Source organism: Armigeres subalbatus, chromosome 1 (assembly GCF_024139115.2).
Source record: "Armigeres subalbatus isolate Guangzhou_Male chromosome 1, GZ_Asu_2, whole genome shotgun sequence".
In the NCBI taxonomy this organism is placed as follows: Eukaryota; Metazoa; Arthropoda; class Insecta; order Diptera; family Culicidae; genus Armigeres; species Armigeres subalbatus.
The window spans coordinates 173,258,707-173,402,885 of record NC_085139.1 but is presented as its reverse complement, the minus strand read 5'-3'; the positions used below and the strand labels follow the sequence as shown (position 1 = coordinate 173,402,885).

The window sequence follows — 144,179 nt, the reverse complement described above, 5'->3', positions numbered from 1 at the left end:
TTTATTTTTACTACAGATCCGTCGAACTTTGCTTCCCTAAAATTGATTTATTCTCAGTTAATTCTCGAGTTATGCAGAAATTTTGGTTCTATTTTTAGAGCCCCCTTTCCAGAAGGGAGCGTTAAAACCACAGAAACATGTCTTCTCTTCAAAACCTCCACCCCCAGATTTGTTTCCATTTGCTGATCTCAGGTTGTGATGAAATTGGTTTCATTTGTATATGAGCCAGGTTTCAAAGGAGAGGGTCTTTACATCTTAAGAACCTTCGGCCAAAACCTCTGCATTCAAATTTTCATGCCGCTCAATTCAGTTGAAGAAGAAGATTACCTCCTCTAACTTTGCGGAGAATAATTTTAATAAATATTGTAACGGCCTTATTAGTTTTGAGTTTGCAAAAAATGCATTTTCAAAGTCGTTTTTAAATTGATTGCATTACTAAGGCATTGGCATTGATAACATGATCGTCTCATGCCTGCACAAACATGCCTTATCTGGATCACTTTTATACACCATGCACTACATTACGCATTTTTGTTACATTTGTTTCGACCGCGTCCTGGTCCGGCTCCATTGTTCTACTTTTGTGCGAAACACCGCACAAAAAGGAGAGTCAAAAGCCACGCACTGAACGGCGACGCCGAAACGAGACTCTTGCGGACAAGAAAAGGGTGCTGCCAAAATGATCAGAATACCTATTTTAACTTCAAACACAAAGTTTCAGAAAAATATATTAAGCTCTTTTAGTGGAATGTATTAAACGTCTAAGACAATTAGTACTTCCATTTAATTCCACTGTTAATTTCTTATCTGCAGATACGTATTTCACCACAACTGTGGTCGTCTTCGATGTCTTGTCTTGACTCGACGAGTCGAAGTCGGAGTCAAGTACAAGACTATGAAAGACCAACGATTGTGCGTAATCTGCAAAATAACGAAAATTAACTAGTGGAATAAATGAACGTATAATTGTGCTAAAGTTTCAATTTAATTGACTTGGTAAGAATTTCCGAATCGATTGATATATAAATCTCAAAAATCCATCGAAAGATAAAGGCACTATTAAAGTTCAAAATCTTACATGATTTCGTCACGGTCTCGAATTTGGAAATTTTCATTTGTCACCCTGTATCGAGTCTTTAAGACGTAGTTTACGTCAAAATCAACGGCAATTTTCTGAATAGTATTGATAGAAGAAGAAAGGAAATATAATTACGACTATTAGGCTCAAAGTAGCTATACAACTAGGTAGGTGGTCTAAGATCACTGGACGCAGGTGTGGCAAGAAGGGCAAAGTTGAGTGACAACAACGTATTCTCCACTATTTGGTTTCCATGGGGTTACTAGCAATCGTTCATGAGTCGCATGGTTTGCTAGATATTTCATCAATACAAATTAGCCAGTTCTCTCTTTTTGGTACACTAATCATTGCCTATATAAGTCACTTTTTGCATCGCATGTTTCAAAGTAATAATTGAAACATTTACGAAATGTAATGTAGTCACTATTATTTAACATAATCGTGGCTATGACTGTTATTGGGAACAGAAAATAAACATTTTCCATTATTATATAAATCAACAAATTATTCTTTCAAATAAATGAAGTAATACTTTTGTTTGTCTGAAAAATGATTTCTCATATACCAATTAGATCAATTGTATGTACGTACCACAACCCCATAATCAAGCGTAATTACATTTGTTAGCTTGTCATTAGTACTAATTTTCTCACATGTCGTTCAAAATAAATGAAACAAAATTCCGCATAGAAGAAAATGATTGGCAGTGCGCTACTCTTGATCCATATTAGAGTGTTTCATCATTAACCCAGAACCAACAATCCAGTTTCTTTCACGCAATAAATACCAACTGCCGATCCCTTGCGTCAAGGCATGTCAAGCCACCAACTGGAAACAGACCCTGACCGACGACGCGTCGTCGTTCGCTGGATCGTTTTCAACTGGCGTAGGTGCTCCAAACGACGACGAAACAGGACGACCAGTCCCAGAGTCATAAAGTTCAATATAATTGAATTTACAAATCTAGAGTGTGAAGATATCCAGCTGTGGTTTCCAATGCTCAATTGATTGGTTGGGGACCCCATCCCTGCTGCCGTTTGTCCGCACCGCAGAGTTTCGTGCGTCATTTCGTGCCGATGCAGCGTGACACAGTTGTTCTGGATTGTAGATGTCGTGGAGTAGACTTAATAGAATGAATTTTAATTTACCTGACCTTCATATCTTATATTTTTGAACACTTTCCAAATCTTTATAAGTTTCAAGGATCACATTTAAGTTGAATAAGCCTTTAAAAATCTTGAATTCGTTAATCCACAAATGATTTTATTTACCAATTATAAGTTTGGGTCGCAATCACTAATGTCTTTAATTTCTAGCGTTGAAGCAAACAGGTAGCATTCCACAAAATCTGGTAATTTGAAAACAATTGAACCACTGTGACAGCAGTCGTCTAGGAGTTCCTACAGCAACCACAAGCGAAGAGGAACAGTAGCCACTGGGCACCATTCCTGGAAACACATTGCTGTGTATTTGGCTGCAAACAAGAAATCAGTTGTAGCTGGCTCATTATCGACGTCGTTATCGTCGTCTAGCATTGCCCATCGATGATGGTTTCAAAGAACCAACGGTGTTGTCACTCGTGGGCACTCAGGTCCTCTCTCCGACACTCCCCTCAAGCTGAAATTTAAACCAAATCGAGCTTGAACCACTCCTCGGTCCTTCGAACCACGTCATGTCGTGTTTGAGGACTGACCATTTATTCTATCATTGATGGGAATGAAACTCGAACGACTTCGATGTATTTCTCATCGATGGAACAGTGTTAGATTCGGTCAACACAAGCTATATAATTATTGTGCGCATTGAAATCTGGCTGTGACAGAGAAAACAAAAGCAAAATTAAGATATCCTAATAACTTTCACTTCTCGTTTTGACTACTATATTAATAAAATTGACTTCCCAATTGTCATTGCAGTTTCATTCCCATTTAAATTCCATACAATAGCCATTTAGATTATGTTGCAATCCTATTAAATTGCCATTAGGACGGTTCGCCATTCCTTTATTTTGTTGTCGAAAATATTATTATGGAAAATATTATAATAGTATTTCACTATTTCTATAGTGCTTTTTCCGTTTTCAATTATATTCTAATAAATTTATATTTTGCAAATAGATCATGCAAGCATAGAAATAAAAAAATTCATCAACAACTTATCTAGTGATGAGTATCAATCGTCTGTATCATCATGCAATATAATTAAATTTCACCAATAAAAAGCTTTTTACCATAAATCTTAGAAACGGGACGGCGCACAGTCAACGGACAGTTGACGAACGAGTTTAGTGAATGGTACAGTTCCCAATACAATGGATGTCAAAATTGATGGATCCACTGACACTATCATATCAAATTATATTTCCTCTTCGTAATGAATCGCTACAATGTGGAAGATCGACGTTCGTTGCGATTGGTTGCTGAAATTTGATTTCCTGCGTTGAATTTTATGGCTGAGCTTCGTGCTCAACTTCTAGAGTGCCGTTTTAACCGAGGCTGAGACTGGTTATTATTTGATGGAGTTGCTGGCATATTAAAAAAAGGATTTGTTTTTTCGTATAACTCAATTTTTGCATTTTTTATCGTATATATCAACAAATGTTGTCTCATATTTTCATAGACCGACTATGTATTATTAGTACATCATCAACACGTATTCAACTCGAAACCTCTTAATTTTGATTTTTCGTTGGCTTGACTGATGTGCTCTCAATTTGACGTGTCTTGCGTGAGTTTTCGCATTCGTTTTAATTGTTCAAGGAACCAATAATGCAGGAGCTAAGAATAATTGGCACAAACAGGTGTAATAAATCAACCGAAAAGCTTAAGGTCTCGAACCATAGCCTCCTTCTGCTGGGCTTTATAGAGTTGTCTTTCCATTCAAAGCCGATAAATCTGCCGAAGAAACCAGTTTTCGAGTTTGTTTTCTGCTGCACTGAAACTATCTGCGCTACCAAATATATCATAAAATCCGCGATCGTTCAGTTATTTCGACTTGCTGAAACACAGATTCGCTCGACGCTGCCTGTGGCACCTGAGGGAATGAAGCAGTGTTCGACTTGTGTGTCTGACGGTCTCTGCCATAGTGTTTCAACTAAGTAGCGGTTGGACTGTTGGGTCGAAATGACACTCCTCGACAGGCCGATGATAACAGGTACGTTAATAATGATCTCCTAATAGACGCCCTCCTAAAACAACAATCACCGGCTTCAATCCAACGTTGCAGAACAGTGACGTGTCGTGAAGTGACTTGAGACCAATATGTCAGTTGGTAATTTATCGCTCAATAATTCATCCACGTTTGCAAGAACTGTCGTGCATCATCGTTGTTCATGCTGCAAATATGGAAGTAGTGATTCTTATGAAGAAAGATAATTTTAGAATTTCTGGATTGATGCAGTACTTATGACAAAGAATGAAATATGTAATTGTTATTTGAAGACATATTTCAGAAACTTATTTTATTCCTTTTGTTCCTACTTCACTGCTTCATTGCTGCGATTCACAATTATTCTAACGTTAACTCTAGACCAACATTTTGAAAGGTCTTAACCAAGATGAATACAGTAGGTGCTCCAACCTGCCAAGTTTGTGGAAGAGAAGACGGCGGGGTGAAAATTCTCAGTGCAAAACGAAACAAACCGGCTGGCTCTCCCATACTAAAATCAAGATGGCTGAATCGTGAATTTGGAGATTGGAACACCTAGTGTGTATTCATCTTGGTCTTAACTGCCAAATTTAATCATTCTAGTTTTTTGTCCACACATACATATTTTGAAATATAAGATGGAATGATAACATTTGGATGTTACGAATTTTTATTTAAATGTTGCTCTTGCACTGGGCTAAACTGGAAATGGTGAAGATTAGTGAGAGTCAGTGAGTAAAAGTTTTCTACCATTTATTACGGCACCGATAAACATGCGTTTATAATTTTCTGCAAATTTGATTACGTACTCTTCTGCTTCTACCATGTTCTTGAACAATCACACGCGTCCATGCCAAGTAATCAAGTCGTACTCATTATGTCATCTTCCACGTACTAACTTGTCTTCTCTTCTCAGTTATGGTTCTGAAGCACTTATGGAATGACTAAAATGGAATCGTCCTGAGAAAATAATGAATTTTCCATGAATAAAATTTAAATTTCGATTAAAATCAGGAGGGCGTAGTAGCTCCACATAAAAATGTTCATAATTAACTGAATTAAATTGAATTTAAATAATTTCAGTAAATAAATAACTCTCAGAATCAAAGACAAAAAAATGGCAATTTTAATGTTAAAATTGCAACGAAGAAAAAACAAATTTTACCCGAAATGAAAAAACAAAAACTATTTCAAATGAAACAGAGAACTGATTTCTCGACGTCTGTGCTTTTTATACCACGGTACTTTGATAGACTTTGAACGTTAATATCTTAGCCGTTTTCTTGGACAGAGACTTAACCGTTGCAGTTATCTAACGACAAGTGTATCGTCCATAAGAAATTATTGGCAAATTACATTGGCTGAAAGCAAAATACGGCCGAACTGGTAGTTTGGCCAAAAATTCATTTTCCCTAATAGGTCGTTTGGCTGAATAGGCCATCAGCCCGAAATACCGTTTTGCCGAAATGGTCGTATGACAGAACGGGCCGTTTGACCGAAAATGTTTGGCTCAACGGGTCATATGGAAAAAGGTCAATTATTGAATGGATAATATGGTCAAACATGTACACCCTTTTGGCCACATGACATTTACGGCGAAATGGCCTTATTGTCAAAAAATCATTGAACGAAATCTCGTAGCCTCTCTACGTTAAAATCGATTTAAGCCAAAAGTCATCTAACCGATTTGAGCCAAAAGTTAAATAACCGAATCCCATTAAGCCGAATTGAACCTATATCCGAAACTGTTATCAGGTCGAACATGGTTTGTCCGCAAATGTAGTTTGACCGAAAGCGATATATAGCCGAAAGAGACATTCGGCCGAATAGGTAATTTGGCTGAAAAAATCTTTAGACCAAATAGTTCGTTTGACCGAAAATGCTGTTCGGTAGGAATGATCATTTGGCAGAAAGATCCATTTGGCCCGAGAATGTCCTTTCTGCAAAACAACCTTTTCGACTGAACGGAATTTTATGCCAAATGACCTATTCGGCTAAACGACTTCTTAGCAAAATGATCAATTCAATCGAACGACCCCTTTTCGCAGATAATGCATTTTGGCCGAAATGGCATTATCTTTCTTTCCAGAAAGAACATTTCGAGTCAAATGGCTCTTTCTTCCAAATGACTATTCTTATCTAATTGGATTTTTGGTCAAATGGTTTATTCGGTCAAACGACTTTTTCCGCCGAACGGTATTTTCAGTCAGATGACCTGTAAGGGCAAACAAATTTTTCGGCCAAATTACCAGTTCGACCGAATTTTGCTTTCGGCCGAACTACATTTTCGACCTTTCGGTTTCAGATAAACGTTCAGTTCGGCTCGGGAATTTGGCTACATGACTTCTAGCTTACAGGCCAGTATCGACTCAAAAAGTAAAAAGTTCACGGATTTTTTTTCATTTGTTATTGGACAAAAAGGCCATTTCGCCAAACAAGTGGCCATTTCCATTCAGCAATTGACATTCGGCCGTATGCCAAATAATATTTTGGCCAAAAAGCCAAAAGGCATTTACGCCTAATGACTTCTGTGGCGAAACGATCATTTCGGCCAGACTACTTAAAACAAACAGCTTTTTTTTTAATGTAAATTTTGAACAAACTTCCGTGAAAACTGTGAAGGTTCCGTAAAATTTCTCGTGCAAATTCCAGGGAGTCTCCCACGAATATGCCAAAGAATTGTCTGATTTAACGTTGGCTATGCCACACTAGTCGTCTTAATTAATCGGGATTGAGAAAGTCAACATTAAAGCATCCCTTCTTCCAGTAACAAGCTCCTACACTTATAAAGGATTTTTTGTGCACATTTTGAAGCATACCCAACAAATATATATTCCGATATATAACTTAACAACTTCCCGTGAATATTCTGATGAGATTCTCATATAGAATCCGAAGAATTTGTAACTTACGTTTGTTACGCCCGCTCAGTCACAAGGACGCCCAGCTCACTTAGGGTCGGCTCTTTCCACCGAGAATTAACGAACAAGAGGAAATAACGGTAATATATGAGGAATAATGACGGCTTTTATTAATAATGGTCCCTAGCGTCCCAAATGCCCTAACTACGGCCTACCATTGACAAAATACTCATAGTTAGTATATGGTGTAAGTGTGGGGCCCTGATGACGCCGCCACCTGGTATGTTTCTGTGGATTCGTTCGTGGACAGTCGTGGCACCGGAGACGCAGTCGCTCATGCTGGATGCCTTATCCGGAGGTCGTCGCCAGATACCGTCCCAATGACCTTGATTCGGCCTGCGCTGCGGTCCGCCACTTCGTGTACCGTGCGTCACTACGATGCTGAGGGGTCGGCCGCCGGGCCGGAATGGTGTTTGAGAGTTATTGCCGTCGCGTTCGCGTCCGAAAGTGGATGCTCTGAGTACGCTTTCACCTTTTGGTAGAGCGTCGGCCGACTCGCCGGAATTGTCCTTGAAGGATCTCGCCGCCACGTTCTTGTGCAGAACCCTCAACTTTCGCTATGCAGAACCGAGTTCTTCACCGGGTATTGATGGGCACTCGTTAGATATTGTCGTTATTTGAGATCCAATTACAATCGTCACCCTCCGTGGACACTTGACACCACTTCTAGCGTGAAGAACAGAACTATTGAAACTTTTTCTCCGGTTACTTTTTGAGTACGTGTTGTGCTTAACCAGGGAGAAGGCTTTTTTCGTCGGGACCCGTGGAAAACGGTTTCGCCCAAGTACAACGGTTACCAAGCTCAGACAACGAGAAGGGTGTTTTGTAGAGGTGTTGTATGACTGTGGATACAAATTATGTTGACCGTTGTGCCGTCCTCCGAACTAGCTTTAAGTAATTTTGTATGATTATTATTTAATTGCATGATTTAGTTTATAAACAATATTTATTAATATCATTTTCAATAGGGTAATATATGGTTCTGTCCCTAAGCTAGCTAAATTTCCAATGTATCATAGCATGAGCATGAGCATGAGATGATCGTACAATTCGTAGTTGCTACTCCGTGATTGACCAGAACTAGCGAAATTGCACAGGGAACCAACAGATGGGACTTTGGATTAGCACTCCATCCTCAATGTGCACGTTCCGAAAGCTCAACTTTTAATGGGTCAATAACGGCGCCGGCCACGTCCTTACGATCATCGAGGGAAGGAAAGGAATGTTAGTGTAACAACCGTTGTTTTAGAGACCGACGAATCGTCTGCATCTCCTACGGTTGTTACGGGAAGGAGTATTGTAAGTAGGGAGAGGAAGTGTCATTACTTAGTTCAGGATTCACCTTGGTAAGTGATGTAACCCAAGTAACTAGCATGTTAATGTTGACGCGAGAACAAGGTATAGATCAGCTACGACGTATTTTGTCAATGTTCACCCAATGTAAGGGCAGACAATCAATTGCCTTTTTTTCTTCTTTATTAAAGAGGCTTTCAGCTCTTGGCTGGTTCACCTCTGGATCACAATCAATTGCTCCGGTAGAGCTATTGTGAGTTTATCTTTCAACTGTCCGCGATAATCAGCTAGCGTGAATGTTTTATATTTATCTAACGCGAGGAAGAATAATCAATATGTTAGCGATAGACTTGTTTATTTCTTTCTTTGTTTCGCGATGTGATAAATATATGTTCAGTGATATGGAAAATGGAACAGTTCCCCTAGTAGATTGTTGTTTTGTGATCGTGTTCATATGTTTCATCTAGCTAGGGAAACGTCAGAGTGTCATTTTTATATACGTCAATCATTAATATTTGAATCGTTAGTGAAGTCTGTGTTGAACTCAATCCTGAAATAAAATAACACATTAATAAAGTAAAAAAAGTGAAATGTTGTTAAAAACCCGTTATTTTAAAACAATTAGTTCAATCAATTTCCAATAGTGAATATATAAGGATTATATTTTTATAACGAATATATCCATCAGATGATATAGAATAATAATATAATATAATAATATAATAATATTACGAATAAAATAAGGAATAATTTAGAGCTGGAAACTAAAACTATTAAAATATTCCTGAAAATATAATAATTTTGCAGCATTATAATAATAACAGCATTCTCTTACTGGAATGTGACCTGGTACAAAACCAAAAAACATCGACTAATTTCTTTTTTTTCTTACTCCATATGCATTTGCACTTCTGAAGGACTCAACACAAAGCTGATGAAATTTCAAGAAGTATGGTACCCACCCATATTGTGAATTACCTACCGAAATCAACGATCAATATCATCTAAGTAGAACATGTCCCTAGAAATCTGGATTTCCCGGAAATCAGAGTGACCGGATCGGTCCATCCCGATAATAACTATCTCTACCTATCAAAGAAGAAGTTTTAAATCGAGATCAAAATTCTGGAGATCGGTTGAAAATTGCCTGAGACATAAGAATTTTAGTTTTGTGGGTACCCGGGTATCCTGTCGGCCGGTTAAGGGTGTTTTTTGCCGACCACACAACGGTTGATTTTATTTTATTTTATTTATTTTTTATTTTACACAGGATTTTGTTTTTACACGATTTTTTTTCGCTCGTATTTTTGATCGTGTGACTTCAATTTGCCACCAAACTCTTTGCAACATGTTTCAAAAAATCCAGAATAAATCAAAGTAAAATCACATGATAATTAATATACTTTAAACATTTAGGATGAGTGGAAAATTGAGAAAATGTAAATCGTGTAAAAACAGAATCCAGTGTATTTTAATTTTAATTTTGTTTATACACTATTATACAATCACGAAGAATATGACGGAAGCAGAACGAAAAAAAAAAATGGATGTAGTGCAATGCATCCAATAATCCAAATAAGGGACCATTTCTGGATCTCGGCCCAGCCCAGGATATTAAAGCTATAATTTGAAGATCTCACCAAATTCGCGTTGTTCCACTCTTTCTTGGTAATGGTTGCCAAGCAAAAAGGAATTGGTTCTGCCGAATTGCCTCGTATTTTTTCAGCACAGACCGTTCAAGTTGCGGACAAACAGAAGAGCACTTGTTGACACTAACGGTTTATGAAAGGACCGAGGTAGAGGTGTGCGCCGCCGCGCCACGCCGCCGCCGCCGACTGTTTTTGGCACGACGCCGCCGCCGACATTTTTGCATCGGCGCGCCGCCGTTTAAAATTTGTCACGCCGCTGATCTATAATTTTCACGCCGATTCAAATTTGAAGAAGTCCACAAAATTTTCAGTGGAAATTCCGAAGATTCAGTGGAACTTCCGTATAATATCCTGATAGATCTTTGCAACATCACGTTGAAACTGAGAATGTTTCGTGAAGATACCAATGATTTCCATAAAAATTTCATACAATTTCTTGTTCAAATTTCGAAAAGCTCTAAACTCTAAACTAAACTAAGCAAAACTTCGTGTGAAAAATTGCGAAGGATTTTCCGTTGAAATTTAAAAAAAATCTCATTGAAATTAAATTTTTGAATGGCAAAGAGTCGTTCGGCAGAAATCCATTCGGCTGAAGGCCACAAGGCTGAATGTTGTTTGGCCGAATATGTTGTTCAAACGAAAAGACTGTTTGATAGAAGTCTACCCGAGCAAAGCTTGAGAGTAAATCAATAACTTGTTTTAATGTTGTAAAATCATCGATTATGTTTACTTAATTTGATATCTTTTTGGTCGTTTTAACGGTTGAAATAACAAACGTATAGCAGAAAAATCTTACTGTGAATCAAGTAAAAAACGTTGTCGATGAGAGCAAATCGAAAACTAATTTTGATATTGGTTTCCGATAACAAAATAAGTACACAGTTTGATGTCATATAATTCAATTTAGCAATCTCCAGCACTATTTGTGAACAAATCTTGAATCAATTTAATGTAAAAAATCAAAATATGTTATTTGGCAGAGAATGTCATTTGGTCGAATAGTTCCTTTGGCTGAAAAATCGGTTGGCCGAATAGCATAATAGCCGAATATGCTCTTTGGTCGAAATGGACATTCGGTGGAAAGTGTCATTCGCCTGAATTGGCCATTTTGGATATTTCTAAAACATTAACGGGAGAATCTTTTGTGCTTCATCTAAAAAAAATAATGAACTTTCTTAGAATTTGTTTCGAGTTTTTCCAGAATATTAATTTGGATTTTTTTTTCAGATTTTCCACAAGAACTACTATCAAGTTTCCAGAACTCTTTAGAATTATCAAAAGGAGCCCTTAATTGATTTACCATGGAAAACTATTTGGAATTTACATGAGAATCTCTTCACGGGAAGCTGTTCCAAATTTCTACTGGAAAATATTCGAAATATCCACGGAAAGTTCTTATTGAGTTTCTGTTGAGTATTCTTTGAAATTTACACAGAAAATTGTGACTTGTGAAAATGCCGCTTAGCTGAAATGGTTTTTTGACAGAATGGTCCATTTGGCCGGAAATGTAATAAAAAAATTATTTAAGGTGATTATAGAATGAAGCCCGTGGTGAATTTCAAATTCACCACACGTTTATCTACATACATTTCCAAAAGCCCAAATCTGGCGTAATAGTTTTCGTACAGTGCCGAAACTCAAATTATGATTGTTCAGCATAACTAAGCAAACGATCATCCATTATTTCAGCCCCATACGTGTTATGGTTCTTTCATCTCGTGCTCTTGAAAAAAATATTGGAAAAGCACGTGGTTTACAAAATGGCCGATTTCTGGCTTGATTCTATAATCACCTTAAATACAGCCAAATATCAATAACACTGAACCTCGGACTGAACGGGTAATATGATCAAAAATGATTACTCGTTTGGGTTAATGGACTTTTTGTCAATTGACCATTTAACATAATTCCGTAGCCTCTCTATTTTTGAGTCGATTCTGGCCCTTAGAGTGATATCAGTAGTGATTCAGTTTCATTCTAAATTTTCGACCACTAGTCTAGTTTGAATCCGGAGCAAAATAGAACAAACTCTCTGGTTTCTCCAGCAGTGTTCCATTCATGTTTTTCAAATTTTCAATTAAATGAAATCATTATGTTGCCGCCAAGAAAGGCGCCATAATTGCAAAGTGGATTGATCCGTAGATAAAATGACGCATTCATACACCAAAACAATTGGAAAATATTTGAATTTCGTGATTCAATCGTGGTTCAAATCTGCAGAAAATAGAACGGAGCGTTATACCAGTTTTATTTTTTTGACATTTGACTGGTATAAAAAATGAATCTAGAACAGCTGCTGGGATAATTAATGTTTCAGATTCATATTCAAACTGATAGCCCCGAACGATTTGAATCACTGCTGATTTCACTCTTAGGCCAAAAGACATCTAGCCAAGTACCATTTAGCAAAACTAAACGTTTAACGGAGACTGTTATCAGGTCAAAACTGGTTTGACCGAAAATGTAGTTTGGCTGTAAGCAAAAAGAAAATTTGTCCGAACTTGTAAAAAGTTATTCGCCCTAACATGTCATTTTGCTGAAAATGACGTTCGAGCTTGATTGACTGCTCTGTAGTTGCTACTCCATTATGACCAGATCAGCTGTTCTTGCACAGGGAACCAACAGATGTTTGCTTGGGACTAGCACACCTCATCAATGCACAAGTACTGGTGATCTCATTTGTTAGGTCATACTGGCGCCTGCCACGTCAGAATGCAAGTCAATGTAGGGAAGTGGGAGGAAATGATGATACAATCACTCGCCCACTGCAAGCCAAATATACCTCTGCACTTGCCACGAGTTCATGCGGAATTTGTTGGAATTTTTGGGTTAGGTTCCGAGAGGCAGAGGTTCGTCTTGGTTAAGGAGCTGCCAATGTGATAGATAGGAGAAGGCAACTGTTGGAATTTCTAATTGGATGTAGGAAACGAGCTTTATAGTTCATTTCCAATTCTAGCAGATTACTGTTAGAATATTCAAGTTGAAGGTATAGGAATAGTAATGGAAACGGTATGGAAGTCCATTTCAGTTCTAGCGATTGCTAGAACATGTGAAATATAGAGAAAGATACAAAGTAGTAGAATGGAACGGACCTGGGATTGAACCCACGACCTCCTGCGTATAAGGCAGAAGCAGTAGCCATATGACTACCAAGCCCGCTTCATTTAGCTGAAAATGACGTTCGACTGAAAAAGTCGTTTGACCGAATACGGATCATTTGACCAAAAGTGCCAGAATTGTCATTTGGCAGAAAAAGCCGTTTGGCCCAAGAATGCTCTTTCTGCAATCTTACTTACTAACTTCTTTGAAAAGTGTCGTTTGGGTTGTTTTGTCGTGTCGAAGGGTTGTTTTGCAGAAAAGACATTTTCGGTCCAAATGACCATTCCTACCCAACAGATTTTCGGTTAAATGATCTATTCGGTTAAACGATTTTGTCGGCCAAATTAACATTTCGGCTGAATGTCCATTATGGCTGTATGCCGATTTCGGTCATACTACATTTTTGGTCAAACCATTTTCGACCTGATAACAGTTTTGGATAAACGTTCAATTCGGCTTAATGGGATTTGGGTAGACGACTTTTGACTTAAAGGTCAGTATCGACTTGAAAAGTAGAGGTTACGAAATTTCGTTCAAAGTCGTTTGATAAAAAGGTCTTTTCAACGTAAATGTCATAAGGCCAAACCGATAGATATTTTTGACTAAATTACTAAAATATTCCGAAGGACACCCACCCCCCCATATTTTGCATAATAATTTGTAACAAATATTAACCAACGCCTCACCCCCTTTTGCGTTACGTCATATTTGAACATACAGACCCTTATTGACATTTGGCCGTATAACATGTAGGCTCAAACGATATTTTTGGCCACAGACCCATACTGTCAAACGATCATTTCGGCCAAACGGCATTTTCGGGCTGATGACATATTCGGCCAAACAACCTGTAAGGGCAAACAACTTTTTCGGCCAATTTACCAGTTCGGCAGTATGTCGCTTTCGGCCAATGGAATTTCCCAAGAATTTTTATTGGACAATACACTAGTCGTTCAATAACTGCAACATGTTTTCGTTTCGGTTAGCGAATGCCGTTCGATATCTGCGACACATTCTTGTCATCAAACAATTGTCAGGCGACGTCCGACGCAATAGAAGTGCACCTGATTGCGCAGTGCAATGCAGATCATAGACTTTGACATCGTTTTGAAGTTCAGCTGTCCGATAACTGCAATCTTATGTAACTATTGAATTGCATTTAAAAGCATCGCAGTTAAATGACTTTTGGTTATCGAACGTCTACTGTACAAAAAAATTTCAGTAGAAATCCAATTATTTCGAACAATTTTCCGTTGAAATCCAAAGATTTTTTTTATTGAAAACTACATTTTGAACAAACCTCCGTAGAAATTCTTAAGAAGTTTTCTTACGGAGAATTTCTACTGAAAATTCAAGAAAATTTTCCTTGAAAACTCCTTCGCGAAAATTCTTAAGAATTGACTGTTTTATCGTTGGCCATGACAAACTACCCGAGTAGACGAAAATAGCTCATTAATATAAAATGTTGATTCGATAGAAAATGAGATATAGACATGATTGATATAAGAGATAAAAGATCAGACGATAATATTAAAATTTTGCACTAAAATATCATGGGAAGATCAAGTTATGCTATTTTTAATAAGTGATCAATATCATGTGCCATTAGTTTGTTCTTATACATACATGTTCTTATACGGTGCAAATTTTTGATATTCTTCCCTATTCTTTTATCTCTTATATCATGTTTTGTTAATCTGTTCATCGCTTCTGCCCGGGTAGCCGTCCTAATTATTCTAGACTGAGAAAGTCAACATGAAAACAACCATTCTACCAGCCACACTCTCCTGCAATTATGAAGATTTTTGTGCAAATTTCGAAGAATACTCAACAAAAACTTTCCGTGAATTTCCGAAGATTTCCCTATAGAAGTTAAGAACAATTTTTCGTGAAAATTCTGAAATTACCCATTTTCTGGTGAAACTCCAAACAATTTTATTTGGAAATTCATAATATTTCTCGAAACTTGAAAGCAGTTCCCATGGGAAATACGAAAATAATTTCCAAATTTTTGAAAAACTTATAGAATTTTCTGGAGAAGGTCATTAAATTTTTCAAGCAAAATTCAAAAAATTCATCCTTTAATGTCTTGAAAATACAGTAATATCCCGATTTTATCACCCCCCTGGTGAATTTTGGGGTGATAAAACAGGGTATGTGACAAAATTGAAAAAAAAAAATTTCCAATTTTTTAATTCATTCCACAACTATGAATCATTTTATGTCTTGGAAAGGCCAAATGCGTGAACGGTACCCGTTATTTCTTGTCGAAATTGCTTACAGAATATTCCCCAGGTACTTAGAAGTCGTTCGTAATAAACTACAGGCGGTGAAAGTTATTTCATGAAAATCAATGTTGTTTGTGGTATTATTTACGAAAATAAAAAGAATGACCAATTTTTTTGGGGTGACAAAATCGGGTCGAAGACGTGATAAAATCGGGATGTGATAAAATCGGGTCGAAAACGTGATAAAATCGGGTCGAAAACGTGATAAAATCGGTGGTAGACAAAATCGGGGGTAGACAAAATCGGGGAGTGACAAAATCGAGTCAACACTGTATCCCAAAAAAAATGCAAAAAAAAATTAATACGTAATAAAAAAGATCGCCACGCCGATTCACGCCGCCGCCGCCGCCGGCTAAAATGACTTTCGGCGTGACGCCGAAAACGCCGCCGCCGCCGACCAAAATTCTAACAAACGCCGCCGCCGACGAATATCGGACCGGCGCACACCTCACCGAGGACCATCATCGTACACTTGAAATCTAGCGATTTAATGCTTAAAAAATTCACTTGAGCCGAATCACTCTTGGAACGTAAAACTATCACTTTCCTGATACCTTACACTGAACATTATTTCTTCAAGCCCTTTTCCAGCCAAATGGGAGAAATAGCAACAAAAAATTAGACAGCTAAAAATGAAAAACACATCCGCGCGCGTTCGATGCTTGCTACGATCTCTCTAAATTTCCAATGTATCATACCGGATTTTCCTCATTCATAATTATTATTTGTGGTTGGAATTTCTTGGGGGTCGTACACATATTACGTAAGGACTTGTGGGGGGAGGAGGGGTCGGTCAATATCTTACGCTCCATATACATAAAAAAATATTTGTGTGAATCTTACAAGGGGGTGGGGGGGGAGGGCGGTTCGAAAAACCCAGAATTAATAAGTGTACGATCCCTTGAGAGGATAGTGAACATTGCTAAACGACTGGCTACAAATTTTTCGCTAAAGTTCCAAACAATTTCCCTTGGGAAATCCAAAAACACCACTTGGTAATTCCAAAGAATTCTCGAAATTTCAAAGTAACTTCCGTGAAAAATCTGAGAATAATTTCCAAATGAATATTCTGGAAAAAATTAAAGTATTTTCTGAGCAAATAGATCAGATTCTTCCGGCGAAATTCAAAAGATTCTTCCGTTAATGTCTTGAAAATGTCCAAAATGATCAATTCGGCCGAACGACACTATCGGTCGAATGCCCATTTCAACGCTTTCTGCCAAAGGACATATTCGGCCAATTGAGCTAGTCCGCCATCCGTTGTTTTTATGCCAATGAACTGTTCGACAAAATGACATTTTCTGCCAAATAACGTTAGGATAACTTTAGGCTTCTTCTACCAAATGGTCTATTTGGTCAAACGATATATTCGGCCAAACAATTGTCAGCTTTGTGGTCTTCGGCCAAATGCCAAACGACCCTTTTTCGCTCAAAAATTCAATTTCAATGAGAAATTCTTTGGAATTCAGCGGGAAATCCTTCGCAATTTCCACACGAGTTTTTTCTTAGTTTTACGGAAAGTTTTGAAAAGAGAACGATCGCGCGGTCGGCCGAATTATTGTGTTCTGCATTGCGCGGCCGGTAATAAAAATAATCAGTTCAGTGCGTGATCTCTCATGTTTCGGACAGCAGAACGATCGCACGGTCGGCCGAATTATTGTGTTCTGCATTGCGCGGCCGGTAATAAAAATAATCAGTTCAGTGCGTGAGCTCTCATGTTTCGGACAGCAGAACGATCGCGCGGTCGGCCGAATTATTGTGTTCTGCATTGCGCGGCCGGTAATGAAAATAATCAGTTCAGTGCGTGATCTCTCATGTTTCGGACAGCAGAACGATCGCGTGGTCGGACGAAATATTGTGTTCTGCATTGCGCGGCCGGTAATAAAAATAATCAGTTCAGTGCGTGAGCTCTCATGTTTCGGACAGCAGAACGATCGCGCGGTCGACCGAATTATTGTGTTCTGCATTGCGCGGCCGGTAATAAAAATAAACAGTTCAGTGCGTGATCTCTCATGTTTCGGACAGCAGAACGATCGCGTGGTCGGACGAAATATTGTGTTCTGCATTGCGCGGCCGGTAATAAAAATAATCAGTTCAGTGCGTGATCTCTCATGTTTCGAGGCGGGCTTGGTAGTCATATGGCTACTGCTTCTGCCTCATACGCAGGAGGTCGTGAATTCAATCCCAGGTCCGTTCCATTCTCCTACTTTGTATTTTTCTCTTTATTTCTCATGTTCTAGCAATCGCTAGAACTGGAAATGGACTTCCATACCGTTTCCATTACTATTCCTATACCTTCAATTGAGTATTCTAACAGTAATCTGCTAGAATTGGAAATGAACTTATAGAGCTCGTTTCCTACATCCAATTAGAAATTTCATCAGTTACCTTCTCCTATCTATCACATTGGCAGCTCGTTAACCAAGACGGACCTCTGCCTCTCCAACCTAACCCAGAAATTCCAACAAATTCCGCATGAACTCGTGGCAAGTGCAGAGGTATATTCGGCTTGCAGTGGGCGAGTGATTGCATCATCATTTCCTCCCCTTCCCTACATTGACTTGCATTCTGACGTGGCAGGCGCCAGTATGACCTAACAAATGAGATCACCAGTTCTTGTACATTGAAGATGTGTGCTAGTCCCAAGCAAACATCTGTTGGTTCCCTGTGCAAGAACAGCTGATCTGGTCATAATGGAGTAGCAACTACGAGCAGTCAATCAAGCTCAAGCTCAGCTCAAGCTCAAGCTCAAGTTTTTACGGAAAGTTTTGAAAATTTCGATAACAAATTTGTAGCCGTTTGGTACAAATTGTTGATTTTTATTTTGTGTTATGTTGTTTTGTCGGAGTCTTCACGTTTCTCGTGTAATAACAACAGAACTACCACAGACAGGGCCGGATTTAATCGGAAGGGGGCCCCGGGACCAACAGTTTGTGGGGGCCTTAAATGTACAAAAAAAAGTTGGTTTTGGTACATAAGATTTGTGATGTCCTAAAACCCCTCAACGAGCTCGGTGGTCTAGTGGCTACCTCTTCTGCCTTATAAGCAGGAGGTCGTGGGTTCAATTCCAGGCTCGTCCCTTTCCTACTTTGTATTTCTATCTTAGTTCTTTCTGTGTTTCACGTTCTACCAAAACGATTCCTTATGTAGTAACCTTCCACGCAATCCCAAAACCTCCCGTGGCACCTATGAGAGGTCGTAGAGTTCTCTGCATCTTTCTTAAGTAGGTGTCCAACAAACCATCCTTCCCCTTCCTCAGCATTCGCAAGGACGTGGCCAGGACAGATCTCGACTATTGGAGAGTACATTGCTTCCATCTAAGAGTTAGTGATTAGTCCCAAATCAATATCTGTGGTAACGGATGAAGGTGATGCTACTCTCATACAATAGTCTTGGCTTGTACCACCTACGAATTTGTGCGAGCTGCTAAATGTTAATGTTATGTTAATGCTAAGATTTGTGATGTCCTAAAACCCCTTATTTTTTGTATATCTGGACGACATTATGGTGACTTTACTGTCATGAATTGCTTTATTTAGAATACAATTCAGGTATTGAACTTATCATTTCATTATCATTTTGTATTCACCCAATAATTCATTCCAGAAGCGGAATTCTGGAAAGTGTTGTATGGTGGACTTCTTGCACTATTTCCCCTCTAAAACTTTGTCTAAGGGTACATTTCTCTATGTCTGATATTTACAGCGTGAAACGCTAAAATCATTTAATATACTAAATGCTAATAACACTTATTATCATCTAGTATATTAAGTGATACTAGCGTTTCACGCTGTAAATATGAGAAATGGAACAATGTACCCTTAGACAGAGCTGTAGAGGGGAAATAGCGCTAGAAGTCCACCATACACCACTTTTCAGAATTCCGCTTCTGGAATGAGTTTTTGGGTGAATACTTAAATGATAATGAAATGCTAAGTTCAATCCCTGGAATACATGCCCGAGGAGGCTGTAAACATGTTTGCCGGGGCTCGGCTGGGCGAATCTCGGTAAAAGTTGAACAAATTACTGAGATACCGATAAGCGTGTGTGTGTGTGTTTTATCCGACAACTATTCTATATTTTTGAAGTAAAATAGTTCTTTGTTTTCGATATGGATGCACTGCCTATGATCTGTAGTTAGAATCTGTTATCTGGAATCTGTAACTATTCATCATAGTATTATTGAATGCAACTGTTCAATAGGAATGTTTGTTTAAGAAAAGTAAAAAAATCAAAAGTTCATCCCACATGGAAAATTACCACATATGAGTATCGTTTTCCTTGATACTCATAGCGGGCATTTTTAAGATGGAACAAGTTTGATGTTTTTTCCTCATTTTCTCCATTTGAAGTTTTTATAAAATGGGACTAATATGCGATCATAGGCAGCTATTAAGTCTTTCATTTTTCAACCAATTTTTTTCCTATCCATCGATTAGAAATTTTCGTAAGACTCGATGTTTCTAATCTATCGTTTATTTGGTACGCTTATTTGCCGTAAAGCGTTACGGAGCCAAAATCATGTTTTCAAATAATTGTTTTCGTGATTCTTCTGCAATAATGTTAGTTTTGGGGATTCAAAATTTCGCGTTTTGGTCGAGGCTGTAACAATTAAAGTCACGAACACGTTAGATGTTCTATTAGATTCGACCACTATAATGCTATACACGCAAAAAAAAGCGTTCCTGAATTCGTGAACCAGCAAAAATACACCGTGATTTATTTCATGGATTCAGGAACATCAGTCACGTTTTCCAGAACGTTCCAGAAAACGTGACTGTATTCCCGAATCCGTGACTGTTGTTCACGAAAAAATACACCGTGAACTCGTTAGTTCACGAATTCATGAACGCTTTTTTTTGCGTGTAGTAGCTTCGTGTTCCACGTTTAAAGTTCGTACAGCCAACCATAGGGCTGTCGCTTGTAGTTTTTATTTCAAATTTTTACTTAAAAAATTCCTTGTTTCTTTGACAATTGAAAATTTCTAATGTGTTCATGTATACTTTTTGCTTTTGAAGAACATTTTATGATTACCTACTGATAGTGTTTTTCTTTGTTCTATTTTTAAAATGTTTATTTTGTTTTGTTGTTTTGAACTCCAGCATTCCATTCTAAAGCTACTAGGCTAAAATGGTTGGAGTAATTGGTTATAATGTTTATTTATTCTACTCGACAAAATGCAATAACGCAGCAAAATTACGCCCTGAAACTTAAAAAATCGATTTTGCGTGTAACCACTGCGTCACTCGACCAGTCAGTGATGATGATTTCACTGCCGCATGGCAAAAAAAAACGGTGTAATGTAATTATTTATAATGACCGTGCAGAAAATGATTCGCATGTTTAAGTGCATACTGGGCGACAATTTGCGAATTCATGTATTACTGGGCCGCGTCAGTGTTTCCTGATCTTCTATTCGAAGTTTGGATTTGTGAGATGTTTAGAATCACAGTTTTGGCCTTCTGTATATTTCTCTGTGGCAAAAATTGTCTATTTTTTCAGAGAAAGCTTCAGTTTCTATTAAGAGAAAGATGCATGATTCAACGCATCGGTTTTGATTTGATTCTATTCTTAGACACAACCGGACCAAAACTGTTTGGGAAGCATGGTTCTCTACCATACAGTTTTTGCAGAGTCTATGATCAGCATTGTTTTTAATGTCTTCTGTTCGAAAGGCGCGAAGGCCTACTTATTCCATTGATATGTAATCTACAACATGGATGTCGATGTTATCCGCAAAACCTGAAAACACTAGTTGATGATAGTTAGTTCCGTTTCTTTGCTTGCCAGATCATTGAAATGCTAATTCGAGAGTGACAGTCGCTGTATGTTCAGTTACGTGGTTTCCTGGCCAACTGGTGATGCTGGCCACTGGACAATCTTACGCGAATCTTACATACCACCGGATAGTGGTCAGAGTCGATATTTGGACCTCGGAAGGTTTTCATATCGATGACATCGGAGAAATGCCGACTGCCAACCAACCATGAACGATTTAATAAAACGTGTCTTCATTGAGGTGGCTCCAGGAATGTGATAGTCATTTCTCTGGCTACGGTAAGAACGTCTAGCCCCAGGTCGTTGTCGTTAGTAGTTGCGTGTAAACTATCCTTTCCAATGCCTGAACGTTTCCCTTCCCACCTGTACATTCGCGTTACCGATGATGAGCTTCACGTCGTGTGATGGGCACTTTCGGTAGATCTTATCTAAACGCTCAAAGAGCTAGTCGTTGGTTTTTGCGAATATTTATCAAGCAAACACCAAATTACCCCGTTTTTTTCTTCTCGTCGCGGCAGTAGTAGATGTGCTATTTCAAAGTAATTCTGGAATTCAATGTGTTTCTCGCCATTGAAACTTCTGAAATGCTGTAACCTCTACCGTCACCCTTTTGAGTTTCTCGGCCAAGGAGGCCAACTCGTGCAGGCTTCAGTAAAATACTGACATCGAGATTTCAATCTGTTTTCGTATAACATTGCCTTGCCCTTTTTCGATTGTTCAATCCTGTTTTTTCCATTACATATTTCGATGTCAACTTTTGTTTTTCGGTATTCATTACCAGAGCTGCAATATCTGACCCCGTGACAAGGTTCCCATTTTCGAAATAGCTGATATGGCACCGAATTTCTTGTTCAGCCACCCACCATGAGTCAAACGCTGTTTTGGTTTGTTTAGACTCCAATCCATAACAGGGCTAGTACGTTTTGAGAGGATTACGGTCGCTTTGGTGAGGCCTAATTGTTGTGGCGATATTTTTAACGGGATATTAACTTTTAAGTTCATTCATCCCTATCGAGGCCTGCTTGCAGATTTTCATAGAAATATAACTGAGCCCACTATGAAACTTCATTACATCTCCAGCTGATGTCAGAAATACAACACTGCATAAGTGCGAAACCCTTAACTAGCGGCCTAGCAACCCTATAACCAGAGACCGGCGGAGTGAAAAACTGTCGAAATGGTAACGTATGAAAATGCATGAAATCGTGAAAATGATACTGGCAGCACTTGAACTTTTTGTTTGCTTCTTATGGATGTAAAAAGTAAACAAGTCGAAATGGAACCGCTTTTGAGGGTTCGATTGGAAACAAAATGGCGTCTTCACCGATCTCTTATTCTAGTATTTCTAGTGATGACCAGATCTATGTTGGGCGTCAACTCACCACGCCAAATTTATTCGATCTATTGGCTCATTACCTTTGACCATAAATCAAATCAAATCAACTATGAGCAGGTCTGCCTTTTACTTGCACAATTTACGAAGTAGAGAAATTCATGAATGGAAACCCCTGATGTATAACGCCACTTCTCTCACATAACCAGACACACGCTTAAAATCAATAACACAGAGATGTGTTTGCATCACACAAAACGGACCTAATGCGGAACATCCCCTAGATGAGCGACAGTTACACAGGCACAAAAATGGCTCGTACGGTCGTGATAACGGTCCTTTTCAACATGTAAACGTTTGTACAGATTCCTTGTTTCATGAGGAACCAAATACTGTTGAAAAAATTGAAATCCAAGCTTCAATAAAACCACACGAGCTATTTTTGTGGCTGTGTAACTATCGCTAATCTAGGGGATGTTCCGCATTAGGTCCGTTTTGTGTGATGCAAACACATCTCTGTGTTATTGACTTTAAGCGTGCAGAAGCTGGCTTGAGCCTTCGGTGCTAATCGAAATATAATTATTAATGAGCGTAATTACAGCTTTCTGAATATTAGTGCGGTCAGTTCCGTCGGACTTGTTCGACCCGGGAGCCGAGGACCGAATTGTTGATAATAAATTTCATTGATTTTTGACGACCATCACGGCACGGTCATGGCAGTCTGTGCACCATCAGGTTGGCCCGGGCAAAGCAGTGGGAAAGACATTGCATAACGGTGATCCACTTTCACTTGGCCATCTTCTTATTGGCCAGGTTGTTAGTTTGCCTTTGCCTTCTGTATAATTCACTCACCGAGATTTCTAGGACAGATCGAACCAATCTCGATCGCATTCGATGCACGCAAATCGTGACTGGCTTATTATTTAGCTTATCTATTGCTGTTCGATGACTGGACTGTCTCAGACAAAATCGACCCTCCCGTATAAACAGAACCTTGTTGAAATGCAAGCGTGCGCCGAAGCAGACATGGTATATATCAAGAGTAACATTTGAAAGATCTTAGCATAGAAATAAGAAATATTTCAATGGTCATTGTGTGGTTGGAGTCTTTCCAAGTGTCGATCTCGATATCTACCTCGCAGTAATGAATTTTTACATCTATCCCACGATCGCAGTCGTCCACTTGATGGCGGTGGTTAGTTAACCTGGTCCGATTAGTAGGTGCACTAGTCATGCTGAATTATTTGTCTTCCGGTTGTTATTTGTCATTTGGGCGATTGGAGAAAGAAATTTATGAGCTTGTCCGAACGGCTGAGGTATTTTATTGACATGTGGGCTACAAAGTATGACCAATGTACATATGATGTAGATCTAGTCTTTGATTTCATCAATTCATTCGATTATTTACATGGTTCTCAATTGATCTTAGTTGTATTGGAACCTAAGATCAATCTACCTAGCGTAGATGGTACTGTTGTCGTGCATCTTTTTATCGTATTGGCAAGCTCAAAACAATCACTGTTAGGGAATCATCAATACTCATTTTCGTTTCCTACATAATCAACTATTTAACTTTGGTTTTTGACGAGCTTTTTCATGGATTTTTCTGGAGCAGAATGCAAATAGAAATAAATTCCCACCTGTCATCATTTTACTCGAAAATCCGAATCCAGTATTTTGCGCTCGATAATGGCGGCGTGAGTTCCTCTCAGTTTGACATTCAAGAGGTAGAAAACATTGGAACTCATCTAGTATGCATTGATCAAATAAAAATTTGTTGGATAAATAAACAAATGTCAACGATCTTCCGTAATGGGGTTGAACTTGTGTCTGAATATTGTCATGTTTATTTAAGGTCACTCCTGACGGAATCCAAGTTTCAAAGTGCTCGCGTTTTCGGGGGCAGTTTTAGTTTTGCGTGAAAAAATAAAAATGACAGTTGTGCGTTGCTATATATTTGACGTTCGTTTGTATGAACTTTGATGAGTGCCAATGTTTTCAATGAATCAAAGCCTACATTGATTAAAAGATGTAAATATTTTCTACCTCTTGAATGTCAAAAAGGCCGCCATTATCGAGCGCAAAACACTGGATACGAATACACTACTACGAGTATAACCTTCAAGTTGACTCGAAAGACAATCGGGGTCTGCAGATTCTTTCCAAAGTACTGTTTTTTTTATAGAAATCCAAATAAACTCTGCGAAAACATACATTATTTCATTGAACCAGTGGCTTCATCCTTCACCATTTCGTCAGCCTCTGGTCAAAATTAGTTCTCGAAGTGCAACAAATGTTTAGCAAACGATCTCTATCGGCTTGTAGATCACCTCGCCGCTTGACAGTTGGTTGGCAACTGACGTCTTCTAATTAATATCCATCGGCCGTTCCCCTGCTGTTCTGAGGCCTTACGTCAGATAGATTTAGTTTCACTTGATGCCGCCACCCATCGCCATCCTCGCCGCTTGGGATTGTCTTCTGTATATGCTAAATATTACTTTATGCGAATACGTATGTGAAGCCTGGATGTTGTATGGGTCTTGTTCCTAATTAGTGCTGATAGTGAGTGGCTGCTCGAACAAAATGCCGTTTCGATCCATCTAGGCTAGTGCCAGATGCGGCGACCGAGGACTGCATTTATGCGCCGAAGTCACTTTGAGTGATGAATGAGCTAATGAGATTTGAGTGTTTAATAGATCCTTCGTTGTTTTTGAGGTGAAGGAGGGGGAATGGAATTGAGTCGTTTCACATACGTGATCTTTTAAAAACATTCTATGCATTTACAAATTTTTGACATTGCATTTAGCTACGAATACCTTAAAATTAAGATCGAAACTACGATTTCACACTTTTCGCATCTGAACTGCATGAACACATGGAAATGCAACCAAACAACATCTACGAGCTATCGTCACATCGATCGTGCCATATTTCAACGAACTTGGCGGCCGAAAGCAGAATAACTGAAAACCCTTTTTTGGACCTGAACCACAAATGGAGAGGATCGTGCTGTGTTTCTCCTTAGATGTCAACTCTTGTATAATAACACATCGCTTTGGCGCAGCAATGGTCGACCGACGACATCGACAACGGCACGGAGATACTTATCCCGTGGACCAGCAAACAGACAACGAGGATGGTGGTACCTACTGCTGCGGTTCTAGTTTGCTCCTTGGTATGATTTAAAAAACATTGGCCAACGGGGAGGAGCACCGCGCATCGTCAGGAGGTTAGAGTTACCAACTGTTACAAAATTCATGGAGATATCATCTAAATCTTCAAGAATTGAATTGTGTTTTTTAGCCTTGAACGGTTACAGAGCTAGGATATGCTTAAATTGAGAAATAATAAAGTTCCCATCGCCAATCATTGGTTTTGTGGCAGAGTAGCATAGACCAATGTGATAAATATTGTTTAATTATTACTTAATTTCTTTTTCAAATTTGACTTATTGATACATTTTATACACTGTGTAGGGATATCCATCTCCGTACTAAAAGGTGCACCGTTTGAAATCCATACACACAAAAGCCATTCTCAACACTCGAGTTTTTATCCGATTATCGACAAATTCCAGAGAGTAAAAAAAACGAATTAAAGTTTGTTTTTGCATTCTTCATTTAATGTATCCCCCCTTTATATCCAAATGCGCGAACATACACGCTTAGTTTTTATTTCTGCAGCTCGGTAAAAATCCGCACAGCCGTGCGCCAGCAAAATAAAAAACTGATATTCCGGCAAAAATTTTGTTTGCTAGCTGATTTTCGGCTGATTTTGCTGATTTTCAACAATTTTGACAGAAATCTCGGTAAAAAATATGTTTGCTGGGGCACGGCTGTGCGAATCTCGGTAAAAGTTGACCATTTTGCTGAGATTCCGGTTAAAAATATTAAGTGTGTAGGTCTTAACCCCAGCCATAAGGTTCTACACAACCTCAGAAACGATTGTTTTTTTTTGCATACTAACCAATGCTTTCTTCTGTCCTACTATACCTAATGGCTCCTTCCTAATGGTCCAGTTTTTTTTCTCTTGGGCGCAACTCCGGAGTGTGTTCAGATCTTTCGCCTCGACATCGATATCATTCGCCTTATACAACTCTAGCCTTGATTCTAGCACATCCTTCGTGTATGCCACGCTTCGTGATTTATTACGCAACAGTGTAGTTTCGTTAGCTTTTGGTCACGCATCCTCAGGGCTTGGCTTTTTGCGACGTGATTCTCGTCAAGGTTTGGGGACTTCTGAACTTCAAACACACGCAGTTTGGCTCATGTTTCGGTATTCTGCGCAAAAGTCTTTTTCCGGATCTTTGCTTCCGATCAACCGATCGAACCGTTTTATGACACCAGACACCGTGGAATTCGCGATTCCCAATATTTTTTCCGATGGCACGATGCCACAAGCTCTTATTTTCAAAGTCTATAATCGTGCAAAAGTTTCTTACGTATGCACTGTTCTTTCGTCGCTAGTTTGAAAACTCTTGCTCAGCTGATGAAACCAACTCACAAAGTGTAAAAAATACACACTAAACTACATAAAATTTCAAGTAATTTTACCAAACGGATCAAAAGTTAGAGCAGTTTTGGTGTGTGCGGTACATCCGTTGCTGCTAACCGCTTTTAACCAAACCGCTTTTGAAATAGTTTGAAGAGGCACAATTTTTTGTTTTAGCTCGATAGTCAAGACTTGACTAGACACTTAGGTTTCGGTCCGATTTGCGAATTAAAATCAAACTAAACTTAAAGGTGATAGTTCGGAAATTGTGAAATCCCTCGGTCATAAGAATGGCTGGTACCCAGCAAGACCAACAAAACATCTATCAAAATGATTCAATATCTGTTAAAAGTAATCTTGCTCAGCGAGCAGGGTTATTTGAAAATTATTGAACTGTCACTTTTAAGTTAAATTTGATTTTAATTCGTGAATCGGACTAAAGACTTAGTGGATACTGCTTCTGCCTTATAAGCAGGAGAACGTGGGTTCATGCTCAGGTTCATCACTTTCCTACTTTCGCAAGGGCGGGTCCAGAACAGATCTCGACTATTGGAGAGTACATTCACCCAAAACAAAAATGTATGTAGTTCATTACATAAGGCACGTTGTATCAACTCTCGCATGCAAACCGTTTAGAGAATGTTATATTTGTTATGCCAGCTTGTTGCATTATGTCGTTTTATTTATTTATTTATTTATTTCGTCAAACATAATGTAGACTACATTAAAAAACTTATAACTATGTTCTATTGTAACTAATGTTCCTAAAATATTTTCTTAGGCTCAAACAAGGCATGGCTAAATCAATTGCTTCACAATACTGATTGTAAACAGACATCATTTGATTCATTGGACTAAATTTTGCATAATTTGTTCGATGATGACAGGTGGCAAACAAGTTTCGATTTCTCAATTGCCGAGTAGGAGTTTAAAAATTTAAACAAGACAATAGTTTGGTGGAATCAATGCGGTGCGAAACAATATCATTCACAAATGAGATCATGGCAAACTCACGACACTTTTTCAATGATTGGATATCTATAAGCATACATCGCGCCTCGTACGACGGAAGTGGGAATGTTGTCCACCCTAATTTGCGTAAGGCATATAAAAGGAATTGCTTTTGAATTGATTCTATTCGATCATCATGTGATTTCATATACGGAGACCATACAATACTACAATATTCTATAATTGATCTGACATACGCAACGTACAAAGTTTTAATTGTATAAGGATCTTGAAAGTTATAACTAAATCTTTTAATAAAACTGAGCATATTTGTTGCTCTATGGATAATGGTGTTGTAGTGGTCAGTAAAGGTTAGCTTAGCATCTTTCACATTTTTTTACTGGTTGATTTCCTAGAGTTACAGTTATCGATGGTGTGCTCCGTTTTCTACTGAAAGTGATCAAATTACATTTCTTGACATTAAGTTGTAGTAAGCTTTTGTTACACCAGTTATCAAATATGCGTATTTCGTTCAAGTAGATGTCATTGTCAACAGTATTTTTGATTTCCATAAATAGTTTCAAATCGTCCGCATAAATAAGGATTTTAAGATGCTTAAGAATGAGTGATATATCGTTTACAAACAATATGAATAGAAGAGGTTATGCGAGCCTTGGGGAACTCCAGATGTTACATTGACTGGAAGCGACTGTTTCCCTTCAAATCGTACTATTTGTTGGCGGTCAGTTAAATACGATTTAATCCATTTAAGGAGTCTCATCTCAATTCCCAATTTCTCAAGCTTGAAAATCATCATAGGAATATCGAGTCTATCAAATGCTTTGCTAAAGTCTGTGTAAAGCGCCTCAACATGACTACCTTTGTCCATAGCATTCAATGAGTAATTTACAAATTCTAAAAGATTGGTAGTAGTCGAACGTCCTTTAAAGAACCCGTGTTGTGCATCTGTTGTTCTATGTTTCATTTGGTTGAACATCCTTCACTAATGATGTTTGATTCAAAAAGTTTAGGAATACATCAAATAATGGCCACTCCACGATAATTTCTAAAATCAGATTTTTTCCCTGATTTAACAATTGGTATTAGAAAAGACTTCTTCCATTCTTTTGGAAAGCTACTGGTTTCTAAAGATAACTTGAATAACCAAAATAAAGGTGTCGTAAATTCGCTTGCCAACTTTTTCAAAAACATAGGTGGAATTCCATCTGGTCCGGATCCTTTTGAGGCATCCAAATTCTGTAGAGCTGCCAAAATCTCCGTTGCATTAATTTGGCTTACACCAACACTGCTTAAATAGTCAGGAAAATGTGAAAACTATTCATAATCACGATCACTTTTGGAAAATTCGGTATATGTCTCTTGAAAAAAGGTTGCAAAAGTGTACAAATTTCATCAGCATTATCTCCTAATTTTTCATCTAAAGTCATTTTCGATGGAAAATTGCTGGATTTTAGCTTGGTTTTGGCATACTTGAAAAAGTTTTTTGGACATGATTTGATTTCATTTTCGGTTTTAGCATTATACTCCGTAAGAGCCGAAGACATGGCTAAACTAAGTTGATCGCAAATATTCAAATAGTTTTCTAAATTTTCTTGACTTGTGTATTGTTTATAAAGTTTATGAGCCTTTTGCTTTCGGTTTTTCAAATTTTTGATTTGTTTGTTGAACCATATTGGGTTTTTTGAGTTATAATTGCGACGTTTCCTCACGAGTGGTACTTCATTCCGAACAATGTCTAATAAAATTGCATAAAAGTCTGTAACAGCACATTCAATGTCAGTTTGATTTTGTAAAATTTGTTGCCAATTAGCTCTGTTCAATTTTTGTTTAATGTTGTCACAATTTGCATTTTTATAATCGAGAATATTTTCGAAATCATAGCCATAAGGATCATGGTTCCGATGCACAAATACAGAGTATTCTATTGCTGTGTGAAATGCTTCATTTTTCCATAACGGCGATAGAGACTCATTTACACAGAAATCATCGAGAGTGTTTGTGAATAAAAAGTCCAAATAGCAATTTTGTCGATTTTTCACATGATTGATTTGATTCAAGCCTAAACATGCAGTTTTTTCAAAAATAAATTGTAAAGCCTCATTTTCACCGACAACTGGCAGCAAAATACTTTCATTCTCAGAATCTGGAATGAAGTCTGCATTACGTTGGTTGAAATCGCCGTAAATGTGAACTTTGAATTCAGGAGGAAAATGGGAAATAATTTCATCGGCATTATGGAAGAACTTTTCATATGTGTACAAGCTTGATCTGGAGGAAAGTACACTGTTGCAAAAATGTGAGTGTCACCATCAATACACCCAAAAAACAAATCTGATAATTATTGTATAAAATCTGGGCATATACAATTCTGTAAGCTTTTTATACAAATATTGTATTAAAATAACACAAATTTGTATTATTTTAATACAATATTTGTATAAAAAGCTTACAGAATTGTATATGCCCAATTATTATACAGTTTCTGTAAGGTTCTTATGCAGAACTGTATAAAAATCTGCCATCCCCTGGTTGGGTGTATGCGTTTTTACCCACACATGCTCAAATTCATTAAATTTGGTAGAATCAATGAGCTCCGAATTATGTTTTGAGGAAATTGCGATGAGAACACCTCCGCCAGACATTCTTTGCGAGATTTCGGTCATCTCTAAAAACATTATAATCACTACCAAAAACTTCCTCGCTTTTAACGCTTTCTGACCAACTTGTTTCAGTTCCTAAAATTTGCTTCCACTCAATACATCTAAACGACTCTTGTTGGTTCCTAGATAATAAAGCATTAAAAAAAATCTTGTTGGTTCCTCCAGCAATAAGTATATGCATCGTGTACAGCAATATAACTTTGACTCACACATTCTTCACGATTCCGTTTTGCTTGGTGACGGAAAAGGACACAATAAGCATGGTGCTAATTCTACCAACATCACCCATTGCTATCTCAGTTACTCGTCTACTTGAGATTGTTTGATAATTATCACGTTCACATAACATATAACGTGAATTATGATTGCCTGTGGTCACTGATTCTCTCATACTTATAGCGCAGATGGCTAGTGCGTCAGTCAAGTAGTGCTGACCGTTGCGGAGGGTCTAGGTTTAATTTCCCGCCTCAGGCGAAACTTTTTTGTAAGCAAGTTAAAGTTTGTAAGTAGGGGAACTGCTCCTTGAATTCATACCATGTACCCAAATCAATATTATCCGAAAACAAAGAATTGGTGCGTTAATTGTTTTATTTCTCATTTTTGTGAATTTTATGAGTGAGCAGTGAGCACGCCGGATAACAACAAAACAAAATACAAATTGAGCCTAAATTACCTGTTTTGCGAATGTTATTGATATAGGAGCATATTATAATAATGGAACAGATAACCTATATAGCGGTATGCAGTCGTCGGTGGGAGTTTGAAAAAAGATTCAATATAGACAAATACAAACACATAACCTGTTTGTATTTTCTTTTGCATTCTTGATTTAATGCTATCTGTGCATATGCCCAAGATTATGACAATCTCTGCATGAAATTAATGCAAGATGGCATTCAAATCTCCAAAATCGTTATCTCTGATAACGGATGGATGAGAAATTATTCCCCTACAATAGTCTAGGCTTGTACCATCTTCGAATTCACGCGAATTGCTTGATGCTAATGCTCCTAAAATTTCTCAGTATGCTTTTCCGTGATTTTTTGACGTAGAACTACGTCTATCAGTAGATGTTCGCTGCAGTAAACGCAAAGTCTGTCAAACTTCTTTGTCGCGTCTACCCGTCTACTCTGACTTCCTCCACAGGATGACCACCAAATGCCGTTGATGGGCTTTTCTGTAATGAGCCAACTGACTTGAAGGCGGGTGCTTAGTCTCTGTTCCAGTTTCGTTGGTGTTGGTTGCAGCGGTACGCTGACATCCAGGGTTGTGTTGAATCATTATCATACGATAAATATTGAAAATATCATTTGATAACTTCTCAGGTGTGAGAAGTAGGAGAGTTGTCATCGGTGGATCTTTTCAAATTTTGGAATCGATTGATAATAAACACAAAATTATCATTTTAATGTAAAGCTAACTAATACCAATTTAATATCAACAATGAAGTTCGATCGGTTTGGCATTGTGTTTTGTTGTTGTGTAGGAAAATTAGTTCAAAAGTAGCATTTACCAATGCTTCTAATCGAGATACAATTATCGAACGTTTCTTGCTTTCTATGCTAATGTTTATCAATTGATAATTTGGATATGTGATTGGTTAAGAATTTTGTTCATCTTCGATTATTTGAAAGTGTTATTTTTATCTTTTTTTGGGAATTTCGACAGGATTAGATGCTAATTTTCAGGATTTTCGGCATTCAGTCACATGAAAATGTTAATAATTTCAAATCATTGCCAACGTTTCGATCCGGGGGTTTGGATCTTCATCAGGGCTCGAGATTAGACAGGTTGATTAATCTCAAGCCCTGATGAAGATCCAAACCCCCGGATCGAAACGTTGGCAATGATTTAAAATTATCAACATTTTCATGTGACTGAATGCCGAAAATCCTGAAAAGTTATTTTTATCATCCCTTTTTAATGTTGGTCTAAAAATTATATACATCACCAGGGTTAGTAATGCTCGCTAAATTTTAGGAGCACAGGATAAACATCGAAAAAAGATTTACCCCGGGCTTGCAAAACGCTTGATATATGGTCTCATCTGTATATATAAAAACCAATCTATGTATGTATGTATGTTCGCTAACTACTTCTGAGCCACTTGGCCGATTTCAACCAAATTTGGTACACACATTCTCTATCTTAAGGAAAAGTTAACAAAGAGGGTGGGAGGGTCATAGGGACAAGGGAAAGAGGTGGATGAGAGTTTTTGTTCAGAAAATGAACAATTCAGTGTAGCTTTCACCTATTTTAAATAAATTTTGTACACATATCAACTATGCGAAGACGATTATATAGGAAAGTAAATTTGGAAGGGAGGTGTGAAGGTCGGTTTTTAGAAAATAAAAAAATCAGTATATCTTCTGAGCCCCTGGACCGATTTCAACTAAATTTGGTGCACATATTGTTTATCCTGAGTAGACGATTATAGAGAGATAGAAAAGAAGGCACGTGTGGCGGGAACATTTTGAATTTGGAATCTCAGCCGAATTCAACTAAGTTTAGGACACATGTTCTTTGTTTTAATGAGGCAAGTTTGGGGAGTAGGAGTGTTGTTGGTTAAAGGGGGAGAAGTGTTGTTCAGTAACCGAGTGAAGGCTGGAGGCAGAAGAAAGATAAATGAAAATAGAATAAATAAAGGAAAGAGGAATAAGTGAGAAGGAAAAAAAGAAGAGGAATACGGCATAAGGAAGAATGAAGTAAATCATGAGTTAAACGGTAGAAGGAAGAAAAAACGGGAAAAGGAGGAAGCCAGAAGAAAAAGAAAGAGGAAAACAGCGACGAAGAAAGAAGACGGGAGAAGAAAGAACGCCCGATAGTTGCGTTTTTCAATCTATTGTTGTATAAAGCCAAATTTCTTAACACCAAGTAGGACACAAAGACAACCAAGTACAACAACCCTATTGAGGAACCGATCACATTGTACACACCGAGTTGCATTTATATATCGATGTATTTTTTGTGAATCTTTTTATTTATGTGCGTTTGGTGCTGCAGTAAGACATTGAATTGCATAATTTACTTTTCAAACCCGAGCAAAGCCGGATACATAAAACTAGTCGAACATAAAAGTCGAAAACTTGTACATTACATACAGCTACGTAGTTCAACGCCACCTTTGCGTACAACCCGATTGGGCTGCAGGTTCGCTGGTTCTGTGTACCACCAGCGATGTTTTTCTCGTGTGTTGTAGAAAATACAACTGCGCGCGTGATTTAGTGTTAATTCAATTATTTTTTGCTATAAATGCAACATAATCTGGAATCCTTCCTTAATTTATAGCATAATTTTCATTGCTCTTTTTCCTAAGGCTTAAATTAGGCAAAAAAGTTAATATGATGGAAAATTATAAGTTTCACCTGTTTCGGAGCCAGCCTCGGGCTGAAAGTCTTCCTAAGAAAGACAATAAAACAAAAGTTTAACCTGTCATAAAATACCTAAGCTTTATTATGCTTTAGAAGATGATTTTTCAATCAGTGTATCTACTCATCTGTAGACATAACATTCTTTGATTTTTTCAGGTTATTTTTCAGGTGCTGTACATTAATTTCCAGATAAAAACAAACGTGTCATATAATGATTGTTGCAGCTCAATAGTCAATTCAAACAAGTTAATGTTCCGTCTAAGACGAGTCGAGTTAACCGATTACGCGAAAAATACGCCACCAGTTACGACCTTTTGAATCCAGTTATGAGGCCTCCAATAATTTATTTAAAAAACGTTTTTTGCAACATTAACTTCAGAAAAAATATTTCAAGCTCTTTTTAGTGGAATGTATTCAACCGTCTAAGACGAGTTAAGTAACTCTATTTAATTCCACCTTAGACCTTAGTCTTAGACGGTTGAATACATTCCACTAAAAAGAGCTAAAAATATTTTTTCTGAAGTTATTGTTGCAAAAAACGTGTTTTAAATAAATTATTGGAGGCCTCACAACTGGATCCAAAAGGTCGTAACTGGTGGCGTAATTTTGGCGTAATCGGTTCATTGATAATGAGGTAACGACTGTTTACTTCGATGAAACTCACCTCCGACTGGCAGCAACATCGAAAACTGTTGACATCACCTTCCGAGTACAAAGTTTATGGTGCTTATCACTAAGTGGCGATACCAGCGTTTCTATCTGTTGTGTTAAACCTGAGGCTTCTCTTTGTTTTGAATTTATCACCACAAGCTCATGGAAGAATGGTAGTTGGAAATCGATAAAATGTATGCAAAAACCAGAAGCTACGCAAATTTATGAAAAATGGGGGATATTTTAAAGGTAAGTAGTGATAAGTAATGAGGTAGAAGGTAAAAAATAATCTCCTCTACTTAGATTGCCCTGATTAGTGGCGTTGTTATGAGTGATGCAATTTTGATTTAACCACAGAGAACAGATAGGACGCAGCAGGGACTACGTCCAAGGGCTTGACGACCCCTCCCCTGGGGTCTGTGAGTCAGGGAGAGCTGCCTAGGACGTGGTGGGGTTTAGCAGTGGGCTCTGCAAAATCCCTCCCAAAAAACACAAGTGTCCGTAAGCAGACTCTATCGAAGCGACTTTGTGCCGCTTGAAAAGCACAAGCCCAAGGAGTGCCATCGGCACATCAGGGTTGACCCTAGTAAGATCCTGATTGTGGTATACTAGTTGCATGTTATTGGACTTTGTCTTTGGATATTGAAATATTGTGAAGCAAGGGCTGGTAGTCTGGTTATTCTATTCTCTTAGTAAGGCCGGGTGGCACCGACCTGAAACGGCGAATAGGCTAATGGTCAGGCTGTCGTCCGTCCCATAAAACCGTGGGGGCCTTGTAGCACGCGGTACAATCTTGCCACTCAGTTGCCTGCTAAGTGGGAGTAGGCTCAGATGCTCTTTCCTAAATAACTTTGAACACGAAAGTGTCAACTCTCGCATGACCTCCCTGCATGCCGCAATGTATTTATTTATTTATTTATTTATTTATTACTAAATATATTGGAAAATGCATACTTTCCACTTTGCTATCTCTAGGTGGCACTGTAGTCATTCAATCCCGCTCATTAGTGAAATTTACAATCTTTACCTTATTGTGAAGAGGCTCCCGAAAACCGCGAGTGATTATATCAAAAAATGAAATAGTGATAGAATATAGAGTAAACGTTGGTTTTTCAACTAGGGGAAAACGCGCCATCCAGCTATTCTACATGCAGAATCGAGCGGATCGATTTGCTTCGATTTACTAGATTTATTCAATACTAGTTTTGAAATTGACTGGAATTAACAATATTAAGGATCACTGCCTTCTCCGGTCGACTTTGTATGCGAATTTGTTGGATGGAGCGTTTCACCTCGAGAGAGTAATTTATTTTTTTCAACTTTTTTTCATGTACCGTCGTCGGGGGTGACAATGGGTCAAATGGGGGTGAGAATGGGTCACTGTTTCAAGTATTTAGAATGCTAGTAGAATAGATTGAATGTATCTGAGGGCAAGAAGAGTAAAATATAAGAGACCTTTTTGAACGATTTTGCTATCCAACCTCCAGGCTGCCGGTGAGAGCGATGACCCATTCTCACCCCCCAGACCCATTGTCACCCCCGATGGCGGTAGGTACCTATATCTTTTTTGTTTTTTGACAAATTCACTCGCAGTTTTCGGGAGCCTACTCGTAATAATTTAAGGATTGTAAATGTCACTAATGGGCGGGATAAAAAGAGATAAAAAGTGGAAAGTTTTCATTTTCCCATATATTTAGTCGATATTCCTCATATAAACTTCACGCTCGTTGAACATCCTCTTGAAGGATCTGGCAGAAATTTTTACAGTAGCTTCTGTGAGCAAAAACTGTATTTTCAGGTATACGTCTCGTAAAAAATGATTTTGATTTTTTTCATATAAGTGCCCAGTCCACCATGGTTTTCCCGTAATGCTGGGTAGACACCTTTACGTGGTGTGTTACGGGGTAAGATCTACCACGGTCACATTGCCAGCTACAGGCAAATCCTGACCCAACGAAAACCTTCCCCAATTTCCAATTCTGTAGTGCTTATGACATTGCACATTGGGCCACGTCGTAAAATTAGGAGGAAAAAATTATTTTCAGCATAATGATAATATTTTAGGATCAAAGTGTCTTCAGCAAAGTCAAAGCTTATTATTTAAGCTTTATTTTGAAGTTTGTTGCAATAGGGTGGCTCCACTACATTTTGAGATAAAATTTTTAAGTTCTATATTTCTAATTTAAGCATCGTACGATGTTCTAGAAAGTTGTTCCTTATTTAATTTTGAGGCACTTTGCTGAAGAAACCATTGTTGTACGTCGTTTGTATCATTTGTTATGATAATTTTAAATAATTATGTTAGGGTGACCCTAAAAAATCAATATTTTGATTGTAACTTTTTAGTTTTAATTTTCATCGAAGTGACGTCTTCTACAAAGTTTTAGAGCATAAAAAAATGCATGTTTTGGTTACATAACCAAGTAAATTCATTGGTGGATTGCAGAGATATAACTGTTTTTCTTGAAAAAATCCTTTGTTTTCAAATGCCTGTATTTTTGAATGGGGGAAAAAGGGGGATCCATTTTTCCCTGGGTTAGACAGAGGAAGGGCTAAGGATTACTCTGCATATTTTGGTATTGGGGAATTTGAGGGAATTTGAGGTTTTTCCATCATTTAAAAAATGGCTTTTTGTACGAGGAAATCAAAATCATCAGTTCTAGAAGTGTTATAAAACCGAAAATTCCGCCCAATTCGTCAAAAACAAAATGTTTATAGTAATCATAACTTCCTTATATATTTCTAGCGCATCTTCACTCAATATACCGATTGGTTGAATAACATGTTTAATAATATCAACGTTTATCAACGTGACAACTTTACTGAACAGACCGTAATCGTGAGTTGTTTACGTCTCTCGTTCAATCGATTTTACTTTAAAATCGTTAGGGTGGTATGGAAAATTAGGTTTTTCGAACGTAATTTATTTTTTTAACTTTTATCTAGATATATATTAGGGTGGTTCAAAAATTCGATTTTTCTCCACCGATCACTCTATTCTGTCCCATGATCTAAGTGTCCTCGGCGAATTTGAGCGAAATTGGATAACAACTGATTTAGACTTTGAGCCGTTTCAAGTTTGCATGGGAATAAGTATGGGGAAGTGGATTTTTCATCCTACTGATTATGGCGCTTCCATACAGCGCTGGCGAAAAAAGAACCCACATGGCCAAAATCGCATGTTGATTAATCGTTCCAATAATTAGTAATCGGTTTTAATCCAGCTTGCAAATCTTTTGTTATGATTATTGAACTTCTCGAAGCGCATCATTGATACGTGCAGTGCAACATAGAATCCTGATTTTGTCAATGTTGTTTGGCGGTAAGCTCCAAAGAACTAACAGATAAATTAAAATCGATTACTAAATATTCGAACAATTATCCAAGTGATAATTCTTTAGGACTCCTTTTGGCTATGTGGGTTCTGTTTTCGCCAGCGCTTAATTGGGAAGCGCCATAATCAATGCCCATACTAATTTCCATGCAAATTTGAAACGGCTCGTGCTAAATCAATTTGCGGAGGACACTCAGAACATGGGACAGAATTGAGTGATCGGTGTGGAGAAAAATCGAATTTTGAACCAATTCTAATATATATCTAAATAAAAATTAAATAAAAAAATACCCTCGAAAAACTTAATTTCTCGTACCACCCTAGCGATTTAAAAGTAAAATCGATTGAACGAGTGATGTAAACAACCTACGATTACGATCTGTTCAGTGAAGTTGTCACGTTGATAAGCGTTGATATTATTGAACATGTTATCCTACCAATCGGTATATTGAGTGAAGATGCGCTGGAAATATATAAGGAGTAGTAGTAGTAAAATTCTTCTTTATTGTTTCATTTTCTGTTCTACAATTATTTTTACATGTACAGTGCTCGGCCGGCTTGGCCCTCCAACTTCAATTTTAAATTTTTATGTTTACATTGTTATTTAAGTGTTAATATGATATATCATGACGGCCTTTAGGAGGCGCTGGTGTGTTTTTAAATTTTATAACCTAACTATTATGTACACTTATATTTACATTGAAAATTTGATAACCTAGATTGGAACTAGCGCCTTAATTGGAGCCTGATCCGAATGCAAGCAACGGACCCTAAACTTTTCTTTACACTCACCAAAGCGTTCATGTAAGGTTTTTATTCCGGCCAGACGGTGGACCTCGGATGTTCTTGTCCTGGGAGGGGTGTTGAAGATCATCCTCAGGAATTTGTTTTGGACCCGTTGAAGTTTGAGGTGGTGGGTTTTAGCGCAGCTCTCCCAGACCGGCATGCCATATTCGATCACAGGGAGGATGATTTGCTTGTAGACAGCAAGCTTATTTTTCAGGGACAATGACGACCGGCGGTTGATCAAAGGGTACAGTAGTTTCAACAAGACGTTACACTTTGTCACCGTTTTGTCAACCTGTTGCCTGAAAATAAGCTTGCTGTCGAGGGTCAAGCCAAGGTAGCCGGCCTTATTGGCCCATTCCACGGTCGTGCCATTGAGGATGATTTTACAGTCCCCAGGCGGAACAAGTTTAGGGATTTGGAGTGGGGGAAAATGATGACCTGGGGCTTCGCCGCGTTGATACAGATCTTCCAGCTGGTGAGGTACTCTGTCAGGGCATCCAGGCCTCGTTGGAGTTTTGCCACTAGCGCTCTGATCACTCTACCGTTGTAGACGATGGATGTGTCATCTGCGAACAGAGACAGAATGCCGCCTTCTGGAGGTTCTGGCATGTCGGAGGTGAACAGATTGAAAAGCAGGGGCCGAGGATACTGCCCTGGGGAACGCCTGCGACGATGTTGTGCGCATTGGAACTCGCTCCGCTGATTGAGACCCGGAATGTCCTTGCCGACAGGTAATTGTTGATGATTTTCACCAGGTAGCTGGGAAGATTGTAGCGTTGTAGTTTGTACACCAGGCCATCATGCCATACATTGTCAAATGCCTTCTCGACATCGAGTAAGGCCATGGCGGATGTTTTCGAGACAAACTTATTCCGTCTGAGGACGTTGGTAACTCGGGTCAGTTGTGTACAGTTGACCGACCGCGTCGGAAACCAAACTGTTCCTCGAGCAAGATGTTGAGATTTTCGGCAGACTCAAGTAACCGATGATGAATAGCTTTTTCGAATAGCTTGGATAACCCTGAGAGAAGGCTGATGGGTCGATAACTTTTGGGGGAGGAAGGATCCTTCCCAGGCTTCCGGATGGGGATGACTTTCGCTGACTTCCAGGACGATAGGAAGTAGCTAAGCCGGAGACAATGATTAAAGATCAGCGAGAGGTGCTCAAAGAACGGAGCACTCATGTGTTTGAGCTCGAGATTCAGGATGCTGTCGAAGCCTGGGGCCTTCATGTTCTTCGACGATTTGATATAGGCCGTCAATTCGTCAGTTGAGATCTCCAACTCCTCCGAGAAGTCGTTGGGAATCAAATGGATGTTGTTAGCATGCTCGTTGACGGCTGCTTCGTGTGGACTGACGATGTTCTGCCCAAGATTGTGTGAGCTGACGAAGTGACGACCTATTTCAGCGACCTTCTCTGCAGGAGTTATCAAGCGATCCTTAGAGCCATTATTGTCTAGTGGGATCAAAGGTGGAATGGGCCGAGGCTTGGATTTTAGAATTTTGGTCATTTTCCAGAACGGCTTAGCATAATCTGGGAGAGTGCGGATCTTATTCGAGAAGTCGTTATTTTTGAGGTCCACCATTCTGGCCTTGATAATTTTGTGATTCGATTGCAGCGTGCCTTAAGCTCAGGCAGTCCAGTACGCTGAAACTGCCTGCGTGTGACATTCCGCAATCGAATCAAATCTTTGGTGAGTGTATCGATGTTTAAGGAGTTGCTTACCTGCCGAGCCGTCGGTACGTGTTGCTCTCGGGCCGCCGTGATCGCCTCCTCGATAGCGCACAGCTGGCGGTCGATACTTTCCGGCGTCTCCGGACGCACCTCGTAGTCGACGGTGTTATCGACGCACTGCTGGAAACGCTGCCAGTTCACTCGGTGGTAGTTCCGCCGTAACTGCTGGTGCCGATTGACCGAGGAGCCCAGTTCCGCCACCACCGGATAGTGATCCGAACTGAGCTCCTGGTATACAACCGGCTGCGAGACGTGGTCACTCAGGTTTGTTACGTAGAGGTCGAGCGTTGCGTGGGCACCGGACCGACTCAGCCGAGTGGTGGAATCCGGGCTCAGGATCGTGTAGTGGCCTTCCTCCATGTCGTTGCTCCAGATGGTGCCGTTTCGATTGCCGCGACTGTTGCCCCAGGCTTGATGTTTGGCATTCAAGTCGCCGGCAATGATATACTGGCCTTGCCTCCGCGTCAGCTTGACGATGTCCCTCCGAAGGGCAGCCGATGATCCATCGCCGGCTTTGGCTTGCGTTGGACAGTACGCCGCGATGAGCGCGATTGTGCCGACCGAAGTGGTGATTTCGACACCGATGGCCTCAATGACACTGAGCTGGAAACTTGGAAGCAGACGACAGTTGATGTTGTAGCGAAGAGCGATGGCCACACCACCTCCCCTGGTCGGCCGGTCGAGTCGCACGATGCGGAAGTCCGGGATGTTGATGTTCACCTCCGGTTTTAGGTGCGTTTCGGTGATGAACGCCACGTCTATTTCCTTCTCCTCAAGGAAATCCTTCAGCTCGATTGTTTTGCTCTTTAGCGAGCAAGCGTTCCAGTTGACCAGGCCCACCCTAGCAGCCATTTTCAATGATGAACATGCCAAGTGTGAAGACCTGGTCGAATCGGGTTTTGCAGCCGCGCAGTCGAGTGGCGAGCTGCGCGAAGATCGGCATCAGTTGCTCCGAAGTGTACAGCGGGGCAGATTCTTCCGGTGGGACAGCTTCGTTCTCCGACTGCCGACGGAACCCAGGAGGAGGAAGCGGGGGCCATTCGCTGGTGGATGGTGCCGACGATGCAGGAGCTTGGACCGATGCAGCTGCCGCTGCCAGTCGCTTGTGCGGCTGTAGCGGTGGGAGTATTGGAATCACACGACGGGGAGCCGGGATAGCTGGAAAGTTCACCTCGTTGATTACAGGAACACGGTTCTTCTTCGGAATGGTCCTGGTGGAAGCCTTCTTCCGGATTTCCAGGAACTCGTTTGTCGCCACAGTTGGCGCATTTGGGATCGGCCACCTCCATTTTGTCGCACTCGTCAGTCGGATGGGGTTCGCCACACTTGTTGCAGCGCGGCTTCATGCGGCAGTTCCTGGTGCCGTGCCCGAAATTGAAGCAGTTGGTGCATTGCGTGACATCGCGGTGCACTGGCCGATATCGCTCCCAGTCAACGACGGTGTAATTTATAACGCCAACCAGCTTCAGGTCCTTCCAGGTAGTGGAACCGTGCTCCAGATGGATCAGGTAAAGCTGGTCGCGATATTTCCTCGCCTTGTCGTGACGAGCGATCTTGTGGACGGCTACTGGCTTCAGTCCGCAACTTTCAAGCTCTGCTTGGAGCTCTTCCTCCTTCATGTCGTGAAGTCCTCGCAGCAAGGCCTTGAGCGGCTTCGTGCCGGGGTGGTCATGAGTGTAGTACTCATACTTGTGGACCTCGAGGAACTCCACGACGGATTGATGATGGTCCCTGTTGGCCGGCATCACTTTCACGCCCTCGCTGCAGAGCCGAAAAGTACATTTCAGCCCCTTAGCGATCAGCTGGCGAATTTTTGGTCGTAAATCCGGCGGATCGCCCTTCACAAACACGGGCGGGCACTTCTCCTTCCGCTCCGGTTGCACCTGCGGCAGCTGCGATTGCTGCTTCTTCCTCTTTTTCGGCGGATTGCCGGCGTCATCAAGCGGCAACGGCGAGAACACGTTGCTCTGCAAAAGCTGCTTGGCGCCTCCAAGAGCAGTGCGCTTAGGCACTTTTCCAGCGACCGAATCGGCCACCGAGTCTCCCATGACGGGTCCGGGAGAAAATAACGCCAACGCGACAAGCGAAAACGTAAACAGCGAAAGAACGAGAAAAAACACTTCGAAAAAATGCGCGAGCAAAAAACACGTCCGTACGTGTTGCTGTCTCCCTCCGAAATATATAAGGAAGTTACGATTACTACTTACTAACATTTTGTTTTTGACGAATTGGTCGGAATTTTCGGTTTTATAGCACTTCTAGAACTGATGGTTTTGATTTCCAAGTACAAAAATTCATTTTTTTTAAATGATGAAAAAACCTTCAATTCCCTCAAATTCCCCAGATACCAAAATATGCAGAGCAATCCTTAGCTCTTCTTCTGTCTAGCCCAGGGAGAAATGGATCTCCCTTTTTCCACCTTTCAACAATACAGGCATTTGAAAACAAGATTTTTTTTTTTAAGAAAAACAGTGATATCTCTGCAATCCACCAATGAATTCAATCGGTTATGTAACCAAAACGTGCATTTTTTATGCTCCAAAACATTTTAGAATACGTCACTTCGACAAAAATAAAACTTAAAAGTTACAATCAAAATATTGATTTTTTAGGGTCACCCTAACATAATTATTTGAAATTGTCATTACAAATTATACAAACAACGTACAACAATGATTTCTTCAGCAAAGAAACTCAAAATTAAATAAGAAACAACTTTCTAGAACATTGGTAAAATTAGAAATATAGAACTTAAAAATTTTATCTCAAAATGTAGTGGGGCCACCCTATTACAACAAACTTCAAAATAAAGCTCAAATAATAAGCTTTGACTTTGCTGAAGACACTTTGATCCTAAAAAATTATCATTATGGTGAAAATAATTTTTTCCTCCTAATTTCACGACGTGGCCCACTGTGCATTGTCGGTAAGTCATTAAGTAAATACTACACTAATCCTTCCTTCCAACTTCCTAGACGCTTCCCAACCGCAGATAGTAATACTCATGTCCCTGTAATGTTTTCTTAGATTGGAATCAAGATTTAACCCCCTTGATTTCTGATAGCAGTCTGGAAAAGCATTTCAAAATAACATGAGTATAATTAAAGTGTCCAATCTTCTAATGCTGTGCTAGCGCTTCTTTTATTTTCAGAATTGTCATCACATCTGTTACCGAGGAAAGAAGCTGACGTTACCGTCTACTAATGACGATTTTCTTCTTCTTTTCTTATTTATAGTGAACGTAGTATTTCTGAACATGACGTTAACCATCACTTGCCGAATGAAGCATTTCCTAACTTTTAAATAGCTTCGCTCCCAACGAAAAATTCATTAATATTATATTTGATTACTATTCATACTAACAGGAAGTATTTGGTACGGGATGTCCACGCTTTCTTCCTGTCCCCTCGATTTCATGGTATGGATCGACTTTAAGGGTTTACAAATTCTGAAGTCGCTCAGTATCTAGAAATCATCTCTGCGGTACATACTGCGTAGTTGGCCTGGCCGTATGAAAAGAAAAATGACGGAATTTAGAAACCGTCATTTTCCAGGATGCTTTCAAGTATTGGCTGCGCAAGTATGAGATTAGATTAGATTAGATTAGATAAGTGCCCAGTCCATCATGGGAACGCGAAGCCAACTACACCAGCAGAGATCGACAGCAGCCTTAATTTCGGCTGTTCGGCCACATTGAGAGTTGACGTAAAGTCAATGTCAACTTCTCTCCTAGATAGCCGTGTGGTGTCGACAGCTGGTTATCTGGCTAAGAATAACATTACGGATTGCATGCTCCAGTGGTAAAAGTCCACTATACAGGTGACCCCTAATTTTCAATGTGATGCGGCTTTATGCTTACCGTGCTTACGAATGAATGGTTAGCTGCCCATTATTTCCTAGTTGACGTAACAACCATTGCACTTTCGCATGTATTTTGAATAATTTAGGGACAAACGTCGCCAATTTAAAACATTTCAACCCGTGAACACTTAAATGGGAGTTGGAATAAGCAACGCATCGATGTTGCAGCGGTTGAAGTTTTCTTATAAACGCGTAATAAGTTAAATTCGCTGAAATTTCAAATGGTTGATACGTCAACTATGAAATAATGGGCAGTTAGGGGAGTCTATTAAAAACCTAACCGCAAACGGAGCCTGTGAAGCACCAGAGCTCCCTTCACAGTATTTAGCCCTCGCTGCGCTAACCGGAGCTATGGCGTAGTTGACTTTTTACTTCTCAGAGATAATCGGCTACTCTTATTCAATCTCAACGTGAAGTTAAATAAGAGGTGGTTATGAATATCTGTTTTACTTAGTTTTCAACAAATTGTCACCTATATGGATTCGCATTATGCGTTTTTTACAATGTACTTTGTGTTTGTCACCTATATGGATTCGTATTATGCGTTTTTCACAGTGTACCCTGTGTCTCGTCTCTGACGTTCGGCTTTGGCTACTATTGTCCAATCTCAATGTGAGGGTGGGGTTATGAATGTCTTCTACTTAGTTTTTCAACCAACTGTCACCTATATGGATTCTCATTATGCGTTTTTTTACAATAAGTATACTTTATGTTTGTCACCTATATGGATTCGCATTATGCGTTTTTTACAGTGTACTCTGAGTTTCGTCTTTGACGTTCGGTTTCGGCTACTCTTGTTCAATCTCAACGTGAGGGTGGTGTTATGAATATGTGTTTTACTTAGTTTTCAACAAATTGTCACCTATATGGATTCGCATCATGCATTTTTTACAATGTACTTTGTGTTTGTCACCTATATGAATTCGCATTATGCGTTTTTCACAGTGTACCCTATGTCTCGTCTTTGGCTACTCTTGTTCAATCTCAACGTGAGGGTGGGGTTATAAATATGTGTTTTACTTAGTTTTTCAACAAACTGTCACCTATATGGATTCGCATTATGCGTTTTTCACAGTGTTTTCGCTGCGTCCTCAGTGTTTTTGTGACACCTCCCTTTAGTCCCTAGCTTAATGTGTGTGAGTCTACATAATTGGCTTTCCTATAAATGATATATCATATGTATTTGCATTGTGTGACTTATCCAGTATATTTTATGCTTCGCGTTTCATTGCGTTTTACAAAATGCATCGTATGTATGTATTATTGATTGTATCCTCCTGCTCCATAAACCTGTTCCATTCTCCTTTCCAACTTCCTCTTCCTTTCCCCTTTTCACTTCCTTTTCCGCCAGGTAAATGATGAGTAAGGCCAGTGAAGGCGATGGCACAAATCTCCCAAATTGAGGGGGACGTGCCTCCTGAGCCGACGTTCTGATACCTGATACCTGAGCAAAACTGTATTTTCAGGGAGTATACGTCTCGCAAAAATTGATTTTGATTTTTTTTTCATATACACAGAAAAAATAAAGAACCTAAACAAAAAGTTTAAAGAACTCAACTTTGAGTACGAAGTTCAAATTTTTAACTCAATATTAGGTAGTTTTCTCACTCCCTCTCATGAATGATATTATAAACAAAGAGAGCTGCATCGACCCAACGTGTGCTGTTCCGTGGAAGAAGCCAAATTTGAGTTGTTTTCACCATAGTCTCGAGTGAGTGAAAATAACATAAATTTGAGTTGGTGAAACTTCATAGTGGGTGAAAATTCAACACGGGAGTAAAGGCAAAGTACTCACCGGATTTTTTCGCATTTTACTTATTTTTGGCTTCTTCCACGCAAGGGCGGATTTGAGTGAAAGGAACCGTAAAGTGAGTTGTTTCGTGGTTCCGTGTATGTGTGGTCCACCATGGGAACGCGAAGGTGACTACACCAGCAGGGATCGACAGCAGTCACAAGGGGGACCCAACAGCAATGAGAAAGTCATCTAAAAATATCAAATCGATGCAGGACGGAGGTTGCCCACAACTTCCACATAACACAGGTGTTGTCTGAACATGGCTGCTTTAAAAAATGTCTACACATTCCTCTTATGCTGCTTGTCAGCGGCCGGACAACCTCTTCGAGAGGATGTGCCGGGATGAAGTTATATGGATTGCGGTGAACACAGCATCTCAACAGATTATGTCGAAACTGCAGCATTTTTAGTGAACTTTTTACAACTCCGCTACTTTCTTTTCCTCTGCCAGAGTATATTTACGTTTGATATCAATTTCTCGAGCATTTTTTCTCCAATGCTGCTTTTATTATGACATTTGCTCTTACACCACAGACAACAATAATTCAGATGACGTACTCGATAATAACACTCATAAATAATTATACACATTACCACATCTCCTTTTCTTTTAAATATAAAATATTGAACATAGAGATCAAAATATTAATATATTGTAGATTTAAAATCTTGCCATACGTTATCTTCTAATCGTTCCGATAGATTTAGAACATGACTGCAGTACTTCTGTTCTTAGAATTTACCCTTCTAACTGAAAAGAGATTCTCATCTAGTTCCGGAATAAAAATAACATTGTAGAATTCAAGCTTCGTTATTTTGTTTTTGGAATTTCATTTTTGCATGCATTCCAGCAATCGCGTTAAGCCTTATCCACAGCATATGAACGCCCATTGCGCTTTATGTTTCGTGATATGATGAGCACTTATCTCATCCACTGAAAAGTTAAACGAAGTCATGATTAAAAAATAGACCTTTGTTTTACCTGGTTACCCTATCAGCGTGGAGGTGAACCGCATGTAAGATAAACTCAACAACTTGATGAAAGAAAAAAAAAACTGTCAACCCAACAAAATTGCAATAAATCGTGATGGTACGACTAAAGTTGGGTATCGAATTAATATCAATAAATTTTTACCTTTTAAGCAATGACTCCATCGGATACTACTGCGTTCCGGCTTTATGTGCACTGGCCATGCAACGGTCGTCGGTTGGTTGACGGACGCTCAGTTGCTGACTTACAATGGGTCACTCCAACATTTTCGGGTCAATTGAAACATGAACGCATATTTTACAATCGAAAATCACTTAGAACAATGAGTCTCCAAACATGCCCATTGTGTGCAAAACGGAATGCGTACAGAAAAACCAGAAAGACGTATGCATGAGAAAATTTCACCTCAGGAAAACATTCTTCCGAAACCAGTTTCCTTCTTTGGGATCATCCTCGACTGCCTTGCTTGGTTGCTTCCCACAATCCCCAATCGGGCGACGGACGACGAGTCGTTGTCTGTTGCTTCAATCTTGATCGGTGCCGTTTTGCCTACGTGGTCATGTTTGGCTTCTTTTGGATTCATGCACGGATCCCGTCGTCGGCCCCCAAGCTGGTGCAGCGACAAATTGCTGATATCTCTCTCAAAGCGACCTTCGCCGTGAAAGCCATGCCATGGAGCAGACACGACAATGCCATACTATTCCGTCAACGCTGGCTGGCAAGAAGGGCTCTCTGGAGAGCTGTAATTTTATCACGTGCAATTACCACAAAATCAATCACCTTAAAAGGTTTCCCCCAGCGGTGACGATGGATGGAGCAAAAACCAACCAACCGCAGCCTTTTTAGGCTGCCAAACCAATAAATAAGCAATTAATTCCAAGCATTTTTTCGATTCTTTCCTCTCGTTCCATGTTGTTTTCTCTGCAGCCTGCGACTGTAATGGCCATGCTCGGAAGTGTCGCTTCAATTTGGACCTCTACAAGCTGTCCGGACGGGTGTCGGGAGGAGTGTGCATCGATTGCCGGCACGATACAACCGGTCGACATTGCCACTACTGCCGAGAGGGATTCTACAAGGATCCCACGAAATCAATCACGCACAAGAAGGCATGCAAACGTAAGTATTATTGTGATATATCGAGTTGAACTGTTATAATTCGGTCCTGAATTATAAGTATTATAAGTGTCAATATGTTACGTCTAGAATATGTTTTGTTATTAATTTTCTGTATATATTACCTCAATGGGTTGGGTTGTAAGAATTTAAACACATGTTGCTTCACCACAAAGTGTAAGTTTGACAATCCAAGCAATATTTCATACATTGTTGATTATTTAAACGAATAACTTTTGTTTAGGAACTTTAAATTACTGCATTGGCAGATTTTAAAAAAAAATCTTAGCTTAGACAGACTGTAGTGAAATCCATTTGATTGATTTGCCGCTTTTGGTAATAATCTGCATGTTTGCAGATATGTGTTTGCTGCACACAAAACGGGCCTTTCCTTGAGCAACACAGAAATAGAATTAAAGTTACACAGTCGCAAAAATGTCTCGTGATTCGGATGTTTTCATTATAAAAACGTATGTACAGATTTCTGGTTTTATATAGATTTTATACCGTTAATAATTACGGTATGTTTGTCAACAATATCTCTAAAACACCCACCCACTATACGATAGCATAGGCTTTCCTTTTTCACGTTGTAATTATGAAATGTTCTATCGGGGATCATTTTTCAACACATTTTTGGTGGTGATGAATAAAGTTTTATATGTAGTTTGAACTAAAAATACAGAAACCACCGTGAATATTGGAGCATTTCTTCTGGGGGATAGGCTGTGCTTACTGTACTCGCTCATTCACGCTCAGACAGGCACTCATCCCTATGAGGCTTACTTGGGTGCTCTTTCTAATACATCCTGACACTCGCTCATACGCACCATATGAGTCCTACTTGAATGCTCACCCTGCCACCTGATTCACGCTCTAGCACACCAATTTCAGATTTTTTGGGTGCTCACTCTAGCACATCCTGCCACTACTCCTGATACAAACTCTGACACACAATGTGGGACTTACTTAGGTTCTCACTTCTAACATACCATGCGAACTTGACTTGGGTGCTCTCCTCGAACATGACTTGACTTGGCTGACTTGAATGCTCACTCTACTTTCCTCTGCCATACCTCGATGCCATGCCATGTGTCGATAGCGATAGGTACCAACTATAGATAGTGGAATATCTATATGGAATATCTACTATCTATAGTACCAACAGTTCTACGCTACGACTCCTACCTCGGCATGTGCAGTCCGTACTCACACCTATGTGCTCACTCTTCTGACATGTTTCGACACTTACCTTGGCATGGGCAAACCTTTCCTTCTCTTCCTCGCGCTCAACCTGTGATCACTATATGGGTGTAACCCTCATCCACCCTCCAGTTCAAGTCTGGTGCCAGACCAGGACTGACAAACGTTTCGTCAATCCATGACTCAAACCCGTTCCTTTTGAACGTGCTATACGAACCACCTGGGGCAGCAGGGACTTTGTCCAAGGGCTTGACGACCCCTCCCCAAGGCCACTGCGAGTTAGACCGGGACCATCGTCCCTAACCCCTAATCCCAAGGCGTCAAGCGACCCGTGCCGAGGGGATGCATGGCCAGGGGGGTGAAATAATAAGCTAGGCCTTTAACGGAGCCTGTGGGGTACCTGGGCACCCTCCACAGTAATTGTCCCTTACCGCGTTATGCTGGGCTCTGGCGTGGTGGACCTCTTTTCCCGAGCAACTCGTGGGACCAAAATGGAAAACCAAGTCAATTCTTCAATTAGTGGTAGAAGTGTAGGCGACAACCCCTTCGCAAGAGGTGGGTTGTTCAGGTCTCCGCCTAGGAGGCCAGAGGCAATAGTCGGCAGCTCAATGCGCAGCGCCAGCGTGGGTCACTCAACCTTCCTCTCGGCTATAAAAACGCCGGAAGGGGTTATTAACGGCCCATGGCTTGTGAAGGCGATGAACCGCAAACGCGATGGGCTTTCGGCCTTCGAGGTGGCAACGGAACAGCTGGACGCCATAATCGACTTTGCGTCATCGAAGCATAATATCAGCAAGGACCTCAAGAGGAGCTTGCAGAAACTTCGAAAGTCGATGCTGGACGCCAAGCTGGAGAGGGCGGTCGGGACGGCCAAGTGTAAACCCGTGAAATCGGTGGAGTCGAGGTCTACCCAGACTGAGGCCCAAGGATTCGCGGACTCGGGCAAGGTCGAGTCGACCGAAGGCGTGCCAGCTAAGACGGTGGTGCCAAAGTCTACCCAGACTGAGGGTCAAGTATTTGCGGGTACGTCGGGGTGACTACTCCAACGGAGCAGACACAAAAACAGGAGACAGTCTCCAGGGGATGAGCTCCCTGGGGGCCGCTCCAAAACGCGGAGGGTTACTACCCCGAACAAAGGGTAGTGGGGCTGGGAAGCTGAACCCCGGTCAGGTACCTCCAAAACCGGGGGAGGAAGGACCTGGAAAGGTTCGTCCACTCAGGCAAGACGGTGGTAAGGGGTTACGGCAGGCTGAAAGTTCTCAGCCGCACCAGACCAGGGAAATAGGGAGGGATGACGCCTCCTGGACCCTGGTCAAGAACAAGAGGAAACCGAAGACGTCAAGGGCCGAAAAGAAGGCCCAGGCGAATGAGGGTAGCAAGAAGTCTAGGGTAGGCGCCAATCGCTCCAGGGGCGATGCCCTAGTCATCACGGCGGACGAGGCTAAGTACTCGGATGTTTTGAAGGCGATGAGGAGTGACGTCAAGCTCGGTGAACTCGGCGCCGACGTACGTCGAATAAGACGTACCCGGATGGGCGAGATGATACTCGAGCTGAAGCGGGGCGTCCCGCAAAAGGGCGCCGCTTACAAGAAGTCGGCGGAGGAGGTCCTAGGCGAGACGGTCAAGGTGAGGGCACTCACGACGGAGGTGAATCTAAGGGTTAAAGACCTGGACGAGATCGCTGAAGTCGAAGAGCTCGTCACGGCACTGCGGCGACAGTGTGAAGTGGAGACGCCCACCGCAGCCGTTCGGCTACGGAAAGGTCCGGCAGGGACGCAGGTAGCATTGGTTCGGCTATCTGCAGCGGACGCCTCCAAGGTAGTCAAGTTAGGGAGCGTCAAGGTGGGATGGTCGGTATGCCCTGTGCGCATATACGAGCAACCCGAAGTTTGCTTCAAGTGCCTGGAACCGGGGCACAAGCAATGGGACTGCAAAGGCCCTGACAGAAGCAATCTCTGCCGACGCTGCGGATTGGAGGGTAAGGCACAATGCTGCACGAACCCTCCCAGTTGTTTGATTTGTTCCAGCAAAGCTGTGAACAGCAAGCACCCCATGGGGGGCTCGATGTGCCTGACGTTTAAGCGTGCTGCAAAATCAAAGTGCAGGTAAAGCAGCTGGCTTGCTCGGCTTCGCCCGAGTGTTTGGTGTGCGCAGGTTTAGAGGAAACGGCGAAACACGTGTTGTTCGTGTGCTCACGTTTTCGCGCAATGCGTGACCACATGCTTGCCACATGTGGTCTGGACACTACCCAGGACAACCTAGTTCGGAGGATGTGTAAAGATGAAGTTGGCTGGAACGCCGTTTTATCGGCTATCGCCCAAATCGTCTCGGAGCTACACAGAAGGTGGCGCGTGGACTCAAGGATGGCTAGTTCAGGCACAAATAAGAGGTGGTCCAAGGGATCGGAGTCGGCTTTATGGGTCATACCGGTGGTCATGCTCTGTGGTTGAACTCGATCCTTTTATCGAACAAGTGGCCGCGCGAAGAATAACAAGGTATCGTCGCTTTCGCGGCGCCGGTCAACCGGGCGGGTTCCGAGCCTGAGGACGGAAAGGGGTCCTCGTCAAGGCTGGGGCAGGCGTAGCCCTCGCGTCGGCAAGTCCCTCTGTGTGCTGGCGAATAGGCCCTATCGCAGAAAGGTCAATTTGGGGTGCACGCGGCATCATCATTCTTGATACCAGTCGTGCAGAGGGAAGCAGGCGAGAAGTCGACCCTTCCCACCTTCCGAGGACATAGGGCGTGGTAAGGCCACCTGGAAAGCCGGCAATGCGCTGGCACGATACCATGGTGTTCTTCTAAAAAAGCGAGTCACGATGTTCGATGCTGCAAGGGCACGCAGCTAACCTCGAGGGTGCGTTGTGCACTGGCCCTCCTTTGAAGCATTACTTTCTGGTTGTACCGAAGGGATGATGGGCTTGGCGGCAATGGAAACGGTTTAGCTGGTCGGGGATGCAGCCCTGCCTCCCTTATTGGAGGTGGCCCCTAACCCAGCACTTCCTGGTCAACCCAGGATGTCTGTTGAGCAGATTCCCCCTCCATTGTTTAGGAAGAAAAAAAAAAAAAAAAAAAGACGAACCACCATTATGCGTGCAAGAAGGTTTCGACTGCTGTGGCGGCATTATCGAGGATGATGTCCAACAGCTCCAAGGTGTGTAGACGTAGGCTACTGGCAGGCGTTGCCGCATCTATTCTTAGGTACGGCGGCCCGTCCTGGGCAAAAGCACTGGGGGTAACCTGCAGGGGTAACCTGGGGGTAACCTGCAGAAACTGGAGAGCACCTACCGCTTGATGTGTCTTAGGGTGATATCGGCCTACCGCACGGTATCGCGCGACGCATCCTGCGTGATAGCGAGTATGATGCCAATCGGGCTGGTCATCCGGGAGGACGAGGAGTGTTTTGACCTACGTGGTACCAGAGGAGCCCGCGAGCGTACCAGGGTGACTTCGGTTGCCAGATTACAGCGCGAGTGGGATAACTCCTCGAAAGGTAGGTGGACCCACCGGCTGATTCCTAACATATCAAGCTGGGTGGGGAGACCCCATGGGGAGGTTCACTTCCATCTGACACAATTCCTGTCAGGCCATGGCTGTTTCCGACAGTACCACCACAGGTTTGGGCACGCGGAGGTCCCCGTCTGCCCTGACTGCCCAGGTGTTGACGAAACTGCAGAGCACATACTGTTCGTATGTCCTCGTTTCGACGTCGAAAGAAGAGCAATGCTAGACGTTTGCGGCCGGGACACAACTCCGGATAATCTTATCCAAAGGATGTGTCAAGCGGTGGAGAAGTGGAACGCAGTCTCGACTGCAACCACTCAGATTGCCTGCAGCTTGCAGAGAATCTGGCGCGCCGAGCAACAATCGACAAGCATGACTAACTTGTGATTGGTAAGTTAGAGCGAAAGTGCCGAATGCGAAGAAGTGTGTGAATGGTCTGCCCATGCAGAGGTAATGGCGCAGCGGGTGGCAACCGAGATCGCCACCTCGAAGCATGGCAGAAGGGTGAATGAATAGGTGTATGTATGGACTGCACACGCCGCGCTGGGAGTAGCGCAGGAATGTTGGTTCCTACGACTACTGATACCCCGCGGCGTGGCAGAGGAGTGTGGGTGAGCATTCAAGTTAGTCTCACATGGTACGAAAGGAATGAGTTGAGTCGTGTTGAGCTAGTCTCATATGGCATGAACGGATGAGTCAGACTCACATGGTATGTCAGAAGTGGGAACCTAAGCGAAGAGTCCCACAAGGGATGCCAGAGGGAGTGTTAGGTCGAATGACTCGAGTAGTATGTGTCAGCGCGAACTGAATGAAAGAGGTGAGCAGTCTCACATGGTACGATAAAGGTGGGCATACAAGTTAGTCCCACACGGCATGAGAAGGGTGGGCACAAAAGTTAGTCCCGCACGGCATGATAAGGGTGGGCACACAAGTCAGACCCATAGGAGCGTTAGCGTGTGTGCAAGCATGGAGTGTATAAGCATGAATCAAGGGTTTGGGTGGGCATACAAGTTAGACCCACATGGCATGAGAAGGGTGGGCACACTAGTTAGACCCGCACGGCATGACAGAGGTGCAACAGAGTATGTAGGGTGTGTTGAGGGTGCGATAGAGCGAGCACCCAAGTCAGTCTCGCACGGGACGGGTGCCTGTGTGAGCGAGAACGAGCGAGTACGTTTAGTACTGCCATCCCCAGAAGTAGTACTGGGAGGTAGTTCCTGGGGAAACGATGGTGGAGCCCAAGGGAGTTTAGTCGGTATTACCGGTATGGTCGAGTCCGACACTCCAGTACACTTCCGTGTGGTAGTTTGGCAACTACAATGCACGTGTACTGGGTTAGTGTGTAAATGCATTCTCCCTTGTAAAAAAAAAAGACGAACCACCATTGACTAGCGCAGCGTCGTGCTTCGCATGTGCCCCAAGTACACAGTAAAAAATAAAAAGTAATATCACATCATATTTGATGCACATCATCGCCGTCGAATATAATGTTTTATTACATCTGAGTGACGTTTATCAAATTATAACGTTTTCAAATTATAGCAATGTAATGCATTTTCGACGTAATATTTTTGGTGTAACTGGGAAAAACGACGTAAAAACAGGTCAGGATGAATCCCGCTTTCAGAAGCGGGGTTAGGGGTATTCGGATTTTTTTATGCTCGAAAATACACTTACAGATGCAGTAACTTCAAATTATATTTATTTGAAACGCATTTTAATGTATCCACAAATACTAATACTTCAAATTTGCAATTTTTTCTAAATTCAAATTTTCAAATTTTAAATATTTCACCCCGTTACTATGAATGAGATACCGTTCAAATTATCGGTTATCTGAATATATTTTAAACAATTTACTTAATATATGTTCAATTATTATTTGTGTATTATATTTTATCGGCGGCGGCGTGGCGGTGTCCCGCTGTTGGTGATCAACAATAGAGGCGGTGGAATTTGTTCGGAAGTTTTCTTCAGGAATTCCTCCAGGTATTCCTCCGAAAGTTCTTCTTAGGAATTTTATCCTGTAATTCTTCCGGAGGATCCTCCAGCTATTCCTTCACAATTTATTCCATCAATTTCCTCAGAAGGCCTGCGGAAGTTCCTCCAGAAATTTCTCCGGAAGTTCCTCCAGGAATTCCTGCGGAAGTTCCTCCAGGAACTCCTGCGTAAGTTCTTCCTGGAATTTCTGCGGAAATTCCTCCATGAATTCTTGCGAAAATTCATCCAGGAATTCCTGCGAATGTTGCTCCAGGAATTCCTCCGGAAGTTTCTCCAGGAATTCCTTCGGAAGTTCCTTCAGGAATTTCTCCGGAAGTTCCTCCAGAAATTGCTCCGGAAGTTAATCCAGGAATTCCTCTAGAAGCGCCTCCAGGAATTGCTCCAGAATTTCCTCCAGGAATTCCAGCGGAAATTCCTCGAGTACCTAAAGGAATTCCTGCGGAAGTTCCTCTAGGAATTACTGCGGAAGTTCCTCCAGGAACTCGTGCGGAAGTTCCTCCATGAATTCCTGCGAAAGTTCTGTAAGTGTACGTAGTTCAGTGTTGAGTGTTTTTGATACTTTGTGACTTTTACGTCGTGAAATGTTTAACAGAACAAGTAGTGTCCTCATATGTAGTCCAGTTTTCTCCGTATTATGGTGTTTTGTCCCCCCACTGTGCAGTACGCAGCCAACACCACCTGAAAGGTTTAAAAACCCACCACCAGAGTTCGCTCCCGACTTCAGCTTGGTAGCAAAGAGGACGCCATGATTATCGTTTCTTGAAAGAGAAAAAAGATAGGAAAAACGAAGAGTAACACGGTGATGGCGAAAGGTAGATGATCGTTTTTGATACCTACGGAGCGTTCGAGTGAAATCCGGGACTGGAGAGTGCGCCGCCGTTCGGGAGTACAACATTAAGTCGGTGTCCCCCCCCTCCCCTTTTCCATTGGGGACAGTTCCGAAGATACAGGCCCACGACCGAATCCGTCAACATACTCGGAGAGCCTCCAGGATGGTGTATGAGTCTGCAGGAAACGCCATTGCATGCCATCACCAAGTCGTTACGGGAAGAAGTGTCAACCACTAATTGGCGGGAAGAAAGCCCCCCCTCATTGCACCGTAGTCACACCAAGCCGTGGCGTGGAGGAAAACCAGCTGCTGATTGGCGGGAAAGTTCCTCCTGGTATTGCTTTGGAAGTTCGTCTAGAAACTCCTCCAGACATTCCTTTTGGAGATACCTCCACGAATTCTTTTGGAATTTTACCCTGTAATTTCTCCGGAGGATCCTCCAGCTATTACTTCACATTTTTTTTCCTGCAGTTTCCTCAGAAGATCCTCCAGTAATTTTTCCGGAAGCTTGTTCTGGAATTCTTCCGAAAGTCTCCTCAAGAATTTCTGTGGAAGTTCTTCCAGGAGTTCCTACGAAAAGTTCTAATCGAATTTTTACGAAAGTTCCCCCAGGAATACTCCGAAAGTTCCTCCAGTAACTCCTCAAAAGTTCCTCCAGGAATTCCTCCAGAAATTACTCCGGAAGTTCCTCCAGGAATTCCTCTAGAAGTGCCTCCAAGAATACCTTCGGAAATTCCTCCAGGAATTGCTCCAGAATTTCCTCCAGGAATTCTAGCGGAAGTTCCTCCAGTATCTAAAGAAATTCCTGCGGAAGTTCCTCCAGAAGTTTTTCCGGAAGTTCCTCCAGGAATTCCTGCGGAAGTTCCTCCAGGAACTCCTGCGTAAGTTCCTCCAGGAACTCTTGCAAAAGTTCCTCTAGGAAGTCCTGCGGAAGTTCCTCCTGGAATTTCTGCGGAAATTCATCCAGAAGTTCCTGCGAAAATTCCTCCAGGAATTCCTGCAAATGTTGCTTCAGGAATTCCAGTGGAAATTTCTCCAGGAATTCTTCCGAGAGTTCCTCCGGAAGCTCATCCAGGAATTTCTCCGGAAGTTCCTCCAGAAATTGCTCCGGAAGTTAATCCAGGAATTCCTCTAGAAGCGCCTCCAGGAATTGCTCCAGAATTTCCTCCAGGAATTCCAGCGGAAATTCCTCGAGCACCTAAAAGAATTCCTGCGGAAGTTCCTCTAGGAATTACTGCGAAAGTTCCTCCAGGAATTCCTGTGGAAGTTCCTCCATGAATTCCTGCGAAAGTTCCTCCAGGAATTCCGGTGGAATTTTCTCCATGAATGCCTACTGAAGTTCCTCCAGGAATTTCTGCGAAAGTTCCTCCAGAATTTTTTGCGAAAGTTCCTCCAGGAATTCCTGCGGAAGTTTCCCCAGGAATTCCTGCGCAGATTCCTCTAAGAATTCCTCCGGAAGTCCCTGCCAGAGTTTCTCCAGGAATTCCTCCAGAAATTCCTGCGGAAGTTCCTCCAAGAATTCCTGTGGAAGTTCTTTGAAGATGTTCTCCGGAAATTTCTCCAGGGATGAATCAAGAATTTTTTCCAGGAATTCCTAAAGAATTTTCTTCAGGAATTCTTCCGTAATTTCCTCCAGGAATTCTCCCGAATGTTCCTCCAGGAATTCCTCCGGAAGCTCCTCCAAAACTTCTTGTGAAAATTTCTACAGGAATCCCTCCGGAAGTTTCTCTAGGAATTCCTCCGGAAGTTGCTTCAGAAAATCCTACGGAAATTCTTCCAGGAATTCGTGCTGAAGTTCTTCCAGGAATTCCTGCGGAAGTTTCTTCAGAAATTCCTCCATCCTCCAGGAATTCCTCCTGAAGTTTCTCCAGGAATTCCTTCGGAAGTTTCTCCAGGAATTCCCCACGGAAGTTCCTCCAGAAATTCATCAGGAAGTACCTCCAGGTTTCGTCGTTGTGGTGAGGTAGGTCTTAAGGCACAGAAATGCGATAAGGCTCTAAAATGCCTCATCTGCTCCAGCAAAAAGCAAGCCTGTAACCACGTTATGGATGGACCTTCGTGACCCATCCGTGAAGAAGCCGTGCAAGTAACTCAGCTGAATCTTAACCACTGTGCACCTGCCCAGCAGCTGTTGTGGCAGTCAGTATCGGAATAGAGAATCAATGTCACCCTCCTGTCCGACCCGTACAACGTCCATGTCGATAACGGTAATTGGGTGACGGGCGGGTCTATGATGACGGCTATTTGCACGACGGGACGGTACCCGGTCCAAGAGGTAGTACACTCCTCCGCTGAAGGTGTCACGATAGCCAAGATCAACGGTGTGTACTGTAGCTGCTATGCCCCACCAAATTCTTTCATTTGATCGAGGACACAAGGACGTTCGCACCGCAAATGTACGTAATGTATGTAATAAAGGTTCCCCCATACACACGCGACGCGATTCTATCGCTTGGTGACTGCGAATCTGTCGCCGTTGGTACAGAAGCGTAAATGGAATATTGCCTGCAGTGACTCTATAGTTAGAATCCCGGCGAATAGTTGTCGCTGTCGGGGCGATGTAATCGCTTAGGTATTGGGGAGCTTCAAGGCGATTATTATACAGTATTCAGAAGATGCTTAAAACTGATTCAGTGTTATCCGTATAGGAGTTACCAAATTAAATTAATAAGTATCTCTTATAATTTATTACGTTTCCTTCTCCGTTTTAAAGCATTATGAAAATCTTTCTAAAACTTTGAAGCATAATTTCATAATTTCTCTCTGCATTATGCCGACGTGCGACTACACTTTCAATTGGTGTGATGTTCCTTTACAGAGCTAAGTGTTTTCACTAATCATTTCAATGTCACTGGACTGCAGAACCATTTTAATAAAGCCAGAATTTATATAACCGCAAAACATTGAAGCCCGCAGTCTTGCTCACTAATTAAATCGCTTTGTCAAGTAGCCTTTTCAAACACATTCCAGACGATGTGTCTCCACTTTTCGCGACTCCACGTCTGATGGTGAAGTGGCAACTAGTGCTTACGGATTGCGGCGTTTGCGTTAACATGGCTTTCGGTTTGCGGAGTTTCAATGTAAAAAAGCAGTTCTCCGAAGCAGTAATGGGACATGGAATCCAACTGCCAGGTAGAAATGATCCCAGTTAAAAAGGGATACAATTATAACAAAATTGCATAGACTAGGTAACTTTTGTTAAATACAGAAACAAATACCCATAATAATCTTCAAGTTTTAAAGAATACAGAACTAATGCTAATGTAACAACATGTGGGATAAAAGTTTGCACCGAATGCATTAATTGCCATTCCAAATTTCTTATCTACTGAAAACATACATGAGCAGTTTGTGTATATCAGCAACACGACAAGTGCTTCGCTGCTTGTTCTAACTCCTTGTTAATTCCTTCCCTTTCAGATCGGTCTGGTTTGTGATTCCGCCGTTGTGGTTTGCATAACACTATTACACCTAGCCACCAGAAATCGCAACTTCAGTTCATCCGGCACAGTCAAGTCCTAGGTCGCGCGGGTGCATGAATGGCAAAATCCACTTGGTTTTCTTGTTATCCTACACGCCCCACCTGCTTCAGTAACTTTGTCACACCATGTAAAGGTAGATGTCAAGAACGCGTACTAGGTGCGATTCACGAGGGTGGTCCTCTGCACCGGAATAAATGCCCCACCTGGTTTCGTTTGCCGGACTGCGTGGACGCAGGAAGGAACGCCCACGTCTGCGATACTTTGCGCTCGTAGTCACACGGACACTAATGAGAGCTTTAAATTACACAAATGTGACGCGGCAAGTCACGGCCACGCTTTCATGTCGTTTCGTGTTCCACTGCTATTTTTCACAGCGGGACTTAGTGGCACGTCCGCTTCATTAGTTATTTCCCTCGCGACGTGAAAATGTACGAGGATGATGGAAACTGTTTTAATTAGAGGAAATTGGAGCACTTCCGTGCAGGGCGGAAGAGGGGCGGTTCCTTAAACATTTGCGGGATAAATGCAACAGTCGGAAACTGTTGCATTTAATGCTCTTTGGCAACGGCATCCGGTATGCAGGTTGAAAGGTGTAAAAAGTGAAATATTTTAATTATCAGTAGAGCTAAAGTAAATTAATACTGATTATCCTTGATCCTTCGACAATATATGTTGGTACTTTTTCAATGCCACAATTAAACTACACTGTTTGATCACAATGCACAGATTTTTTCAAGCCTGTTTTTTACCTTCGATCAAACCATTCTAAGTTGTTGGTATTTCTTATAATCATTTCCTCAAGAAAATTGATAAACTAGATACATTCAATTCGAATTAGCTGAAATTGCGATCTTCGTCGTTCGGAAGCTTCCTCATCTGATCCATTTCTTCTTTTCCAAGATGATGATAATCACAATTGATAGATTCGGCGTTGATCAGCCTGTTACGAGTGTTTCATTTTCTTATCAGGAAAGCTTGATACCAAATGACAATTCACCACAAATTAAATAAAATCGATCGACTGGCACTGGGATATCTGTTTTAAATACCCTCACAGCAGTTTTGCTAGGCATACTATATTGATTGGCGATTTAGCATTGAAAAAAGAAGAATAATTACTGGCAGTTTAGTTCCACGGCTATGCATCCAATTTTCTTCATTGCAAATTCATTTCCGAAAAAAAAACTGAATTGTCTGAGGTTGCCGAAAGCATTTTCCCTAAATCAGTATTAATTAAAATCTTGTAGGAGTACAAAATTATTAAAATCATATTTAGTTCACAAAAATCTAATCACGTAAAATTTTCTCCTTTTTCAGCTTGTGATTGCCACCCGATTGGATCGTCAGGGAAGAACTGCAACCACACTTCCGGTCAGTGCACTTGCAAGGAAGGCGTGACGGGTCTAACCTGTAACCGATGCGCCCGGGGCTACCAACAAAGCCGATCCCATATCGCACCGTGCATCAGTAAGTATGGTCGTTACGGTAGATATGTATTCCTCGATGCCGTCATATCAGCACCACGTCACAACATTCTACCGTGCCCGCCCCGTTTCTATACGAGTTCGCTGACCTTATCAGTGAACCGATGAGGCTGTTGCCGATGGAGACCACCGCTTCGGTGCTGACGGAGGGGTTCCGTGAAATGATTTTGCAAAATTCATGATTCGCATCATAATTGCTTTCCCTTTCTCCCCTGTTTTCCGTCAACAGAGATTCCACGGGTGACGATGGTGAACCACCAGGCTCAGAACACCGCACCGGACTCCTATCAGTACGACCCAGATGCAAGTGAAAGTACCAAAGAAAGTGAGTAATTAATTGCCCCGTTTTTGCCAATCCATCTATCATGCCTCTCGTCCGTCCGTTCAATGTTTGTGAGGCTCTAAATCCCTGGCTTACTACTATTCGGTGCAGATCCCCACCGTTCGTCACCTTGGTATCGTGTGAAGTGAACTCCAACCGTTTTTTGTTGGCGGCTTTTTGGTGCTGCCGAAGGAGAAGCACATCACGTAGCATTTGGTCGTGATAACTCACGTGCCGTTCCGTAAAGCATTCTTCTGGAAGGATTTGAGAGTTTGTTCGAAATGCCAGGATTCGGTCGACAGCGTTGGTGTATATTCCCGCAGTTTTCGTATGCAAGTTTGTGAGGGTGCGATGGAGTACAAGTTTGTGGATTCATCAATCAATTTGAAGAGTCGGAACATAGAAGTTAAAAAAACGAAAAAGGCAGTGTCATGATAAGACAACATCAGCGAATGTCATCTCCGTGACAAAATGAGCACTGCAATGTAGGATTTTGAGATCTTTTCCATTGATTGATTATCCAGAAGCTGCATGTAGTTTGAATTTGTTCATATTATACAAGCAGGTCAATTTGAAATTCAAGATTTTGTTTTAAGTATCACTCTTAAGCAACATACTCTGGAACATAAAACTATCATGTTGCCATCCAAAATATTCATTGCAAGACAATGTCCTATTCTCACAATCCACAGAAACGCATCAAATTTGTAAATCTTGCAATTGAATATTTATCCTATGGGCCACGTATCCTACAGTTTACCACTACACTACGATAATCAGAAGTACCGTCTGGTAGTACTGAAAAAATACCGCCATTAAACATAGTTGGTTTCTTCTTCAACGCCACCAAAAATCGATAGTGACTTTGTATTTTTTTTTTTTCTTCCTAAACAATGGACGGGGAATCTGCTCAACAGACATCCTGGGTTGACCAGGAAGTGCTGGGGTAGGGGCCACCTCCAATGAGGGAGGCAGGGCTGCATCCCCGACCAGCTAAACCGTTTCCATTGCCGCCAAGCCCATCGTCCCTTCGGTACAACCAGAAAGTAATGCTTCAAAGGGGGGCCAGTGCATGACGCACCCTCGAGGTTAGCTGCGTGTCCTTGCAGCATCGAACATCGTGACTCGCTTTTTTAGAAGAACACCATGGTATCGTGCCAGCGCATTGCCGGCTTTCCAGGTGGCCCTATGTCCTCGGAAGGTGGGCAGGGTCGACTTCGCGCCTGCTTCCCTCTGCACGACTGGTATCAAGAATGATGATGCCGCGTGCACCCCAAATTGACCTTTCTGCGATAGGGCCTATTCGCCAGCACACAGAGGGACTTGCCGACGCGAGGCCTACGCCTGCCCCAGCCTTGACGAGGACCCTTTCCGTCCTCGGGCTCGGAACCCGCCCGGTTGACCGACGCCGCGAAAGCGACGATACCATGTTGTTCTTCGCGCGGCCACTTGTTCGATAAAAGGATCGAGTTCGACCACAGAGCATGACCACCGGTATGACCCATGAAGCCGACTCCGAACCCTTGGACCACCTCTTATTTGCGCCTGAACTAGCCATCCTTGAGTCCACGCGCCACCTTCTGTGTAGCTCCGAGACGATTTGGGCGATAGCCGATAAAACAGCGTTCCAGCCAACTTCGTCTTTACACATCCTCCGAACTAGGTTGTCCGGGGTAGTGTCCAGACCACATGTGGCAAGCATGTGGTCACGCATTGCGCGAAAACGTGAGCACACGAACAACACGTGTTCCGCCGTTTCCTCTAAACCTGCGCACACCAAACACTCGGGCGAAGCCGAGCAAGCCAGCTGCTTTACCTGCACTTTGATTTTGCAGCACGCTTAAACGCCAGGCACATCGAGCCCCCCATGGGGTGCTTGCTGTTCACAGCTTTGCTGGAACAAATCAAACAATTGGGAGGGTTCGTGCAGCATTGTGCCTTATGTCCCTCCAATCCGCAGCGTCGCACAGTGGGGAAAATCTGACCCAAAAAGGTACCTATTTATTGCGGCTACTTGCTGCGCCGGAAAAATACCTTTCCTAAAGGGAAAATCCACGACAAATCGAATCGTGCTATTTCCAATCGCCGGAAATTATGGGAACTGGCCGTTTTGCCCCATTTACTCCTAAAAATCATATTTTTTCTATGACAGCTACAATTTAAAGTCGATTGCGGCTAACTATTTCTATGTTTTCTGATGCTAATTAAGTAGAAAATACGAGTGGTTTCTATTCCGACCTTAAACCTTGACTGGAAGTTGCCCCATTTACCCCCGGAATCGCATTTTTCTTTGACAGCTCCGATATACAATCGATTGCGGCTGTCTATTTCTATGTTTTCTGATGCTTAGTCAGTAGAAAATACGAATGATATGAATTCCGGCCTTGAAAAATTAATGGAAGTGGCTATTTTGCCCCATTTACCCACGAAAATGATAGTTTTTCTATGACAACTACAATTTAAAATCGATTTCGTCTAACTATTTCTATGTTTTCTGATGCTTAGTCAGTAGAAAATACGAAGGGTATCTATTCCGACCTTATACCATGACTTGAAGTGGCCGTTTTGCCCCAGTTACTCCTGAAATTGTATTTTTCTATGAAAGCTACAATTTAAAATGAATTGCGGCTGACTATTTCCATGTTTTCTGATGCTAATTTAGTAGAAAATACGAATGGTCTAAATTGTATATAATTCGGCCTTGGACTGTTACTAGCAATGGCTGTTTTGCCCCCTTTACCTCTAAAAATCAATTTATCATATGATCGCTAAGACTTAAAATCGATTTTGGCTAATTATTTCTATGATTCAGTAGAAACTGCAAACCTGGAATCATTACTAAAAATGACCAATACGTCTTATTTAAAAAAAATATTTTTTTTTTGTATGACCGCCACGATTTAAAATCAATTGCGGCTAGGTATTTCTATGTTTTCTAATGCTAATTTGTAAGAAAATACGGTTGTTACATATTCCAGCCTTGGATCATGACTGCAAGTGGCCGTTTTGCCCCATTTGCCTCTAAAAATCATTTTTTCTAGCACAGCTTCTATTGATTACTGAAATTGATTACGCCTTACTAGGGACACGGCAGGTATTTTCGTCTGTTCGTCATGGTCTCGAAAACCAATAAAGAGACGCTTTTTGTAAAACTCATACGTACCAAATCGTAAGCTCAGGAGAAACGTTCTGCTATAGTGGAGTTCTAGCAAATGTACGTTGCTTTCGTTGGTTTTAGCCCCTATGACGATGGACGGAAATACCTGCCGTGTCCCTATTTCCATTTTAATTATTGAGAAGAGCAGAAAATTTGCATTAGGTGTGAGGCTATCTTTAGCATCAGAAAACATAGAATCAGCGAGCCGTAATAGATTTTAAGAAGCAAATGGGGCAAAACGGCCACTTCAGTCGTGATTTAAGGCCGAAATATATGACAATTGTATTTTTATTTCAAATTAGCATCAGAAAACATAGAAATAATTATACAATCGTCTTTCAAATATAACAGGCATAAAAAATATCGAGTTTGATGGGGCAAAATGGCCACTTCCAGTCAAATCCAAGGCCGGAAATTATACCATTTATATTTTCTACAAAGTTAGCATCAGATAACAAAGAAATCGTTAGCTTAAATCAATTTCAAATTGTATTTTTTATTTTACTACCAGCTATCAAGCTCATTCGTCCCATTGGGCACAGCGTGAGCGTATTTCTAAGCGACATCTGGCTTTACAACACTGTAGCGCAGAGTCAATTATATATCATTTTTCCTATTTTTTTGCTGCTTCTGTTTTTCGCCATTTTTGTTGCGTCCACATCTGCTTTATCGACGTGATCGATGAAGTCCATGACGCTGTAACAGAGGTGCGCGCGGTGGTTCAATTCAAGTCCATTGTCGAGTCCGTTTTTCATTGCTGTGGGGGTCTGGTATCCATTATTCGTGTGTTGTAAAGAGGGTCATTGTCAGTCGCTGTCCGATGATTGTGATCACAAGCGTTCCCCAAAGCGTCGTTTTTCACGCTGCATCTATCAGCGACTTGACGAAAGGTAGTTGGGGGGGCTGGGAATCGAACCCATGACCATCTGCGTATAAGGCGAATGTGTAGCCAACTAGGCCACGGGACCCCCCCAATTTCAAATTGTAGTTGTCATAAAAAATACGATTCCAGGGGGTAAGTGGGGCAAAATGACCACTTCCAGTTGTGGTATAAGGTCGGAATAGATTCTACTCGGCCACTTCCAGTCATGATTCAAGGCCGAAATTAGCATCAGAAAACATAGAAATAATTAGCCACAATCAATTTTAAATTGTAGCTCCCAGAAAAAAAATTGAAGGTAAATGGGGCAAAATGGCCACTTCCAGTCATTTTTCAAGGCCGAAATTTATATCATTCGTATTTTCCACTAAAATAGCGTTAAAAACATAGAAATAATTAGCCGCATTTGATTTTAAATGGTAGCTGCCATAGAAATATACAGTTCCTGGGGTAAATGGGGCAAAACGACCACTTCCAGACATGGTATAAGGTCGGAATAGTTGATACTATTTTTCTACTAAATTAGCATCAGAAAACATAGAAACAGTTAGTCGAAATCGATTTTAAATTGTAGCTGTCATAGAAAAAATCGATTTTCGCGTGTAAATGGGGCAAAATAGCCACTTCCAGTCATTTTTCATGGCCGGAATTTATACCATTTGTATTTTCTACTAAACTAGCATAAAAAACAAAGAAATAGTCAGCCGAATATGATTTTAAATTGTAGCTGTCATAGAAAAATACGATTCAAGGGGTAAATGGGGCAAAATGGCCACTTCCAGTCATGGTATAAGGCCGGAATAGATACCATTAGTATTTTCTACTTAATTAGCATCAGAAAACATAGAAATAGTTAGCCGCAATCGATTTTTAATTGTAGCTGTCATAGAAAAAATATGATTTTTAGAGGTAAATGGGGCAAAACGGTCAGTTCCCATAATTTCCGGCAAATGAAAATAGCACCATTCGATTTGTCGTAGATTTTCCCTCTAGGAATGGTATTTTCCCGGCACAGCAAGTAGCCGCAATAAATAGGTACCTTTTTGGGTCACATTTTCCCCACTGTGCGTCGGCAGAGATTGCTTCTGTCAGGGCCTTTGCAGTCCCATTGCTTGTGCCCCGGTTCCAGGCACTTGAAGCAAACTTCGGGTTGCTCGTATATGCGCACAGGGCATACCGACCATCCCACCTTGACGCTCCCTAACTTGACTACCTTGGAGGCGTCCGCTGCAGATAGCCGAACCAATGCTACCTGCGTCCCTGCCGGACCTTTCCGTAGCCGAACGGCTGCGGTGGGCGTCTCCACTTCACACTGTCGCCGCAGTGCCGTGACGAGCTCTTCGACTTCAGTGATCTCGTCCAGGTCTTTAACCCTTAGATTCACCTCCGTCGTGAGTGCCCTCACCTTGACCGTCTCGCCTAGGACCTCCTCCGCCATGGCGGGTAGTGTATGTGACTTTGCATATGTACATGTGACCAATGAATGGCCTAGTAAAACGACCTACTATGAAGAGGATAAGCACCGTGTCTAAAGAAGCTTGGTTTCAAAACATCTTTAAAAATGGACTGTGTAATACTAAGTGTATCTTTTCCACAAGCTGAATAGAAAACTTTTGGACTCTGCTTCGATTAAATGCAAAATAACGTGCGAATGATTATTATAAATATTATCAAAGGATAATATATCTAATAAAAACGCAATATATGGGAAATTACGGCTTTGGCAGGTTTTGTTCTATTATTGTCAAGGGGGTTTTTGTTGACCAAATTTTATGAAATTTGTCCACAATATTCATCGATATGCAAAGTGCCCCAAAGAAAACCCCCTGACAATAATAGAACAAAATAACTTTCAAAATATAAAATTGCAAAACAATATGCTTAAGATCCTTTTTTTTTATTTGTGGTCACCACAATAGAGTTTTGAAAATTATTTTTTCAACAGCAAGGGAAAAATTTCTGTAGAATTTCGAATATCCCGGATACTTCTTTCATATTTTTTAAAGCATTTATTCGGAAAATCTTGAGAACTTCTTTCATAAGTTCTAGAGAACTTCTCCAAGAATAGTTCCAGGAATTCCGAAGAGACCTTCTTCTCTAGGAACTTCTTCAAGAATTCCTTTTAAATTTCTTCAGGAATTTCCTAACGTTTTTCTCCACTTATTGCTCTAGGAACTTTTCTTGAATTTGCTCAATGGTTCGTCCTGGAGTAAAATATTAGCAAAATCCTGAATTGTGCCTTCCGAAGTCAATCAGACAACTGGCTGAGACGTAACCCAGGTAGTGTGGGCTTGGGATCACTACTAAAACTAATTCATCTCCAGTCACATCCCCTGGCCCACAACTAAGAAATACTTCGGGGTGTGACTATTGAGCTATGTGATCCAAATAGGTGTGTCCATGTACACGACGCCTCCAGTACTACTCCCCATGTACCTCAGTGCACAATACTACCAAATGTGCTACAACACTCGATCGAGAGGATTCACACGATTACCTTACAGGAGGCTCCCCCCAATGCTGGTCACTTGCTACCCCGGCAGTTATCACTCAAGGTGGTGCTGTTTCTGTCCTACAACAGACGACACCATCGTTCTGCCATATCGGTGGAATTGCAGAGACCAATTTGGCAATTACTAGGTTGACCACAGGTATGTTGAGGCACCAGACTTGTGAATATAAGAATTGTGAATATAACGTCAACAAAGAAGAACGGAAGAGAGAATCAATACATAGGTACCTGGAAATCTAACAGGAATGTTTAGGAACTGATGAAGGATTTTTTCAGGAGTTTCCATCCATAATGTTTGGGAAATGTATTATGCCCTGAAGTAGGGGCATCTCCAAATTCCTGAAGGTCCTTCTAAGTTATGAGGAAGGCATTTTCACAGTTTTGTAGAACAAGTTCCCAGAATTTATGAACTATTCTTCAGAATTCTCAGAATTCCTAGAGAAAGAATAACCCTGTATTATTGTTAAATAAGTTTCCCAGAATTGATGGAAAAGGAATTTCGCAGAATTTCTGAGGGAGGATTTTCTTAGATTTGAAGAAGGCAGTCACCAGCATTTATAATGAAGCAATTTTCTAGAATATCTGGAGTGGGTAGAGCAGTTCTCCAAAATTCTTAAAGGAACAATTCTCAAAAATTCTTAAGAGAGGAATTCTCCTGAATCAAAATACAGACACGCACTAATTAATTTATTTACCAGCCGCACAAAGCAGAACACATTGTTACGGATGATCGTGCGATCGTTCTGCGTACTTCTTGAAAATACGAACACGCGCTCTTTATGCACCGACCGCACATAGAACAACCCCGGAGACCGCGATTGTTCTATGTAACATGAACGCCTCTAATCATGCATTGCTGCGGGATCGATCTGCGTCCAACACAAAACACGAACAAACCTGCACTCTTAGTACATGTTCTTTTCGGCATTTTTCAAATGTGTTAATATTTGAACGAAATTTTTCTTATACAAAATTGGAGGGAGATGAATCAACCCCAAAATCCACCTCAAGCTACGGTACTGACCGTATAATACATTCTCACTCAACTTTTCAAAAAGAGCAAAGTAAAATTTTTTTTTAATGAATTGCAATATTCAAATTAATTCATGAAAAAGAAGTCGCTTAGGTCCTTTTGAGAAGTAAAGCAAAAATTGTGAAAAATGGTCTTCGTCTACGCGGCGGCCCACAGCTCTACCCCTGGTGAATTTTGAGTTGATTAAATAGATAGACCAACGCAAAATGAACTCCCCTAAGAAATTGTGACGTTTGAGCGGGTCGTGAATGAACGCAAAATGAGCTTTTGTTCCAGTGAATAGGGCATTGCATAGGTTCATGAATGAACGCAAAAACGCAAAAAAAAACGTTCCAGTGAATGGGGCAGTAGGGTGGGACAAAATTTTATTTTCACTTAATTCGTGGTTTTTGCACGACTCTTGGGTCCTATAATGCTTGTGCGAAATTTCAGATCAATCGATGAAACTATATTTTAGCGCCGGCGATTTTAATTTTCCATAGGATTTACTATGGGGAAATTTACCTTTACAAAGAAAAAATCCCCAAGGTGTCCCATTATTCTCTAACGATAAATCGATCCAACTACATCATAGGAAATTTTACCAGCAAACATTCATTGGAAGACCGCAAAGTGATCCGACGCTCGTGAAAAATGTTATTTACATAAAACTGATTGCTGTATGAACGCAAGGCTCATTGTACTTTTTGTTCCAGCATCACTGCCGTCTGCTGCTTGCTGTTGTTTGTACGAGGCACCACTTTGCGTGGAGGATTCGCTTAGTATGAATGAAAAGCGGGTTACTATGGATACGTTTATTGGCCTTGCTGTTTGAGTCTTCGTCCTTCTAGGTAGAAGAAATTCAACCAAATTTCAATGAAGTTGTGATTAACAAAAAGAGGCATGTAACGAACACTTTTCACACATCATGCAAAGAAGCGATAATAGATGCGATGTATTAGTTGGGGCCTCTGAATCGCGACGTCAATAGTTCGAAGCTGGTCTGAGCGGGGATTTTTTTGGTACTGGTAATCTTTTTGATATTTATATTTATATTCCCAAATTCTAATTTTCGAGAAGATTTCCAGTATTTCTAAAAGATTTAGATGAGATACACAGATACAAATATGTTGGGATTTTAAATGTATTTTCATGCACATATTTGGAGCATGCAAATAGACGTAATATCTAATCGATCTTATTGTTACTTAAAATCGAATTAAATTCAAACTCTGCCTGCTTGTAAAACTCAGTCAAATTTAATTGAATATCAAATGTTAATTCGATTAGATTAGATTGTATGAGATGATTTTCACATCAAAATTTACATCACATGACATTTTGTATCAACGTCACATCATGGATATTCAATTAAACAAATTTAGCAAAGAAATCAATTATATAATTCTGCAACTATTACCAACATCATTGGGGCTATTTTAAGCCTGTTGATGGAAAAGAATAAATAAATAAATAAACTAAAAAATTAAATTATAACGATCTTATAGAAATGGATAATATATTTTCCCATAGAAAATAATTTGAAAGCACTTAAAATGAATCTATTTGAAAGGTTGTTTTGAAATGGCTCTTTTGTCTCAAGTATATTAATAAATAAGTGATTTTTTTAATTTTGGTTTAAAGCATATTTATTAAATCTATTTTATGTCACATTCCTACATATGAACTCAAAATATTCGTGTACAACAGCATAGGTGATATTAAGAACTATTTGTACAGTAGTTCATGATTTTAAAATATAACTATTAACTATCAACATCATTACGGTTTAGATGTAAACTAAATAAATAAATCATCACTTCCTAATTAAAAAAAAAAATACACGGCTGTCAGAATAATTTGTATGAAAGTCAAAGGAATATCCTCTGAAAATAGAAAATTGGTTATAATTCAAGTCTTTGATTTGAATTATTGGCATATCAATCAAATATCAAAGAAGCAAAGCAACTTCATTAAATTATTCTCTTCTGAAATCAGTATCACAAGAATCATATCTCAGTCTTTTAGAAACACCAGAAAGCTTCTAGAAAGTAAGAATATGGAAATATAAAGAATACCAGTATCGAAAAAAGAATTCCCGCTGAGACCAGCTTCGAACTATTGACGTCGAGAATGAGAGGCCCCAACCTATACCTCGCATCTATAGTCGTTTCGTTGCATTGTGTGTGGAAAGTGTGCGTTACATGCCTCTTTTTGTTAATCACACCTTCATTGAAATTTGGTTGAATTTCTACTACCTAGAAGGACGAAGACTCAAACAGCAAGGCCAATAAACGTATCCCTAGTAGGGAGTGAGTGCTAGTAATGGACCCCTTAACGACGGAAACTTACTTCAATCGCTTCGCCAGAGTAAGACTCATGACAAATTTCCATTCTGCAGCACTAGATGACAAGCAACAGGTATCAGCATCGCGTTTCATACATAACCCATGGTAAAACATTCATTTTTACTAATAAAATATGTATTTTAAAAATATGTAGCCAGGATGCCTATTATGGCCACCCCTGGGTCCATAATACGCAACATCGAGTTTGTTTACATACGTATTATGGTCTCCCCATTTGATTTACCTGTTCCATTTCCACATGTTCCTGTTGCCTATTATGGACCCCCCCTTCTGTGCTAGTAATGGACCCTCTAGCGCGTTTACATTCATAAATTAGTTAATATAACTAAATTTCAGTCTCCCAGTGCAAAACAATTCTCGCTTAACTTTTCAAAAGGACCTAAGTAACATTTTTTTCATGAATTAATTTGAGTACTGCAATCAAAAGCTTTCATATTGGTCTGATGATTGCGCTATTCAAATTAATTCATGTAAGAAATGGGACCTTTGTGAATGATTGAATGATGTGAAATGATTGAATAACAAATTTGAAAAATATTTCAAAGATATAATACTTCATATTTATATATTATCAATGGTGTTGAAAACAGTTTTCATGCCAACTTCAAAGGTACCCCAATGGGCACAATATCGTCAAATTGACTCAAGCAAAGTAATTTACAATGTTTTATAACCTGTATAATGCGAGAAAAATATTTAAAAAATAGAATACATCATTTTGAAAAATGACCTTTTGACCCTCTTTCTAAGGATTCGTCCCTCTGTGCGCCATCAAGAATGCCTTCATCACCACCAGCGAGAAAAATCTGGGCGAACTACACACCCAGAGAAAGCAATGGATCACCGATGAGACCTGGAGAAAGATAGAGGAGCGAAGAGAAGCCAAAGCCGCGATAGAGCGATCGAAAACCAGAGGAGCCAAAGTCTTAGCCCGTCAACGATACGCGGCTCTTGAGAAGGAAGTAAAACGTCCATGTCGACGGGACAAGCGAGCGTGGGCAGACTCTCTAGCCGACGAAGGAGAGAGAGCCGCCGCAACCGTGGACATTCGCCTTCTCTACGATATCTCACGATGCTTAAGCGGGGTGAAGATGAATGCAACGATGCCTGTGAAAGGCGCGAATGATCAGTTATTGACCGACCCAACTGACCAGCTGAAACGCTGATTCGAGCACTTCGAACAACTTTTTCAAGTGCCAGCCAGGCCATCACCACCTCGGCATGATCTGCCTAGGATCCGACGTATAACACGCGTCAATACCGAAGCTCCATCACTGCTAGAGATTCAAATAACCATCAAAAGCATGAAATCGAATAAAGCCCCAGGGGTCGACCGCATATCAGCCGAGATGCTCAAAGCTGACCCCATGACATCCGCTCAACTACTGCATCGTTTATTTCGTAATATCTGGGACACCGCAACTTTCCCGGTCGACTGATTCCAAGGTATCTTAGTGAAGGTGCCCAAAAAGGGTGACCTGACTGTATGCGATAACTGGCGAGGCATTATGCTGCTGTGTACCGTTCTCAAAGTTCTGTGCAAAATTATCCTAGTTCGGATTCAGGAGAAGATCGACGCGACTCTCCAACAGCAGCAGGCCGGATTCCGTGCCGGAAGATCCTGTGTGGACCATATTGTCAGGCTCCGCATCATTTTGGAGCAGGTCAACGAATTCCAAGAGTCCCTTTACTTGGTATTCATTGACTACGAAAAAGCTTTCGACCGTCTCAATCACGAGAATATGTGGGGGACCCTGAGACGCAAGGGGGTTCCTGAGAAAATCATCGGCCTCATCGAAGCACAGTACGAGGCCTTTTCGTGTGGGGTCCTGTCTGACCCTATCCGGGTCGTAGCTGTTGTGAGGCAAGGATGTATTCTTTCACCATTAGATACTGTTCCTCATCGTAATCGACGAGATTCTGGTAGATGCAATTGACCGTGAACCACACCGCGGGCTGTTATGGCAGCCTATAACCATGGAGCACCTAAACGACTTCGAATTGGCTGATGACGTTGCACTCCTTGCGCAACGGCGCTCTGATATACAGAGTAAGCTCAACGACCTTGCCGAGCGCTCCTCTTCGGCAGGTTTAGTCATCAACGTCAACAAAACCAAATCGTTGGATGTAAACATGGTGACTCCTACCAGTTTCACAGTAGCCGGGCAACCAGTGGAGAATGTTGAAAGCTTCCAATATCTTGGTAGCCAAATGGCGTCAGACGGTGGTACCAAGATCGACATAGGCGCACGGATCAAGAAAGCAAGGGCTGCCTTTGCGAGTTTAAGAAATATCTGGAAAAACAGGCAGATAAGTGAACGCACCAAAATACGAATTTTCAACTCTAACGTGAAATCTGTGCTGTTATACGCTAGCGAAACATGGTGTGTATCAGTGGAGAACACTCAACGGCTGCAGGTGTTCATTAAAAGATGTCTGCGGTATATAATTCGGGCCTGGTGGCCTCACAACTGGATCTCAAACAACGAGCTCCATCGTCGTTGTCACCAGAGGCCGATAGCAACAGAAATTCGGGATCGGAAGTGGGGCTAGGTCGGCCACACTCTACGTAGGGGCGGAAACGAAATCTGTTAACAAGCATTAGACCAAAATCCAGTGGGACATCGCAGCGGAGGCAGACCCAGAGGCTCATGGCGGCGAAGCCACAATAAAGAAATAAAAGAAGTCGACCGGAATCTAACCTGGCAACAGGATGAAGATCTTTCAAGTCGGCCCTTTTTTTACTAGGGAGAATGCATTTACACACCAACCCAGTACACGTGCATTGTAGTTGCCAAACTACCACACGGAAGTGTACTGGAGTGTCGGACTCGACCATACCGGTAATACCGACTAAACTCCCTTGGGCTCCACCATCGGCCCTTTGCACCACCGGAGGTGTACAGGATCCATAAGTAAGTAAGTTAAAAACTGACGGGCTGACTCTAAATGTATGTGGTAACTTTCGTCTATGGCATTTTCTTAGATTTATTCAACAAAACGAATATTGCAATGTATATTTCTCTCAATATATAAATCTCACGTCATCAGAAGAACCATCAACAACAATTTGTTCATCATTATGCTAATGTGACCCTAGACGCAAAAGCATAAAAATGTGGCCACAGCAAACCGAAAAATCGCAAAACCACCGTTTTGGAGAACCTTCCAAGATGCAAAATGTTTGCACATTGTGCAAACTTAGCCGTACGCCACAGTTCAGCCAGTTGCAGGAAGCCGATTAGAATTTCAGATAACCATCGTGTTGCTGTTCTGTTCCGTTGCTATCGGTGGTTGTTCACTGGTGTGCATGCATTTTTTTTCGAGGCGGCTTGCTGTGGCTGCATGCAGTTCACTGCAAATAGCGTAATTCGTAATCCCCCATAGCAGCGATTAGCATTTCTCTCGATCGAGATCCAACAACGAGGCTTGTATTTAGTGTTGATGTTGGATAAGGGTATGGAATACAAAAAAAATATAAATATTCGACTTCTAAATTATTTTTACATGCCACACATGTTTTTCCCTTGCTAGTGCTGATAACTGTGGAGATGCTTATAAAATACAAAGTTGAAAAGCAGGCCAAGTTTCAGTTGGAATATAGAGCAACTGAAGAAGAAGCTGTGTTCATGTTCAAGGAACATGAAGTTCAAGCCTAATGCAATGTCTCAGTCAAAAATTTCTGGAAAAATGATTTATTCAAGTCATTAGTTTGCTGTTGAGAGAAATAAAAATTATATTTTATTACTGCCAAGCTCAACAAAGAATGCTTTCCACCCATAATCAATACACAAAGCTTTTTCTGATACTGATGATTTGTAAATTGAGAAGATTTTATTTAATTGGTAAGGATGGTATCGGGCCCGAAAAACTGGCAACTTCCTCGCAGAAACTAATAGTTAGAATCTGGGAAACTGAACAGCTACCGGAGGAGTGGGAGGAAGGGGTCATATGCCCCATCTACATCAAAAGCGAAAAGCTGGAGTGTGAGAACTTTCGAGCGATCACCATCCTTAATGTCGCCTACACAGTGATATCCCAGATCATCTTCCGTCGTCTGTCACCAATAGTGAATGAGTTCGTGGGAAGTTATCAAGCCGGCTTCGTTGACGGCCGTTCGACAACGGACCAGATCTTTACTGTACGGCAAATCCTCCAAAAATGCCTAGAAAACCAGGTTCCAACGCACCATCTGTTCATTGATTTCGAGGCCGCGTAGTGCTATGGAAAATTATGGACAAGAACAGCTTCCCTGGGAAGCTTACCGGACTGATCAAAGCAACGGTGCAAAACTGTGTGAAGATTTCGGGCGAATACTCCAGTTCATTTGAATCGCGATGGGGACTGAGACAAGGTTATGGACTTTCGTGCCTGTTGTTCTACATTGCGCTAGAAGGAGTCAAGTGGAGAGCTGGGTGTATCATCCGGGGTACGATTTTCAACAGATCCAGTCAATTTATTTGTTTCGCAGATGGCATGAACATTGTCGACCGAGCGTTTTCAAAGGTGGCAAAACTGCACATCCGCCTGAAACGTGAAGCAACAAAAGTTGGCCGGAATCGAGCGCGTCAGGGCCCGCCTGGGAGTCAGTGTTACAATAAACGGGGATAATTCCGAGGTCGTCGATGAATTCGTCTATTGTTGCTTTCGGCTGATAATAATGTTAGTGGTGAAATACGAGAGCGCATCATCTGTGGAAGTGGGACTCATTACGGGATCCCGAAGAAACTTCGATCAAAACACGATTCACACCGCACCAAATGTGTCATGTACAGGGTTTGTATAAATCGCTCTCAATAGATAACGAAAAACGATGAACGAAAGGCAAATACTGTTTCGAATCATAACAAGCCATGATAACAAATTTATCAGACTTGTATACAAATGCGAAAAAAACAGAATCGGATAGGCAGCCCTCACAGAGAAGTGATGATTTTCGCTTTGTTCTCGCTCATTTTGTGTTGGGGACTGTACAGCTGGATAGATCAAGTGGCAACGCATCATCACAACTAGTGCTCCCCGCGCTTGTAGCTTTTTAGAAGAAATTTATCATAAGGTATAGCCTTCCGGAATCAGTTCTTTACCATGACAGCTTGCGAAAAAAGTCTCTCGCGATATGCTACATATCGTATATGTATACAGAGATGATAAGTTAGAGAATTTTTCATTCTCTTTTGGATTAAATCCCGGATAAATTGTTCAGAACACTCATAAGACCGGTAGTCTACGGAACTTGAACCATGTTCGAGGAGGATTAGCAACCACTCGGAGTATTCTAGAGACGGGTGCTTCAGACCATCTTTGGCGGTGTGCAAGAAGACGGTGTGTGATGGCGAAGGATGAACCACGAGCTTGCCCAGCTCTACCGCAAACCTAGTATTCAGAAGGTAGTTGAAGCCGGAACGGTACGATGGGCAGGGCAAGAATGCCGGACAGCAACCCCCAAAAAAGGTGTACGTTTCCGATCCGGCAGGTATAAGAATATGTGGAGCTGACCAGGCGAGCGAGGTGGGCTGACCAGGTACAGAACGACTTGGCGAGCGTAGAGCGCAATCGAGGATGGAGAGATGTGGGCTCGAACTGTGTATTCTGGCGTCAAATTGTTGACTCAGTGTTATCTGTTTAGATGTAAGCTAAATAAATGAATAAATTTTAAACGAAGTTCTCAGTCCACTATTATAGAATATGATTGGTCTTTGAGCCTCCTAAAAAAGTTTTCTTTTGAAGTCAAGACGAAACGGTAAAGGCAAAACGGTCTTCATTAGATTCCGTAAGACTATTGGAAAACTAACAACACATACCCTCATCGGGTCCAGATTAGCATATTTAATTCTGCTCCGTTTCGATCCACTAAACTCGACCTAGGGGGTGTCTTTTGTTCTGTCGGATTCTCCTGGTGAAGATGAATCAATGTGAATTTTAACCAATTTAGAGCTCCCTAAGTAGTGCTTCAACTCATATGTATGTAGATGATGCTTTAACTCAAACTTTTCGCTCTTCTCTCGATTCTTTTCAGATTGCGGCAAATGTAGATTTGACACGAAACGATTAAATCTGAATAAATTCTGCAAGCGTGATTATGGTAATTTTTGCCCATTCTTCCTATTTCACTTCTGGCTTTTTCTCCTGCTGCACTGTTATAAAAAAATGCATCAGGTGAAAAAGCGACCAACCGAATAAGATGCGCTTGATAGTATTAACCAATTTTGGTTTCGTTTTCCTTTCCTTCCTTTTATCGTACCCGCAAACAGCTATTATGGCAAAGGTCACCGGACGGACAACATCCGCAAATAAACACGTCCCTAGGGACGAGGTGCGCTTCAACCTGCAGGTGCAAACCGTTTTCAAGTCGACGATCCCTCTGCTGGCTACGAACAGCCAGCGGAAGTCATCCGTCGGTTTGCTGGTTCCCTCGAAGAATCTCGATTGCCGATGTCCGAGTATTAAGATCAATAAGTAAGTATAGCTGTTCTGTTTCATGCTTCACATCAATTAATGGTTTTTCTAAAGGGTTACAACGCTTAATCGATACACTAAATCAAATGGGTAATCCCTATATCAAATGGTTATTCGAAAAGCAACCTGTACCTATACGTTACCTTTTAGTTTTTCATGTATCAACATCACATTTTTTTATTATGTCTAATTCATATTAAGCTCGTCACATTCATGTGCAACACGAACCCCCGGAAATAATTAAAATCTCGGGTCCTGGAGATTGAACTGCAAGGACAAATTTTGCCTGCCAGCAATGATCTTAGTGTTTAATCAATTGATGTTATTTGTATACCTGTTGACTGGAAAGGCTAACTTGCCGAAATTTTTTTTAAACAAAAGGGACATTTGACCGAAAGAGTAATTTGGCCGAAATGGTAATTTCATCGAATAGATCATTTGGCCGACTAGATCATTTGGCTGAATAGGACATTTGGCCGAATACGACATTTGGCCGAATACGAAATTTGGCCGAATACGACATTGGGCCGAATACGAAATTTGGCCGAATACGACATTGGGCCGAATACGACATTTGGGTGAATACGACATTTGGCCGAATACGACGTATCGCCAAATAGGACATTCGTACTACCATATTTGGATTTGCCGAAAATGTCATTTGGTCGAATAGGTTATTTTAACGAACAGGTCATTTGGCTGAATAGGTCATTTGCCCGAATATGTCTTATTTTTTCCTTATTGGGTATTTTAATCACTGCGACCATTGTTTAGATCTATTGTGATATATGCTCCATTATATAGCGATATAGCGTTGTCAAGTTGACGCATCATTGCTATGTAGAGTAATTGCATCACCTCGACTTCCAGCGTCTTCCCAATGCGGTATTATGGTTCTGATGAATCGTACTACCATATTTGGATTTGTTCTCCAAACTTTAGAGGGTTCTATCAGCTCCTTGTTGAAGAACTGTATTCTTTTCCTAAAAATTGCCGGACAATGGCATAATAGATGTTCCGAGTCCTCTATATTAGTCTTTCTTTGGACCGATTCCGAACATTCTCAAAAAGAAATATCGGACAACCTCGGAAGCGGTTTCGGAAGCAGCGGAGATGACGATGACTGCCTGCGGTTTCAGCGGAACAACTTCCGAAGTTGACGAACAGATGATTGGGTGCGATAACGTGGTGCGTGGGCCTTACGGCGGAGGCGGCGATAGAGAACAAGTGGTTCTGTCCGTCCATCGAGTGCCAACAGCAGTACAGTGAGTACCTAAAGAAGCTAGAGAAGGAGGAAAAGAAGAAGAAGAGTACTATGAAAAATAAAGTGGTAGGTGAAGACAGGGCTAGTAATAAGTCATCTAAGTCAGTAAATGATTCCGGGTCAGAGTTGGAAAAGCGTTTGAAGAATAAACAGCAGGCGATAGAGAGGGAGATGGAGATTGAGATGATCATTCTTCAGAAGCGGTTTGAGATGGAGACGGCGTTAAAAGAGAAGAAGATGAAGCTCGAGAACGCGATTAGGGCGTAACAGCGGCATGATGAGAAGGTGCTCATGGAGAAGGCCCTATCAGACGAGAAGAAACATCTGGAGGAGTTGAAGAAGATGCGTGACTCTTTCGAAGGGAAAATGTGTAGTGTGCGGAAGGAAGTAAAGTAAATGCAGTTGAAAGAAGACGGCAGCCAGACGAAGGAGAAGGCTCTAGTAACGCCTCTCAGAAATCCAGAGGTAGTGGTACCGAAGCAGATGGAAAAAGAGCAGAAGGAAAAGAAGAAGATTGTCTCTCGGCGCGAGCAAGAGTCAGATGACAGTGAGGAAGACTCCGAGGAAGAAGAAGGGAAAGTGAAGAAGAAACAGAAGAAGAAGAAACCGAAGATGAAGAAGAGAAACAAGCAAAGAAGAAAAGGAAACCTAAGCCGAAAATGAAGAAAGTCGTCGAAAACGGGCTGGGGCAGCAGCGTAGTGTGCCGACAAGGGCACAGATGGCGGCGGTGAACGGAGCAACAAAGAAGCTCCCGGTGTTCACCGGTTGACCGGAGCAATGGTCATTGTTTATCGTCACGTACGAGGCATCCAGCGAAGCGTGTGGATTCACCGACGTCGAGAATCTCGTACGTATTATGTACGTGAAACGAACCGAGGGAAGCACAAAGCGGACTGTGAATCTAACTAGACACTGTTGAAGATCGCGAAGATAAAAATGATGGTTTTTGGAGGAGCGTTGGAATAAACGTTGTTATTCGGTTGGATGATGGAATACGAAAGAGACCGACAGATATTAGTCTGTTTTTTTTATATTCTATTGACATATCGAATGCTATAAAGTTATTTATAGCGCATACACGTTTAGATAGGAATAATCAATTTTAGGATATACATCAGTCCTCCCCTCTTCGGGAGTTATTCGATAATATTTCATTTTTTTTTAATATAGTTAACAAATATTAACAATAATAACAAAATTCATTTCGATTCAAAATATTGAAATTCACTTTTATGGTTATTCTTCCGCGTTCTCTTCGAACACCTAGGCAGGCCATCGAGCGCTAAATGTTTATCCATCTTTCGTTTTCGATTCGGCTTAACCGTTGGTATCTCGTCTTGTCGTCCTCGCAAGTTGCTCTGCGAGAATCCCCGGAAGGGCTCCTCACATGGTTCGTCGTGATACGTGCTAGGTGGTGGTGGTAATGGATCGGTATCGACAATAGGATCGACATAAATTACCATCCGTCTCCGTGTACGACTGCACACTGGTTCAGAAGCCCCCAAAACGTGCGTTTTTTAGTTTTCGACCTGAAAACTACATTTTAGAGTCATGATGTCTTCAGAAGAGTTGAATGATATTTCTTGGGCTTTCTTTTGATAAGAAAATATCAATGATCTATCCACCTTGAAGGTCGGCATGGAATAAAAAAAATTACGCAGATTTACAAAAACAGTGGTTGTCCTCTGCAATGTTATAAAGAATGTGAATTGGAACATCTTTTCTGAAGACACAATATTGGACTAACGATTTTGTAACAAATTAGAGCACGTTTTGTATGGATGACCCCCAAAAATCATATTTTGAGCATAACTTTTTTGGAAATGATTTAAGCACTACGGTTTATTCTAGAAAGTTGTGCATAATGACAAAAAACATGTTTGTCTAGAAGGCCATTTTGATCTATTTTAACATCTGTCAAAGTTAGTGAGGAATCTTTAGAAAAATAGCCAATTTTCACATCATTATACCAAGAAAAGCGGCAAGAGGCGGCAAGTTAAACAGCCACCATCTGAAAGATTCGGTTTTAAGCTACCGAATGCACAATGTTTTGTTTTGTTCCGTCGTGTTCCACTATTGTTTTGAACCAACTTAAAATAGTTCTTAATGTACGTTTTTCAGTACAACTGTTACGTAAACAATTAAAAAGTGGCTAACATGATTGGTTATTTATTCCATAGTAACAATCTCCATCACGACGAAACAGCCACATTAGAGACGAATGGCTGTCATTTGTCGAGATTGTAACCATGCAATAAATAACTAATCATGTTAGCCACTTTTTAATTCAGAAAAAAAATGTATTTTAAGCTCTTTTTAGTGGAATGTATTCAACCGTCTAAGACGAGTTAAGTAACTCCATTTAATTCCACCAATTATTTCGATAACTTTGCAGATACGTATCTCGACCACAACTGTGTGGTCGTCTTCAGTGTCTCGTACTTTTTGTTGCACTTTTTAATTGTTTACGTAACAGTTGTACTGAAAAACGTACATTAAGGACTATTTTAAGTTGATTCAAAACAATAGTGGAACACGACGGAACAAAACAAAACATTGTGCATTCGGTAGCTTAAAACCGAATCTTTCAGATGGTGGCTGTTTGGCTTGCCGCCTCTTGCCGCTTTTCATGGCGTATTGATGTGAAAATTGGCTCCTCCTCAATAACTTTGACAGGTTTCAAGATAGATCAAAGTAGTCTTCTAGACAAACATGTTTTTTGTCATTATGCTCAACTTTCTAGAATGTAATTTCCTTCCTTGGAGCTACCAATGGTTAACGGTTTGCTGAGTTTTCTTCCGATTGGATGGGGTTTGAAAACTCGTTTTTTTATTGTACAACACGACACATTACAGTTTATTTTACAACACTTTTATTACATTAAACTACACATTATTAACACTTTATTTACAGAATTTACACTACATTTACTACATTTTTTTTACTTTAATTTTATTACAAAATACGGTCCCTGACCTGCTATCACAATGGCTAATTCGTTTCTTGTAATGGTGTATATTTTTATTTACTCAAAAGTGTATTTCACGCCGCCTTCCACGCTATTCGTAAGTCGCTTGTCGTGGTGCTCGGTTGAAGGGGTAGCGAATAGTAATTTTTGGAGTTGTACAACTAAACAGAAACTATGAGTTAAACCCATGAAAAAATTCACAAAAAAATCAATGAAAATTCAGCTGGTATTTAAAACGCTGTGAAAAATCAGATTAACCGGGAAATTGAAGAATACCAACCGTGTAAAAAAAATATTGGGTGTACTAGGCATTTTACCAATATCGGTACTAGATCCATTGGTTATTTCTTTGATACGATTAGCATAGTTACTTAATGGTACATAACTATTGTTTTTTGTATTCCTTTACATTAATCATATTGATTAACTGTTTTAAAGTATATACTGAAACTTTCCGAGAAGAAATTAATCCTTCCATCGTCATATATTTTTTTAAATTTATTAAAAATAATCCAATTAGGTCCTCCAGTTTTGCGCCTAAGTATTTTGGGTCAAGTAGAAACATTTTCATTACATTTTTAACCATACAAACTATTCTCTCTGTCGTGCCATTAATAGCAAGGTTATACTGAGGACTGTACAAAACCCATATTCCTTGCCTCTCAAAAAGGTTATTGAAATCATGAGGATTGAATAACGGACTATCACCTGACATTCTGTCTGGAAACCCAAATATAGCCAAATATGCTAACAGCAGTTTTAACAATTCTTCACATTCCGTTCTATTTTTCATCCATTCAACTTCCATCCAATTTGCAAAGTCATCATCGTTCAATAAATGAACGTGATGTTTGTGGTAGAAAAATCCTTGGTGTGTTCTACCAAAAAGTTTTGTGGAAGGAGTCCATTTCAAGATAATCATCTGAGCATCACAAGCACTAACAGTCTTTTTCAAATCAGCAACTGACTGCTCCAAAGGGAATCGCAAACAAATATCAGCATTATTATCCCTTATTGCATTGGGAACGTCAAAAGCTTTCCTATAATTAGGTGTGTCAATTGCTAAAACCAACTCGGCTTCCCAAGCAACACCTCTTGTTTCTCAGTGAGTAACAACATCTGTGGTGTGACTTACTAAAGGTCTGACTTATGCACAACGCGTCGTATTTGGAACTCCTTTGTGACACAAAAAGCGCAAGAGGTGGAGCCTATTTGCAACATCTTGCGGCTACAATGAAAATAAAAACACAAAAACCAACCGGGAATCGAACCATGGACCTTGCGATTTGCAACCTTCTACTATAACCATCACACCATCGATTCTATTTGGAGATTCTGCTACTAGTGCACTACATAAACAACAAAGTCATTTGTAACTTCATTGTACCTTATACGGAACATGCAAGGGACTGTCAAAAATAAAATACTGCTCAGCTGAGCTCAAAGTGTTTTGCAACATATCAGAAACATTGTCGTAATAGCAATGAACCGAAGTGTTATTAATTCTGCAACTTATCTGTTTTGTTTCTGATATGAAACACATCGAATTGAAAACCATCCAAGAAGTCAGATGGGTAGTATATTGCGACGCCACTTGAACGGAAATTAAACATTGTGATTTTCTGAAACTGGGAAGTGGCTTTAGTGTGACTCGGTGTATTGACAGTGTCTTCAATGCAATTTATTAGGAACAAACACCTATTTGAAATATGTTGCGCGTGCTGCTTGGGTTCATTACCTTCAATAGGAGTCAGTAATTCTTTAATGGAAATATCAGACAATTTTATCTTGACATTCATTAAGTCGTTCTTGCGTTCAATTATTCTGTTCTCAGGTACTTGTTTATCAAAACTTTTTCGCCAGTTGGGAAAGAAAACATCCAACCAGGTTCTCCCAAATAAAGGAACAAAATCATAATCACAATCTAAAACTAAAAGTTTCAATTTTGCCTTCTTATTCCGAAAATCAACCGAAACAATAACTTCACCAGCGATTTTTAATCGAGAACCGTTTACCACTACTAAACTTTTAAAACTTTCCTCCAGGGGAACATTGAATTTAGCCAAAAGTAGCTTCTTACCAATCATGGAAACGTCGGAGCCACTATCAATCTCCATCTGCACATTGATGCCTTGAATATCCAGTTCTAGTAAACATGGATGACTTTTGTTAATGGAGGAAACATGCATGCACTGTAATTCACCTGGATCCGAATCATCACTCTCGTCTTCCCAACAACTCATCATATTCGACAAATTATCGTCATTTTTCGCACAGGTTTTTTCAAAGTTGATGTTGTTGATCGGACTCCTCTTGAATTGTTCCAGCTTCGGGCACCTCCTGCAAACATGTCCTCGAACTCCACAATAGTAGCACACTCGGTGGTCGTTTACTGGTTGCTCATCGCTTTTGGGTTCCACCGGGTGAACCACTGCATCCTAGTACCACCTTTGTTGTTCCTGGTGCCGATCTTGTCTAACCCGTCCAGTCTCTGAACGTTGATTGTTGTACCTATTGTAGGGTTTTGCGTTGCGCTCGTCCTCACCTGGAAAATGTCTGTAGCCTATTCGGCTCTTCACTGGACCATGCCCTTGATTTTAATTTGCCAGGCGTTGAAAAAAGTTATCACGACTTCCAACAATAGAAGCGATTTCTCGCTTAACTTTTCAAAAGGTTCTAAGTAACATTTTTTTCATGAATTAATTTGAATACAGCAATCAATAGCTTTCATGTTGTTCTGTTGATTGCGCTATTCAAATTAATTCATGAAAAAATGTTGCTTAAGTCCTTTTGAAAAGTTAAGCGAGATTTGTTCAAGAGAATTGTTTTGTGTTAATGTTTTTGCATTAGAAGCAGCTAACTCCCATGTAGAAATAATTTTCTTAACTTAAGCGAGATTCAATTTGTCCCCATCTTCCGCTAATAACTTTTGTCTCAAGGCGTCATCCGACAAGCCAATGAGAATTCGATCAAGTATGCGATCCTGTTTATCACCTTTAAAGTTACAATACTCAGCTTGGAGTTTAAGCGAAAAAAGAAAATCACCGGCTGTTTCACCAGGTTGCTGTACTCGGGACCCAAATTTAAACCGTTGAATCAAAGCTGTATCAGCTTTGTCTTATTTTTGTTTAAGTTTATCAATCATTTCATCTAACGGTGCATCATCAATCAGCTGTTCACTAAAATCCAAATTTTGAGCCACTTCAAAGAGATAATCACCTCCAAGAAGAAACATCTGGTCTTTCTTGTCGGCATCTGCTACTTTATTGACACGAAAATGGTACCCAAGTCGCTTGAACCATGATGCGAAAGATTACCCTTTGCGGTACGGGTCGATGTTCGGTGCTACGTACGGCATGGTTTCTATATGCAAAATAATTTAATTTGAATAAGGCAATAAATCCAAAAATATTCGAATAAATGTTTAAAATATCTTGTTTGAACAATAGCGTAAAACACACGAATTCAAATATTTCGATTGGTTTTAACCAATTTACACACAATACATTAAAAGCAAAATACTTCCATAAATTGAACTAAAATAAACTTCCATAAAATTTCACCAATGAGCAACAACAATTTAAAATATAATAAACTCTTCTAATTTTCTCAATACATATCCGCCATTCATGCGAAATAAAAGGATATTGTTCAATTGTGTGTGTGTGTGTTTTTTTTTTGTCTTATTGTATGCACTTTTTCACGAACAACGAATCAAAAGATTTACTCAACGGGTGTAAACTTCAAAAAATAAATAATAAAGCTAAGAAAAATGACTTACCACAATCGAATACCAAACACGAAGGTGTAACCTGTACCGGAATTCTCCGTACTATAATTCCAAAAGGGAAAAAATCGACCGCTCTGCCGGGAGTCGTCCTAATCTATTTGAAAACAAAAGAAGAAATCTCGAATTAATAATTGCTTTCAAAATCCATTCACTTTTCTTGTTTTTCAACAATAAAAAATCGTTAAAAAAGGCACTTCAATATGAAAAATATTCTTTTTATAATCATCCGGCGTTCTTCTGCCGCTTCAAAATGGCGTTTTATTTGCACCCAAAATGCTCGCACTAACCTTTTACAAGGCTTATTTTTACTTACACTGTACCCAACGAAAACTTTTCCGGGATCTACCACCTGCTTCTGTTCCGCTGCTGCCGAAATCAACCCACCGCCCAAGGGCACGACTGTAGCTTGTCACTGTAGTTCCACCAAAATCAGCTTCACACTGCATAAGTTGTGCGTCAATATTCTTCTTGCCCGACGAATTATGCTTCTCACTAGTCTTTGTCCGGCCAATTCTGCACCGTAAAACTTTTTGCACATGATATCAAACCGTTTTCCTCGTCGCCAAATATTATGTACGTGAAACGAACCGAGGGAAGCACAAAGCGGACTTTGAACTAACTAGACACTGTTGTAGATCGCGGAGACTAATACTAATGGTTTTCGGAGGAGCGTTGGAATAAACGTTGTTATTCGTTTGGATGATGGAATACGAAAGAGACCGACAGAGATCGGTCTGTTTATTTTATAATCTTTCGACATATCGAATGCTATAAAGTTCTTTATAGCACATACACGCTTAGATAGGAATAATCAATTTTAGGATATACATCAGTACGGTTGTAGGAAACCCTCAAAGGGCCAGCATTGGAAAGTGTTCGAGGGCAGCTGTTGTTCCCGAAATCTGTTCCGAAGGTAATAAGTAAGCTGAGACAGCTGTATGGTCGTCCGGAGCAACTACTACAATGTCATCTGGAGAAGGTGCGTAGGCTGGAACCGCCGAAGGCTGACAAATTGGCGACATTCATACCGTTCGGTACAGCAGTGGAGCAGCTCTGCGAGCACTTAGAGGCCGCCGGGTTGAAGCAACATCTGGTTAACCCGCTGTTAGTGCAGGATCTGGTCGACAAGCTTCCTTCCGGCGATAAGCGCGAATGGGTGCGGTACAAGAAGCGGAAGAAGACGGTGACGCTCCGTACCTTCACTAATTTTATTTCGGGAATCGTTGCCGAAGCCTGCGAAGCGAACGTTTCTGTCGACTTCAAGGTCGAAGCGAAACCAGGAAGCTCCGGTTTCGAGAAAGGGCGGAATAAAGAGAGAGGTTTCGTCTACAATCATTGGGCTACAGAGTCGGTCGTAAACGTCATATTCTTATGGACAATACAAAAGTATTTCCGGAGAAATCTTAAGAAACTCCCTTAATTTTCCTAAAAAATATAAAAGAATCCCGTGGGACTTCCAAAAAGTTTCTCATGAAAAGTCCTAAGAGTTTCCCGCGGATATTTCGAAGAATTTTCTGTGAAAATAGTCAACAGAATTTTCGAAGAGCTTTACCAGGCTAATTTGAATGATTTTCTGTAGAAAGTTGTAACAATTTCCCGTGACAATTCTGAATAATTTTTCATGATTATTCTGTAGAATTTTTTTTTTAATTCCAAAGACCAAATTCTACAGGAGGAAACTTTAAACTAGTTCCCGTGGAAAATTAGAAAATAGATTCCATATGAATATTTTGAAAAAAAAAACGTTATCTGGGGACGTACATTAGGGTTCTTTCACAAATTACGTAATGCTAATTCTGCCGATTTTGAACCCCCACGCTCCCCTCGTAACAACTTTTGTATGGAAGCTTTTTTTGTATGAACCGTAACGCTTGGCCTGACAGTCCCTTAGATTGTTCCGACGATATTCAATTCATTTACCCGTAGATATCTTGAAAATGTCTCGTACAAAAATTAATAAAAATCGAATGCAATAAAAAACGCCACGCCAATCCACGCCGCCGCCACCGCCGCTGACTAAAATGGCTGTCGGTGTGACGCCGAACACCTCTATACTCAAGGTTTGGAGTGACTGAGCATGTCTCTTGGCCGAGTAGGTCATTTGAAAAGTGGGAAATGTGGTGTGAAAATTGAGACATCTCACTACTCACTTTTTGCAGTGAAAAGTGAGACATTTCACTTCTCGCTTTTATTTCTCGCTTCTCACTGTAAAAACTGAGAAGTGCGAAGTGAGTTTTTAGACGTCTCAATACTCACTTCGCTCTTTTCACTTTTTGTAGTGGGAAGTGAGAAATGAGGAGTGATAAGTGAGTCGTTTCACTACCAACTTCTCATTTCTCACTCCTCTTTTCTCACTTTTCAAATGACATGTTCGGTCAAATGTCCTATTCGGCCAAATGACCTATTCGGCCAAATGTCCTTTTCGGCCAAATGTCCTATTCGTCCAAATGTACTATTTGGCCAAATCTCCTATTCGGCCAAATGTCCATTCGGCCAAATCCGAGCAACACAAGTCAGACAAAACTGGTTGCAGCAACTTGATTTTGACATAATCTGGGCACATATGAGTAGCAGTAACCTATGTGGAATATGTGTGCTGATAGGGAAATGTCCTATTCGGCCAAATGTCCTTTTCGACCAAATGACTTATTCGGTCATTTCAAATGGCTTCCGGCACAATAGGTTTCGGTCATACGAGCCTTCTCCCTTACATTAATTTATTGAAAATTCAGGCCAATTTTAATTTGGGGAAAAATGTGCAGTCAATACAAACGCTAAATAATCTAGATTTTGATTCCCGATTTTGACCAGTTCCAGTGGTTGTGTATGTCCTTTTGACCATTGACCAGATTTTGATTCCCGATTTTGATCATTTCGCATGAAAACCAGTGCTGCCGTTATCATTATTTCTGGAATTTATGTAATATTTTATTTGGCATTTCATCTCAAATCGAAATCATTAGATTTTCTTATCCTTCGAAGTATTGAAGGGTTCTTCTTCGTGAACCAACAGAATCATGAACCTTGTTTGAACACCATGTGTAATCTATGTTTACTAAAGCTTCATATCAGCAAAAAGGTGATTACTACCATAAGCACTTATTAATTATTCACCATCTCTCCCATATCAACAGATCGTACCTAATATTGGGCATGGATTCGAAACAAAATCCGGACAGCCTGGTGCTTGGCCCGAAGACCATCATCATCGAGTGGAAGGACGATTGGAATCGACGGTTACGACGATTCCAGCAGCAGTCTGGTTCTTGTTATTAGGAACGGCAAGAAAACACAGAAGGTAGGAGTGCTGGCTCCACCGCGAGCTGTCAAGTCAATTTGAGTCATCCAGTGCGTGGGTGTGTATGTGCGGGAAATGAGTGTTTCGGAGAATGAGCATGGCCAGGTCATGGTTCGAATAATTGTAAATTACGCTAAGTACATAAAACATGAGGCCATTAGGAGCTTAATGGCACCGAATTTTACAAAACACAACCTTACTCACAATGTATTAACGTAGGAAATAAGTGGATTGTTGTAGAAGATTGGACGAATCACAAGAAATTTCCCTAAAGTGAAGATCCTCCCGAGCAGGGAGACGGTACCATATTTTGATTGTATCAAATTCAGTCATTAATGACGTTCGTTAATATAATTTTACAAGTACTATAATTTTTTGATGAAATTTAGTTTCTTATACTTATATTTTTATGCTTTGGAAATTTTTGAATATTTTTAACAACATACAAAGCTGGTCGTTATGCATAACTTTGTAACTGAATAAAACAAAACTCTATAATTCTTTTATCTCCTCCTGCTCGGGTTCCCAAACCAATGTGATTAGGTTCGGTGACGAAACTATAAAGTCACAATTTTCATTGTAGTGTTGTTCAGTGCAGGCACTCACATCAAAGAGAATTTTACCAAACTATTGTCGTCGTCACTGTAACGAAATCAAATTTGGATTGAAAGAGGTCATTCAAACTGAATCGGGAAGAATGGTGTTGTACTCGGAAATAGATGAATTAAACATAGTCTTACCAACAATAGTATTTTTGTCTCTGTCAGTGCCATTGAAAACTAATTAACAAGCAAAAGCGTAACAAAAAAGTAGCGTCAGTCATTGTGTTGTCGATGCACAACAAAAAGAAATTATATGCAATAATGTGTACAATAAATCAGTTTAAGAATGTACATTTTTATGGTTATTATGAGCAAGTCATTTTGAGAAATTCGTATTCAACGGAGTTCGATCAAGCATTGGTCATCCATCGTCGTCGAAATAGCTATTATCTCATAATCATTACAAATCAGTTCTCAAGCAGTACAAGAAAATTGGATTTTCATTTGTAAATATATGATAATTTCTTTTGATAATTATTTTTTCATTTATCGGACAGTTTGAACAAAATCTACATGTACTGACTGCAACTGAGTTCGTGTGGCGAAGTTGTTATAATCGATCGAATATTATTTTCCGATCAAATCACGAAATCATCAGATAATTTATCAACAAAATAAACATTGGAGCATGAAACTTAGCTATTAGTATGTAAACAAATATGTTGTGTATGGAAGCAAATTGGAACAAGAATCTATCAGAAACGTATTTAATTGAAAGTAATATTTAACTATAAATTGTATACAAATTGTGATCATACTCTTGTAAATACAACCAGATAAGCAAAAATCTATCACATAATCGAAAATCAAAAACTCTATCTTATTTCTACAATGAAAATATTTAGCACAAACATAGCAGTCAAAGCAACAAATTTCCATTGAGTATATTTCAGTTAAGTGTTTTGTTTAAATTTTTTAACTATTAATATCTTCCAAATATATTACAGTAGCGCTCATTTATTGAAAGTCCATGTTCAAAATAACGATTAAGCCAATAGCTCATCCCATCAGAGTATTTCTCAGTGTTCTGAGCGCTTCGTCAAAATATCTACTCAATCAAATCTTGTAACTTTAACGCGGAAATCAAATACCTTGTAGGCCGTACAAGTGAATCAGCTACGAGGAATGTAGAACGTTAAGTGGAGAAAAAAAGGAAAATAAATTCATTAAATTATTTTGTATTAAACTGAACCAAACGTCGAGCGTTTTATTTGTCTTCGAAACAGACCCATGAAACAAAACTCTGCGAAAATCCGAAAAATAAGAAAAGGAAAACTTGATGGTCATAAATATTTCAAACCTTTCGGTGACTGTTGTGTTCCGTTTCCGCAGTAGGGTAATTCACATACCAACAATTCAAGATTTAAAAAGTCGTTTATTTTTTTAACTCTCGTTTATATCGAAGACCCAGTACGCCAAGTAGTCTATCTGAACTAAGCGGGTGAAAAGATTAAACGTTAAACCATTCGGAAACATCAATTAATAACGTAGCGTAAAAATGGCAATTTTCAGCACCCCTCTCCTCTATGTAACTTTTTATATGAAGCATCTAAATTTTTGTTGTGGGGGCAGCCCTGCATTTCCGGCACACTTTAAATCACCTTGGTATAAACAATATTAAATTTCCTTGCAATCTCTTATATTCTTATCCCTCATTCTCTCTTATAATGGTACATGTTAAAATTGATTAAATCATAATTTTGAGTTCCACCGTTACGCGAAACCATGAGGAGCTGGCTTTCAGCGAGTAATGAGATCTGCATTCGAAAATTAGCTTCGGGGACATATGATTAAACAGGTGTAAAATTATCCTAAATTTCCTTTCGAATGAAATATTCATTTTGAGAATTTTCGCTTTAAATATGATAAATATAACGCGCTGCATTTCGTAACGCGACACCTTAGCTGAATTGCACTTTTTCGCTTTTGAAATACAAGTCCGTTTTTAGCTCTGGTATACGGTTTGGAGTCTCGATTTATTCTACGCATTTCTCGTATACATCAACAGAAATGAGGCTGTGAATTCAAATTTCGGATAAAAAATAAGGAAATTATAAGGCAATTTATTAAATTGATTTCAACACCGCCGCGTTACGCTGATCGACAAACAGTGTCCTGCAAATAGTGTCGCGTTACGCAAACGTGTTTTTGGTTGATAGAATACATAATTGAAGCCGATTTTGATGAGGCATGTGTATTGGACAGATGATATTGTCATATTCAGAGCCGTAGCGTGAACAGCGCCCTTGGGGAAACCGTTATTGGGCGCCCGTTACTTTCATGCATGTTCAAAACAAATAGCATGAACATGATAAGAGCTTTTTAAAATCAATTTGCCTGGGTCCCTTCTCATTGCTCGATCTTGGGAAATAAGAAAGCGGACTCTTTGGAAAGTGATATTTACGATCGGAAAATCACCTTCGATTAATTTTTCACATTACTTCGTCAGGAAACCTTGATCAGCTGGCAGCAGAAATAGAAAAATGGGAAGTTGAGTAGATGGCTGTGTCGAAGTGGTTCAAAATACTGAATATGGGACGATACTTTAGTCGAACCATGTGTCGTATAATGTGCATTGCACATATTTTCAGGGTGAGGCTCTCGGAAGGCAATCTGTGTGTCTGTGGCGATTATTAGGATATTGATCACGTCGTGTTGGCGTGCGAGGAGCATCGTGGCTCCAGATCTGCGCTAAAGGAACATCTCCGGATCCGAGGGAAACAACCATAAGGGAAGTGTTCGCGGGTCTTGATCTCGATTACATGTCCCTTGTCCACCAATTTTTGAGAGTTTCTAATGTAAGACTGTAATCATAGTCCGCCCATCCTCTTGTATGCTTGTATGCGTTTCCCTTTATATGTCTTCCTCTCGTAGTTGTCTCCCAAGAAAATGTTTGTTCCCCAAAACTAACATTAGTACATAAGAATCATGAAAAATTGTAATTAAAACATGATTTTGGCTCGGTAACGCTTAACGGCAAATTAGCCTTCTAAATAAATGAAAATCAATTTCTTTTTGCCTTTCTCCTACAACAAAGTTGTACCGAAAGGCTATCATTTCACTCCAAAATCGAACTTTTTATAGAAGACTCGGACACCTATGGTGTTATATACCAATCGACTCTGCTCGTCGAGCTGAAAAAATGTCTGTATGTCCGTGTGTACTGTGAATGTGTATGTACACACGAAAACCGAAAAAAACATTAGCAACTTTTTAGTCTAGTAATTCCTATCCGATTTTCTCGCAACAAGTTGCATTCGGTAGAGGATAAAGCCTTGTTGATCACTATTGAATTTGATAACGATCGACCATTGCATTTAAAAGTTATTAAGAAAAAGGAATCGAACTATATAAGCGCCATATTAGGTTGGTGTGCGAGAAAGGCAGTTTCACCACTCGGTGAATTAAGTTGGGTTTTTAAATTAATCTTTTTTCGCGTAGTGGATGTAATAAATGTTTGCTTCATGAATTCCTTAAGCCTATATGACCTGCATATGTTCCAATAAGTAAGAAGTAAGGATTATTTAAAAGACCAGAACATTTCTAAAAATCCCTTTTTAAGAAGTTTTAACGGTTTTCTGACTACCGCCAACGGGGTCCAAGTAACCAAAAGTTTCTTTAAGAGTACGTTTCTCACTTAATCAGCTTCACCGAGCTGCTTAAGCGAGAAACGTACTCTTAAAGGAACTTTTGGTTACTTGGGGGGTGTCATTGGGCCAAAATGTGGTATATTCCAAGTAAATGTTACAAAACTCTTGTAGTTAACATTGGAATCAAGTTTTAAATAGTTTGGTACAAGCTTGAATAATAAATTTACCACTGTGTGAGGAAAAAATAATAAATGAGGAAAATTCTACAAAGTTATATGTTGTTCAAAATTGGCCCATTCTCACCCCTCACAGGGGGTGACATTGGGCCAAATACAATAAAGTTCAGCGGTGACGATGACTCGATTCAATCGTTCTTTAAAAGTACATTACGCCTCTTACCAACTATGTAAGCAAATCAACCAAAGGCTTGGCCCAATCTCACCCCTTTTTAGCGTGCATTGCTCGTTGCTACGAAAAACCAGAACCGCTATATAAAATATCCATAAAATTCGATGAAACAACAATAGATTATCGTAACATGAGGTATCCATCGATCTAAAAACTAGTTATGTAATAGATTTGTGGGGCATTACTGACACTATTTTAATACGGGTTTATTCGATCAAAAGTTTTATCTTCAAATTCCAAGCATTATGGTACGAGAACAATTAGTTCTTGGAATTTGTTTTGTGATTTCCTAGACGTGAATTTTAATATAATTTCGAACCGATTGAAGTTTTCATTAAAATTCGTAACAGTTTCTGAGATATTAGGAGGGGAAACATTTTTCGTTTTTGGCCCAATCTTACCCCCTAGGCCCAATGTCACCCCGAACGATGGTATTAGAAGTTTTAACGGTGTTTCTGAATATTATGCATCCCAAGATAAACACTCAGATCATGATCACCTCAATCAGCCTCCGTCGAATTGCGCTGGAGCGCGCCCATTTGCTTCATACACGGCGGCTATTCAGCTATGGCAACCCCATTCGGACGCTTGTTAAATTTAACAGCACAGACACGCACCCTGCTCTGAACCAAAACATCATTCCAGTAGCGTCTTACAACTGATTTGCTCACGCCCTTTAACTATAGTCAGACGATTTTTGGATGTTTCACTTATGGTTTATTCGTCATCTAACGATGAGCCCCCGTATGTTTGTCATCAGTATATGATATTGTGAATGTTTTAGAACCGTATGCAATGCGATCGGTATGAGAATAATTGCAATGGAGTCCAAATAATCTAATTTTCGTTGCTGATCCGGAGCGGTGTGAATAGTCCGATGATTTCCAGAATGTCGCTTAGATTTATGGTAGCTGTAGTGTTATTTATGTTTTTCGGACCTCCTTTCAGAAACGCAGATTTTTCTTGGTTGCGTATCTTAAAGCTATACATCAATTTTATTAGATGAATATTCGAGTTCTCAGATTACATCTACTCACATTCGGTCGCCTCTACGTATTCAAGTTCAGCTGATTTTTGCGCCTTTTCCAGTAAGGTAATGTACTAGACCTAATTACAACATAGTTATGAGAAACACTGAATTACTGGTATAGAACAAATCCTACTTACAGTGCCAGTAGTTAGAATACCGGAACCTGATCAATAATATAAGTTTCACTTCTATAAATTCTGGGATGTCGATCTCCTACTTTTAGGTTACCTTGAGGAAACATTAGATTATTTGATTATCGATATAGGCTAAATCCATATAAACTCACAGTATTGCTAACAGGAAAGTAGATCAAGTTCAGAAGCGAAATACCAGTGAAAAATAATATTATTACGTTTATGAATTCAATTTACGAAACTACAATATGCATATAGGAGCCGCGTTATCAAAGCATCACTTTGTTATCATCTGTTTTCGCTATTCCATGACATTCGTTTCGCTGCTGTCGAAGTTGACGGTTGACGTTGACGGTATCCCTTTGTTGAGAGAGCCGGATTGCCGGAGGGATATTGGCCGTGCTGCCAGTGGTCGCAACATCCCCGACCCGTGACGCACTTCCGGTGTACCTACCGACTCTGCGTTACCATTACCTTGCACCTGGAGTACTGCCAGCTTGGAAACTGGTCGCCGGAACACGCCTTCCGTTGTCTGTACCCAAGCCTGACGAATCCGGCCATCGCGTCCAGGGATCGTCGTTATGACCCGGCCTCTCAACCATCCGTTACGTTGACCTTCGTTCACAATCAGCACGAGATCGTTCTTTTCCAGGTTTTTCGTCTCGCCGAACCACTTGGTCCTATTAGCGAGAGTCGGCAGATATTCGTTCATCCATCGACGCCAGAATTGATCCATAAGCTGCCTAGCCATGTTCCAATTGGTACGGGTCACTCTTGTTGGTTCCGCTAGTGTTGTTCGAGGCTGGATGACACCGTTCGAGCTCAACAGGATAAAGTGATTCGGAGTTAGTGCTTCCTGGCTGGGGCTTTCTAGAGGAATTGAAGTTAACGGTCTAGAATTTACTATAGATTCGGCCTCGGCAATAACCGTTAACAGGGTTTCGTCGTCCGGGTTACGATCGCTACATAAAGAGCCTAAGGCCACCTTAACGGATTTTACGAGACGTTCCCATGCGCCCCCGAAATGTGGCGCAGACGGTGGGTTAAATACCCACTTTGTATTCGAGTTGGTAAAAGTTTCAGCCAACCCTTTACCAATCTTTTCGATCTCTTCACGAAGTTCTCGGCTTGCCCCCTGAAAATTTGTACCGTTATCCGACTGAATTTGGAAAGGAGATCCTCGACGTGCAACGAATCTGCGAACTGCCATCTTGCACGACTCCGTAGATAACGAATGGGATGCCTCCAAATGTATGGCTCTCACTGTGAGACATGTGAATAAGGCAATCCATCTTTTGACACAACTACGACCAACTCTAACCTGGATAGGGCCGAAATAATCCAGCCCGACGTAAGAGAATGGTTGGATCCCGGCTGCGAGGCGCGACTCTGGCAATGGTGCCATCCGTGGCGTTGTTGGTTTAGCTTTGTTGACCTTGCAGGTAATGCATGCCCTTACCACTTGACGGACCGCAGTGCGAAGATTGGAAATATGGAACCTTTGCCGAATTTCATTGCAAACCGTATTGTGATTGGCATGCAGGTACCGACGATGGTGCCAGTCAATGATCAACTTGGTGAGATAGTGGTGGCGTGGTAAGATGATTGGGAACTTGAAGTCGTATGTGACATACGGGACGGCTCCAATGCGACTGTCAACTCGTACCACCCCATTTTCGTCAAAAAACGGCGATAGCTTGTAAAAAGGACTGGTTTTCTCGATCGATTTTTATTGAGTGCGTTGTCTATCTTTGATGGCGACTTCTTCCAGATAAGCTGATGCCTGCACATTGCGCCACAGGTTGTTTTCTGCTTTTATCAGCTCTTCTTGTTTCAAATGACCGGTGACCAGAATTTGCTTCTTACTTTTGCGATAGCAATTTCCGACGTAACGGTAAACGTAAGCTGCTACTCTCAACAGCCGTTCCCATTTGGAGAACCGATTGAACCGATAAATATCCTCAGTTTGTCGCTGTTGTTGGTGAAGCATACAAGGCCGTATCTCTTCATCTGTCTCCAACGACTTCGTAGAATTTTGCTCTGGCCATTTGGCCTCCGGTTGGTAGAGGAAATCGGGCCCTCGGAACCATCGAGTGGTGCTTTCAGTGCTGGGTCCCCTTCCCCACTTGGTTGCCTCGTCGGCCGGATTAAGCTGAGTAGGAACATATCTCCAATCCTTGGATTCCGTTTTGTTTAAAATTTCCCCTACTCGGAATGCCACAAATTGCCGGTACCGACGTTGCTGGGACTGAATCCAGGCCAGCGTGGTTTTCGAGTCTGTCCACATTACTCGATTGCAGATTGGTAACGTGTGGTACCCCATCACTGCCTTGGAAAGCCTTGCCCCCAGAAGTGCCCCCATCAATTCCAGGCGTGGCACTGACAATGCTTTCAATGGTGCTACTTTCGCCTTCGTCATAGCTAGTGTGACGTACGTTTTTCCTTTAATTATGGCTCGGAAGTAGGCCGCGCAAGCATATGCTTCCTCGCTCACATCCGTAAAAACATGTAGTTCCACCATACCGATCTCCGTGGATGAGAATTCTGGGAAGTAGGCTCGGAAAAGTTTCATCTGACCTACCTTCTTGAACAGCTTTATCCATCGCGACCAGCGCGCATGTACAGCTTCTGCGATCTCTTCATCCCATTTGGTTTGGTCGCGCCAAGTATCCTGGATGATCATTCTTCCCTGGATCGTTATATGTGAAAGGATACCTTGTGAGTCAAATAGACTCATGACGCAACGCAGTACGTTTCTCTTCGTTGGTACAATGCCGTCCAGCTGAAGCTCCGTGGAAAAAAATAGGACGTTTTCATCCGGTATCCACAAAAGTCCTAGGACTCGTTCTACTTCACCTTCTCAATCGATTTGGATGACTTGCTGCTGAGGATTTTCGGAATCCCCGACCGTTTGCAGAAGTTCATCGCAGTTTGAATGCCAATTTCTGATCTGGAATCCTCCCCTTGCGTGCACCTTTTTAACCTCGAGTGCTACCTTGATTGCTTCCTCTACCGTATCGAAACTGTCGAGATAGTCATCGACATAGTGCTTTTCTATTATTGCCTTCGCAGCCTCTGGGAACTCTGCCTTATGTTCATGCGCGTTGAGGTTCTTAATGTACTGTGCTTGACAGGGTGAGCAGGTAGCCCCAAAACATCCAACTTCCATCACAAATGTCTTCACAGGTTGCGACGGGTGGTCGCGATAAAGGAATCGTTGACTGTGCATGTCTTGTTGGCGAATTCTGAATTGATGAAACATTTGTTTCAGGTCGCCGCAGACGGCTAGTGGTCTCTCCGAAATTTGCACAACACCGAAGCGAGGGAGTTAACAAATCTGGTCCCTTTAGCAGCATGTTATTCAGTGAGATTCCTCCGACCTTCGCCGCGGCATCCCAGACCAGCCTTATTTTACTTGGCTTCTTTGGGTTTCTCACGGCGCCTAATTTTTTTTTTTAACATAAAAAGCTTGTTTATTAATGGTTCTATTATTCAAAATTAATTACAATTCGATTTGAAGAGAAAATTCTAGCTCATCTACGTCTATAGCGTTATCACAATTCATGATAAAGGACACATAATTTATAAAAAGCTTAAGAATTAATGTTGTTTGTCTCCTGTTTGTGTTGGTCAAAGCTGGTCGAATCAAGTCATCGAAGGAAAGTCTCCTCCCTCCCCCGATGATCGTTGCCAATACACGCTGTAGTTGTCGCCATGCTGATGCTACCCTTGGGCATTCACTGAGTTTGTGGGCTAGAGTCTCCGTTGCCATGTTGCAGTGTATACATTGTTCGCTGTCCGCTCTCCGCATGGTGTGCCACAGCATTCTATATTCTGTTTTCTCATTTACGAGTAAGTACCAAGAGCTTCGTTGTTCTGATGAAAGTAGTTTGCTTCCAATGTTGCGCCATACTCTCTTCCAGTTTACTCCAGGATATCGTGTCTCTACTCTAGGCTGGTCCGTTTGGTCAAGATGGAAACGGTGGATTTGTTTGGACGTAGCATTTTGTTGGATTTGAAGCGGCAATCGAGTAAATGTTTGCAGAATAACTTTCAAACACGGAACGTCAAAAGGTAGAGCATGAAGATTTCTTTGACTTAGGTAAGTCTTGTAGAAGGGGATACAGTCAATTTCCTGAATGTGACGGTTCGTCAACAAGGCCTTCGATTTAAACATCGGGATCTGTAGCCCTAAGCCTCCTTGATCACGTGGCCTCACTAATTGCTGAATTGGAACTCGCGCCGGCTGTCTCCTCCATAAGAAGGTTCCGATGATACTACTTAGCTTAGAAGCATGGATGCTATACAACGGCAGAATTGAAGACAAATACCATACCTTCGCCGTGATAAAGGAATTGAGAAGAATCACTTTTTGCTGAAGTGTTATTGTGCGCGCTGAATGCAGGAAAATCTGTTGTCCGATTTTGCTCAAAGTGCGTCCCAGTTCAATGTGATCATACGTCGTATTGAATTTACAAACATTACACCTAGGATTCTAATTTCATTTTCTGTCCTTAACCAGTCTATTTGAAGTGCGTTCCATTGACAAATCCAACATCAATCGACGTTGTCTTACGCAGGTTTAGCACAGCTCGATACATACCCAAAGCGTAGGAATAGGTCCCGCATTTCGTGTGCTTTTTCAGCCGATGTTGTGATGGTTGTGATATCATCTGCATACGTTTGGCCCGCACACAGATTCAAGAGATACCATCAGTGGGTGCAGGTACAACACAAACAGATGCATCGACAGAGGGTCTCCTTGTCTTACGGAGCGTTTTATAGGGATCGGAGCGGTCATATGACCGTTTATCAACAGGCGCGAAGTGGAGAGTGTTGAGATACGAGTAAGCAGATCTACCAGCTGGGTGTTAATACCAAGAGCGCGCATATTATCGAAGAGAAAATTATGACGGACACGATCGAATGCGTGGTCAAAATCGAAGCCGATGAGTTTCGCTACTTGTTTCCGAGATGTAATTCGAGCTACCCGATCTTTCAACGCTAGTGTTGCTTGAAAGATGTTGTTGTTCCCGTTCGAGCATTTTTGAGAGGCAGTTAATATCCGATGAGTCCTCATGATGTTGTCTAGTCGTGATTTGAGTATACGGGAGAGCAATTTGTAATCAAAATTGAGAAGCGAGATTGGCCGGTAAGATCCAACAGTGTTTCCAGCTCCCTTTTTTTAACCAATACAATAATTCCATCAACAAATTTAGACGGAAAATTTGATTCTAGGGCCTCGTTTAAGATCAGGTTTAGCTCGCGGTGGATAACATCGAAGACGCGAAGATAAAACTCCTTCGGTATTCCATCAGGCCCTGGTGACTTCTTGAAGCACTAGTTTTATTGCGGTAAACATGTCGGCGGTGGTAATAGGATTCATGCAAGCGTTGTTCGTAGCGTCGTTATCTGGAACAATCTGGGCGCACCGGAACTCATCTATTTGCTCGGTTGTATCATTTGGTTGAGAGTACAGTCCGGAGAAGTATTGGCGAAGGTGTTCTTTAATGCTTTCCGATTCATCAATGATGTCTCCTGCTTCAGTATCAAGCCGGGATATTGTTGTTCGTTTTCTTCTCCTTTCACCAAGCTGAAATATTGAGAGGGGTTCTCCGGCTACAATACGCTCATTTATTCTCACAAAGGTTTGGGTGAAACGACGTTGTAAATTGAGCATTTCTCCCTTAAGACGGTTGATAGTCGTCAGCATTCCTGGATTCCGATAGTAGCAGTCGTAAGCCCGTCGTAGTTGGTCGTGACGAATCTGCAGTGCGTGGTGAAATTCTTGGTAGATTTGTTTTGATTTCCAGCGGAAAAAGCTAGCGATTTTCGGTTTCGCAAACTCTAGCCACCAGTCCATCCAGTTGCGATAGCTCCTTCTTTGACGAGTCCAGTATTGCCACCGTAGCTGCAGTTCAGCGATATTTTCAGCAGTAAGGAGATGTGGACGAAGTGACCAAAATCCTCGGCCTTGTTGTTGGCCCAAGGGAGGGAGAGTAATTCGAGAGGTTACTGCTAAGTGATCAGAAAACGAAACTGCGTGTGTGTGGATGTTCCAAAGGTGTCTACATAAGCCAGCGCTTACATATATACGATCCAAACGTGAAGAAGAATTCGCTGTGATATATGTGTGGCCGGGCTCTCTGGGACGAAGCTTGATCCATACGTCGTGTAGCTGCAGTTGCTGAGTTGTTGTTTGTAGTGACGGGCTTGTATTGTATCCGGTTGCATCGGCTTGCCGCAGCACGCAGTTAAAGTCACCAGCTAGAATGATGTGCTCGGAGTGATTACGGAGGTAGTATGACAGAGTGGTGTTGAAAAAACGTTCTCGTTGTGTACGATATGCAGTGCCTGAAGGAGCATATACGCAGCATAGTGTAATATTGTGAACAAGTAGAGCAACCAAACGACCGTCCAAGCTTTTCTCTACATTGGAGAACGGGATATGGTCCTTCAAGGCGATTGCGGTGCCTCTCCGAGAGTGATCTACATTGGCGATTACATTGAAGCCCGGAATGGTGAGTTGCTCGTTTTCTACTTCCTGGATGAATAGAATATCGACGTCTAGTGTTCGGGTGAATGTCCGAAGAGCATTTAACTTTGCGTCATTCGTGATAGTATTCACGTTTATCGTTCCTATTGTGTAACTAGCGAAGATGATGGATTAGTGTTGGGTGTCTTGATTGTTAGCAACGTCGTCACTATCGCAACGCATTTTTTTACCAGCTGGACGTCTGGAGCGCTTGCTGGACGTTGATGAGTCGGTTTCGTCGCCGTCGGGTTTTTTGTACTGCCCCGATTTTCGCGTTATCCTCACCCATTGGTCAATCTCACTATCTCTTGGGTGGGTACTCTGGCAGTTCGCCGACGTGTTGGTTTCGGCTTCACGAGGAAGGATCGCCGGTGGAGGCATTAAGACGCTTGTGGATGGATTTGCGTTCGTGGTAGTTGAAAGCTCTGATGGTTGCTGTATTGTCCTTATCGTTAGGGGCTTCGTAGAAGCCCTGGAAGACGGGATCTTTGTGTTCGGAACTGAGGTTTTCATGACATCGGCGTACGATGTTTTGCTCGCTGCCAGTTTTTGAACTAACAACTTTTTATTTTGTACGCACGAGACGCCGTTATGCACGAACTCGTTGCAGTATTTACACGTGTGCTGCTGTCCGAAGTACGCTATGTTCGTCCTTTCTCCATCAATTGTGACGTACGAAGGAATGTTCTTTTTGATCGTCATTCGTACGACGCGAACCCCAGTCGGCAGACCGGAGAACATATGGTTAGCATCCCACAGTTCTTCTCGGATTGAGTGATGTTCCCCGAATGCATTCAGGAACTTGACGATTTTATCGTTTGTGACGTCTTCGGAGAGGTTGAAGAGCCGAACTTCCACCGCTCCATCCTCCATTGCTAGACGTAGTTTGTACGGTTTTCCATCCACCGTCAGCTCGTGCTTGTCGTCGTGCTCTTCGACGATTGTTTGCGCCACTTCGAAGCTAATTGCTTTCACGAAGGCAACACCAGTGTTGCGACTGTATTGTATGCGCAGCACCTGGTCTCGTGTCAACTCCAAGGTTACACCAACGAATTGGTGAACCTCTTCGGAGGTTGGCTTCTTTGGCACATTCACATAATCTATGCGAAATGTGTTTTCGCGGCGTTTGATCGCAGTCATTTGCGCGCGATCGCGACAAAAACGCGGGGAAAAATCACTGGTCTATCTCACTCACTGATGCAAAACAATTGAAATGAAATAAACGATCGAAGTTATTCGGCGTATGTCTTCCGTAAGCGAATCGCGTCTGCTCGGATCGGAAGTTGAGCGATAACTGTGGCAAATACCACACTCCGCGTGGATCGATAAATTCTTCCTCCTGTTTCGTTACTTCGTGATAGTAGTTGCTCTCCAGGTACTCTTTGATCTGCCGCTGTACACTGTCCTTCAGCTCAGGGTCTTTTTTCATCCGCCTTTCAAAGCATTCTAGGCGACGCATTGCCATAGGAAAGCTGTTGGGAAACACCACGTTGTCATGCCGCCACAATAGGCCAGTCTAAAAAATGTCCGAAACACGCTTTGTCGTTTGTTCCAGCATCCATTGTACCCGTTTTTTTTCTTCCGATTCTGGTCCTTTGTCTGCTGAAATGCCAATACTATCAATCGTGAAGTGTCGTTTGACCAGGTCGTGCAAATCTTGATCGGTTTGGTATTCTCGTCGGCACTCGCACACGTGCAGCGTGAAGTTCATCGTCTTCTCTTCCTCAGTTGTGTACCCATAGATCGACCAACCGAGACGAGTTTTACAAGCCAGTGGATCACCTAATTGACCTTCGCGTAGATTTAGTGTTGCTGTAAGACTGGCGTTATTCGACCCAATCAGAATACCCGGTGTGACCCTTTCGTAGCTACTGATTGGAAGCCCTCGGAGATAAGTGTGCTGTCGCGCTATTTCTTTATAATTGAGCGTTTGCCTAGGCAGATTGAGACTGGCAACTGTTCTTACGTCATTCATAACAAACTTTCCGCCTTTTCCTTCCCCGGAGATCATAAGCTGTACCCGCTGAGAATTCGGTTCCTGTCGAGTCACGTTGCTCGTCCACGTGAGACAAAGGGGTAGAGATTCACCATCGTCTATACCTAATCGCTCTTTTTTTTTTTTTTTTTTTACAAGGGAGAATGCATTTACACACTAACCCAGTACACGTGCATTGTAGTTGCCAAACTACCACACGGAAGTGTACTGGAGTGTCGGACTCGACCATACCGGTAATACCGACTAAACTCCCTTGGGCTCCACCATCGTTTCCCCCAGGAACTACCTCGCAGTACTACTTCTGGAGGGACGGCAGTACTAAGCGTACTCGCTCATTATCGCTCACACAGGCACTCGTCCCACGCGAGACTGACTTGGGTGCTCGCACACCATTCACTCCATTTGAGTCTTACTTGGATGCTCTCCCGGGCGCTCCGCTGCCATGCCTCGAGGTGTCAATAGCGGTAACTGCCTGGGCCTACAGATATTACGCTACGACACTCCTGCCTCAGCACGAGCAGATCAATCACACCACTGCCGAAGCAGACCACACGCTACCCTGCCGAAGCAGGGACACTCCCCATGCACCACATGTGCACAACTGTAGGTGTGTGGGTGCAACCCACTGCTACCCTGCCGCCGAAGCAGCTTCTCCAAAGACCATTCGCTCCATGTGACCCTTTTTCGGGTGCTCACTCTAACACTCCGCTGCAATGCCTCGAGGTGTCGATGGGTACCTCGACTCCTACCTCAGCATGTGCAGTCCATACTCAGACTTCTGCTGCGCTTCGAGGTGACAATAGCAGCGACACGCTATGACACTCCTGCCTCAGCACAACCAGATCACTCACTCCCTGCCGAAGCAGCTCACGCGCTACCCTACCGAAGTAGGTACACTCCACAACTCACTCTAACACTCCACTGCCATGCCTCGAGGTGTCGATAGCGGTATGTAGGGACCAATCAACGATACTACGCTACGACACTCTTACCTTAGCATGTGCAGTCCATACTCAGACTTCTGCTGCGCTTCGAGGTGACAATAGCGGTGACGCGCTATGACACTCCTGCCTCAGCACAAACAGATCACTCACTCCCTGCCGAAGCAGCTCACGCGCTACCCTACCGAAGTAGGGACACTCCACATGCCAATTGGCACTCCCTGGGCTTGTGCTTTTGAAGCGGCACACAGTCGCTTTGATAGAGTCTGCTTACGGGCACTTGTGGTTTTTTGGGAGGGATTTTAGCAGAGCCCACTGCTAAATCCCACCACGCCCTAGGCAGTTCTCCCTGACTCGCAGACAGCTGGGGAGGGGTCGTCAAGCCCTTGGACATGGTCCATGCTGTCCCTGCTGTCCCTGCTGCCCCAATACCTAATCGCTCTGCAATAGACTGTTCGACCAGTGTCATATCTGATCCGTCATCTAGGAAAGCGTAGGTTTCCAAAGAGTTCCCTTTCCAGAATAGCTTCACGGGAATGATCTGGAATAACGTTGATTGCTTAGTTGCATGATGCGCATTCCAACCATCTCCTGACTGCTCATTCTGCTTAACTGACTTCAAGGCTTCCTTAGGTGAGAGTTGATGTTTACGAGCACCATTGTGCAACAATTGGTGGTGTCGTTGCTGACACCCATCCACACCGCAATCAGTCTGCAACTTACATGGCCGTCGTCCATGTTTCCCTAGACATGTTCGACAAAGATGATGATCTTGAATCGTCTTCCAACGGCTATCAGTTCCCCATTTCTTGAATACGGCGCAATCTTTTACTTTGTGATGAGATCCGTTGCACGCCAGGCAACGAACTTCCTTAATTTCCTTCTTATCCGACTCCTCTTCTTGTTTGTACTCTTTCATTTGCAACTCGCTCATTACGTGAGTATTACGAAAGTTCTTGTCTCTACTACGCTCATGTCGCGCCGATTTCGTCGGCTTGGTATCTGAAGTAAATGTAACGTCGGAGGCAGCGGCTACAAGCATAGACATGAATCCCGCAAACGTGCGTAGATCGACCGCCAGGAACTGTTGCTTGTAAAGCGCCCAGTTTAGACGCTGCTGTGCTGGTATTTTCTCGACTAATTCACGTAGAAGGACTGGGTTACACAGGTGTGCTACTTGACCAGTTGCCTCAATGTGGTCGCATAAATTCTGGACCGCCATTCCAAAAGTGATCAGCGACTCTAACTTATCAGGCTTCGGCGAGGGAGTATCGCGTACCTTGTCCAGAAGCGTTTGAATAATTAGTTCTGGTCGTCCGTATAACATATACAGGGTAGACATTACTTGGGGAACACACGACGGTAGAAGAAGACGACTCTTCACTGCATCAAAGGCTTTACCCTGTAGTGCACGTTGGAGGCGTGCCAAGTTTTCTACTTCAGAATACCCACACGCATTTGTCGAATTCACATAGGCGCTGTAAATAAACGGCCAATCTTCTGGATCTCCACGAAATGGGGGAAGATCTCTTGACATTACCTGTCTTGCCAGCAGCTGATTTTGCGTAGGGCCCACCGCGACTGGTAGTGGAGGTGCCCTTGCCGCCGCGTTCATGAACGGGAATAGTAGAGCGGGGTTTACAGTAGGGTTCCCACCCAAATAAGCCTGGGAGAAAAGGGGTGCTGGTTCATACCTGGGAACATTGCTGCTTACCGACATTCCACCGTAGGATTGTGCTTGCGGAATCGAAGCTGTTGGTACTGTTGGACAGGCTGTCACTACATTTGTCAAGTGAGTGTTTCTTAATCCGTACATCGGAGAAGTTTGATTATTAATTGAAAACGTACTATGTTGACGAGTTTGCCCAATAGCAGTTTGCGGATATCCAAGCAGGTGAGTAGATGGCGTCGTGGGAACACTAGCTGAAGACGGAACTGTAGAAATCTCTCTCGCATTACTCGGAATGCCCAGAATTACTGACGGAAGAGTCTGATCCAATATATTCCGATTTGCTAAGCCCGCAGTTGTCGGAGTAGAACTATTGTTCAGCAGGGACATATCAGGTGTAGTTACCACTGCTCCCATGCTTACTGGTGTGATAGACAGATTTTCCATCTCGCCTATCATCCTTCCCAGCCAGTTTCCTCCGCTATTCGTACCAACTGCCACGGGTTGCTCCTTAACTGGTGCGCCAGCGATTACTCCTTGCATTGCATTATCCGCAATTTGCGCCAGTATTGCCTTCTGTTTTTCCAACTCCCTTTTGTGGTTTTCCTCCATCTGCAGCTCGAGCGACATTCGCTGTTGCTGAACCCAAAGAAGATTTGCTCTAGCTTCTTCCGTTAGCAATGATTGACCGTGGCTTGTCGCACCTGTCGTGGTGATCGGTTGAAATCCGGGTGGAACCACTGAGATACCAGGAAATAAGCCAGATGAAGCGAACGATGACGCGGCGGCATGCGCTTCGGAAGCGGACAGTGGACTTCCGATGTTCGTTGTCAGCGACACCATGGGAGAAAATGACGCTACGGTCGAGAACGATACAGTGCCTCCAGTCGTTAGCACGTTGGAAACCGAGGCTGACGTGTTAGGGGTCTCAGTCACCGCAATGTCGCTTCCAGTCAACTCGTCGATTCGTGTTGATGAAGGCAGCCCCGAGCACCTTGCACACATCCAGCTAACATTAGCTACAGCCGACGTCACTCCCACGCAGCGGTAATGGTACCACTCTTGGCATACTGCGCAAAACACCATGTCGTCCTCGCTGTTCGATTTCCGGCATATGTTGCAATCGTAGAGCTCCGTTTCAGGCATCTCTTCCTACCGCGAATCTTTAAGCTTTTGTTACTTATGTTCTTCGGACCTCCTTACAGAAACGCAGATTTTTCTTGGTTGCGTATCTTAAAGCTATACATCAATTTTATTAGATGAATATTCGAGTTCTCAGATTACATCTACTCACATTCGGTCGCCTCTACGTATTCAAGTTCAGCTGATTTTTGCGCCTTTTCCAGTAAGGTAATGTACTAGACCTAATTACAACATAGTTATGAGAAACACTGAATTACTGGTATAGAACAAATCCTACTTACAGTGCCAGTAGTTAGAATACCGGAACCTGATCAATAATATAAGTTTCACTTCTATAAATTCTGGGATGTCGATCTCCTACTTTTAGGTTACCTTGAGGAAACATTAGATTATTTGATTATCGATATAGGCTAAATCCATATAAACTCACAGTATTGCTAACAGGAAAGTAGATCAAGTTCAGAAGCGAAATACCAGTGAAAAATAATATTATTACGTTTATGAATTCAATTTACGAAACTACAATATGCATATAGGAGCCGCGTTATCAAAGCATCACTTTGTTATCATCTGTTTTCGCTATTCCATGACATTCGTTTCGCTGCTGTCGAAGTTGACGGTTGACGTTGACGGTATCCCTTTGTTGAGAGAGCCGGATTGCCGGAGGGATATTGGCCGTGCTGCCAGTGGTCGCAACAGTAGTGTTGGGCAGAAATTGGATGCGGTGGGGTATACGCTATGCATGTACTGCTGTGTACATTTCGCTGCCAATGTAGGGCCATCGTCTTCAAACAGGTCACTGAATGCTGTTTTAAGCGTTATTTCCTAGCAAAATCAAACAAAACACAATTATTAAGAACTTTTGCTGTGCCACGGTTTAGTTTTCCTGGTATAAACTGTGTACTTACCATCTGTGAGGTGCATACCAGTCTTATTACCTCAGTTTCCTTACCCTTGTTGATACAACACAAAGTCATCTTTATTCTGTTGGTATCACTGACTGTCGCAAGTCGATCGCGAGCAAGCTGAGGAAAACCATGTCGCCGGCCGGCATCGCCCGACCCGGCATCAGCCAGCAGCCAGGGGGCGCAAGCGACGCGTCCAGAGCAGTCATACCAATTTGGAGCGTAAATAGCGAATCGTTACGCTTAGGATATTTACATTGGCGATACTGCCAGTTTATTTTTTGAGTAAGTTGAGGTAGAGAATGTAGGAATGAAAATATTTGTAAGTGTAATTTGAGTGTGAGCAAAAAAACTGGTTCTATTCGATGCGAGTCAAAAGCGGAATTGGGTAAGATCTGAGAGGTAAGATGCTTGTGGAATAGGAAAAGAGTGAAAACCCGAATTTGAAAAACATCATTTTGAATGGTAATGAAAACCATTCGGGAGGTAAAGAAAATCTCCTCATCGGTAATGAAAACCGATGGAAAAGAAACATTTCAAATGGTAATGAAAACCATTTGGGAGGTAATGAAAACCTCTTCATCGGTAATGAAAACCGATGAAAAAAAAATCATTTTGAATGGTAAGGAAAACCATTCGGGAGGTAAAGAAAATCTCCTCATCGGTAATGAAAACCGATGGAAAAGAAACATTTCAAATGGTAATGAAAACCATTTGGGAGGTAATGAAAACCTCTTCATCGGTAATGAAAACCGATGAAAAAAAAATCATTTTGAATGGTAAGGAAACTGAGGTAATAAGACTGGTATGCACCTCACACCATCAATTGTATGAGCAAAACCTTAGCTAACTTTTTATAATGTATCAACCGACTCAGTCATCAAAATAGAATGGTGTTCATGAAAAAGATATTCGTTACGAAACTATATTGTACCTGTCTTATAGATCATTTATAATTCAGATGATTAAAGTTTTGGGGCGCTCGCAATAGATTTGTCATCCGATGAATGGTTGAGCACAATCCGAAAAGTGTATGACGTTTAGATCGACACAGATACAAAAATTGATCGCTTTTCAAATGATTCTCATTTCTTAATTCGAGTAGGTATCTGGGCAGTTTTTACATCTTCGTAGATGGCAATGAGTTGTATTATTTTCGTAAAGTAATCTATTCGTTAATGTTTTTAGATCATTCAAGACATTGTATTTTTTAAGCTATGTAGAATTAAATTGACTATTTCATGCGTAGTGCAAACGCAAACATTATGTGTTCCTGTGATAGTCAATAGTTTACATTGCCTTGGGCGGAGGCTTGCAAATGATGAAAACCCTATTTTTACATTGACGTACATTTCATTAAAGCGATTAAAAGCTTCTCTCAATGTCATCATCAACAATCTTTTCTGAACAGCTAATCTCTTATTTTCTGTCTTTACGCTAACAAAATCTCTTTGACCTGGCTTATATAATCGTCCTCAAAAAAATTCAAAACCAGTTCTTTTGTTTCATTACTTAAAGCTTTTCCAGAGCTTGAACCTTGAGATGAATCTAATACATTATCTCTTTCCTTTCTTGCATCTGATGCCATATTTCTACTGGTTTTAAATTCGTCTTAAAACACCTTCGACGATTTCAGCGCACTTTTTTTTTCAGGATAGTGAACATTTTTAACCTTACCTAAATCTATAGACGAAACACGAATAGCTGCTATTCCTCGGTTGAATATTTCGACGTCTACAGGCATCGTGAAGTCTTCATTTGATTGAATTGTGTTAGCGTTGACGCTGATGGTGTCGTGACCAAACTTTCATAGCTTTGCGAATCAGGTACAACAGGTATAGTCTGAACAGATGGCATCATTGAGCCGCCGGCTACACTTTATTCTTCGTTTTGGGTGCGGTGAGCTCAATATCTAGACGGCAGGACGAACAAATACGAAAATCCTTGGTGTTCAGTATGGATATCTTGGAAAATCCAATTGTTTTTAGTTTATGGATGATACCATCCGTGAGATATCGCAGCTCTTTCGAACACTGAATGTCTTTGAATTGGCGGATACATCTTATTTTACTCATTTTGAAATTTGTATCATAGAAAATATTTTCCAATTGTTAGTTTTGTTTTTGTTTGATTTGATTGAACTGATCTTGAGTTGCGTGCTCTTGCCTACGCAATGCGGTCGGGTCTGAGCTTGACGACCGACTGGCAAATAGCTTACACAACCTCACTTGATCAGTACCGTTGCTGATGAAGAATGTGTATAGCCGCCAGACATTCTAAATACTCACGCTCCTCTAATGTGGACGTGTACAATACACATGTGGAAGTATTGGCTTGATAAATGGATTGCGAGTGATTTGACTATGCGTCCAATTTGGGAATCTCGAGCTCGTTCAGTAGCCGCTAGGTTGCGAAGGCCGACGGAGGTCCTTCGTAGCTTAGTTGGTTAAAGCACCAGTCTAGCGTACTGTAGAGTCATGGGTTCGAGTCCCATCGAAGGGAAAGTGGTTACCTCCAATACATTTTCCAAATCAATATCTTCCACATAACGTACATATTCACATATGAGTTTTCATAACATTGTAAATCAACATTTGATGTTAAACCGCGTTGACGTTCCGTTTCCGTTTTTGTAAAAGTGGAAAATATTGAGCCTTGTGAAAACAACTTAGTCCTTGCTTATTCAACCATCGTTTAAGCATTTGTAATAAAATCGTTTGACTATCAGTTTGTTGAAGTTGTTGAAGTAAAATACCCTGTTTTTGATACACCCTGGTTCAACATGACTAGCAGAGAATGGTGCCAAACCGCGCGTATTCGGCAAAACACCGGGACCATACTCGAAAAAGTTTGCGCCGGAACAGTTGGCAGCAGAACCAGAAACAGTCGCAAAGCCCGCCAGGAATAACCTTTTTCCCACCCATTGAAAGGTAAGTTTCGAAACGCCACGCCGCGTCGCCGTCTCGATGGTCGCCGGAGGCAGTGGCAGAGTGGAATTTCGCACAGGGGACAGCAGCAGTAGCAAACTTTTGCGCTCAACAATGGAAATAAATGTCATGTAATTGAAGCGAAACGTTACGACTCTCCGGTGGCGACACGACGGAAACAACGGCACCAACGGCGGTCTGGTGGCTGTAAGGTATGTGGATTGCCGAAAGGTCCTTGTTCCCTGTGGCAAAATTCTAAAACAAGAAGCGGTTTGTTGAGCCAAGTGGAAGCGGGAAAAGGGGAAACCAAAGAGCCTGCAAGAGTTGGATATGTTTAATGGTTAAAGTTTCGGGGAAAGTTTGGTGTTTTTTATGAGTTCATCAGAGCGTCAAAATAGCAAGTTAAGGCGGCATTCAGAATTGCGGAATATTCAAATGCATTCGCGGGTAAAATGAAGCTTGAGAAAGTTTATTCCGTATATTTACTTCTCGGTTTCATAGCGATTGATGTAAATACTTCATTATCAGTAGCACGAAATATTTCACTGAGAGTTCGAATAGTTTCTTAATTTATCATCTTTTACATTCTTCGTTCCAATCAGCCGATATCAGATTTACTTTCACTTTTGTATGACACCTACATAAACGCAAATTTCAAATTTAATACCTACAAATCATTTTTCTTAGAAATAAAAACGTTAAAAGCTTTCTGAGTTTTATTCGAATTCAATTCAAAATATCCATACTTTGTTACAAGAACCTTAGGAGTCACACAAAACGTTTATTCGCGTTGCCTTACATTTTTGTAGGATTAATCCCATTCACGTTCCCACTAATGAGTCTGGCAACTTTATGACAAGTCATTTATTACCAGTGTACACACTTAGTCCGTCTCCTGTCGACCATGGCGTTGTTATTGTTATCATGAGAGAAACTCAAGAACTTCCCCACGGCTCAACAGCGTCCCTTTGACCGTCATCGACCGGTATCAAAGGCTCAAGCCCCAGAGATGCAGCGATGACAGTGGAGTGGCACCAACAATAACTTTCTCGAAGGCTTTAGAAGTCTTAGCTGCTTTGAAGAATGATTATACGGTCGACGACCACGGACGATCTCCATTACTCGGCTCCGGTAAATATTTCATGCCCAAAGGAATGGCCAGCCGCCGACTGCATCGATACGAATTCAATCCTCCTGGAAATAATTTAGCGTCGTAGCACCGACCCAACAACGATGGCTTGGACTGTAACGCTTCCTTGGCAAAAGTACACGCATAATTTTCTTGCTTCTTTGAATAGCGAATAAATCGCTTCGGAATATTAAATGGTCGGATGAATTATTTATATATTATTCATCAGGTGTCAGGGCTAGCTGGGAACTGGGAAGTGTCTAAGTGACTAAAAGATTTCTGAGCCAGTGCTGATTTTCATGACCAACGTTATGAGCCACGATTTTAAATAGTTTAAAAATAGAGATTTGTTAATTTTCATCTAATATCGATTTCGATGTCTATCAGATACATACGTCCGAAATTTAAGAAGAGCTCAGATCCATTCACGTAATACGAGAGATCGGTGGTCTGGTAGCTACCGCTACTGCCTTATAAGCAAAGGGTCGTTTGTTCAATACCAGGCTAGTCCCTTTCCTACTTTGTATTTCTTTCTTAGTTCTTTCTGTGTTTTACGTTATAACCTTCCACAGCAACAATTCCAAAACTTCCCGTGGCACCTATGAAAGGTCGCAGAGTTCTCTGCATCTTTCTTATGTAGGTGTACAACTAACCATTCTTCAGCCTCCTCAGCATGCTCAAGGACGTGGCCAGGACAGATCTCGACTATTGGATAGTACTTTGCTTCCATCTAAGAGATAGTGATTAGTCCCAAAACAATATTTGTGTTAACGGATGAAAGAGATGCTACTCTCATACAATAGTTCAGGTTTGTCTTATTCTTCTTTTTCTTATTGGCTTACATCTCCCACTGCAACATTGCCTCCTCACAGCTTTGTGTTCACTCAGCATTTCCACAGTTATTAATTGCGAGGTTTCCAAGCCAAGCTACCATTTTTGCATTTGTATATCATAAGGCTAACAGCAAATATAGTATATTAATAATATAGTCCACTTCGTTAATCTCCATATATTAGGAATCAGACAGCAGAATTACACCATCTTGCGTTACAAAAGGCAGCTAACGCCTGAAAACGATGACCAAGGGGTGTGATAATTGCCAATAATACACTAAGCCAATAATTGGTAACAATTTTGATAACATTTTTCGAAACTTTTCCATCAAAGTCGGAAATTAAAATGGAGTCGTAGAATGTTTTCTAGCATATTATTTCAACATGTTATACTGCATATTCATTTCATTTCATTTATTTAGTTAACATCTAAACAGATAACACTGAATCAACAATTTGACGCCACAATGCACGGTTCGAGGCCGCATCTCTCCATCCTCGGATACGCCCCACACTCGCCAAGTCGTTCTGCACCTGGTCTGCCCATCTCGCTCGCTGCGCTCCACGCCGTCTCGTACCTGCCGGATCGGAAGCGAACACCATCTTTGCAGGGTTGCTGTCCGGCATTCTTGCAACATGTCCTGCCCATCGTACCCTTCCGGCTTTAGCTACCTTCTGGATACTGGGTTCGCCGTAGAGTTGGGCGAGCTCATGGTTCATTCTTCGCCGCCACACACCGTCTTCTTGCACACCGCCAAAGATGGTCCTAAGCACCCGTCTCTCGAATACTCCGAGTGCTTGCAAGTCCTCCTCGAGCATTGTCCATGTTTCATGTCCGTAGAGGACAACCGGTCTTATTAACGTCTTGTACATGACACATTTGGTGCGGTGGCGAATCTTTTTCGACCGCAGTTTCTTCTGGAGCCCGTAGTAGGTCCGACTTCCACAGATGATGCGCCTTCGTATTTCACGACTAACGTTGTTGTCAGCCGTTAGCAAGGATCCGAGGTAGACGAATTCCTCGACCACCTCGAAGGTATCCCCGTCTATCGTAACACTGCTTCCCAGGCGGGCCCTGTCGCGCTCGGTTCCGCCCACAAGCATGTACTTTGTCTTTGACGCATTCACCACCAGTCCAACTTTTGTTGCTTCACGTCTCAGGCGGGTGTACAGTTCTGCCACCTTTGCAAATGTTCGGCCGACAATGTCCATGTCATCCGCGAAGCAAATAAATTGACTGGATCTGTTGAAAATCGTACCCCGGCTGTTACACCCGGCTCTCCGCATGACACCTTCTAGCGCAATGTTGAACAACAGGCACGAAAGTCCATCACCTTGTCTTAGTCCCCGGCGCGATGCGAACGAACTGGAGTGTTCGCCCGAAATCTTCACACAGTTTTGCACACCATCCACCGTTGCTTTGATCAGTCTGGTACAGTGATGGGAAATGTCAAAAAAATGTCATGGCATTGCTATTACTAATTTCGTAATAACTTTTTCCAAAAGTCATTTACAGTTCGGATTTTTTATTAACATGTAGTACTTAAAGGGTCCTAAAACTTTGTCGAACAGATCATTGTTCTAAATACAAAGTGTGAGCCATGAGAGCGAGATTAAAAAAATGTCACGGAATGTCATGACATTAATGTCATTTGACACTAATTCGGCTCTCACGCCGCCAATATCATATTTAGAGAAATTACCTTTTAGAAAAAGTGTTCGGGTCATTTGAGGGCTACATGTTTATATGGAAAACATAATTGTAAATGACTTGTGAAAAAAGTTGTTAGCAGGTTAGTCCCATGACATCGATATGACATTTCTCGTCACTGGTCTGGTAAGCTTCCCAGGGAAGCTGTTCTCGTCCATAATTTTCCATAGCTCTACGCGGTCTATACTGTCGTATGCCGCATTGAAATCAACGAACAGATGGTGCGTTGGGACCTGGTATTCACGGCATTTTTGAAGGATTTGCCGTACAGTAAAGATCTGGTCCGTTGTCGAGCGGCCGTCAACGAAGCCGGCTTGATAACTTCCCACAAACTCGTTCACTAATGGTGACAGACGACGGAAGATGATCTGGGATATCACTTTGTAGGCGGCATTAAGGATGGTGATCGCTCGAAAGTTCTCACACTCCAGTTTGTCGCCTTTCTTGTAGATGGGGCATATAACCCCTTCCTTCCACTCCTCCGGTAGCTGTTCGGTTTCCCAGATTCTGACTATCAGTTTGTGCAGGCAAGTGACCAGCTTTTCCGGGCCCATCTTGATGAGCTCAGCTCCGATACCATCTTTACCAGCGGCTTTGTTGGTCTTTAGCTGTTGAATGGCATTCTTAACTTCCCTCAAGGTGGGGGCTGGTTGGCTTCCATCGTCCGCTGAACTGACGTAGTCATCTCCTCCGCTGCTTTTACTTTCACTGCCTGTACTCTCAGCGCCATTCAGATGTTCTTCGTAGTGCTGCTTCCACCTTTCGATCACCACACGTTCGTCCGTCAAGATGCTCCCATCCTTATCCCGGCACATTTCGGCTCGCGGCACGCAGCCTTTGCGGGATGCGTTGAGCTTCTGATAGAACTTGCGTGTATCTTGAGAACGGCACAGCTGTTCCATCTCCTCGCACTCCGCTTCTTCCAGGCGGCGTTTCTTCTCCTGAAAAGGCGGGTCTGCTGTCTCCGCTTCCGTCTATAACGTTCCACGTTCTGCCGGGTACCTTGCTGCAGCGCGACCGCCCGCGCTGCGTCCTTCTCCTCCAGAATCTGTCTGCACTCTTCGTCGAACCAATCGTTCCGTCGACCTCGACCCATATACCCGACGTTGTTCTCCGCTGCGTCGTTAATGGCTGCTTTGACTGTATTCCAGCAGTCCTCAAGAGGGGCCCCATCGAGCTCACTCTCTTCCGGCAACGCTGCCTCGAGATGCTGCGCGTATGCAGTGGAGACATCAGGTTGCTTCAGTCGCTCTAGGTCGTACCGCGGCGGTCGTCGGTACCGAACATTGTTGACGACGGATAGTTTTGGGCGCAGTTTAACCATCACCAGATAGTGGCCAGAGTCGATGTTAGTGCCACGATATGTCCTGACGTCGATAATGTCGGAGAAGTGCCGTCCATCAATCAGACCGTGGTCGATTTGTGATTCTGTCTGCAGTGGTGATCTCCAGGTGTACCGATACGGGAGGCTGTGTTGAAAGTAGGTGCTGTGAATAGCCATATTCTTGGAGGCGGCGAAATCAATTAGTCGTAGGCCGTTTTCGTTCGTCAGCCGGTGAGCGCTGAACTTTCCAATAGTCGGTCTAAACTCCTCCTCTTGGCGAACCTGAGCGTTCAAATCTCCTATGATGATTTTGACGTCAAGCCGCGGAGCTACTCAAACCCAGTCACGCATGGCCTTGCTTTGTAGCCGCGCATCTTACCGCTCGGCTAAGGAAGACCCCAGTCCAGGTTTGTACCTCCAACAAATTTGTACGAATTGCTCAATGCTAATGCTAACGCTAAATCAGATTTATTCACGTAATAGTGATACTTCCCCTTGTATAATTAGAAAATATACCAATCTTTGTGATTTGCTAGTTGATGTAGACAAATAAGAATACAAAATCATGCACACTTAATTTTTTTCACCGATCTCGGCTGTGCGATTCTCGGTTTAAGTTCGTTTGCTGAAATATCAGCTGAATGGACGTTTGATTACGGCGGCTTCTTCGAGTGCCGCAGTAAACAAATTACTTTTTCAGCTGAGTTATCAGCAAAAAGTCAGCAACCGAGCGGTCGCACACTGGGGATTTTCAAAAGCAAAAGGCTCGAAATTCAATTACTCCAGCTGACGCTGTAAAATTTCCAGAAAGTCGATGTTTCCTGAACGGAAAACGCGTGATTAATCGATTGCGAGGGGTTTCGTGCTGAACAGATCACTTTAAAGTGCCCATTTTGCCCAAATTCCCCTAAAAATCACAATATTTCTACTATGCCTCGAACTGACGCTGATATTTTTTCAATAATTATAAGTTTCCTGTAGGGAAAAAGTGTGATAAATCGAATGCGAGGGGTTTCGTGCTGGTCAGATCACTTTAAAGTGCCCATTTTGCCATACTTCCCCTGAAATCACAATATTTCTGCTACGCCGCAAACTGACGCTGATATTTTTTAAATAATTATAGGTTTCCTGAAGGGAAAAAGTGTGATAAATCAATTGCGAGGGGTTCCGTGCTGTTCAGATCACTTTAAAATGCCCATTTTACCCAAATTCCCCTAAAAATCACAATATTTCTACTATGCCTCGAACTGACGCTGATATTTTTTCAACAATTATAAGTTTCCTGAACGTCTCTGCAGCTTTTTGATATAATGAAAAAGCTCGCATAAAACGCGCACGCTAATAATACTTTACTTAGTGATTTTAAAATTAATGTAACAAATAATTCAGCATTTCAACGAATTTTCTGATAATGCATTTGATTGTTTGATTGGGTTGTTTAATAATGCACGAGAAAGTCAATCACTGCTAGGTGGATCAATCTGGGTTTTTTTTCTTTGAATTCAGTCATTCGCTCGGTTTAAGGCAAGGGGATATATGATCCCTTCTTTGAGGGATGCATTTACCTGGCGGAAGGCAAGAAAGAATATGATTCTTATTTTAAATTCGCATTTTCTCGGTTAAAGGCAAGAGGAAATATGATCTCTTTTTCCGAAGAATGCATTTTTACGGCTGACGGTAAGGTAGGATATGAAACATGCATTTCCCCTCTCTGTCATTCCTTACTTTTAAGCATTTATCAGTCTTGTCTTAGAAGAGAACACATGTCTTGAATGAAGACTCAGAGTTCCATACATCAGCGTCAGTTCGATGCACAACTGAAATATTGTTATTTCAGGGGAATTGGGGTAAAATGGGCATGTCAAAGTGGACTGACCAGCACGAAATCCCGCGCAACCGATTTATAGTACTTTTTCTTTAGGGAAACTTATAATTATAGAACAAATATCAGCGTCAGATCGAGGCGTAGCAGAAATATTGTGATTTCAGGGTAATTGAGGAAAATGGGCACTTCAAAGTGATCTAACCATCACAAAAGCCCTCGCAATAGATTTATCACGCTTTTTTCCTTCAAGGAACATATTTATTGAAGAAATAACAGCGTCAGTTCGACACATAGCACAGCAGAAATGTATTGATTTCAGGGCAATTGGGACTAAATAAGCACCTTAAAGTGGTCTGACCAGCATGAGATCCCACGCGATCGATTTATAGTACTTCTTCTTTTAGGGAAACTTATAATCATGGAACAAATATCAGCGTCAGTTCGAGGCATAGGAGAAATATTGTGATTTCATCGAAATTGGGGCAAAATGCACACTTGAAAGTGGCATAACTAGCATGAAACCCCTCGCAATCGATTTATCATGCTTTTTCCCTCCAGAAAAAAATATTGAAGAAACATCAGTGTCAGTTCGATGCACAGCAGAAATATTTTGATTTCAGGGCAATTGGGCAAAATGGGCACTTTAAAGTGATCTGACCAGCACGAAACCCCTCGCAATCGATTTATCACACTTTTTCCCTTCATGAAACTTATAATTATTGAGAAAATATCAGCGTCAGTTCGAGGCATAGTAGAAATATTAAGATTTCAAGGGAATTTGAGCAAAATGGGCACTTTAAAGTGATCTGACCAGCACGAAACCCCTCACAATAGATTTATCACACGTTTTCCCTTCATGAAACTTATAATTATTTAAAAAATATCAGCGTCAGTTTGAGGCGTAGCAGAAATATTGTGATTTCAGGGGAATTAGGGCAAAATGGGCACTTTAAAGAGGTCTGACCAGCACGAAACCCCTCGCATTCGATTTATCACACTTTTTCCCTACAGGGAACTTATAATTATTGAAAAAAATATCAGCGTCAGTTCGAGGCATAGTAGAAATATTGTGATTTTTAGGGGAATATGGGCAAAATGAGCACTTTAAAGTGATCTGACCAGCACGAAACCCCTCGCATTCGATTAATCACACGTTTTCCCTTGATGAAACTTAAATTTATTTAAAAAAATCAGAAGGGTTATGTACAAGACACAACCGCCTAACGTAAACTACGTAAGGCAGTTTTGTTCATTGAGGATTGTAGTGCCATCATGCATTTGATTACTTATGTCACTGGTTTCGAACAAAACTAGCGTATCTTAAAATATGAAAATTGTTGGATATGCCAATTGTTTAAAAAACTTACTATGAAAACCCAAATGTATTCCTCAGTGGTAAAGATGCCTTTCTTCGATCCGAATTGCCTACATTTGGGTTTTGAAGCATTTGATGAAATATTTCAATAGACGAAGCCCTAGGGGACCATCCTCTTTTCCGTTTGCAACATTTATTATTCAGAAACATTCCAATCATAGGCATATCTTGTTTTTCGTGCATCACTAGAAATCATAAAATGTCAATCATGTACCAAATCCCAATTAATTTTATTGTGATGCGCGCGAGTAGTAAACATTGTGGACGGGAAAAGAGGGTGTGTGTTATTATGTACAATCTAACTCCCACTGTCTGGCAGTGTTGGTAAAATCTCAAATCTCATCGGCGATTCAAACCATGCGTGAGTCAAATCCCATCAGGGTCATGGCCCAAAGATTTGCTCATGATTCGAATCGCAATTTGCATATTGCATGATATTTACGTGTTCTTCATTGTTGAATGCATTGAATTAACTGTTTTTTGTCTAAAACAATGGCTAATAATTGCATATACAAACAAAACATACGCCTCGATTGCGATTTGACGCTTTTTAGAACGAAATCATTTTTCGGTGAGTGAGCGAAGCGATGCGGTTCTGGCCGAGAAACTCAAGCGCGATGCTCCCCCTACAGAATCTTAGGCGAGTTAGCTCGTGCATGAAACCCCGACGATTCTGATTTGAGTATGATTCTACCAACACTGAGTGTCACTTTGGATAAAATATTCGTGCAACCATTTTATTAATATTATTGCAAGACTTTTGAATCAGGGTGCAAGAAGGTGATAGCTCGATTGTAATTCATATAGCCCGTTTCAAGAACGTATGCGTTACGAAGCTTTTGTCGTGTACAATAAGTACCGCATGATTGCACCCACGTATTATAAAAATATCTTAAGTGCATTCACACTACCTGAATCAAAGTTAAATCCTTCTGGTTCAGGCGCGCATTCAATTGGACAAAATATTTTTAGGCCGATATATATTTTTTTTAATTCCCCCCCCCCCCCCTTCGGATTGTTTTCCTCATAAATAACAATTTGAGGGGCAACAAAAACATTTACCGGATAATTTTGAGAACTTTCTAAACATTCTTCAACAAATCCGAGGGGTTTTTTTATTTATTTTTTTTCATTTTAATATTTATTTTTTTACTAGCAGACCCGACGAACTTTGTTTCGCCTAACATTGATTTATTCTCTGATTAGTTCTCGAGTTATGTAACCGACGGCTACATAATTTAGGTTTGTGACTCGGTCACAAATAATTTTCTATAAGTACTTGATGCGACTCTGGGCAATGCTCAAGGGAAGAAATGAGCGATCTCCCATTCTCCCACTGCCTCTCCCTATTTCCACGACACACTCACTCTCGTTTCGGTAGATTTGCTGACAGCGGTTAGAACAACTGCACAATAGGACAGCCCCATATAAAGGAGTGGCCAAAACTATCAAAAGGCCAATTTTCGATTTGAGCGAGTAAAATATGATGAATACACAGCTTATAACCTATATTTTTATAATCAGGACGGTTTTTATTTTTTAGATTTTTTTGGGAGGGGTGGGGGGCGTTCAAACTAGCCCCTCCTAGAAATGATATTTTTACGTTTTTTGTGAAAACGGTCAGCTTTGCCATATTTTCGTCTCAAAAGTAACATATTTATATATCGTTTCAAAGCTCTTAAACAGATCTATGCAATAGGCTAGATAATGTAATAATAGCTCCGTCCAGAATTTAGTTTTAGGTAGTTTTGTAAAAGCATATTTTACGCAGTTTTTAACGAACAAAACAGTTTGGTACCCCGCAATACCCCGCAGTAAAATATCATGCACTATACTATTGAACGTTTAAGCTTTGAGGATCATGAATAAAATTCTGCCCAAATTCACAACTTTGTAAGACACATGATTTTTTTAAAATGCCTATTTTTACCTTTCTCGTGTAGTAGAAGCTATATGATTGCTCCAAAAGCATTAAAAAGAACGCCCAAACACTCATAGTGTTGTATACCGATCGACTCAGTTCGACGAGTTGAGGTGATGTCTGTGTGTACGTGTATGTTAATGTCTGTATGTGTGTGAGCAAAAATTATCTTAACTATTTTTTAGGCACTTACACTCAACCGATTTACTCGCAACGAGTTTTATTCGTCAAAGAACGTTGTTCCATTGCTCCCTATTAGAAATAGGCTGGATCGGACTATGGGCTCAAAAGTTATGGCCAAAATACATTTTCTTATAATGTACGAGAAAGATAACATTACCGCTAGGGGGATTAATCAAGTGTTTTGGTAAACTTCTTCTTTTTCAATTTTCATCTGAGTTACTCAATAATGCCACTTCAATTGAAAATGGTGACGAACACAATTTACATAACATTTGAAGGGGAGGGTTATGTCTTAACGTTGCGACTAATTCAAGAAAAAATCAACTAACACATAAAAAGCGTCACGCAGTAGAAGGGAAGGGGTTCAAAATTTACAATTTTGACATTACTACATAATAGAAGCGAATTATAGATTTAACCATAACGTGTCATAAAGTGGTGGATGAGTAGTGTGTTAAATAACTCCTTGTCACAATACGTTTTTATATTTATGAAAGAAATCTTATGGAAATATCAAATAAATGAAATTCCATTTCGTTGATGTCACATTATGACGCTAATTGAATCTGTTCTACTCTCCTTTGCTGGTTCAATAAGTTTTATTCAGTGAATTTTCAACACCAGAAGCTAATAGTGCTTTTTTGATCATTTTAGGAAAACTGTGTTGCGTCCATTTGTCTGTGACACGAATATACAGTAAAACCCTTTATATGACCAGTAGTATTTTATCCAGCATCAAGCGGGCTTATTGCAAGCCAAAAAAAGTGACAAAATTCCGTAGGTTTTGTAGAATATGACTAAAATCGATACTATGCCAAAAATTGGTCCCATACCCCATTAAAGGCTCGAAAAAAATATTTTTCGTTTCTATCTATGTTTTTATGATTAATACCACCATTTATTGCAGGATTCATAATTTTGGCCAAAAATACCTCCTTTTTTCCTATTGTGAACTGTGGCAAAAAACTCAGCCAAGATTCCGTGCAACATCCAGGGCCGGACAAGGAGCGGTAGAACTCACGTAGCACGTATAGAAAATTCGTCAAACTCGGGTTTGGTCGGATTCTTATGAGAATGTATTAAGGTCGTACTCGGCATGCTAGCACGGTGAAATTAATTCTGCTCGGAACGTGCTAGAGAGCAGTAAGTGCGCGACGTGAGTAAAATCAAAGTTCGCAAAAAGTGCGTTTTCAGACTTATAGTGATTTTTTTTAATATATCTGTATTGTTCTTTCTTAGGTCTAGTGGCATTAAATAGCTAATTACGCTATAAATAGTATTAGTAGTGATCTAACTATTATATACAAGTGGTTAGTAGTGTAAAAAAACGATAGATACCAAAAAGAAATCTAAAACCTATTGTATCTTAAAGCTAGGGTGGTGTTTCAATGCTAGTTCCCCCCGTGGCGTGTAACTAAGTACACTGAAGATCGAATAGAAAAAGGTAAATTTTCAATATGCCGTATGAATTCGAAGATATACTAGTCGTTTTAAGTGCGCTTGTGTTCTACGAAAAAAACGTGGTCTAAATCTAATATGGCGGGTAGGTCCAAGACAGGACCTTTTTCTTTTATATTTCGGTCCAGCTATTGTCTGCGACGCCATCGCGGTCGGGCAAACAACGGACAGCACATTATAATAGCGCAGTGACGAAAGGCGAGAAAGGGACGGAAAAATAACGATACGAGGTCGCCATCTTGAACTCGGATCAGAAGTGCGGAGTGGATAGAAAGTCCAGCGGCAATATCGAGGCCAAGCCGGTCTGCCCCGCAATAATTCGCCAGCCTCGGGAAGGGTCCTGAGTAATCGCGAGCACCCTGGGGTTCTCACAACAAGACGCTGTGTATTCCGTTTCGTCGCAGGCGCGCAGATAGTGTCCTACCGTCCGACCTCGAATTCCGGACCGCTGGCCCGAAACCGTCACCATCATCTGCTACCACCATCACGTACCACCAAAACCTAGACCTAACAACCGCAAGTAGAAACTGTGACGTCACATAGCTAGTAAGAAATGGCCAAAATTAGAAAAATGTAAAGTTTGTAATTATACGTATGTGCATGAATTCGATCGCTTTAGTACAATTTCAGTGTGTTGAAAGTTTCACTATTAGTCTGGTTTGTCCCGTTTTATCCCGGACCCAGAAAGGGGTCACCATGCCTCACTCTCTAACGGTCCTATTAGAATTTTGTTCGCCGTGTGGCCTTTGAGTGGTGCAATCATAAGAAGTGGCTTGGGAGTTTCATCCATCCGAGTTATGCTGATGGATATGTTGCACCTTAAAGTGAGTTCCCAATAGAGGTGCATCATCGAGTGACGTTGAGTTTGTTGTGTCGATTCCCCTTCTTCCGACCCTGAAGATCTCCTTTTCCACTGAGCATAGTCTAGGGGGTTATAGTTATGCAGAAATTTTTGGTTCATTTGTATGAGAGCCCCTCTTTCCAGAAGGGGGAAGAGTTGCAAACCATCACAGAAACATATCTTATCTTCCAAAACCTCCACACGCCAGATTTGGTTCCATTTGCTTGATCTCAAATTATGATGAAATTGGTGTTTCATTTGTATAAGAGCTAGGTTTCAAAGAGGAGATGGGTCTCGAACCATCTTAAGAACCTTCCCCGGCCCCAAAAACCTCTGCATTCAAATTTTCACCCTGCTCGATTCAGTAGAAGAAGAAGAGATTACCCCCTCCCCCTTGACTTTGCGGAGACCATAATTTTTAATAAATCTGTGTAACGGCCTTATTAGTTTTCAGTTTGAAAAAAAAAAATGCTCAACATTTTTCCCAAGCCGTTTCTTAATATAAACATGTTTGTACAGGGTTGGACTTTTCTTATGCTGTGTATTGAGTGTAATATCACAAAATAAAATTTTTAATAGTAATATTGTAATTATCATACAGTAGAAAAAAAAAGTCCAACCCCGTACTGCTTACCGTTTTAAATTAAATTGCTTCTAGAATTTTTGGGAAGAGTTTTAAAAACATCTTCGTATGGTTTCCCGTGGAGATTTTTTCGATTATCATCTCTCTGCTTCTTCTTCTTCATGCAACATCAAAGCGCCAATTGCATTACTGGCAAGGGCATTGGCATTGATAACAATTGATCGTCTCATGCCTGCACAGACATGCCCCTATCTGCATCACTTTTTATACACTATGCACTACATTACGCATTTTTGTTACATTTGTTCCGACCGCGGTCACTGGTCCGGCTCCATTGTTCTACTTTTTGTGCGAAACACCGCACAAAAAGCAGAGTCCAAAAACCGACCGCACTGAACGGCGACGGCCGAAACGAAACTCTTGCGGACAAGAAAAGAGGGTGCTGCCAAAATGATCCGATACCCTATTTTAACGTTCATAACCCAAAGTTTCAATATAGGGTAAGACGGTATAATGCGCCCCACCTGGCCAAAACGCCCCCCTTTGATTTCTAGAAAACTGTACCTAACTAAGGGTGAAAATCAGTTGGAACCTATAAATATTTGTAAAACCATCATACTATGTGAATTTGGAAGTATTTTTCTATTACACAATGAAAATAATAGCAAAATACAAAAAGTTACAGTTTTGATGTAACTTTTCATGTTTGTTTGCTCAACATTCTGGAGCAATTCTAGCATACTGTCCGGAAAACTTGCACTGGAACACTTAGTTGGGCAACAAAATAACTTTTCTCAGTGGTTAGTATGATATAAAATTGCTTCCATCTTCAAAAATGTAACGATTTTCGAAAACATGTTTCACTGGCCAAAACGCCCCAGTGTAGGCAGTGCGGTGTGCCCTTACCAACTGTACACAAGCGCAGCGTGCCTGCAGCAGTTGCTTCCAAATTGTATGGACAATATTGAAATGTAATTCACTCCTGCTTAAATGGACTTATGTTGGTTTTTTAATGTCAAGCACACAAGGATTTGTAACCTTTTTATTATGGGATTGATAAAATACTAATGAAGGGCTTTGAAACGTGTTTGATTACGGTGGGGCGTATTGCCCAGGCACTTTTTGAAATCCAGTTTTTCTCGACTTTTCAAAAAAGCTTTATGACGTGTTCTCAGTAATATTTTAATATGAATACTCACAGGTAATGCATTTGCGACTTGTTCAACTACCAAATAACACAAAGTTTGCATAAATTACGTTGAAAAGTAAAAAGTTTTCATAGGTATTGCCTTAGGGGGGGCATATTATACCGTCTTACCCTAATTGACAAATTGGTAGAGAATTTCCGAGTCGATTGATATATAAATCTCAAAAATCCATCGGAAGATAAAGGCGCTATTAATGTTCAAAATCTTACATGATTTCGTGACGGTCTCGAATTTGGAAATTTTCATTTGTCACCCTGTATCCGAGTCTTCCCCTTAGACGTAGTTTACGTCAAAATATCAGCGTCAGTTTGAGGCGTAGCAGAAATATTGTGATTTTTAGGGGAATTTGGGCAAAATGGGCACTTTAAAGTGATCTGACCAGCACGAAACCCCTCGCAATCGATTAATCACACGTTTTCCCTTCAGGAAACATCGACTTTCTGGAAATTTTGCAGCGTCAGCTGGAGTAATTGAATTTCTTTTGCTTTTGAAAATCCCCAGTGTGGGTCGGCTGTGCGGATCTCGGCAAAAGAATCAAAAAATGCCGAGCTGAACTAAGTGTGTGCAATGGCGAATACAAAATTATGCAGAGAAAGGTTTTCAATTAATAATTGTGGTAAACCGTACTTTTGGTGGGCAAAAGCCGTTTGGCCGAAAACCATTCGGCCAAAGGTCACTAGACTGAAAGTTGTTTAACCCAACAGACAATCAGGCCGAAAGGATTACACAGCTTAATAGGTCATTTGGCCGAATTTTTTTTTAGCCGAACTGGTCTTCAGCCGTGGTTCAAACGTCATTTAGCGCGTGGAATCAAGAAAAGAAAAATGGAACATCGTGGAAAGGAGAATCAAAACAAACCAGCAAAAGGAGCAGCCAGAAACCAGTTTTTCTAAATAGAGTAACCAGAAGTTCAAATTAAAAATGAACCCCGTTAATTTGAATGAGGTATCGTTCAAATTATCGGAGGTCCACGGTATGTCATTCGACCAGATAGGTCATTTTGCCGGACAGGTCATTTGGCCGAATAATTCATTTGGCCAAAACGGTCGTCAGTAGAAAGAGCCATTTGGCGAAAAATGTCATGTGACCAAAAAATTTGTTTGGCCATATGATGGTTTAGCAAAAAGAACCACTGTGAAAAGTAAAAAGTGGGAAGTAAGGAGCGAAAGTGACGCCTCTCACTTCATACAGTCAAACCTCCATGAGTTGACATCAAAGGACCGTCGACTCATGGAAATATCGATATGTGGAATAGGAAATTCTTGGAAAGCTGTTTGAAGGGACCATCAAAGTAACCCAGAAAATATTTTATAATATGGCATAAATTGCTTCCACGAGTCGATATCGAGTCATAGAACCATTCTTTTGCCGAGATCCGCACAGCCGAGCGCTCGGTTCGAGACCTTCTGCTGATATATCAGCTGAAAAAGTAGTTTAACTGCGGCACTCAACGGATCCGCCGTAATCATACGTCTATTTAGCCGATATTTCAGCAAACGAATTTAAACCGAGATTTGCACAGCCGAGATCGGTGGAAAAATTTAAGTGTGTAGTGAGAAGTGTGTACAGAGTAATAAGCGGTGAGAAGTAAGAAGTGAGTTGTCCCACTTCATACTTCTCACACCCCATTTCTCACTTCTTACTGCTCACTGCGTAAACGGAGAAGTGCGAAATGAGATTTAAGAAATGAGAAGTGAGGTTTCTAAGCCAAAAATTTTTTTCAAGAATCCTGAGGAAATGCATAGTAATTAATGCAAAAACATGCAAAATGCCTAGACCGGCACCGGGAATCGAACCCAGCCACCCTCAGCATGGTCTTGCTTTGTAGCCGCGCGTCTTACCGCACGGATAAGGAGGGTCGATACACCTATGCCTGGCGTATTGTAGAGTTCCATAATCGTCGGTCTTGGGCGACGTTCCTCCAGTTTCCTCGAACGTTCAGGGTCCCAAGGTCCGATTCCACCGCGTGCAGTCAGCGTGTTCGTGACCTTCCACGAAGTCGCTGGTCCCTATCTGGTTCTCTGTTGAATATTGTTTTTTTTTCTATTCTTTCTTCCGACATTCGCAGCCCACTGAAGTCTGCCGTATTTTATACGATTCACAATATTTTCTTCTTTGTATGCTTGATACAACTCATGATCCATGCATCTGCGCCACACACAATTTTCTAGTTTCCCTCCGAGTATTGTACGCAGCACTTTTCGCTCGGAAACCCCGAAAACACCCGGGCCAACTCTTTTAACGTCCATGCTTCATGTCAATAAAGGGCCACTGGTAGAATCAGAGTTTTGTATAGAGCAAATTTCGTTTTCGTCTGCATGTTGCGGGACCTAAGCTGGTTACGTAATCCGTAAAAGGCCCTATTCGCAGCAGCAATACGTCTTTTCACTGCACGGGAAACGTCATTGTCATATGTCACAAGCGTTCCACACAGCAAAAAATATATTGATATGCCGTGACGGAACTTTGCTACACGTACCCGAAAATTCTACGTAAAAACTGATTTTGCGTATTTTCACATCATATCCACGCTTTACCACATCACTCGACGTGAGATCAGATCGATGAAAATAATTTCTTGTTCACGTTAACCAAACATGAAATTACATACTGTCTGCGGTATTCAATTGCATTAAAATGCTGCACATCATGCTTGCACAAAATAAAGCGTAATATTAGCTCAAAACTAATGCACATTTACATAATCAATGTAAAATCGCCTTCCGAAATCACCAATGAAAGGCAAACAATTCTAAGCCGCAGTTGGTCGACATTTTGTTAAATCAAATTTGTTTTCATTTCATTTCGGGAGTGAATTTTCTGAAAAAAATATGTTTATTCCGCGAGTGATAAAAATAAATCGCAGCAAGAAAATGGACAGATACTATCAAAGGACGGGATGCAGAAATTGGAAGAGGAAAACAATATTACATCTATCAGGTAAGAGGAAATTCCGATCAACGAATATGTCGGGATGTAATCGTGGATCATATTGAGGAGAACTTTGCTTGTTGCAGATAAATCAAACATGCAAAACTGAAGCAACGAGAGAAGATCCCGTTTTTCAGCAGGTAGCTGGTTTTCGAAATTCGCGGCTCGAGACACGATTGAGATGATGATGTAGAACAGAAATTAAGAAATTACCGGTAAGTAATTCATTTAATTTGGATATCCACCCATAGTAGATGCAATGGCTTGTGACAATTTCAGAGTTCCCATCAGAAAGAGAGTAGGATTCTTTGAGGAGCTTTTGAGGGAACTCCTGGACGAATTAGTTAAGGAACTCCTGGAGAAATTTTCAAAAAACTCCTGGAGGAATTTGCGAAGGTATTCCTGACGGAATATCCGGAGGGACTTGGAAGTATTTCCGAAGAATTATAAAAAAAAGCTTTTGGAGAAAATCCTGTAAGAAAACTTGGAGAAAATTCTGAGGATCTTCCAGCGCGATTTCCAAAGGAATATTTACAGAGGAATTTCTGGATGAAATCTTAAAGAAATAAGAAATAACCTATAAGGACGTTCTTAAGGAATTTTCGGGAGATTTCTTGGAGTAATTTCTGAAGAAAATCCTGGAAAATTCTGGAGGAACTCCCTTAGGAAATTCTGGACGGACTCCTGGAGGAATTTTCGGAGGAGCTCCTGAAGGAATTTCTTGAGAATCTCAAATCTCAAGAGGAACGCCCGGAGGAATTTTCGAAAGAATTCCTGAAGAAAGAAGCTCAGGAGGTACTTCGAGAGGAATTTCCGAAGGAACTTTTGGAGATATTTCCGGGGGAGCACTTGGAGGGTTTTATATGAAAAAAACTTGTTCGATAAATTTCCTGGGTAAATTCTGGAGGAGTTTTAGAAGGCATTACCGGGAGAATTTCCGAAGGAGTTTCTGGAGGAATTCCTTGGGGAGGTTTCTTGAGGATGTTCTAACTATTGGAGCAATTTCGGGAAGAATTTTCAGAGGATTCATGGAGGAATTTTCGGAAGACTTTCCGAAGGAGCTCCTGAAAGTGTAACCTGAAGAAAGCTCTTAAGAAACTCCTGAAAGATATTCTGAAGGATCTTCGTGTTGGGATTTTGGACCAAGGAGAATTTCCTCAGAAACTCCTGGAAGAATTTTGGAGGGACTCCTGAAGTTTGGAGGAACTCCTGGAGGAATTTCTTGGGAATCTCACGGAGGTTTTTCAAGAGGAACGCCCGGAGGAATTTCCGAAAGAATTCCTGAAAGAATTTTCGGAGGAAGTTCAGGAGGTACTTCGGGAGGAATTTCCGAAGGAACTTCTGGAGGTATTTTCGGGGGAGCTCTTGGAGGGTTTACAAAAAAAAATCTTGAACGATTTTCCAAAGAATCTAGAAGAAATTTCTTGGGAAAAATTTGAAGCAACTTTGAAGGAATAATCAAAGAACTTCTGGAGGAGTTTCAGAAGGAATTACCGGACGAATTTCCGAAGATGATTTTGGAGGGATTCTTAGAGGAGGTTTCTTGAGGAGCTCCCAGAGGATGTTCTGGGGGAATTATTGAAGCAGTTTCGTAGGATTCTGGAATTTTCAGATGATTCTTGGGAGAATTTCCGGAACATTTTCCGAAGGAGGTCCTGAATGTGTTATCTAAAGAAATTGCTGGAGGATCTTCTGGAGGATTTTATTGGTGGGTTTTTGGAGAAATGTCAAGAAGAATTTCCTCAGGAACTCCTGGAAGAATATATTGAGAAACTATTTTAGAACGTTCTGGAGGAATTTTTGGAGGAATTATTGGAATAATTTCTGGAGAATTTTCTAAAGGAAAACCTGAAGTAATTCACGGAGTATTTTCCGAAGAAGTGGAGGAACTCCTGGAGGAATTTCTTGAGAAACTCCTGGTGGGATTTCTGGAAGAACTTATGGAGAAATTTTCAGAGGAAGTTCTGGAGTGACTTTGGGAGGTATTTCCTAGGAAGTTCTAGAAAAACTTATAGAGGAATATTAAAAGGAACTTTTGGAGGAATATCTGAAGGAGTTTCAGAAGGAGTTTGTGAAAGAAAAATCCGAATGAGTATTTGAAGAAATCCCTTAAAGTCTTTTTGAAGAAAGTCCTGGGCGAATTGCTTTAGAAACTCCTGGAAGAATTTCCAAAACCACCTGGGGGAATTTTCAAAGGTAATCCAGAAAGAACTTTCGGGTAGCTACTGAAAGTATTTCCGGAGAATTTTTGAAAAAAAAAACTTTTGAAGGAATTCCTGAAGGAGTTTGTTGAAGAACTCCTAGAAAAAAATCAGAGGATCTTCTGGAGTGATTTCCAAAGGAACTGCTGGAGGGGCTTTCTCATACTCCTAGAGGTATTTCCCAATAAATTTCAAAAGGAACTCTTGGAGGATTTTTTTATGAGGAAGTTTTGGAGGAACTTCTGGATCAATTTCAGGAGGAATTCCCGGAGCACTTCCCCAAGGAACGCCTGGAAAAGTTTCGTAAAGAACTGCTTGAGAAATTTCTTGATAAACTCGTGGAGCATTTTATGGAGGAACTTCTGGGAGAAATTTTGGAGGAACTTCAGGAACAATTTTGGCAGCAACTCCCTGACCAAGGACCTTGAGGAATTTCTTGAGAAACAACAATAGAACGCTCTGTAGAATTTTTTTAAGGATTTCTTGAGGTATCTGGAAATATTTTTATACGAACTTCTGCAGAACCTTCCGACGGAACTCCTGGAGGAACGCCGCCGTCTCTGATTATAATCGAAATGACGTCGTCACATGGATTACACCACTGCCTACCATATTGTTATCTGCTCACAAGTTCACTAGAATATCACAAATTCTTCTAAGTTAAAGTTAAGTAACTCTGAAAAACTAAAAATCTAAGTATTTAAAACTAGCATTCGACCCCTAGCAACATTTTTCTCGTCCGTCACTCGCTGGCACTCCTCATCAAACTAACCATTTCGTTGGCGTCGCTGTGCAGTGCCCAACACTTCCTGCGCTGTTGTAGTCACAGTTCTGGGCCACCGTATTTCCTGAATTACAGCCACGCTCACACCGACCTTCCGCAGTAGACTGGCCCAGGAAACAAAATGTTGTCGAATTCCACGGGGCACCCCCCAGGATTGTGTCTTTGGGTGAGAAAATCAATCTCTCAAAATTTCAGCTCAATCGCTTGTTGCATAAGCTGGCGCATTTGATTTCAAGTTTGTATGGGGATTTCAGCCAAAATATATAGGAAAATACACCTCCGTCACTCATTCCATCTGGAAATTGGTTCTAATCGCTCGATTGAGCTCAGAATTACAAAAATGGCAGTTGGTATGCTACAGAACAATTTCACAGAACATTGTATGATGATTAAATGAGCTTTTATATAGTTTTCGGCTGATACGATTCGATCAATAAATCCAAAAATACACAATTTAGCTCCTAATAGATCGGTCGAAAGCTAAGTAAAAGTCCATTTAATCATCGTACAACGTTCTGTGAAATCGTTCTGTAACAAACCAACTGCTGTTTTTGCAATTCTGAGCTCAATCGAGCAATCAGAACCAATTTTCAGATCGAATGAGTGACGGAGGTGTATTTTCCTATACATTTTGGCTGAAATCCCCATACAAACTTGAAATCAAATGCGCCAGCTTATGCAACGAGCGATTGAGTTGAAATTTTGAGAGAATGATTTTCTCATCCAAAGACACAATCCTGGGGGGTGCCCCGTGGAATTCGACGACATTTTTTCTCCCCATACTAAGCTGGGCCAGTCTATTCCGCAGCTCACGAGCCAGGGGCCCAACACGCGCGGGTTCATTCAAAGTTCTCACGTTCCAAGATCCGACTTTCCAATCGTTGTCATTTATTCGTTGCCGGGTCTGTTGCCGTTGAATCAATCCATTTGCTCTACTTTTGCCTTTCTTGGTAACTGTAGAATCTTCGGTAGGCTACCTTACCAGGGTTGCGCTACCTACATCGCGTTAAAGGGGCTGCCTTCTCGATGCTGACACGATGCAACATGTTATGCACAGTTTAGTTTAGAGTCGCTCGCTGGCACTCGGACGATGATCACCCGCCCCTAACATGGGGAACAGACCCTTTTGTGAGCCGCTCCTAACATGGGCAACAGACGCTCGATCAGATTCGCACCTCCGGAGATGAGGAAATCCCCCCTTCCCTGTCAGCATACGACCAAAGTTCCCACCGGGGTTGGTTACCCGATCTTCCCTAAGGTTGCTCGTATCCCAGCCAGCGCCACGAGGAGACAGGGATAGGAGTTGCTTGGTAAGAGGCTAAGGATTGCGAAATGGGGTCTATTTTATTCCTTCAGGTACGCGAAGTACCAATGGACCAGTGCACATCTCATTTTTGGAAGTTTGAAGTGAGAAGTGAAAAGTGAGACAGCTCACTTCTTCCTTCTCACTCTTTATTTTGCCCTTCTCTTCTTCTTCTTCTTGGCATTACATCCCCACACTGGGACAGAGCCGCCTCGCAGCTAAGTGTTCATTAAGCACTTCCACAGTTTTTAACTGCGAGGTTTCTTAGCCAGGTTACCATTTTTGCATTCGTATATCATGAGGCTAGCACGATGATACTTTTATGCCCAGGGAAGTCAATACCATTTTCAATCCGAAAATTGCCTTGACCGGCACCGGGAATCGAACCCAGCCACCTTCAGCATGGTCTTGCTTTGTAGCCACGCGTCTTACCGCACGGCTAAGGAGGGCCCCTTTGCCCTTCTCACTATGGCCGAATTCGGCCGAATGACCTACTCACCTATTCAGTCAAATAACCTATTCGGCCAAATGACCTATGGGTTTCGGCTTTAATGGTTTGTTCAGCCTAGTGGAATTCGGTTAAATGGATTTCGGCCAAATTGCGCTTCCCCGAATGAATAAACCTTTCCATATATCCGCTCGTCCTGTGCTTTTGGCGTGGTTGGTTTGTAGTTGGGAGTAGATATTACAATGTGGCCTCGCAGCTTAGTATTGAAAATTTCCAAATTTAGATTTTTTAAAATTCACATGAACAAAAGAAGAAAAAATGAATATTTTATACACTTAAGGAACCTCGCCGATTCCAAATTTAAAAGTATTCGCGTTTTCAAGTGCACACCACTCAGGGCACAGGTTTGCTGCGAAATAATAAAATGGACGGTAATGCGTTGCTTCCGTATCGAAAGGTGTGTAATTGAAAACGCGAGTACTATTAAATTTGGATTCCATCAGAAGTGTCCTTAAACCAAAACGAAGAAATCCATTAATACGTTTCAGACATTTATGGTAGTTATGGTTCCCCAGAATGTAGCGCTTCCTTTTACATATAACTTTACTGTATGATCATTTGGAAGACTTGCAGCAATAAATCTCTGTATGGTTGAATTCTGCAGCAATTTAGGAAATTCAAAATTGTTTAATCCTAAGAAACTTCACTACCACAATCACTACGCAAAGCTTCAATTTAATTCAGAAAATGGTGGTAGCCACGACATATTCAATGCTATTTTATGGTTTAATAAAATCTCCAGAGCAACAGTACATTATTCACGTCGAATTGGCGGCAACGTGGATTTTATTTTACATACTTCCACATCGCTGTAGATTAGGTTTGGGTTATGCTGCAAAATGTTAACTTAGCACGTATCCTCATATAAGTTTACAATATTACAAAAGAGGCAACTTTTTTGATCTCGCCGAATAATTCGAAATAAGAGACTAGCAGACTAAATAAATCCTAACGCCCGACGTGTCGTGGAGGTACTGTGTGGACAACGCCAGCGAGCAGATTATGCTCGTTCATGCGTGCATTTATGTTCGCATTAAATGGGCATACAAAGGCTGGATCGTTCTGCTTCGGAAGTGCACTTTGACGAATTAGGACTAACGCCGCGTGATTTGTGGCTTCCCGCCCTCAAATTAGCGGCGATTTTGGCGTTAGCTTCATATCGACGAACGGATGCACGTCGCATGGTAACAATTAGGTAATCCTTCGATATCGGACGAAGTCATGCGTTACGAATCGAAAATTTGGATGCTTTCAATTTTGAATATTTCGAAGGGATGTACGATGGATTTTTTTCCTTTCTCAACTCGTGGCTCCATGTACAACACGGACAATAGGTAGTTCTTTCAATTTGGTGTTCTGATAAATATATTCAAAGTGATTCATTGAATGATGACATGTATTGACTAGATTTATTTTCAGTGACAAGCACTATTTTACACGATGACCAGAGATTTTAAGTATTTCATTTTGAGATGATCAAAGTATCTGTATTTGAACTAATACATGTTTCTTCGTTAATTTTTCCGTTCGACTCAGCTCAAATATTTTAAACCTGTGTCCCTCAATGTTCAACTATGTCGAGATCTAGGAGCTATTTATCGATGGAGCAAAAAAATATCACCTCCATACATTACATATTTGACCCACCTGCTCCTGCAGTTCGATCCGAAAACCACACCGCGGTAAGATATTTACGAAAGGTAAACAGTTAATCACATCACAAATCGATTTGTGACTTCTGTTAGCCGCAAGCGCCGACCAGTGGATCAATTTGTGTCTAGATGGTAGGAAATCAATTTACTTCTACCATGTTTATGATAAACCCTCGATTGCGTATGACAGAAATATGATCAATAAATTAGCTCTACAGTGGGTTAGCAGCAAAATGGTATGTACATTCCTTTTTCCTCGTACGAACCCTGTCACAAACTATACGAACAAAAAAGGGTTCGCTTCACCTCCCAATGGAATGTGATTTATAAAGATATTTACAGCGGAATTTATTCACGAAAATATGCTATACGCGTCCGCTGGGGATTTAGCAACTCTTATGCTACCGGTTCTGGACAAGATGCTGTTAGGAGATACGGATGATCATAGACGTGTATGAAGGGGCTGTGGATCTCGAAGGTCGTTTTGCCTTTGCAGAAAACAAATAATCAATATTCCAAGCATTTCAAGCGGACATATATTTAGCTTAACTATTGAGCTTCATAATTGTGGTATTTAGTTACTCTGCGATTATTCAGAAAAATAAGAATTGATTTGAGCAATCGCATGTTATGATATTTTTTTTCTAAGAACGTTAATTTTCGATAACATTATTTTTCAACGCTTTTTGATTTAGTTCATAATTAATTAAGCTTTTCTACGCATGCCATTTGCATCAATATGTACTGTAACGTTTTACGTTTTTGTTGTTGTTAATTAATTATTCGTAAACTGAAAATATTATAAGAATAAAATAATAACTTTAAATAAAAGCTAGTGTTGATAAAATCGAGCTATCTCTGTGCTTAACTCGCGTACATGGAACATGTTATAAATGTTCTGCTTTTATAGCATGGCGCTAAATTTAAAATAAGCGGTTAAAATTCGCCATGCTTCTCGGCGCCATGCAAATCATTTGGCGCGATTTTCAAATAATGCATTCTCTTGAAGAATAGTTACAGAGTAGTCTTTTAAAATTCTTGAATAGGGCTCAAATTTGAAAAGAGGCACAGTTTCTTGGCGTAGCTATTTCATCCACTCGATCAATTCGCTAGAAGATCGGCTGGAAAGCAGAAGTACGCGATTAGAGATACTTACGTTTTGAGAATATCTTGTGTGATTTGAAGTACAATTTGAAGGTAACATTAGTGAGTGAGTTTAAAAAAAGGATAAGTGGTGTTAAACGTTTTGTGTTTCTTTCTTTGTTAAGTAGACTGAGGTCCGTTGTATCGCAAATTCAGCTTGATTTTTTTTATTAAATCAACTACTACGAAAAAAGGTAATTATACTCAATTATGTGAGCGATTTAACTTAATACTAAAATAAATTCGTGTTGGACACGCAGCACGCTGCGCTTTTTTCGTACGGCTGGAAATTTCCGTCGTCTTGTGGCGACCGTCCAAGGTTCCGTCGTGGTGCGAGCCACGAATTCCGTTCAAGATCATCGAGACCCGTGTGTACCGTGAAGGCCCGCCTCAAGTAGGTAGTTAAACGGAGTGTGTGAAGTCGTTCAAACCATCGTAGCGAAGAATCTCCCATCGGTCGTCCATTGCCGAAGGTAAGGTCCCTCTCCGTCAATTTCTGTGGACCGGAGCCATCCGAGAGCGCGTGTCGTCCATTGCACGCAGTGAGCCCAATCCGAACCGAAAGATAGAGGTTTCGCCGATCCCCGCTCGGTGGAACGGAAAGGTACGCGAAGCCGGGTCGCTTTGGACACGTGTGCCTCTATCCGTAAGTGAGGATCGCCCCGGGGACATTATCGGCATTTTTACGCCGCCATTGCTCTCGGAAGCTTCCGTTCCAGCCGCCACTACCTCCGCATCTCTAGTTCGGCCATAACACACACGCAGGTCATCTGTACGTTGCGCGCCAAATCGCAGCGTGGGCATTCTGGTGGCAGCCATCGCATCACCGCCATCGTCGAGGTTTTCTCGAGCCAGAAGCTGCCAGATTCGTTGAAGTTCGTCGGGCCCCATCGATCATCAAAAACCTGCGCAGGTACGTGTTAAGGCTTAGTTACATGGCCATGTTTGCTCTTATGTTTCCATTTCCGTTGAAAAACGTCCAGCTCGAATAAAATATTCTAGAAGTAAAGTGATGGTGATTTAGTTTAATTACGTTTAACGTCAGTTTCTTAACACGTACGTCCCCAACCCCCATTTTACGACAAAACTCAAAATTCAAAACCACGCAGCTCAGTCAATTTCTAACGGATTTTCAAGCAATCTTCTGAAATCGATCACCAAGCTCCTAAAGTTTTAGAAACCGAAGTCAATTTTTCTCCAATGACCATGGTTCCGGATATATTCCGGGGAGTACTGGGGTTACCTCCCTCCCGAAAAAAATGGTCACTGGCAGATCGGCTTCGAAATCCATCGTGCGACATGTCAAACTTCATGATTTTGCAAAACAAGTACAGTGGAGTACATTTCGGCGATTTTCGATCGAATTGGCCACCCTCCGGGTACTTCCAGGGCCTGGTTCCCTTGGGGAAGTGGCCAATTTTCATTCAATATTGGAACCCATCTTGCGACATATCAAACTTCATGGTTTTGCAAAACAAGTACACTGGAGTACATTTCGGCGATTTTCGATCGAATTGGCCACCCTCCGGGTACTTCCAGGGCCTGGTTCTCTTGGGAAAGTGGCCAATTTTTGTTCAATCTTGGAACCCATCTTGCGACACATCAAACTTCATGATTTTGCAAAACAAGTACACTGGAGTACACTTAGGCGATTTTCGATTTCGAATTGGCCACCCTCCGGGTACTTCCAGGGCCTGGTTCCCTAGGGGAAGTGGCCAATTTTCGTTCAATCTTGGAACCCATCTTGCGACATGTCAAGCTTCATGAGGGGAATTCCTGGAGAAACTTCCGGAGGAATTCCCGGAGGAACCTGCGGAGGAATTCCCGGAGGAACCTGCGGAGGAATTCCTGGAGGAACTTCCAGATGAATTCCTGGAGGAATTCCTGAAGGAACTTCCAGGTGAAATCCGGGAGGAGTTTCTGGAGGAACTTCCCAGAGGCACTTACGGAGGATTGTCCAAAGGAATTTCTTGACGATCTTTTATAAAATCTAGTGGAGGAACTTCTGGAAGAATTCCTTGACGAACTTTTGAAGAAACTTTGGCGCTTGAAACTGGTTCACGCCGATCCACGCCACCGCTGATCACCAACGGCGTGACGCCGCCGCCGCTGCCTGAAAATGATCTATCACGCCACTGCCGGTAAAATTTCAATCAGCGCACAGGCCTACCTGGAAGTACCCGGAAAATCACCGAAATGGACTCCAGTGTACTTGTTTTGCAAAATCATGAGTGTTTGATATGTCGCAAGATGGGATCCAAGAGCGAATGAAAATTGGCCACTTCTCCAAGGGAACCAGGCCCTGGAAGTACCCGGAGGGTGGTCAATTCGATCGAAAATCGCCGAAATGTACTGTGCTTGTGTGTGCTTGTTTTGTAAAATCATGAAGTTTGACATGTCGCACGATGGATTTCGAAGCCGATCTGCCAGTGACCATTTTTTCCGGGAGGGAGGTAACCCCAGTACTCCCCGGAATATATCCAGAACCATGGCCATTGCACAAAAATTGGTTCCTAAAACTATAGGAATTTTGTGATCGATTCCAGAAGATTGCTTGAAAATCCATTAGAAATTGGCTGAGCTGCATGGTTTTGAATTTTGAGTTTTGTCGTAAAATGGGGGTTGGGGACGTACGTGTTAAATAAACGACTCACTAATTTCGGGAGCCAAAACACGTTATTTCTTGGTTGTATGGAAACTTTTTGCGGTTCCTAAGGTCTTGCGGTGAATGAATGGTACGAGATTTAGCTTGCGCTTGAGAGATTTTGCCAATTTCGCTTAATAACCGTTCTAGGGTTTTCCCTGAGCCAAACAGTCTCAAAAAGTCGGGCAAATAAAACGTGACCGGTGGTCTCTCGTTGAGAGTGGCGCTAAAGCCGCCGATTAATTAAACTCGGTAAACGTGAACGATTATAGTACCTTGTGTGGCAAGTACAATCGACACTGTTTACTACCCGGAAACATCCCAGGCTGGATCGAGAATCGAACTCGCCATCTCCAGATTGGAAATCCTTTATGATCGCACTTGGTGGGGTGCAGATGAAAGACGGCACTTGAAGGAGACTAACATACCTCGGAATGTCCCGAATGGTTGGAGGAACAATCCATCATTCAAATCACAGAAATCAGACGCTTCTGACCTGGTGTACCTGGTGTAAATTTGCTAAATATTTTAATTACTGCAAAAATTCGTAATGGGTGCGTAGGTTAACGTTTATTTGAAATAGTACAGTCGGCTTTTAAGCTGCATGACATCAAGAATGAGGGAGTCACCTATAAAATGGATTTTTACTACTGAAACAGGCAATTCGTAGGATTATTCTAACCCACATGTTTTGTCTACTGATACTGTACAGCTACCTAGGCAGTTCAGCAAAATAAAGTCAACATTGATGGTCAATATACTGTGTGACTGAACAACCAACCAAGAGAAAGATGGGCTGTGCCAAAGCGAACAGAGCTGTTGCAGTGCCACATGAACTGCGTAGCTAAAATTGAGTCAATTTTCCCGGCAAGGCCCACCCCATATCCTAGTAACGCCTCTAAGGGTGTCCCATGCCTCAGTGCGGGTGGCCGTGCAAAAATTAGCTCTAAATAAATTACCAGTCACAAATATTTAACTTTTGCTCTTATCAGTTTTACCAGATGGCCTGCTGTACTTCCACAAGAAGAAAATTATGATGAAAGGGTTACAATGCGGCCAACGCTACCGTCGTCGCCAGTTTACCCATAAGTTCCAAGGGATTCGTTTTAACAAATAGGCATTATAAATATGTAAAGCCGGCTACAAATATTTACCGTTGAAAGTAAACTTAAGATGAAATATCACGACGGCAACTCAACGAGGAATGAACAATATTATTATCCATCGCCATCGCTGTATGAAATGAATAGACGAGCAGGGTGTTCTCATAATTTATTAATCACACTGTACACAAAAGAGAAAGTGTGAACATGCATGGTGGCGGCAGCTGGTTTGCGCTGAAATGGATATAATTTATTCAAAATTTAATTACATCGGTTTGATAAGGAAGAGTTTGCATGATGACATGCTCATTCACTAGTTGTCAGAAACAGAATCTTTTGAAAATCTCATCAAAAATATAAATCTCGATAGAAGCACTGTACGCATATCTGCAAAGTCTAAAAACAAAACTATATGCACACATTTAATTTCACTTGAAATAGTAAAATTTAGCGAAATGTTTAAAATCATTACCCAGTTCACTTTCAACTCATCCATGAAAATTTTCTGACTGGTACTGCAAAAGGTTTATAACGAATCGCCTGCTTTGAGCGTGCTTACAGCGGCACACTAGGAGTTAACTTTTGGAAATCAGTATGGCGAAAAGCATCTAATGTTTAATATCTCGAAAATGAGCACCTTAATCAAAAAAATATTTGGTAGGCATGGTAGTGGACACTTTCCTACATAACTGGTACCAAATAGTTTTTCGTTGAAAGTTCCAACTGTTGAGAAAACCCGCGTTAGATGCCTTTCGCCATACAAACTTCGGATGGTTAACTCATGCTGGCTATTTTCACATATACGTTAGCGCCTGGTGCTGGCAGCGGCGGGTAGGAAACCAGCCACTGTATTTGATTCATTTCGCATAAGACAGAAAGCAAAGAACTATTTTCGGCGACCAAATGAAAGTATTGTGAAATCTTTGATCAATTTCGCATGAACTCTATTCTCAGTGATGAGCTCACACCAAAGAAAAATCGCTTTAATAAACTTACAATAAATCGCATGAAAAGCAGTCATAAGAGGATGTTGTGCATTGTTTCAAAAATATTTTTTTTTTAAATTATTTCGTTAGATACAATATGCTCGTGAGCTGCAGAAGGTCGGTGTAGGTGTGGCAGCAATCCAGGAAATACGGTGGCCCAGAACTGGAGAACGTAAATTCCGGGCGGTAGATCCCATCGCGAACACTTCATTCAAGTACCGCATCTACTATAGCGGCGATAACAGAGCAGAACGAGGAGTTGGCTTTATGGTGATCGGCAAGCAGATGAAGCGTGTTATTCAGTGGAAGCCGATGAGCGACCGCATTTGCGTGTTGAAAAAAAATAAATGAATAGCATGATCAGCATCTATGTCCCAACGAACGCCTAATGACATGAAGGATGAGTTCTATGAGAGCCTTGAAAGGCCTACGGAGAGTGTCCAACACACGATGTAATGATTGTCATCGGGGATGCAAATGCGCAGATCAGAGGAGTTTCTTTCGCCCTGTCATTGGTACGGAAAGCCTTCCGCTACCAACGATAATGGTCTGCGACTTGTAACCTTTGCTGCTGCTAGAGGGATGGCAATAAGCAGTACCTACTTCGCACGTAAGAATATCCGCAAACACAACTGGCGACATCCGAGTGGAGGCATCACTACTTGGATCACTACCTTGTAGTTGCAAGAATTCGTGTGCGACTTTCCAGCGTCACGAATTCACGAAACAACAGAACGGTGCGTTTCAATATTCAACGCTTGTCAGTTGACGGAGTTGCTGAACAGTACCACCAGAAGCTGGACGAGCGGATAGGAGATGTCACTGGATCTGGCGATGTCAACAGATTGTGGGAAAATATCCACGAAACTGTGACTAAGCGCAGAAAGTGTTAGGCACTGCACAGCGACGCCAACGAAATGGTTGGTTTGATGAGAAGTGCCAGCGAGTGACGGAAGAGAAAAATGTTGCTAGGAGTCGAATGCCAACGAAATGGTTGGTTTCCAACAGAGAGCGGTACAGTGTAGCAAGGGCAGAAGAGAAACGAATCCACCGCAGAAAAAAAGGCAACACGAAGAGAGTGTGATAGCTGAAGCGCAGGAGAATATGGATAGGAACGATATGCGGAGGTTTTACGCAACTGTCAATGGCGCGCGGCATAAGACTGGCGCCAGTGCCCGCCATGTGCAATGACCGCGAGGGAAATTTGCTGACAGACAAGACTATGGTGGCAGCTAGGTGGAAGGAGCCATTCAAAGATTTGTTGAACGGTAAAAATGAAGGTGTATTAAGGAGCAGGATGGACATAGTCGGCGACGATCAAGCTGTGAACCACCAACGCTGGACGAGGTAAAGATGGCTTAAACGAGTTGAAAAACAGTAAAGCTGCTGAGAAGGATGAGACCCCGGTCGATCTTCTCAAACATGGGAGTGAACAGCTGCATCAATCAATCCACCACATTATCTAGAAAATATGGGAGGATGAAGAACTGCCTGCTCGTTAAATGGCCTTATATGCCCAATCTATAAGAAAGGGCACAGACTAGAGTGTGCCAATTACATAGGGATCACCCTTCTGAACTCGGAGTACAATACCCTGTCGCGTATCCTGCTTAACAGACTGAGACCGCTTGAATTGTCCTTCATTGGCAAATACCAGCCAGGTTTTCGTGAGGGCCGATCAACGACGGATCAGATGTTTAGCCTGCGCATGATCCTTGATAAATTCCGGGAGTTCAAGTTGCAGACTCACCATCTGTTCATAGATTTCAAAGCAGCATACGATTCAGTGAAGAGAAATGAGCTTTGGCAGATAATGTCCGAACATGGTTTTCCGGCGAAACTGATTAGACTGATACGTGCAACGCTGGATGGCTCGAAATTAAGTATCCGGATTGCAGACGAAGTATCAACCTCGTTTGTGACTTTAGACGGATTGAAGCAGAGTGATGCACTTTCGAATTTATTGTTCAACATTGCACTCTAAGGCGCTATTAGGAGATCTGGCGTGCAGAGGAACGGCACTATCATCACACGGTCGCTAATGCTTTGCGGACGATATCGATCTCATTGGAATCGATCGCAGAGCAGTAGTTGAGGCTTTTGTCCCACTGAAGAGGGAGACGGGCGAGGATAGGCTTAATCATTAACTATACCAAGACAAAGTACATGGTGGCAGGTAGAGATAGGGGAAGACCTAGTGGTGTTGGTGCTGAGGTAGTGCTTGGTGGGGATGTGTTTGAAGTTGTTGAAGAATTTGTTTATCTTGGAACACTTGTGACATATGACAATGGCGTTTCCCGTGAAGTGAAAAGACGTATTGCTGCTGCGAATAGAGCTTTTCACCGGGACCGGAGAGCTTTCGGGGTTTTCGAGCGAAAAGTGCTGCGTACAATACTCGGAGGGAGACTAGAAAATGGTGTGTGGCGCAGACGCATGAATCATGAGCTGTATCTATAAGTATACAAAGAAGAAAATATTGTGAATCGCATAAAATACGTCAGACTCCAGTGGGCGAAAGTCGGAAGAATAAATTGCGAAAATAATATTCAACAGAGAACCAGATAGGGACCGGACCGGCGACTTCGTGGAAGGCCACGAACTAGACCTGTGCGCCGCCGCGCCACGCCGCCGCGCCACGCCGCCGCCGCCGACAATTTTGGGTCGGCGCGCCGCCGATCATAATTTTGCCACGCCGATGACTAATCGCAATAAAACAATCAATTAACTTTAGTCGAGTCGAGTAAAGTACAAACTGAAGATGGCCTTACAGTTGAAGACGAAATACGTATCTGTAAAGCAATACAACGTGGTGGAGTTTATTGGAATAGTACTAAACTCGTCTTATGATAGTTCATAAATAGTGAAAAGGTGGAAATCGTCAGAATTCAATTTCAAATCTACCTTTCTACCTACCTACCAACGCACAGCTGTCATATTTATTTTTTCACGCGACGCAGCAAAGCTGAAAAAATAAAAATGACAGTTGTGCTTTGCTTCCGTATCGAATGGTGTGCCCTTGAAAACGCGAGTACACCCAGGTTTTTTTTTATACGGTTGGAATTCATTAATTTCTCGGTTAACTTGAATTTTCACAGCTTTTTAAATACCCCCTGAATTTTCTTTGATTTTTTGTGAATTTTGTCGTGGGGTTAACTCATTGTTTCATTGATGCTGAAGGTCTTAAACGACTAAAACCAAACCGTGTAAAAAAAACCTGGGTGTACTTAGAAAATTGGATTCCGTCAGGAGTGACCTTAATGCTCTGGACAAAATTTCAGCCAAATCGGTCAACGTTTGGGCGGTGTAAACTCATTGGAAATTTATATGGAAAAATGTATCCAGAAACATCCAAAAACAGTGATTTGCAGTTAGACGGCACAATTTACGATGAAGAATTGTGATACTCATTCAGATCGTGGAGCATTTAATACAGAATGTTATGCTGAAAACCGCGAAAAGATTAGAGTTTGGCCGGGGAGGTTATTAGCATTTCTCTGAAGAGGGGTTTGAGCAAATTTCGTTTCTTTTTCCTTTGGAAAGAAATAAATTCACCCCTACAACACTCCAGTAAAATGTTAATTTCTTTGCCTAAGAAACTCTAATTTTCTCGCGGTTTTCAGCATGACAATCTGTATTCAACTCTACAAGAACTGAATGAGTATCATAGTTCTTGATCGTAAATTGTGCCGTCCCCAACGCAAAAGGAAGTACCATACTATTACTATGTGTGATATGTGTTTAGGTAGATCAGCGCGTGAGGAAAATTTTCTGGTGGTGGT

At 41.4% G+C, this 144,179-nt stretch overlaps 2 protein-coding genes across 2 annotated transcripts; one reads left to right on the top strand and one right to left on the bottom strand.

Annotated features, from left to right (window-relative positions):
* Positions 1–47,907: 47,907 nt before the first annotated feature.
* LOC134206757 (netrin-B-like) lies at positions 47,908–90,672 on the top strand. The gene is made up of 7 exons (XM_062682484.1): positions 47,908–47,977; positions 48,163–48,351; positions 60,679–60,828; positions 61,075–61,170; positions 77,114–77,179; positions 77,349–77,553; positions 88,711–90,672. The coding sequence occupies exons 1-7, from the start codon at positions 47,908–47,910 to the stop codon at positions 88,850–88,852; spliced, it is 918 nt and encodes a 305-aa protein (XP_062538468.1). The 3' UTR covers positions 88,853–90,672.
* A 4,267-nt stretch (positions 90,673–94,939) lies between these two features.
* LOC134206756 (uncharacterized) lies at positions 94,940–95,848 on the bottom strand. The gene has a single exon (XM_062682483.1). The coding sequence runs from the start codon at positions 95,846–95,848 to the stop codon at positions 94,940–94,942; it is 909 nt and encodes a 302-aa protein (XP_062538467.1).
* Positions 95,849–144,179: the final 48,331 nt, after the last annotated feature.

What these genes read in the sequence shown, in the direction of transcription:
- LOC134206757 (XM_062682484.1), top strand. Translation starts at nt 47,908, where the DNA reads ATGGAGCAGACACGACAATGCCATACTATTCCGTCAACGCTGGCTGGC. An exon ending in CCATATCGCACCGTGCATCA is followed by an intron (nt 60,829 to 61,074) that starts GTAAGTATGGTC and finishes TTCCGTCAACAG; the next exon opens with AGATTCCACGGGTGACGATG. An exon ending in ATTCTGCAAGCGTGATTATG is followed by an intron (nt 77,180 to 77,348) that starts GTAATTTTTGCC and finishes ACCCGCAAACAG; the next exon opens with CTATTATGGCAAAGGTCACC.
- LOC134206756 (XM_062682483.1), bottom strand. Translation starts at nt 95,848, where the DNA reads ATGGCAGTTCGCAGATTCGTTGCACGTCGAGGATCTCCTTTCCAAATT.